Source organism: Schistocerca cancellata, chromosome 6, assembly GCF_023864275.1.
Source record: "Schistocerca cancellata isolate TAMUIC-IGC-003103 chromosome 6, iqSchCanc2.1, whole genome shotgun sequence".
Taxonomy (NCBI): domain Eukaryota; kingdom Metazoa; phylum Arthropoda; class Insecta; order Orthoptera; family Acrididae; genus Schistocerca; species Schistocerca cancellata.
Window position 1 is genome coordinate 374,617,006 of NC_064631.1, and position 144,179 is coordinate 374,761,184.

Below are 144,179 nucleotides of genomic sequence, written 5' to 3' on the forward strand. Positions count from 1 at the left end.
TAGTATCGGATGCGTCTGCTCCAAATTGCAAAAACAGACACACTTTATGTTCATCGATTACAGTGCCATCTACCACGAATGGAAAACATTGGTTTGAGTAAACCATACCTCTTGGAGTAGAATCTGAACATGCAATAAAAATAGGGGATGCCCATTAGGAAATACAAAGTTAACCCCTCCGACGCAGGGCTGGTGGTTAGGATTTTGGATTGTTTGGGTGAAGAGACCAAGCAGCGAGGTCATCGGTATCATGGGATTAGGGAAGGAAGTCGGCCGTGCCCTTCAAAAGGAACCATCCCAGCATTTGCGTGGAGTGATTTAGGGAAATCACCGAAAACCTAAATCAGGATGGCCGGACGCAGGATTGAACCATCGTCCTCCCGAATGCCAGTCCAGTGGGTTACCACTGCGCCACCTCGCTCGGTGGTGGTTAGGACGTGAACAGTTGTAGCAGACACATGTCGCCTTTACTACTATTAACTTTTCAATTACAACGTATTCTTCGCATGACGTGTCGCTCTAAAGTTACTTAGTTGTCTCAAGTTAAAAGAAACAACTTGTATATAATACAGTTACTGAAAATTACTGCAAGTTGTCAGCTCAGTTCTCCCACTCCCCTCCTGACTGGTAACAGAAATGCATTACTGGAGTTTTGAGAAATGTAGAAATGGCTCCGCCACACAGAATACGAGTCATGAAATTCACTTCCATTTTTCTGTTGTTTAATGTCCATCTTCTGATAACCTTCTCTTAAGCAAATTACGTTCTGAGACTCTAACGAAGAACTATTTCATCTACACAATAGTTTTACGAAAGAATTCGTCACAATGAGAATATTTTTCAGGGTTTTTGGTATCCTATGAACAATTTTGGAGAGATTGATACGCTGTTTTCTCATAGACATTCGCAACTTCACACCATTTCACACAGCTGATTCTTCCGTTCATTGAGACTATTTCAGTACATTAGTGCCTACACCATTCCTGACAAGGCCGTTGACCGCATGAACTTGAATACTTCTACTCTAAGTCACACAGTATTTTCATACTTCCTCTTTCTTGAGGGACGACAGTATATGCTCTACGAGACTCCATAAGTAGTCTGAGGATTATAAGTATGGCTTTCAATTAGTGGAATACATACTCACTCGTTACTTTACTCTGCAACAGTCTTGAGGCTGCTGATTCATGCAGAAACATTTCAATATTTTCAAAACCTATGATTCTGTTTAACCGCGTATATCGCAGACCACTCGGCGGTTCTGGAGCTCAAAAGTCTCAGCGTTACCCTCCAAATGCCAAGAGGAACTCTGAGGCCCCGTGTTTGCTCTGTTCTCGGGGTCCGTCTAGAAATCCTTGGCCCGCGTAACGTCATTAGTTCGGCGCTCGCTGACGCGGACATAGGCGCCGCCGTGGCTGACTTTCCGCAACGGAGGAGTCGCATTGGACCAGAGCGGCAGACGGGAGACGAGAAACAGGTACAGGGCACCCAGCGACGGTCTGTCCCCTCGTGTCTGACACACTGGCAGAGAGACAAACACAGCGACGAGTGCGTCCGCTGTACGGATAGTCGAGAAGATACAATAAGCGCTCTCTGCCGTAGCAAACAGAGACTGTGGTACACAATAATGTCTGTGCGTGTGCGCAGCCTGCTTATCCTGAACTGGCCGGCTCATTAATACAGATGAGTATGCGAGAGGCACAATGCGCACAATGGACAGCCTGTGCAAAACGCCGCTGAAGTCGCCATTCATCGGGTGCACGGCCGGAGGTCGATAGCAGTGGCGGATGGAGCTAGCAGTCTCCATCACTGCTGGCAGACGAGACTAGTAGCTTGCCGAGGATAGCGTAAGGGAGAGTGAGAGTCGCAGATGGCTAAATTTACGTATCGTACATTCGTAAATTTGGCAAAACAACTTAAATTTTTGGTGTGATGTTTTAATCTCTGCGCAGGCGAAGTTAAGTGCATATCAGCAGCCAAGGTCAACTGGTTGCAACTCCCCATTACATTAACTTGCATGATCTGTTGAGGACCCACAGCAGAGGGTAATGAAGTGAGGTACAGGGTTTCAATAGAAATGAAAAACGAAATATTCCCGGTTTTTGATAAGATAAGTGTACAGTTTATGTGTCCATCAGTCACATTGCTTACTTTTGCAGGTTCGCGATGTACGCGAAGTAAATAGTATAATACAGTGTTACATCACCAACAAGATTAAGTTTCATATTAATTCCACTTTTCTTAATAAATATAGAAACATAATCATGTTTAGACAATTCACACAGACGCCGGGTCCTTTCCCACAGTGGTTTTTCCAAAAAGAAATTACCGGATGTATCACTACGAGTCCCAACATCAGACTGGGTAACCATACATGGCGTTCACGCTATTACATCAGGCGGTGGAAAACTCTCCAATCATGTAGCACAAAGTCGTATAGCTGAATCAACACGAATAATACCCACTGTTATCCATGTTTGTCCAGAACGCACCTCAACACCTGTCAGAGCGAAGTCAAAACGTCCATCACGAAAGACTGTCGAACATGTAGAACATCGATCAGCTTAGCAGCATTAACATTCGTATTATACTTCGCCTTAACAGGTAACACAGATTAATGTGTAGTGTATTTGTTCAACTGTTACATCTTACTTCTACAGATTCGCGATGTAACCGAACTAAATACCATAATACAGTTCAAAGTAACATATCTAACAAGATGTATTATCGTAATTAATCCTCATTCAGGTTATATGACGAAAGTTAAATACCGCCGATGAAATTATGTCACGAAAGTTTAATTTAAGCTCTGTAAGACCAATGGTTGAATTTTTAAATTAATCTTCTGGCTCCAAAAACGGGAAAAAATAGTAAATCAACCTCAGTGACAGTAAATTTGATATTGTCGCAATCCGCATCACAAATACTTCAGGATAGCGTATTATCGTATTCAAGATCACCAGTTTCGAAAAAGTCATTATGACGTCCCATGGCCCAGATTAGGCAACCTATACATATATCGAGCAATTACATTTGTCATTTGTAAAAGGAACTCTACTGAAAGTCAAGAAATAAAGCGATTACAAAGAAAAACATAAATATTATTACTATCTTTGTTCTTTTTGATATCAGCGTGAAACAAAAAAGCGCCAGACACTCTCTTGCTCTTTCTTGTTCGGATACGACGCCATTGTGCGCCATCTAGATAATAAGGAGTGTACATATTTTATTATTTGAGCAGTGAGCTCCAATAGATGTCTAAAGTACTACTGTTGTTAATTTTAAGTGTAACCTCCACCACATGTCCCGTTTGCTTGTTCCATCATTTTATAAGAGTTCCAGACGGCGCGCCGGCAGCAAGCTGAACATCGCTGGACGGCGACGATTGGCCGCCATTAAGCGGCAAATTCAGATTATCATAATTCTTATCCCGCTCTTTCCACAGGCGACGCTGGAGATCGGCGATTTTATTTCTTTCATTCATGATATATAGGAAACTGACATTTCCAAAGTACTTAACGATATATTCAGACGATTTATGTTACGTGTAATGGGACACTGATTTGGACTGCACTAAGAAGTAATTAAATCACACGTAGGTGCTTACGAATTGAAATGGTGAAATACTTTTTTCGTATGTGTATATAGCCTATAATGATTAACTGTTTTTCAGCATGGATTCGTCTAAGTAATTTCAATAATTGTGCAGGACTCCACGCTACATTTTTGTGTCAGTACAATCTAAGAGCGATCAGTGCGTTCGCATATCTTTGAAGTGCAACCCAAAATCAAATTAAAAATAAAAATAAAATATAAATTAAATAAAACTAATAAAAAACACAAACATTAATAGGTTATATAGACATATACACTACATCATCCGAAGTAATTTTCCCGGACGGCTACTAGAGGGTGTTCCAACAGGCGTCCAAGGCAATGAGATGGGCCGTGTGTGCCAGCTAGAACACCCTCAAGGAAGCGTCCGTGAAAATTACTTCGTATGACCGTTTCGAAACTGATAATCCTGAATCCGCTGTCCCGTACTACACATTGTCATTTTGATTACGACAGCGGAAAATTCTAGTGACTGGGAACAATTCACTAGATTCTTCCAATTCGGAAAATTCATATTGACATTTGCCTGCTTAACTAAGTTGGAGATTAACTTTGTAAAATATCTTTTATGATCGATTGTATGTACGTTCTAGTACTGAAAACGTTAGCTTTTATGAATTAGCTGTGTGAAAATCAGATTTTTGCTTCATGTCACTGTCAAGTACAGTTAATATTAACCAGAAAACAAGTGTCTGAACCCTTTGAGCAGTGCTGACGACTATCGACACTCCTCTAAAATCGTAACGTGGAGGTCAGCAGCAAATAACAGTTAAAAAGAGCTTATCAAATGCTGGGAATTGAAACACTCGATCCTCAACATTCCACTCTCTCGTTAGTCTCCACTGAAACACAGTTTATTTATTTTATTTCTTTGCTTATCAGATTCCGTGGAATACGGAGAGCCAAAGTTATCCGGTTCTGCAATGAGTCAGTAAACGGAACGCTAATTACACAACTTACAATATATAGTTAAAAATACAGAGAGCATAGGAACCAAAAACATATTACAGAGGGAAGTTATCAAATATTGAAAGCAACTCCTGTAGAAAATAGGAATATATCACAAGGAGGACTTGCAACATGGATTTGAATATGAGACGTTTATCACTAAATTGTTCCATAGATAGTGCACACCTTGCTCTACAATACCTAAAGAGGTGTTAGACAACTGTACACGGTTTTTTTCGTCTTGAGTTCACTGAATGGATGTTGGAGTCTCTTTAGGACGAGTCAGCATTGTTGACAATAAATCCCACGGCAAAATATATGTACAGGGACGTCAGAGTTGAGAGACACCTGAACGATGGCCTTCACGAAGTCTGTGAACTGACACCGCAGCTAAGTTTGTGCGCCCTTTCCTGTGTTAAGAATATTATTGCTGAGCGCACGTAAATGTCCCGAAATAAAATATCCTGCGATAAAACAGAGTGAAAATGAGTGCAGTTAAGAGAGGCCTTCATGTTTCGATGTCAGAGACAACGAAACTCATTCTTAAAGTGGACGTAACAGCATTCAGTTTTTTCACAAGATCTTCAAAATTGTTCTTTCAGTTCCAAGAATTTATAATTTTTGGTTTACTCAATCTTTGACTACGATAGGAGAACAAAATTTCGGTTCTACAAGACTACTGTGTCACGAACTACGTGCCTTGCCTTTTGTTGCAGTTAATTCGTCGTCTGAGAGCCAAGCGCCGATATTACTGGTTACCGTATAAGCTACACATGTAATTTATACTACGTTCCACGTATTAAAATATAACTTTCTATTTATATTACTTGAAAGAATGTTAAATCTTGTTAAACAGAGAGAATATTTTATAATTGAGATGACTTCTATTGACAGTAAATAGTAACTTTTATAAGTTAAGTAGGCAACATGAGATTTACCTTTTGTAGTTTCTGTAGCAAGTTCTGGAAGAAGTCATTCAGCGGTAAATATATCGTTTTTGGTTCGTATGGTGGCTAGCTTTTAAAGAGAAAGGTAAAACTTTGGAAAGGAAAGTATTTTTTCTTATTAATGTCAGGAAGTGGGGTCGACTAATGACGAAATATAGAATATCTGCGATTCTGGAAATCTAACTACTAAATAATTTTGTGAAAACACTTTTTTACAAGAATTCAGGTTATTATCTAGAAAAATTATTTCGTACATTCACAAGATACATGGCAGATATCTTGTGCAAAGAAAACACAATGGAATTAGTCAACTTACAGCAAAAATTAGTTATCTTTAATAAAGTTTAATATTTCCTGTTTGGTAAGTAGAATGCTCAACACCAGAGCAAATCATTGTGGGAAATAGTAATATCGCGGTAATTGCGATGAATAATACGTCCTAAGTCAAAAATAATAGCTACAATATTAAGAAATAGAGCTCACTAGAACTAAAATGTCTGACAAGATAGACTCTGATAGTTGGAGAAGCTAACAGAAAAGCGATAAAACAAGTGAGAGCGCAAAATCGGTCACTCATCGTAATTTATAGTAGTAACAGAGATGTTAATGCCGCGCCGATCACAGTAAGCTTGGCGTTAACACTCAATCAGCGTTACATGGTCGCTGGAGGTAACGCAAAATAAATCTTTCCTTTGACATAAATAATTATTACAACCGAGTTACGGGAGGCATTATTTCACATAGCCTCCTGGACTGGATTTTAAAATTATATTTGTAATTTAAATTTTAAAATAACATGTTCTAGTATAGATTATAAATCTTTCTCGGGGTTACAAGTCTTTAATCACTTATACATACGAGCCTTCATTGGCTGCACATTCCTGTCATTTGCACGTTGCTGGATCGGTACATTACTGCAATTCTACCAGGAATTTCCCGATTGTTTTTTCCAAGGTGTTTTCCTATCGTGGTTGGAATTATTGTAACCATTTCCGTTACCATCCTTCCGTCTTCTATTGGAACCATTTGCCGGAATACCGTTCTTAAGATTCCACTTATTATTTCCGTAATTGTAGTTTGGTTCACTTGCTGAGTTGTTTTTTTTGCTATAGGCAGCAGCGTTCACTTTTGCGTACTGGTTCTTTCCACTCTGGTGTTGTTTGTTACCGTCACTGACGTTAGTGTTATCACTATGGTGATAGCTATAGCGGTTGTTGGAATACGACTTAGCGTCTTCTGGATGAGGTCGGGTGAGTCGATCACAGACAGAAACTGTTCCAAGTCCTCATCCGGTACGTTAATCAACTTTCCTGTTAGGTAGATACGATGCCTTTAGTATACGGAGCACTTCTTTGTGAGAGATTGGTTCCGACCAATGCCTCGTCTTCCTAATACATGTCTCGAAATATTTCCGCAAGCTTCCCTTACGCGGGTTGTACAATTCGGGCGAATACTCTTCTTTGCGCAATCGCTTCCGAATACCCGAGGACCAGTACTTAAAAAGAAACGTTCTTTCAAAATCTGCTAGTGTGTCACATACCTCTAATGTTTCAATCGCCCACAAATCTGCATCACCTGTGAAGTTGCGACATGACGAACTGTATCTTCTGATACTCCGTCCAACAAAGTGGTAAGAGGTTCTAGAACGCTCGTATGAAAACAGTGCGGTGGACTGAGTTCTTGTCTTAGGAAAAAGTTTTGAAATGACAACGTTTCAACAAACTTTGTTCTAACTTGGTGGTGTTAGCATACGGTTCATTTTCGTGTTTAGCTTGTACGGGCGTTATATCGGGTGAATGAAATATTTTTTCATTCCCGTAAGTGGGTATAATGTCAATAATAGGATTTTCACAATGTGATGGAAAATTCTTTTCCAATCTGGTATCACTTGACATAAACCCTCTCCCTCTCTTGCTTCCTCATAGGATTTTCTTCGTCAGTGTCTTTTTTATCGGAATGTACATTACGTACTTCGTTGTAATGTGCTTCCGTGCCGGAACACATCTCTGCGCGTATGCGCTGCACAGCATTGTTGACTGTTACATTTATTTTTGAATCAATTTCAGATTCGTTGTCCGCTATCCAATTGGATATGCCTTTCTTTAATTGTTTTCTGTGACTTTCTAATTGTTTGTCCAGGATTTTCTAGTTGTTGAGCTTAATGTTGGCGACTGTAGAAGTTAAAGTTTCCATAATAATCTTTACTTCATCGTGAGAGGTTTTCAACTCGCTCATATCAGTTTCAAGATTCGTGAATTGGTTTAAAATTTGAGCGTAAGCTACCTTCATTGTAATTAGCTCGGATTTAATTGTGCCTAGTTCAGCTTTAATATCGCGATCGCGGTTTTCCTGCTTGCGATTGCGCTCGCGATCACGCATTTCAAGTTTTTGTAAGAAAGCGGTAAGCCGATCGAGCGAAATGCTTGCATCCGTTACTGCTGAGATTGCGTCTTTTTCTGTCACTCGTTCGCTCTGCTCGGCGCCTATATTAGCGTCGGCATTTGATGGCGCGTTTTCTAAATTCGCTGCCGTGTTCTGATCAAGTAGTTGTTTTTCTAATGGGTCAATGGTTAGATCCATTAAAGAATCATTATTATTTCCTGCTTCGCTGACAATATTAGTTGGTGAAGCCATTACTTCAGTGTGAAAATTATCTTTCTTTCCTACTTTTACCATAACCAAACATTATTCAAAGTCAGAAAAATCTACACACGGATATATGCTCTTAAAAATAAAGCAAAATAATCACAGCAATAATAATTCACAAGAATGAATAAATTGATTTCCCTCGATGCAACGTTCATTTATCAGTACTCGGCCAAGTCGGCCATTTCGTGTTACCTTTTGCATACGAAAAAACAATTTTGTATTGCTTTTGAAAATTTTGAGTTTCCGTAGCACTCCCTTCCAAAATTCACTGATTAAAACTACTTCTAACTTCGATTCTACTTCTACTGAGCATGAATGCAAATTTTTTCTGAAGAAGAAACTACGAAATTGAAAGACCAAAAATAAGGATTCTTTTGTGTGATTTTACCTTATTAGTTTGCTTTTTGGATTCTAATGCATGGAAATGATGATTACAACTGCTCGTAATGGAGTACATAAGATTGCAGTATGAAAAAGAATAAAGTTTTCATATTAGCTTTAGAGAAATTTGGTTTTTACAAAATTGTAAGATATACTATAAATCATCGCCCCACGCTTGTGCGACATTAAAATATAACTTTCTATTTATATTGCTTGACAGAATGTTAAATCTTTTTAAACAGAGACAGTATTTTATAATTGAGATGTCTTCTATTGACAGTAAATGGTAACTTTCATAAGTTAAGTTAGCAACATGACATTTACCTTTTGAGATTTACATTTTGGTTTGTATGATGGCTAGCTTTTAATGAGAAAGGTAAAACTTTGCAAAGAAAAGTATTTTTTTCTTTTTAGTGTCTAGAAGTGTAGTCGACTAATGATGAAATATAGAATATCTGCGAGTCTGGAAACCTAACTACTGAATAATTTTGTGAAAATCGTTTTTTTTAACAACAATTCAGGTTACTATCTAGAAAAATTGTTTCGTACTTTTACAAGATTCATGGCAGACATCTTCTGCAAAGAAACCACAATGGAATTAGCCAACTTACGGCGAAAATTAGTTATCTTTAATAAAGTTTTAATATTTCCTGCTTCAGAAATTAGAATGCTCATCACCAGAGCAAATCATTTTGGCAAATAATAATTTCGCGATAAATGCAATGAATAATACCTCATAAGACAAAAATAATAACTACAATATTTAGAAATAGAGCTCACTAGAAGTAAAATGTCTGACAAGATAGAATCTGATTGTTCGAGAGGCTAACAGAAAAGCGCTAGAACAGTGGAGAGCGCAAAATCGGTCACGCATCGAAATTTATAGGAGTAACGGAGATGTTAATGCGGCGTCGATCACAGTAAGCTTGGCATTAACAATCAGACAATCAGCGTTACATGATCGCTGGAGTTAACGCAAAATATATCTTTCCTTTGACATAAACAATTAATTATTTCTGCCGAGTCACGGGAGGCGTCTTTTTCACAATATTCGACAATAACGATTGTGAAACATGCATTGAGAACAGTTTTTGAGTTGTCTGTCGTCGTTAGTGGCATAACAGTGATATATATCAACAAAAGCGTTGGACATAGAACAGAACTCTGTGGTCATCTTGAGTATTAATAAACCGCTCCACCGCATGCGCGAGCCGTTCACAGGCAAGCTGTTTACTTTCCTGCCATCAGTTGACACAGCACGCGGCAGCATCCCCTGTTCGCAATTCCGCATGATCGGAGAAACGATAAGAGCTGTTTTCACTTTCTGCTTTTCCATCAATAGCTATTTTCTTGATAGACTTGGCCAAGGTAGACTTCTTGGTTTTTCATTCTGGCCCAAAATTAGCCTTTAATAGTTTTTTAGTTGGAAGGTAGGAGACGAGGTACTGGCCGAAGTAAAGCTGTGAGGACGGGGCGTGAGTCGTGCTTGGGTACCTCAGTTGGTAGAGCACTTGCCCGCGAAAGGCAAAGGTCCCGAGTTCGAGTCTCGGTCCGGCACACAGTTTTAATCTGCCAGGAAGTTTCAGTTTTTCATTTGTTTTCACCTTAACAATGGATCACTACGATATAATTTGCTTAGGACCCACCCACTATTTTGGAACCCGAATAACACTCAATCTACTCTCACAATTATTCCACCTCACCAAATAAATGAGAAGGAAGGGAAGTTCCGAATGAGGACATTAACAAAATCACAAGACGTAAAACTGAAAATAATGGAAGATGTCTGAATACAACGGTGACAACATCTGCTAAAAGTAGTAGGGAGATAAAAAAACAGGCGATAAGCGACAGTAGGAGTATTGCACTAAGGATTTCATACAAACTTCATTGTGTGTATAGACAGGACAGATTCATGAAGATATCTGTCCTAGGACTTCCAAGACTTTTGAGAATAATTTAGTTTTAATTTGTGAAGTCGGAAAACGAATGATAAAAGAAATATATGATTGTCATATAATTACAGATTCAGATTTTTTCTTTTGCTTTTACTGTGTAAACCTGCTTTTTCCAAATTTCTTGATTTTAGGTCAAGTAGCCTATTAATTTTAGTGAGTGAATTTCCATAAACACATATGGCATAAATGGCCCTATCTTCTGATTGCATTGCCTTAGAAACTTGTATTGGTTACACTGCCAAGGTACTATAAACCTTACTATGTAACATAATTTCAACTTGATACATCCATCCGCTCCTGAGACAAACGGGTGTTAATAGTCGGACGGACATGCAGACAGTCGAATAGTAAATGAATTTTCTATTCGTTGTAGATAGTTACAAATTAACGATTTTCGGATTTTTTTTCTTTACCTACACTGTGAAGCCTTGCTTCTCACCTAATTTCATGATTCCATGTCAACGGGAAGCAGTCTCTATGTTTCGATGAGTGAGTTGCGTGTATCAAAATATGAGACATAAATGGCTGTATGGTTTGATGAGTGTGACTTAGAAGCCTCACGATTTTACTGCGCCAGGCGACTGTAGGCCTTGGTATATGTCATAAATTTCAACTAAATACGTCTACCCGTCCCCGAGGAAAATGGATATTAACAGTCGATAAACCGACAGACAGAGATGCAGACGGAGAACGAAGAATTCCTGTAATTGTTGTTTTCACAGATTGAGGTACAGAACCTTAAAAAGGAAACGAATGAGGAGAAGCTGTTAGTGTGTGGAAATGTTTATCCAAAGCCTACAATTTCAGCCTGAAATATCACAGATGAAGATGAAGAGAACGAATCTTATGAATTAAATAGATGTCGGAACTAATTTTATGAGAGGACTGAGAAAAGTGCGGTTCAGGCTACGAGGAATGCTACGGTTTTGGAGACACGGATCCATTTATATGTAACAGGTACTATTACGCGCTTTTTAACCTTCCATTAGGATAAGAGTACGCAATTCTCTCTTTTTTCATTTTATTTGTTTTCTAACTTCAAAAATTCAAATTATTTTGAGATAATTTCACTGATACACAAACATATCATTGTAAAATTATAAAATGTTTTATCTTTTAGATTAGTTCACATATCACCAAAAATTCTCTACGGCGCACTCTTACACCTTCTTTACCCTTTTCAAGTTTATCGGTGATGCTTCGTCTCATTCCAGACCTAAACAGCAGTAGTTTCAGTGTGACAACGACGAATACGGTCAGAAAATAGTGCATGCTAATCCTCCAGGGAGAGCTGCTTATGTAACGATGGAACATGAGACGTATGATGATCAACATTTACGTGATGTCCGAGTGAGTCAGCCCGCAGCTCTTGGCTGATATACATATCTACAGAGCGCCAAGAGAAGTTTTTTTCTGTGTTTTCCTCATAGTACATTAAATAAATTTTGTATGTGTTTTTCGGTCTAAGATGTTTAATCTCCCGTTTTTCTAAGTATAAATTCATTTAATGTGTACCACAATAGCTGCTCGCTTAACAGCCAGCCACATACGTCATTAATGCATCAGCGTCCTTTGGTGACACATCAGGAGGGTAGTAAGTTTGCATATCATTCTACCTGCTATTATAGTCCACTTCTTCAGTTAGTCTTACTAGGATGGTTATGATGTGTGCATGCTGTGTGGGACGCAGGACGAGCTGGCCGCAGTTCGCAAACAGCTGAACGCGATTTTCGCTACGATCGGTCACATTCAGGTTGCTGCCTCGTGGTTAGCGGTGGCGGAAAATTTGGCGCGTCGCGTAGGACACCTCAGGTGTCGCTTCTTTTGCCAACCACCTCTGCGTCCGAGGCACCTCCAAGCGTACGTACACAACGTGTGGTCCGCCCTCACAGCAGGATAAGTGGCGGGTGATAACGCGTCCGCATATCTGAAGGCAGAGGGCGAATGGGGAGACTGGCCACGTGGCCTACTCCATTTACACTGTGAGTAGACAGGCATCCGCTCCTTCATCAGAGTCCGAGCAGGCACATGGGGGCCAGAGGTTTACTAGTTGTCGACAGCTCGAAAGTTAGGCGCGTTATGGAGTCCCAAGGCAGATAGCGTTCAGGGTAGGAGTGCATTCCGTATGTCTTCTGGGGGTCCTCATCCGATATGTGGTGGCTTTCAAATGGTTCAAATGGCTCTGAGCACTATGGGACTCAACTGCTGTGGTCATAAGTCCTCGAGAACTTAGAACTACTTAAACCTAACTAACCTAAGGACATCACACACATCCATGCCCGAGGCAGGATTCGAACCTGCGACTGTAGCGGTCGTGCGGTTCCAGACTATAGCGCCTTTAACCGCTCGGCCACTCCGGCCGGCTATGTGGTGGCGGCCTTGCCTGTGGCTTTCGAGCGTCCACCATGCAGTCGTCTGCAAGTTGTGACTCACGCGATCATTGATGACAGTTGTTGCGCGGGTTCTGAGGACATCTCAGTTCATGCAGGCGGCTGCCGGAGGTGGTGGACTGCTAACCTCACGCGCGGGGTGGAAGCAGTCTGCAGCTCTGTTCCCAGAGTTGATCAGAGTCTTTTGGTTTGGAGCCGAGAGTATGGTCTAAACCAAAGCTTTCATCGATTCTGCGACGGTCTTGGCTGCAGATATCTAGACCTGCGTTATTTTGTGGGGATTTGTAGATCTCCCCTTGATAGGTCAGGGGTGCACTACACAAAGGAAGCAGCTATTCAGAATCAGAGTACGTGTGGAGTGCACATGAAAGCTTCTTAGGCTAGACGGTTGTTAGAGGTGCTCTGATGAACACTCACCAGTGGATACGAAGCAAGGGAAGTCAGAACACTTTCAGAGTAAAGACCTTTCAACATCCTAGCTCTTATCTGTAAATTGTCGACGTATTCGTAATGAAGCTCCCGAATTTAATGCCCTCTGAGAAAGTTCTCTCTCCAAATTTATTCTTGGGACCAAGAGTTGGCTGAAACCCGAACTGGAAAGCTTTGAGACACTTAGAGAGTTGTGGAACATATGCCATAAGGACAGACTAGAGGCCGTAAGAGAGGGGGGGGCTGATTTCAGTTCGCAAAAAATTGCCTTATTTAGTTATATGAGTGCATGTGTCTGTTTTTACGGACATGTCCAGAAGAACAGACGCCACGCACCATCCGCAGCTGTGCAACATTATGTGTAAATTGAAGGGGGATTACTTCAATCAGCTGCAGCGGGGCCTTAAGCGGAATCAGCGACGACGAGCAAAAATGTGTACCAGACGGGGACTGGAATGCGGGATCTCTTGCATACTAGGCAGGTGCGGTAAACACTGCGCCATCCGGGTCACAGTCTTATCGCAACTACGTGGATTACCTCGGCACGCCTCACGGCCGATCCTCATTCTCACCGAAAGCCACCACTGTGGATAGGTGAGTATAATAGAAACAGAATCAGTCTCTGGTAACGAGACGCCTGCGAAGAGGCATGGGCGTCTTAGTTCAGGTATCTCAGCCAAGCCACAAGATGGAAAAAGATTGTTGAAGGCAAGTGACAGTATGTAGAGGGAGAAAGCTTTAGCGAAGTGGCAATTTTCTCGATGTACCGTGGAGTAGTACGCATCACTGTCAACAGGAAACCTTTCAGCAACTGGAAATCATACACTCCTGGAAATTGAAATAAGAACACCGTGAATTCATTGTCCCAGGAAGGGGAAACTTTATTGACACATTCCTGGGGTAAGATACATCACATGATCACACTGACAGAACCACAGGCACATAGACACAGGCAACAGAGCATGCACAATGTCGGCACTAGTACAGTGTATATCCACCTTTCGCAGCAATGCAGGCTGCTATTCTCCCATGGAGACGATCGTAGAGATGCTGGATGTAGTCCTGTGGAACGGCTTGCCATGCCATTTCCACCTGGCGCCTCAGTTGGACCAGCGTTCGTGCTGAACGTGCAGACCGCGTGAGACGACGCTTCATCCAGTCCCAAACATGCTCAATGGGGGACAGATCCGGAGATCTTGCTGGCCAGGGTAGTTGACTTACACCTTCTAGAGCACGTTGGGTGGCACGGGATGCATGCGAACGTGTATTGTCCTGTTGGAACAGCAAGTTCCCTTGCCGGTCTAGGAATGGTAGAACGATGGGTTCGATGACGGTTTGGATGTACCGTGCACTATTCAGTGTCCCCTCGACGATCACCAGTGGTGTACGGCCAGTGTAGGAGATCGCTCCCCACACCATGATGCCGGGTGTTGGCCCTGTGTGCCTCGGTCGTATGCAGTCCTGATTGTGGCGCTCACCTGCACGGCGCCAAACACGCATACGACCATCATTGGCACCAAGGCAGAAGCGACTCTCATCGCTGAAGACGACACGTCTCCATTCGTCCCTCCATTCACGCCTGTCGCGACACCACTGGAGGCGGGCTGCACGATGTTGGGGCGTGAGCGGAAGACGGCCTAACGGTGTGCGGGACCGTAGCCCAGCTTCATGGAGACGGTTGCGAATGGTCCTCGCCGATACCCCAGGAGCAACAGTGTCCCTAATTTGCTGGGAAGTGGCGGTGCGGTCCCCTACGGCACTGCGTAGGATCCTACGGTTTTGGCGTGCATCCGTGCGTCGCTGCGGTCCGGTCCCAGGTCGACGGGCACGTGCACCTTCCGCCGACCACTGGCGACAACATCGATGTACTGTGGAGACCTCACGCCCCACGTGTTGAGCAATTCGGCGGTACGTCCATCCGGCCTCCCGCATGCCCGCTATACACCCTCGCTCAAAGTTCGTCAACTGCACATACGGTTCACGTCCACGCTGTCGCGGCATGCTACCAGTGTTAAAGACTGCGATGGAGCTCCGTATGCCACGGCAAACTGGCTGACACTGACGGCGGCGGTGCACAAATGCTGCGCAGCTAGCGCCATTCGACGGCCAACACCGCGGTTCCTGGTGTGTCCGCTGTGCCGTGCGTGTGATCATTGCTTGTACAGCCCTCTCGCAGTGTCCGGAGCAAGTATGGTGGGTCTGACGCACCGGTGTCAATGTGTTCTTTTTTCCATTTCCAGGAGTGTATTTAATGTCAGGCAAATGTCTGATAGCCCCGTGCAGTTTTAGCACACTCTCTCCTTATGTACAATTAAAATCGAAATTAAAAGTGCTGCATTAAATCACTTATTTGTTACTCTTCCAAAACTTTCCACTGTTTACATTAACATATTCTCTTGCCATCTATCGGATATCACAATGAAGATGCATTGTTCTAAAACAGTAAAAAAGGCATATACTTTTCCATTATCACCACAAGTACTCAGACATCGATTTCACCAGTTGGGAGTGTGGTTGAAGTAGTCTTTACTATCTATGTATGATATAATGGGAAAGATGGGTATTAACCTGTGGAAGAGTGACTAATTATGTGTAATTGTAATGTAATGTACTGTCGTCTGTGAAAAGTAAACATTTCTTGAAAACGCTGTACCAGTTTCAAGAAAATCATTTCAAAACGTGAGAAACGCGTAAGTACCGTAAGTAGGCTGTTTATGTTTTCTTATTGGCAACGTTACGTAGCGCTCTATATGAAAATCACTGGCTGTGCCGTGTGCAGTCTGTGGCTAGTTTGCATTGTTGTCTGCCATTGTAGTGTTGGGCAGCGGCAGCTGCATGTGAACAGCGCATAGCGTTGCGCAGTTGGAGGCGAGCCGCCAGCAGTGGTGGATGTTGGGAAGTGACATGGCGGATTTTTTAGAATGGATAATCTGGACGTGTGTCCATCAGAAACAGCACATTTGTTAGACTGGATGTCATGAACTACTATATATATTATGTCTGTTAAGGTAAATACATTGTTTGTTCTCTATCAAAATCTTTCATTTGCTAACTATGCCTATCAGTAGTTAGTGCCTTCCGTAGTTTGAATCTTTTATTTAGCTGGCAGTAGTGGCGCTCGCTGTATTGCAGTAGTTTGCGTAACGAAGATTTTTGTGAGGTAAGTGATTTGTGAAAAGTATAGCTTAATTTAGTCAGGGCCATTCTTTTGTAGGGATTATTGAAAGTCAGATTGCGTTGCGCTAAAAATATTGTGTGTCAGTTTAAGCACAGTCTTGTATAAATTGTTGAAAGGGGTCAGGGCCATTCTTTTGTAGGGATTATTGAAAGTCAGATTGCGTTGCGCTAAAAATATTGTGTGTCAGTTTGAGCACAGTCTTGTATAAATTGTTGAAAGGGGACGTTTCAGTACTGTGTTTTCAGAGAATGTTATTCCCGATACAGTGTACGGGAACACGGAATCGGTCGTAGTGGTCCTACTGTGGAAGAAGTACTACAGAAATTTCACACGTTCAACGGGCTAGAAAACGTGACTTCAGTATTTCTCATGCACAGGGCTCTGACTCGCCATTTATCAGTAAGGTATGCATTCTTATAATTGATTTAAAGACAGTTCTCCAAAAAATTTCTGTTTTATATCCTCTTAATTCTCAACCGAAATCAGCGCGTTTGTAACAAAGTAACAAAATATATTTGTTACCTCTTCTGATTAGAAAGCCTGATACTGTGTGTATATTCGTACTTACAAATTTTTTTAATTACATTTAAGAGCCAAAGAAACTGGCACATCTGCCTAACTTCGTACAGGGCCCCGCGAACGTGCACAAGTGCCGCAACACGATGTTGCATGGACTCGATTAATGCCTGTAGTAGTACGGGTGGGGGGGGGGGGGGACGGTGGGGTGGGCGGGGGTAACTGACACCATTAACCCTGCAGCGCTGTCTGTAAATCAGCAAGAGTGCGAGGGGGTGATGATCTCTTCCGAAAAGCGCGTTGCAAGACATCCGAGATATGCTCAGTTATGTTCATATCTGGGCAGTTTGCTGGCCAATGGAACAGTTTAAACTCACAACAGTGTTCCTGGAGCCGCTCTGTAGCAATGCTCTACGTCTGAGGTGTCGTTTTTCCTGCTGGAATTGCCGAAGTCCGTCGGAGTGGACATGAATGGATGCAGGTGATTAGACAGTATGCTTACGTACGTGTCATCTGTCAGAGTCGTATCTAGACGTATCAGGAGTCACATATCACTCCATCTGCACACGCCCCACACCGTTACGGAGCCTGCACCAGCTTGAACAGTCCCCTGCTGACATGCAGGATCCATGGATTCATGAGGTTGTCTCTATACCCGTACACGCCCATCCGCTCGATTAAACAAGACTCGTCAGGTCACGTAACATGTTTCCAGTCATCAGCAGTTGAATGTCGGTGTTGACGGGCAAAGGCGATGGGTAAAGTTTGTGTCATGTAGCCATCAAGTATAAAGGGTGTTACAAAACGGTACGGCCAAACCTTCAGGTACCATTCCTCACACACAAATAAAGAAAAGATGTTATGTGGACAAGTGTCCGGAAACGCTTAATTTCCATGTTAGAGTTCATTTTAGTTTCGCAGTATCTACCAACATGATCAAAATGTAGATTTTCACAATCAACATGTGTGGGCTGACGAGAATCCGCACGCAATTGTGCAATCACGTCATCAACATATATTTTCTGTGATGGTTTTGGCAAGCATTGTTGGTGATGTCTTGATTGGGCCCCATGTTCTTCCACCTACGCACAATGGAGCACGGTATCATGATTTCATACGGGATACTCTACCTGTTCTGCTAGAACACGTGCCTTTACAAGTACGGCACAACATGTGGCTCATGCACGATGGAGCTCCTGCACATTTTAGTCGAGGTGTTCGTACGCTTCTCAACAACAGATTCGGTGACCGATGGATTGGTAGAGGCGGACCAATTCCATGGCCTCCACGCTCTCCTGACCTCAACCCCCTTGACTTTCATTTATGGGGGCATTTGAAAGCTCTTGTCTACGCAACCCCGGTACCAAATGTAGAGACTCTTCGTGCTCGTATTGTGGACGGCTGTGATACAATACGCCATTCTCCAGGGCTGCATCAGCGCATCAGGGATTCCATGCGACGGAGGGTGGATCCATGAATGCTCGCTAACGGAGGACATTTTGAACATTTCCTGTAACAAAGTGTTTGAAGTCACGCTGGTACGTTCTGTTGCTGTGTGTTTCCATTCCATGATTAATGTGATTTGAACAGGAATAATAATATGAGCTTTAACATGGAAAGTAAGCGTTTCCGGACACATGTCCACATAACATATTTTCATTCTTTGTGTGTGAGGAATGTTTCCTGAAAGTTTGGCGGTACCTTTCTGTAACACCCTGTATACAAGTGGGCCTTCGGTTCCGAAAGCTAATATCGATGAAGTCTCGTTGAACGGTTCGCACGCTGACACTTGTTGATGGCCAGCATTTAAATCAGCAGCAATTTGCGGAATGGCTGTACTTCTGTCACGTTGGACGATTCTCTTCAATCGGCGTTGGTTCCGTTCTTGCAGGATCTTTTTTCCGGCAGCAGCGAGTCGGAGATCTGATGTTTTACCGGATTCCTGAAATTCACGGTACACTCGTGAAATGGTCGTACAGGAAAATTCCCACTTCATCGCTACCTTGGAGATGCTGTGCCCATCTCCCGTGCGCCGATTATAACGCCTCGTTCAACCCCACATCTAGATAACCTGCCATTGTAGCAATAGTAACCGATCTAACAACAGCGCCAGACACTTGCGTTATATAGGTGTTGCCGACAGCATCACCGTATTCCACCTGTTTACATATTATAATACCGGGGAGCATAGGTAAGAATGATTGGTTTTCTTGTAAGGCGAAAACAACACAAAACTGGTAAATATTGCGCTGGCGTAATTTCAAATGGTTAGGTCACAGTGAACAAATATCTTTCAGTTAAGTAGCTACTGATGGAAATCAGTTAGTAATAATCAAAGAAAAACTAAATCTCATCAGTAATAAACAGTTTCCTAAATTCAAAATGTTGTTGACGTCACTCTCGGTAATGCCTAATGTATTTAATTTTACTCAAAAAGTTATTTATGTTTCTTCATTTCCGAGTGCTGTCATTCAGCTTGAGAATTATTGTAATGATATAGCGTCATTCAGTAATCACTTTCCTGTGAGTTACAGTTATGTAATAGGCAAAGTCAAAATTTCGATTGCAAAACAATGGCGAAGTTACTGATATAATTTTGCTGACTTATTGGTTTCATGCAACTTAAATTTTTATTTCTGTTCATGAACACTGACTGCTAATTACTTTGTGCAGTTACTAACATTGTTTGCTAAAAACGTTAACAAACATTTCTGACTGACTGCAGTTGCACAAAACGGAAAATTTATTTGTTCATGAAAAAAAAACACAAAAATATCTTTTACTGGTTATTTCTCTTTTACGTACTGTCTTTCAGATTACTATTTACTAGACCCAGCACTTCTGTTGATAGTAGTCTTTCAAATTACTAAAATTTTAAATACATCTATTTCTTTCATAAATCACTGCAGTAGTTCCTCGAACATCAGTATTGGATACAATGGATTCCACTTTAGTATTTTGTTTTAGGTAAAACTGAAGGCCAATACTTTAATATAACTCGTTATTATTCAAATACAAATCAACTACGACACTGCCTAGTCGTAGACAAGTCTGACCAAGTAATTAGGCTAGATGGATCTTACATCAGGTTAAGATGTAGTCAGTGAAATGTAAAGCGTTTTTCGTCGACAGTGTGTGGCACAAGCTCTTCTTCTTGTAGCTCCATAACAAATGAAATTGGGCCCACCGTACTCTACATGATGATTTGCGCTCTCTCGCGGGTAATTATTCTTATCCCTTATAATGGTATATATTTCACAAATCCACACCAAATTATTAGCCGAGCCATTACATACTTCAGCACCAGTGCGTTACGACAATTTCTCAACAAAAGGGTCGCATCACGAATCGATTTGATTGTCTCTCAACACTCTCCTACAGTCTCCTCTGCACTATAGTGAATTGCTGGCACGCTTGCGCGCCCAGCACTATGCAACTGCCAGTTCAGTATACTCTTTGACACTATCGTATCTCCCCGACTAAGTCACCGTATCTACTTAACACTAGCTTAGAACTAACATTTATTTAACTGTCCAATGAGGAAATATTTCATTTCATCACACAAACTTAGTACACTAATTTACAAACTTTGAGTCATGGAAAAAGAAATCGAAAAGTAAAACTGCAAGGAATAATTTTCTTAGCCCAGAGAGCTGTTCTGTTACAACGTTTCATCTTACGTCTCTTTATTTTATTTACATTAAAGCAAAGCTCAAGGAAAACACTATTGCGGCAGTAAATGTGAAAAATTGGATTATGTTGTATGAAATTCCAAGTAGGTTTATTTTGTTTTTTGATAGCCAGAAGTACACACTTCAGTGAGTCAGTGAGGTAAACTGCAACAGTTAATAAAAGTTGAAAGCTTTATCTGAATAGTTGTAAATTTCTCCCCGACATACCTACGATGCACTAGGAGTATCTTACGTTAGCAGCCAATGCTGACTGTGGTAGTATTGCACACACAATCAGTCGTAATCTACCCATAAATCGCCACATTTCCTTACTGTTTGATATATTCTATTAGCTTGGCTTATCTGACGCGAATGTGCATAGTCGTTCATTGCCCTGATGAGAGGTTTAAAGCACAGGGCGGCACCATCTGTATGCCCTGTAAGTGGAGACTATGTTTGCCCACTCTATCATCTTCTTCTTCTTCTTCTTCTTCTTCATCGTCGTCTTCTTCCTCTCACCCAGATAGGTCGCGCACATTGAACTCGCATTCGGGATGACGACGGTTGAAACCCTCGTCCAGACAACTAGATTAGGTTTTCCGTAATTTTCCTAAATCGCTCCAACCTAATAGCGGGATGGTTCCTTTGAAGATGACACACCCGATTTCCATCCTCATCCTTTCGTAATCCAAGCTAGTACTTCGTCTCTAATGACCGCACTGTTGACGGACAAACTAATCTATCTTCCTTTCTTCTTCATCTCCTACTGATGTGATTAACCCATAGGTTGCTTTGTAGTACCCATTTACAGCGTGTGCGGTCTTCCGCTAGTCTCCTCGGCTCAGTGTAACTTCTGCAGCATTTTTCCGTTATTAGCTGCTTAGTATACTTAATCCCGAGTCGCTCTCTGCTAGTCTTTTCTCATAGTGTCCCTTCCAGAATATAATTTAACAGTCCTTCATAGCAGTCTACGTATTCCTCCTCATAGCCATTCCAAGCAATTCCAAGAAAATTTCCCAAAGCACCGACTTTATGCCCACTAGAAAACAATTTTACAAAGTGGAAAATTCTTTCATTTTTGTTGATTTCTTCTCTCAACATACTATTAAAGGGCTACTGATGCGTAAGTAAGACCCTGAACCGTGAAATATTGAATGTTACATTACTTGGGAAAGTGACATCTACTATGGCGACTTACGTATTTGGGTTAACTTTAACTGAAAATTTTAAAACATATATGGAATCTGGTGGACGAATTCATTAAAAATAATAAATTTCAAATTGTAAGATAACTGTATAGATTTTAATGTGTTCAAAAGATGAGCGTAAAGTCTAAAGTAAATCCCCCCCCCCCCCACACACCCACCCGCCCTTCTCACCGAACAAGGTATTGTGAGAGTTATTTCTTTACACACAATCGCACTATGACGTCCACATTGCTGATTCTGTCTAACCTCCACATTTTTAGCATTCTCTGATTATACCATTGTTCAAATATTACAAATATTTTCTTTTCTGCTGCTCCTATTGTACACGTCCCACTTCTGTACAGCATTTTTCTCCTTACAGCGTCTTTACCAGATTTATTTGTAATTTCTAATATTTTCCAAACCGAAGACATTTATTTTCCTGTTGAAAACTAGTGGATTGTCCTGCACTCTGCTCATAATTTCCCGTTTGCTGCTACCATTAGATGTTATCTCGTAGTCAAGTCGGTGAATTCTGAATTACAAGCATCTTGCCCAAATGATCTTCATTGAACTTGCTTCTATAGTTATGGAATTACTAGAATGATTTAATACCATATAGCTATGAAAACCTAAGTTATGGTGAATCTATCTCATTATATAACTGCAAGATAATATGTTAATTTATTTTATTTTACTCGACTTGTAAATTATATACCCTGACCATTTTATTTGGCGTGCAGTATCAAATTTTTTCAAACAAATATTACTCAGAGTTAACTATACTGATGCTCTTGTTTCACATGCAGTGAGTTCTATAGTTTTGGTTATATTTAGTTTCATATTACACTTCGAAAATATTTATTACCTGTGAGAGGGCATTTGCTGTCCCTCACGGTCTGCCGCCACTGTTTTATCTATTATGTGAGCATGAACTTCAACATTTGCTTTAATAAATTATGTCGTACTTTACCTAACGTTTCTTTAATGTACATATTAAATAACACGAATGACGGCAAACATCATTCTCTCGTTCCTTTTCTTACTTTAGCGTACTTTGCCTGTTGCCCGCATCGCAGCACTTCACTTTCTTCTCTGTAAGGACTCCAAGTGATTCTTTTTCTTTATAACTTATTCAAGTACCTAAGAATGCAATGATAATGTGATTTCAATCGATGCTATTACAATTTTTGTCAGTGTTAAAAAAGTGATGTTCTATTTTTTATTAAAGTACTTGCTATTATTATTCTAGAGATAGCTGTATTGCTTCGCTTATTCCGCTGTCTGTTACAAAACCAAAGTGAACTTCATTGCGAAGAACATCAATATTTTACTCTATTGCACTTAATATAATATTAGATAATATTTTAGTTGCACAGGAGATAAAGCACGATGAGTCATAGTATTCACATCTGTCGACTGATGTTTTCTTCGGAAAAGCATTTCCGAAAGTAATTTGAAATTTTATCGGTTTAATATGCCTCATTTAATAGCTTTTTCAGTGTATAATATAGTACTCAGTTCTTCTTCAGTCATCTTCAGAATCTCTCTTGGTATTTCATAAATATAGGTCTGTTTCTCTTAAGCTGCAATAGTGGTTTACCAAATGCTTCCTTCTCTATGTGGTTACCCTCGTCTTCTCGATAGATTTCTGTCTAATTTTGAAGAATAGTTACGGTCTTTCACCCATAGTAGAGTTTCTAAATATATTGTACCATGTTGTTCTCAATATCCTTGTTCATATAATTTGCCATATTTCTCCTTTATCTAACTCTACAATTTCTAGACAGCGGCTTCGCTATTTAACTCTAGTCTATCTGAAACGCTATCTGAAATTAAAAAATAGAGCATTAACCCGGTTCATAGTAACGGTACAAATGAAACGGAGCATCAACTTAGGAACTCGTGGGTGGTGGCAACTACTGCACCTCTGCGATATATCTACAACTAAACACATAATTCGCCAGTTATCATAAGGTGCATGGTGGAAGGTATCCTGTACCTGTTCCAATCGCAAATGTCTTCCATACGACTCCTGTTTTCTCTTGTCTCGGTGGTACTTAGGCAAGATGTAAGTTTTTGGTAGTAGACTCGTCGAGCAGTCCGTCGCAAATAGTAGTTCTATAAATTTTCTCAATAGTGTTTCGCAAAAAGGACTTCTTCCCTCCAGAGATTTGCATTTGAGTTGACGGAACGTTTTCGTAATCCTCGCGCGCTACTCAAACCCTCCGGTAATAAATACAGCCATGCGGCTCTGTATTGTTACGTTACCTTCCGTTAATCGACCTAGTGGGGTTCCTAAAAACTCGACATTGATATGTAAGTTTTCTGTATGCAGGTTGTTGTACAGGTGAGCTACCCTTTCCTAGAAGTCTTCCAATTAACCGAAATCTACCATTCGACTTTTTACAACCGACCTTAGGTGCTCGTTCCAGTTGACCTCGCTTTGCTACGTTGCGTCCGGGTATGTAATCCACTTGTCAGCGTCAAGCAGCACCCTATTAATACCACATTTTAATATTTCAGGATTGGTTTCCCTACTCATCTGCATTAACTTACATTTGTAGAATACAAGCATGCGATATTCCAGTCTTTCATGTCTGGCCTAACTGGCTGCTGCTCAGATGCGAGGTCTTAGTTCCTGCAGTTCCCACACCGGAGTCTGGTAGACAACATCATTCACAAACCCAAAAAAAAAGTACTGGAGACCTTGAGGGGCTAGGAAATGGATTCTCCTTTGCCAATCCAGCGACTTGGCAACATATCAGACTAAGCCCTCCTAACGATCGACGCACAGTGAGGATAGTCCCCATGCAGCGTGATGTCAGGATTCACTTCCTTGTCCTGGGGAAATTCATACAATTTCAGAAAGATTAGATGAACAGTCAAGCTTCAGCATAGAAAATTATTCACACCACACGGTTATGAAACAGACTATTCCATGCGTTCACTTGTTATTTGTCGCACACAATTTTCATGCTAAAGTGGGAGTTTTCAAATTCCCAGATCCTCGCATTGTGAAGATTTACTTTCCAGTAAAACAAGCTTCGCCCGTGAGCATTATCTTTTTGAAACAATCTGAGTCATCGTCGAAGCGACTTACAATCTCATCTGCGAATACTTTGTGTTTTGGCCTGTCATTACGTTGAGGGACATGCTTGTAGCTAGTAGGCCTGAAGCTTTCATCCCGTGTCTAGTACCGTGGATGTGCTTGAATTAAGGATAAATACCTGTCGCATCAAGCCCACATCTGCGTCATCCGTAATCCGACGCCCAGATTCGTCCTCTACATGACAATTCCCAGTCCGTCGAACTTCGTGTACCATTGTCTTACGTTGGACGTGATGGTGGTTTGCTTCTGTAACATGTCTGGAAGTTCTCCAGGACCTCAATGTCACATTTTGTCTCTGTCAACCAACCTCACATATTTTGGATCAAGTAAATAAGTCGTTATTCACGATTAAAAATGCGTCATCAAGGTCTGCCTTTCATGTTGTTGTGAGACAAACAATTGGGGATTTGAATACGTCGAGTAACTGTAACATTACTTGTGTATATATACTACAATACATTCAAACTCCACAATGACTTGTTCAGAATGTAAAGTGAAATTTTACCAGGAATTTATCGCTACTAATGAAACATAGAGTGGGGCCCTGACACGAACTTTCTGTGCATTGTTTGCAGTCGTCTCAACCATCAAGCTCTCTCTAGAAACGTCCAGGCCTGAATCGACTTGCGTCCTTTGCTAGTAGTCGGGAAGCAAGTCAAACTTCTCACTCAATACCCGTATGTAAATTAACTGAACGGCGAGAGAAACGGATATCCCCTCCCAGTTGCTGGTTGCAGCGCGTGCTGTAGCCCGGTGCTGACGGGTAACTATTACCCAACAACACAATAAAATCATTGTATTTAAAATAAATAAATTATATCTTAATATGTTCAATTCTATGTAAAAGTAATAATTCTATGTTTGGTATCAGCTTCTTCAGTAGTCTCTGAGAAAATCGACTTCTTCATAATTTACGATTGTGCAGAAAATGGAAACTTTGAATTTTCAATTGTAGCAGCTTGTGTACTCAAGCACAGGGGGAATCATTTTTTGTTATTTTGTCAGTTATTTCATAAAATTCAAAATGTGACGCAGAGGCAGCAAATCAGTTTAAATTAATCAACCCTTTGTCTTATATTAGAAATTTGAAAATTCTGCGTCGTGTTTCTCATACAAAATAATGACGTTACAATAACTTATATTTTGCAGATTAGAAAGTCCATTGTCACTTCCATTTTTAAACAAATGGTATCAGTATTTATTTCAGTACAGTCTTAAACGTAATGCAACATATCTGGGAAATAGTTCTCTAGACTACGGAGTTTGATATTGGTTTGGAATCGTTATTTGGAAAGTTATTCTAAACTTTGTTTAAAGCCAGGACACTTTTTTATCCTCTACTAGAGTGCACTGTGTCAGACCACTGAGCAATCCGTACGCCGGCCGCAACCGTGAGCATTGTTCGAGACGTCCTCGAGCAGTAGTACAAGCAGTCTGTCGGACAAACGCAAGCAGTCTCTCGCAGAAGAACATGCAAAATTACAGAAAAGTGATAGCAGTGTAGTTGACGATCGGAAGTAAAACTGCGTGCTTTAGATGTCTGTTCCAGGGAACTTCAGTATTGCGGATGAGAAAACGTTAACGTTTAGTAGAGATTGACAGTTCTGATTGTTCCAGGGATGTTAGAAGGAGATACAATGTGTGTGTTCTATTACAGTGTCTCGGGTTTGGGAATCTCGTTTACGTTTTGTGCGCCCGTTGCATGAAATATTTGGTTGTTAAAGGATTATAATAACTTTCCACAATTTGTGCAAGCAAACATATCAACAAGCTACCCAATTTTTAAAAAATCGTAAATCGAACATGCACACAATAGCAGGCTCTCTAATCAGGAATGGTGACAGGTATATTTTTTTTCTGTTTCATCAGCCTTCTGACTGGATTGATGCCGCCCGCCACGAATTCCTCTCTTGTGCCAACCTCTTCCCCACCGAGTAGCACTTGCAACCTACGTCCTCAATTATTTGCTGGCTGCATTCCAATCTCTGCTTTCCTCTACCGCTTTGCCCTCTACTAATGTCCCTAGTTCCACGGAAGTCATTCCCTGATGTCTTAACAGATGTCCCATCATTCTATTCCTCTTCCTTGACAATGTTTTCGATGTATTCCTTTCCTCTCCGTTTCTGCGCAGAACCTCCTCATTCCTTACTTTACCAGTCTACCTAACTTGCAACATTCGTCTGTAGCACCACATCTCAAATACTTCGATTCTGTTCAGTTCCGGATTTCCCAGAATTCATGTTTCACTACAATAGAATGCTTCGTTCCAAACGTACATACTCAGAAGTATCCTGCTCAAATTAAGGTCTACTTTTGGTACTGGTATATTTCTCTTGGCCAGGAATGCCCTTTTTGCCCTGCTTTTGATGTCCTCCTTGCTTTGTCCGTCATTGATCCCTAGATATCAGAATTCCTTAACTTCATCTACTTCGTGACTATGAATCCCGATGTTAAGTTTCTCGCTGGTATCATTTCTGCTACTCTTCGTTACTTTTGGCTTCCTCTGATTTAATCGCAACAACATTCTGTACTCATAAGATTATTCATTCCATTCAGCAGATTATGTAATTCTTCTTCAATTTCACTTAGGATAGCAATGTCGTATTACAGAACCTTTCTTTTATTTCTGTCATAGCTTCTTCAGAGTGAACAGTGGGGGCAAAAGATTACGTCTCTGTCTTACATCCCCTTTAATCTGAGAACTTCGTTCTTGGCCGTTCACTCTTATGATTTTTACTTGGCTCTTGTACATACTGTATTGTATCATTCTGTCCTTGTGGTTTACAACTATTTTCTCATAATTTCTAACATCTTGCACCATTTGACATTGTCGACAGATCCTATGATCGTGTCTTCATTTTTATTTACCCTTTTTTCCATTATCAAGCGCAACGGAAGAATTGTGTCTCTGGTGCATTTACCTTTTCTAAAGCCAAACTGATCGTCATGTAGCACATCGTCAATTTTCTTTTTCCTTCTTCTATATATTATTCTGGTCAGCAACTCGGATGCATCAGCTGTTAAGTTGATTGTGTGAAAATTCTCTCACTTGTCAGCTCTTGCAGTCGTCAGAATCGTGTATATGATATTTTTCCGAAAGTCAGATGGTATATCGTCAAACATACATTCTACACACCAACGTCAATAATCGTTTTGTTGCCACTTCCCACCAATGATTTTACAAATTGTGATGGAGTGTTATGTATCCCTTCCTCCAAAGCTCTTGGAAATTCTTATTCTAACACTGGGTCCCGTACCCCTTCTAAATCGACTGCTGTTTCTCCTTCTATCACATCAGACAAATCTTCCACCTCATAGAGGCTTTCAGTGTATTCTTTCCACCAATCCGCACTATCCTCTGCATTTAGCAGTGGAATTCCCGTTCCTCTCTTAATGTTACCATCCTTACTTTGAATGTGACCGAAGGTTGTTCTGACTTTCCAGTATGCTGCGGCTGTCCTTCCCACAAACAACTCTTTTTCGATTTCTTCACATTCTTCATGCAGCCATTTGGTCTTAACTTGCCTGCGCTTCCTATTTGTTTCATTGCTCAGCGACTTGTATTTCTGTATTCCTGAGTTTCACGGAACATTTTTGTACTTCCTCCATTCATCGATCAACTGAAGTATGTCTTCTGTTACCCACGGGTTCTTCGCCATTAGCTTCTTGTACCTATGCTTTTCTTTCCAACTTCTGCAGTGGCCCTTTTTAGAAATGTCCATTCCTCTTCAACTGTACTGCCTACTGAGGTATTTCTTATTGCTGTAGCAATAGCCTTAGAGAACTTACAGCATATCTCGTCATTCGTTAGTACTTCCGTATCCTACTTCTTTGCATAGTGATTCTTCTTGACTAATGTCTTAAACTTCAGCTTACACTTCATCAGCGCTGCATTGCGATGTGAGTCTGTATCTGCTTCTGGGTACGCCTTACAATACAGTATCTGATTTCGGAATCTCTGTCTGACCATTATGTAATCTAATTGAAATATTCACGTATCACCCAGCCTTTTCTAAGTATACCTGCTCCTCTTGTGATTCTTCAACAAAATATTCGCTATTACTAGCTGAAACCTATTACAGAACTCAGTTAGTTTTTCTCCTGTCTCATTCCTTGTTTCCAGCCCATATTCTCCTGTAACTCTTTCTTCTAATCCTTCTACAACTGCAGTCCAGACCCCTATGCCTATTAGATTTTCATCTCCCCTTTACGTACAGTATTACCCTTTCAATATCCAAAAATGCCTCCTCTATCTCTTCATCTTTAGTTTATGACGTCGGAACGTAAACCTGAACTATCGTTGTCGGTGTTGGTTTGCAGTCGATTCTGGTTAGAACAAACTTATCTCTCAACTGTTCATAGTAACACACTCTTTGCCGTACCTTCCTACTCGTAACGAATCCTACTCTCGTTAGACCATTTTCTGCTGCTGCTTGTATTACCCTATGCTGATCTGACCTGAAATCCTTGTCTTCTTTCGATTTCACTTCACTGACCCCTTACTATATCTAGATTGAGTCTTTGCATTTCCCGTTTCAGATTTTCTAGTTTCCCTACCACATTCAAGCTTCTGACGTTCCACGCCCCGACTCGTAGAACGTTATCCTCTCGTTGATTATTGAATCATTTTCTCACGGTCACTTCCTACTTGGCAGTCCCTCACGGGATCCTAATACGGAACCATTCCGGAATCTTCTGCCAATGGAGAGATCATCATGACACTTTTTCAGTTACGCACCACATGTCCTGTGGATACACGTTATGTTACGTTACGTTATTATGTTACTTCGTTGTAAAAGAGTCTGATTTCGGTAGGATCTAATGTACAAACTTTTACGAGAATGACTAAATCATTTACAACGAGGCATACCTTACTGTTATATACCTTACAAAAGGTAGTTTTTTACCACAGGAAGATTACAGGTAATGCCTTTAGTCTGTTTTCAGATTACCTGCTTGAGCGATCGGCAGGCGCTTTTTCCGAGGGGAAAGGAGAAGTTGTGTTAGTAAAAGCCACAGCGAACTGAATTAGATTTAACTGCCGACAGTTATTTCGTTCCCAAACAAAACAATTATTTCAATCCCGATTGGGGATGAAGTCTGGATTTCTCTTACGAGTTTGGAGTAGCTAATGGGAAAGGGGGAGAGGCATTTAACTCTCTGTACGGGCTTCTGGATTTTGGTACGCTATAGTTTCAGGAAATCTATTAAGGTCTTAATTCCTTTGAGAAGGGCACGATCAGTCCGCATCCTTAGCCCGAACCGAGTTTTATGTGCTCCACCAATGTCTTCCTCGATGTCGAGACCTTAAACAATTTTTTTCCTTCCTTTTAGAGAGTTACTTAATTACTGCATCGCATATGTGCGGTCTACAGTTATCTCCGGAAAAATAGCTTCAGAGATTATAAATGATTACAGTTTGTCTAAGATCAACTATTCCCTGCTGACGCCATACTGACCTAATGAAACTTTTGGATTTCAGTGCTTCGTTGCGTTTAAGCGATGTGGCTGCGCATATTTTGGGGGAACGCAGCGCTTTGTCAAAGGCCCTTCGGTAATTAATTCCTGTGATGCGGTACATCATGCTACAGCCCCTGTTCTTGTTGCAGCCGCCGATTAGCGCGCAGCCAGCGTATAATGACTACAGGCCTACCTCTGACAGTTACCGCAAATTGAATCTAGACGTTATTTCACAACCGCATTAGTATTAGTGTCTTTTGTGGATGCCTAAAAAGACATTTCATTGTAAGTGCCTGACAAGTGATGTTGCTGAAAGCAAAAATAAAGTAATAATAAAAAAACGCGTATATTCATTGCTGATATGAACACATCATGGTCTGTCTCCATTGGTTTCAGATGTGTGTGTGTGGGTGGAGGGGGGGGGGTGTCTGTGCGAATTCCTAAGGGACCAAACTGCTGAGGTCATCGGTCCCCAGACTTACACACTACTTAAACTAACCTAAACTAGCTTATGCTAAGAATAACACACACACTCCCTTGCCCGAACGGGGACTCGAACCTCCGGCAGGAGGGGCAGTGCAATACGTGATATGGCGCCTCAAACCGCGCCGCCACTCCGTGCGGTTTGTTTTCATGATGGGATGTATTTTCTCTAGTCGTTTTTGATGACAGAAATACGGTTAATACAGTTAAAGTACATTATTTTAGTGATTTGTCGGTCAAACTATCAAGAAATTGTTCAAACTTCTAGTTTCATGTAATCACTGCGTAATAGTATTTGGAGAGTCCCGTAAGAAATGTACGCACATAGTTTCGATCACCTTGGTAACTGAATGTTTTCTGAACAGTGAGATGGAACAAAAGTTTTCATTACACACGTCTGTTGTGAAACCGCGGATAAAAATCTGTGCATTGACACAAGGTTGTAAGTAGGCTGTTTATGTTTTCTTATTGGCAACGTTACGTAGCGCTCTGTATGAAAATTACTGGCTGTGCTGTGTGCAGTCTGTGGCTAGTTTGCATTGTTGTCTGCCATTGTAATGTTGGGCAGCTGGATGTGAACAGCGCGTAGTGTTGCGCAGTTGGAGGTGAGCCGCCAGCAGTGGTGGATGTGGGGAGAGAGATGGCGGAGTTTTGAAATTTGTAATACTGGATATCATGAACTGCTATATACATTATGACTTTTGAACACTATTGAGGTAAATACATTGTTTATTGTGTATCAAAATCTTTCGTTTGCTAACTATGCCTATCAGTAGTTAGTGCCTTCCGTAGTTTGAATCTTTTATTTAGCTGGCAGTAGTGGCGCTTGCTGTATTGCAGTAGTACGAGTAACCAAAATTTTTGTGAGGTAAGTGATTTGTGAAACGTATAGGTTAATGTTAGTCAGGGCCATTCTTTTGTAGGGATTTTTGAAAGTCAGATTGCGTTGCGCTAAAAAAAAAAAAAATATTGTGTGTCAGTTTAAGCACAGTCTTGTACAATTTTTCAAAGGGGACGTTTCAAGGCGTCAAATCTAAAGTGAAATACTGTAGACCCATCAGTATATCCATTTAAAATGCTACCGCTTTTTCGATATCGATCTGGAAACGGTCCCTACTGATGATGAAGTCAGTAATATTAGCTCTCACGTGTACCATATATTATCATAGGTATATAACTGTTTATAACTTATATAGAATGTCGCACAGATCCATTTGAAACTGAGATGACAGATGAATAAATAAAAATGCCCAATACGATTATGGTCCTTTATTTAAGTTTCTTTATTTCCTATATTTTATCAGCCACCTCGTCCAAACGTGAATCCGGAAATCATTCCTTTCTTGCTCTTCACTATTAACATCTTCCAAAATTCGTGATGGTACATGGCTTACGCTGTAACGGAAGTGTAGCATTGTAAGATACGTAAATCATTGACTATCACCAGTTTTTTGTTACCTGTTAAAATAACCCGATCACATTTTGTACATGAAGAGATTTAGATACATTAATCTCTTTAATAAATTTGAAAAGCTGGCTTCAGCGCATTAGATTTTACGTGTCCTGTCGGAGTAATAGACGTAAAACAGAAAGGAGTCGGGTGACAGTTGTACGAGCTAAAGCGCGAAATGGACGGGCGCTTACGGAATTAGTGTAGAAATTCAAAAGTAGTTTGAGAATAACCAATAAATGTACCTCCATTGAGTCAAGCGTTTGTGCACTCGAAGTCAATAATTACAGCGAACTCTGATAACTGAATTTCCTTTAGCAGGAAAGAATATAAATCTGAAAAGTGACAGGGATACTTATATGGACAATATAAGGGAAATGAAGAAATATTACAGGAAAGGAGGAGAACATAGTTGATAATAACGTAAGAAGAGTGATACAGTATGAAGAGCTTGACAAATCACTGTAACGTGTGAATGCAGACAAGCTCTCTGGAGTAGACATTTCCACAGAATTATTTGACCCTTTGGAGAACCAGCAACCACAAAGTATTTCACCTGATATGCCAGATTCATGCGAGTGGCGAAATCTTCCAGCCTTCAAGAAGATTGCAGTAGCTGCAGCTCCACAAAAAGCTGATGGCCAAATATTGACACGAGTTATTTACAGGAAGTGGAAAAACTGGCGTAGATCTGACACTGAAAACTGTTTGTAATGCGATAAGTATAGGAACGAGCGAGGCGAAATTGCCGTTATGAATTTTCTTAGAATATGAGTTAAAGAAAGGAAAATGTACATAACAGCATTCCTAGATGAAGTGTGATGTTTTCATAATGTTGACAAGATTATATTTTTTCGAAATTCTGAAGGTAACAAGGGTACAATACAGGGGGATAAGTACTATCTACCACTTGCATACAAATCAGACTGCAGCTATGAAAGTCGAAGTACGTAGAGGTGAAGCGGTAGTCAAGAAGGGAACGTTACTGGTTTTTTGTTGACCCCGGTTGCTATTGAGTTAGTATAATGAGAAAATTTTAAAGGAATCGAAGGAGAAACTTGGAAAAGGATCTAAAGTTCAGAGAGAAGAAATAAAAACTTTGAGATGGGCTGATAACATTGCAATTTCGTCAGAGACAGCAAAAGACTTGGAAGAGTTGTTCAGCGGAATGGATAGTGTCTTGAAAGGACGTTATACGATGTATGTCGACAAAAGCGAAACCAGAGTAATGAAATGTAGTCGCTTTAAATCAGTAGACGTGTTGTGCTGTTTCAGTATCAAACTGGCAGAAGTAGAAAAGGTATAAAATACAGAGTGATAATAGCAAGGAAAGCATTTCTAGAAGAGAGAAACTTTTTTACATTGAAGGTATTTATATAACGTTTACCGTTGTTTATAAATGAAACGTGGGTGAGGAGCAGTTCAGACAACAATATAAGTATTGGAAATGTGGTGCTACAGAAGTCTATTGATGATCAGATAGGCATACCGAAACTACTGCAGAATTGGGGATAAATGTAATGTATAGTTAAAAGGAAGGTACAGTGAAGAAGACACTTTCATAGAACAGACTAAAATAGACAGATGCATCAAATCAGTCTTGACCTGAAGCCCACAACAAGAGAAAACTGTGTCGATGACACCAACTTATAAGTTGGTATCATGCTGGCGTACGTTACAGCCAACAGTTAAATTTATAGATCATAGGCCTTTTAGACCACTTACTTTATGGATTTCGTTTTCTATTTGTTACTTACAACATTATTTGTGGTCATTCAACGACTAAACATTCAGTGACTAGTCTGATAGATTTGGAACATTTCAATCTCTTGTTACGTAACAATGAACTTCAGAATACTGTTCACCTCCTCTTCAATCGAATCTAGTTTACATGATTTAGAATGTTACTTCTCTTCATATGCCAGTTTTGAACTTTCTCTACAGTTTGATTATTCTTAAGGAGTAAGCGAATGAAGTATTTCATACTCACCAGACCAGCAACCTATACATATCCTACAGGTTTCGTTTAATCTTTCTTGTGTATGGGCTTTCATTATGAAATGGTTTACGTGTAGTCTTTCTAGAGCCATGTTATTGCTTTTTGACTTTTTGTGACTTTTTGTTTCCGATCATTTATAAGAAGTAGGTTAGGATTTTCACCATATATATACACTACTGGCCATTAAAATTGCTACACCAAGAAGAAATGCAGATGATAAACGACTATTCACTGGACAAATATATTATACATAACTGACATGTGATTTCATTTTCACGCAAATTGGGTGCATAGATTCTGAGAAATCAGTACCCAGAACAACCACCTCTGGCCGTAATAATGGCCTTGATACGCCTGGGCATTGAGTCAAACAGACCTTGGATGGCCTGTACAGGTACAGCTGCCGATGCAGCTTCAACACGATACCACAGTTCGTCAAGAGTAGTGACTGGCGTATTCTGACGAGCCAGTTGCTCGGCCACCATCGACCAGACGTTTTCAATTGGTGAAAGATCTGGAGAATGTGCTGGCCAGGACAGCGGTCGAACATTTTCTGTATCCAGAAAGGCCCGTACAGGACCTGAAACATGTGGTCGTGCATTATCCTGCTGAAATGTAGGGTTTCGCAGGGATCGAATGAAGGGTAAAGCCACAGGTCGTAACACATCTGAAATGTAGCGTCCGTTGTTCAAAGTTCCGTCAATGCTTACAAGAGGTGACCGAGACGTGTAACCAGTGGCACCCCATACCATCATGCCGGGTGATACGCCAGTATGGCGATGACGAATGTCCAATGTGAGTTCACCAAACACGGATGCGACCATCATGATGAAACCGCTGAGGAGCCTTCTCATAGGCTTAATTCTGTTAGCGAAAGGTTGAGAAATGCATCTGCTAAGTCCCATGGACATGTATGATCCATAGTGCGAAACTGAAGTAGTCGAATTATCGAGAACGAAACATCTGAAATGCTTTTACATCGTCAATCAATGTATTAGGCTATGTGCCTTGTTGCTTACGCAAGAAAACTGTAGACGCCCACAGGACTGAGGAAGTACTGCTTACTGATAATTTAGCATCTTTATTACCATCAAATGTATCAGACATTATCGTTGTACCATATCATCGATGCGCGCAAGTAAAGTTCCTCCTCAGAGCTTTTGGAAGAAAGAGGGATTAAGCTCTGTATATGCACAAAAGGTTGATTTATCGAAAGTTGGACAAAAGCTGTTATGCCAAGTTATAACGCAAACAGATTATAGTAGATCCAGCCAAGATTAAGACATTTCATTTACCAAATACGTAATTCATATGGTTTGACAACTGCTATTTTGTCAGAAACTGACATATTGAACCCCTAGCTGTGTACAAAATATAGGTTGGCTCTTACACAGAAGATTACAGTAACCAGCCACTTTTTGCCATGCTATTTATTTATTTAAACAGCGCCTTTACCGGTTTAGAAACGATAGGGTCATCTTCAGACGGATAGGTCACGTTTTGCATTACATTTCGTGTTTTGTTTCCATGAGGCACAGTTAGTATTAAAAAGACGTTTCCTCACATCTTGTGTTGGCTGTAGGGCATCGCCACCCCAAGGGAGTTTCGTCAAGTGGGGAGACAAAACACAAAATATAATTTAAAACGTGAACTAGCTGTCTGAAGATGAACCTATCGTTTCGAAACCGGTAACGACAATGTTTAAATAAATAAATAGCATTGTAAAAAGTGGCTGGTGGCGTAACCTTCTGTGTAAGGGTCAACCTATATTGTTTAAGAACTTCCGATTCAGTTGAACATTTTCTCGACGCCTGAGTAATCTTGAGGAAGGTAAATTTCAAGCCATCTTTTGGAAGAAAATAGCAGTAAAGTCTATACTTGTAGAACTGGCGTCAGGCATAGCTGAAAACACAGCCACGTTAAAAATAATTTGATCCCAGATTGAAGCAAAAGACAAGACATTTTACTCACCAAAAGTTTAATTCAAATAGCTGGAACGCTTCTAATTGTGTTGAATCAAGGCAGAAGAGTTGTAGTAGCAGACAGTCTTAATAATTTACACTGTACGAGACAGTTCCAGTTTAATACAGCGAACGAGCCCTACAGTGGTTGTTAGCAAATTACTCCTTATACAATCGAGGACCTTGTTACGTTATAACTGTAGTCTCAAATTCCATACATTTGAGATCAGTCTGATTTTAGTAACATAGTACTTATACCAACAAATCAGTGCTCCTATACTGTGGCAATAATCAGCCCGCTAAACAACTGTGTACTGCTGCTCCACCCGTAGACGTTGAGTACGTGGTATGACGTCTGTACTAGCCCAGCATCAGCTCCTGAAGATATGTGATTGTTCTGCCTCCACTCTTTATCATATGCATCAAGAATTATTAAAATCTGTCAACTCTTTTAGTAATAGGCACAAACAAACATATATTTTTATAACGAAAAAGTGTGTACTGAGTGACTGACAAAGTGCAACTTAGTACCTTATGTCAATATCTATAATCAAAGATCAGACACATGAAACGTGTAATCTCATTTCATAAACATATGTGTCGATGCTGCAGGATCCCACATGGAGCAATAGCAGCAAAACATAGCCTTTTATCGTTTCGTTTGTCAGTTTCCTTTCCTTCTTCTGAGAAAAACTCAACTACAACAGTTCATTCGTATGTTATTGCTTTGTTATCGACTTTGTTGCAGGATTTGGGATACTTCGATATCATCAGTGAAGTGTGAACCTTTCTAGTTACATTTGAGTGGTATATTTGAAACTCTTATTTAAATGTTTGTTTCATAATTTTAATAAAGATTTAATATCTTGTTGCTTCTTGTTTATAGTTACCTAGTTAATCTCTCATTTTACTGACCAATACTCTTTCCCAAAGATTTTATACAGTTTTACGTAAAGTGAAGTAGAGAGTGATTGCGTGTTGTGTACGGTCACAAACTGAACTGCTGTCGGGAAATAACTGGAAGCTGCATTAGCGAGTTTGACAGGCTTCTAGTAACTGAGCTAAGCTGCCCTGATTTTGGCTCATCAGTGGGGAAAGCTACGACAACTTTGATGCTACCGGAAAGCCCTCGAAATCCCGATACGCTCTACGAATGGGCCACATTCGACCAATTTGTCCTCAGCCGTGGTGGTTGTGCATCTCTCATTGGGGAAGGCGAATTTAGCAACTGTTCGTACAGCTGACCCCTTACAGTTTAGCAACAGGTACGAGGTGCTGTCCGGTGTTGAAAACACATCTGTTGTCATAGTGAGCGAATATCCTGCCACGTCCGGACATGCACAGGGTACGGGTTTGTTGATCACTGGGTGCTCCAACGTTGGATGAATAATGGAGCCCCTCAGGAAAACAACAAGCAGGTGGGGAATCAATTTGTTGTGGTAAGGTCCTATGGGATCAAACTGCTGAGGTCCTCGGTCCCTAGGCTTACACGCTACATTACGTAATCTAACGTAAACTATTTTACGTTAAGGACAACACCTACACCCGTGCCCGAGGGAGGACTCGAACATCCGAAGGGGCAGCAGCGCAAACCGTGACAAGGCGCCTAAGACCGCACAGCTACCACGCGCGCCAAGGGGCTCGGAATGGGTAGCGTTTGGGCGACATACGGTATGTGGGACGCTAGGTATGCGTTATCATAATGCGCCAGCTGAACGATGTTGAGGGACCGAATTTGATTAAGAAGGCGTCGATAATTGAGCGGCGTCGCATGTCGTTCATGAAATCACAGCCCAAGCAGCGGACAGTATCATTGAAGCAATGAGTTCCCACGGTAGCCCAGTCCCGAGGCTCAAGGCGACGGATTTTTCAACGTTAATGTGGCTACCAGAAGCTGTACCCTAGGTTGCAATCCAGTCCAAAGCCACCGCCATATCGGCAGCTCCACGTATGACGATCATCAAATCATCCGCATATGCGGTGCTGCGATAGACGGAGCCGCCAAACTGTATCCCACCGAGCCGGTCGCGGAGACCACACAACCAAGGTTCTAAGGCCAATGCAAATAACAATGTAGGTAATGGACATCCCTGTCGTACTGATCGGCGGATCGGCATGGGTGCCGTCTTTCTTCCATTAAGAAGAACGCGAGAAGTAGCACAATGCGGAAGCGTGTCAGCACTGTGATGAAGGGGTCGGTTTATTCCATGCGCCGTAGAACTGCCGTGAGGAAATTGTGGCCCACACGGTCAAAAGCCTGGCTAAAGTCGATAGACGCCAGGGCTGCCGGCAAACGTCTCACCCGTGCAAGGGAGATGAGAAGTCTCTAACGACAAAACGTAGTTATGACTTTGTTGGGTCTCCCCAAGGACGTCTGATCGCTGGACAGGACGTGCAATAGTCTGCCGCGAATACGTTCTGATAGCAGCCTCGAAAAGATCTTGAAGTATCTGTTCAATAACGTTGAGAGACGATAATCGCGGACATAATTCCGTCTCTTCGGCTTATGGATGGGTACAATCAGTCCTTCGAAGAACAGTGCAGGCAACGATATACCTGGGGACATCAATTCCTGACAAATTTCAATCCAACACGCTACCAACAGTTGTTTAAAAGCTCGATATAAGTCTAATGGTAGTCCCTCGATTCCTTGTGATTCATGGGGAACGCCTCTACCAATGGCGTCGAGAATTTCCTCTTCTGTCTCTTCTCCCAGTAAAGTCAGTACCATGTCTGGTGGAACTGTATCGTGGACATGTGCAGAACCGGTGTCTACCGTTGCCATATCAGGGAGCACTGCTGAATAAAGGTGAGCGTAATGCCCGTAGACGGCTTCTGCTATATCTGCTTGTTCTACCACGTTTCGACCGTCGTCCATTATCATTTCGGTTACCCGCGCCCTACGGCGCCTCCTGCGCTCTACGAGCACGTGGTGCATATATGGCCTTTCTTATTGTAGCATGTCTGGAGCACGCGACCGTATAACAGCGCCCTGTAAATGAAGGCGTGCTAAGGAGACGAGCTGCGCTTTCGCGCGATTGACAATGATCTGCCTCTCATATGAGGGCTCCATAGCAAGACATTCCCGTAGGACGGTGTAATATAAGTTTTCCGTGCTCCTCCTCCATGCCGCCGCATCCCGGCCGTAAGCCATGAAGGTGCGCCTAAGAGCAGGCTTCGCACATTCATTCCACCAACTGAGGGTCGATCGGTAACGACCACGAAGCTGTAAGGATGCGTTCCAAGACTCTTCGATAGCACCTTTACATGCCAGCTCGTCCAGATGGGCGACGTTCGGTTTCCAGAGGGGGCCTTCTGCGCCACACACGTGCAGGTTGGGGGGAAACGGTGCAAATACAGGCTGTGTGGTCGGTGAACGCAGTGGGCCAGAGCTCTGCTCCTCTCGTCGCCATCGAAAGGGTGCATGTGACGTAAATCCTGTCTAACCGACTTGACGAATGACTTGTAGTATGAAATGAGCGTTTAGATGCAAATGTGTCGATAGGGAACATTTGTTGTGAACGAGCCTTAATTTTTTTGTTTGGTTGCTATGACATTTGTCAAAAATATTTAGTATACATCAAGTCATGGAACAAACAACATCATATGTTTTCATCGTGTTAACAATCTCGAATTTTGTGCCAAAAAGTCATGATTTGCGGAAAGCATTAATTTTTTGTTTTCATTTAAAAAAAAAAGTGCTGCAGAGTCGCATAGAATGCTGGTCGAGGCATATGGTGATCATGCTCTATCAGAAGCAACATGCAAAAGATGTTTTCAACGGTTCAGAAATAATGATTTTGATGTAAGAAATGAAGAAGTGGAAGACCACCAAAAAAGTTCGAAGACGCAATATTGAATGAAGATGATACTTTGAGTCATAAGCAATTAGCAGCAATGCTAAATGTTGCACAACAAACAATTTCTAAGACGTTTGAGAGCTATGGGAAAGGTGATAAATGGGTGCCACATGAATTGAATGAAAGACAGATGGAAAACTGAAAAACCATTTGTCAAATTTTGCTTCAAAGACATGAAAGAAAATCAATTTTGCATCGAATTGTTACTGGCGATGGAAAATGGATTTATTTTAAGAATCCTAAACGGAAAAAATCGTGGGATAATCTGGGACAACCATCAACATCGACGGCAAAACCCGATCGATTCGGCAAGAAGACAATGCTCTGTGTTTGGTGGGATCAGAAAGGTATGGTGTATCATAAGCTTCTAAAACTCGGTGATACTAATCGCTACAATCGATCAATTTGAACTATGCATTGATCGAAAAAAGACCTGAAGGGGCCAGAAGACATGGCAAAGTAATTTTTTACACGACAATACACCTGCACACAAAGCAAAACTGGTTCAGGATACAATCAAAACCCTTTTCTGGGAGCTGCCACCCCACCCTCCGTATTCAACAGACTTGGCCCCTTCCGACTACCATTTGTTTTCATCAATGGGACACGCAATGGCTGAGGAACACTTCGATTCCTACGAAGAAGTCGAAAATTGGGTATCTGATTGGTTTGCTTCAAAATACGAACATTTCTATTGGCATGGTGTCCACGAATTGCCAGAAAGGTGGTCAAAATGCATAGAAAGCAATGGTCAGTACTTTGAATAAAATGTTTTTACTTTTCAATTCAAAATTAGTGTTTTATTTTTCCAAAAAGACGTTCATTTCATATCGGTACACCTGGTAACTAGGAGGTGGGCCATGGATGTGGCGCCACGTGTCGAACAGGTGGAGGTCACGCACTAGCATTTCCAATACCGCACACAGGACGTGATATGGCTGCTGATCAGACGGAGATAAAGGACAGTTAAAATCTCCTCCGATCACTATATCGTCTATGCGGCCCATAGAGAAACGCGTAATATCTTCCGGGAAAAAACGAGCCCGATCTCTCCGTCTCCCTGATCTTGAAGGGGCATATACATTGATGAGTCGTACACCGTTGACAGTTATGGCCATGGCTCTTGCACTCGTTAGGTACAGTACGTCCGTAGCCACCAACCCTTCCCGCAGCAGGACAGTCACACCACAATCGGTAGAAGAAGCGTGGGAGATGTAGGCGGTATATCCTTAGAAATCAGGGAAACTAGTGACACATACTTCCTGTAAGAGGGCCGCATCGATGTCCGCCGCATCGAGCATGTGTTGTAGCATTGTCAATATGTGTGGTGCCCTTATCGCATTGATATTGATTGTGGCAAGGCGAAAGGTGTGCTTCCTAACCTCTTCACCTAGGGTAGACGCCATGGAAATCGAAGATAACTGCAAGAGATGCCGCACCCACCGAACCCGTTACAGATTATGAGTCTTTCACGCTAGGAGTGGCATCCCCAATGCCAACCCCTTCCCTGTCACCCATACCCTCTCCAGGTGGTTCCTCAACATCGTCCGACCACTGTGGGTGGAACACGATGCTGTGTAGCTGATCGGCACCTAAATCTCTTGCACTCACGTCGTCTTTGGAAGAGGTCCATCCATCGACGCGACCTACTGCATCTGTGGTGCAAGAGGTAACTGGGCATAGTGGTAGGGTCAAGCGAACTGTCTACACCACTTACATGGTCAGCAGGTGCAACATCCATGTCGTCAAACGAGATGTCACCTTCTTGACCGGCCGTGTGTAGGAGGCAATCGTCAGAAGGGGTCCGTCGACGTCGCTTGCGTCGTCGATGAGAACGTTGCTTTTGAACGTAAACATCCGTATCCGAATGTGTGAGGCAATACAGCGTCGTATCACATTCCGATAGGAAAACCGCGGTCGGGACAATGTTCGCGTCCACCTCCATAGCGTCCCCAATGTTATGTTGCGTCTGGATTCCGTGGGACTGTTGCTGCTACTCTTGTTGCTGTGGAGGGGGCGACATCTGGGTTGGCGCTGGGGGTCCTTCCTCTTCTTCCTTTGGCCATTCTAACGTCGATGGATGTGCCCGACCGCCCGTTTCATCATCTATGGTGCGCATCGTAGTCTGGGCGTACTTGAGGGGCAGGACTGTCGTCTCCGTCGGCGAAACGGAGTCTCCCACTGGTGTTTGCGTAATTCTACGTTGTAATCAGCCCGATCGAACATGGCCTTCCTGCCCACATCCGGAACAGGTACGCGGTTGACCGTCGTACGTTATGATTGCATGACAGCGACACATGTTCAAATAGGACGGCACATGTTTCTTGAGCTCAAGTTTAATTTGACGCACACCATTGAAGACCTTATACGTCGAAAAAGTTAACCACTTTTCTGCAACGTATCTGATGACATTGCCATATGGTCGGAAGGCGTCCTTGACAACTTCCTCTGGGACCTCGAAGGGGAGCTCATAAACCCTTAGAGTCCTCAGGCCGATGCCTGCATGATCCACCATCACTGCACCGATATGCCCGTCAGAATGTTTAAATTTGAGTGAGTCCACCTATTTAGACACTACTGTCGCGCAGACTTCTGCACTGACCATTTTAACATAAACCACGCTCATCGTTATAGAAAAATATATTTCGACAACAGTAGCCGGATCTAAACGCAGATCGTCGCGTATGAACTGTTCTATTTCATAGGCTCGAGGACGCGCGTGATCTGGTTGGAAGGTAATTCTGATCGTATCGTGGCGCCATGTATGTGCCATAGTTGCACTGAACTTGGAACAAATACAACTCGCGCCGCCTGACGTCCTCACCTCACCGCAGCCGAAAGCAGACTCCATCTGAGCCACCGAGGACACAGATGAATAACGCCACTATAGGGAGTTATCCCTTGCGCGCTTCCCGTGAGGCCCATATTCCCAACTGTCCACAATCGACATACGTAATGTTCCTAATAGATATTAGCCCATCCACTTAACATTATTTATATAAATCTTAAAAATAACTAAATCACGTCATCCCATTTCGGCTAGATACTAGTGACCGGACAGTGCAGAACAAACATACAGGTGAGTAGATAAAACTGCTATAATGCATACATTATGAACGTATTATATGTACTCTATTTCTGTGTTTCATGTTTGCAAATATTGTGGAATGAGACGAGCAGCAAAAGTGAGGATGTAAAAAAAAAGTGCAGAAGAAAATTATCCTAATAATATACTGGAAGTAATCTACGAAAAATATGCAGACAACAATTTTGCAACAGAGGTAGGAACCATCCAATTATCAAGCTGATATTATTATGCTTGGTAGCGTCTCTATGAGTACAAAACCCAGATCCTATTCAGTCCTAAAAATTGTGAAACGGTGGTTTTTATCATCAGTAGTAGTATTATTGATCTCAAAAATTGCCTCAGTATTACGTTAACCATAACGCAGGTAACAATTAGCCACCATTTAGACACTGTGTAAATTGCACATACAGTTTTTAAAAGCCTCGTAATATATTCTAATGAAGATTACCATTTTAATTTGTCAATGTAGAACCAGTCAGTAAAGTTATTGTTCAGAACAGTGAAGGAAATTTAGATGCAGAAAATGTCACAGCACATAGCCAGACGACAAATGCTATTGAATCATAAGGTATCCATATCAGCGGAATAGTCATGAATCTTATTTAAACCCATTTCATACATGGGCAGAAAATATACTGATGCATAACGCAACATTATTCACAGTGGATTAATCAACTCACAACCGATCTCATTCTGCATTTTCACCAGGATAATAGAGGAAGACGCGCTAGCACTGATTCCTAAAAATCTACTTGCTCGACGTTACATGAACAACACCCGATCACGAGCGAAAAAATTATGAAAGATACACAAGCCGCTAACGCGACATCAACATCCGGAAGCAAGTAATATTAAAAGCTAAATACGACATGTGCCATTTACGCACAGACTTGTACAATGACTTAACTGAGAAGTTTGACAATTTCAGCGCAACGTTACGCGACGACCTGCGCAGAGACTTGGCGAGAAACTTACGAGCAGACTTGTCTACCGACTTAAATATGTTAGATCAGAATTTCTCACCCAAAATTCAAGATTAAAAGGAAACCGAGGACACCCTTAACATTATAAGCGAAGTTCAGATTAATTTAAAAACGGTGCAGACGAAATTTCAGAAGCCGTGGAGGTTAGGCATGGGATTGTCACGGAACTGCAGTCCACTTAACAAGGATTTACCGGATGAAGAATAAAAACTATCAACAGTGTTGGAACACTTTAAACTAGGTCAGGAATACGTAAAAAATACTATGAACATATGAACAAGGAAGTGAGGAAACTAATTGAATGAGCCGAGGTTATATTATTAGATAGCGACATTAAGCTTCCACAAAAGTTGGTACAAAAGCATAAAACATACTTAGATAACGCGGAAGAAGTAATGACACAGTAGGAAATCATAATAATTGCTAGGATCGGCTCAGATCTTAAAGCAGCAGAAGAGTGAATACGTAGAGGGCTCGTGAATGGTAGCAGTAACTCAAAGAAGCCGACCGCAACCAACAATCAAAGCTGAATGGATGTATCTGGAAGCCGGAATGCTTACAAGCATTCACCTGCGACTGTACCTTACTGTGAAGAAGTGGTATATAATGTGCAACAACCAATACTAATGACAGGAGCTGCGTACAATCTTAAGCAGCTGTAGACGGTGCCACTGTCTCTGAGCAAAGCACCTTGTCTGTTATCTGTTCTAGCAGGTGAAGGCCTAATTAAGTAGAAGAAATTTCTACTATGTTCGACGGAGGGGAAGAAAATAAAGCCTTTCGTATTCATAAGGGAACTATTGACACGAATGGGGGAAAGAAACGCAATAGAAGAAGAGTGGGTAGCTTTGAGGAATGAAATAGTGAAGGCAGCAGAGGATCAAGTAGGTAAAAAGACGAGGGCTAGTAGAAATCCTTGGGTAACAGAAGAGATACTGAACGTACTTGATGAAAGGAGAAAATACAAAAATGCAGTAAGTGAAGCAGGAAAAAAGGAATACAAACGTCTCAAAAATGAGATCGACAGAAAGTGCAAAATGGCTAAGCAGGGATGGCTATAGGACAAATGTAAGGCTGTAGAGGCTTATCTCACGAGGGGTAAGATAGATACTGCCTACAGGAAAATTAAAGAGACCTTTGGAGAAAAGAGAACCACTTGTATGCATATCAAGAGCTCACACGGAAACCCAGTTATAAGCGAAGAAGGGAAAGCAGAAAGGTTGAAGGAGTGTATAGAGGATCTATACAGGGGCGATGTTCTTGAGGACAATACTATGGAAATTGAAGAGGAGGTAGATGAAGCTGAAATGGGAGATATGATACTGCGTGAAGAGTTTGACAGAACAGTGAAAGACCTATGTCGAAACAAGGCACCGGGAGTAGACAACATTCCATTAGAACTACTGACAGCCTTGGGAGAGCCAGTCCTGACAAACCTCTACCATCTGGTGAGTAAGATGTATGAGAAAGGCGAAATTCCCTCAGACTTCAAGAAGAATATAATAATTCCAATCCCAAAGAAAGCAGGTGTTGACAGATGTGAAAATTACCGAACTATCAGTTTTAAGTCACAGCTGCAAAATACTAACGCGAATTCTTTACAGACGAATGGAAAAACTGGTAGAAGCCGACCTCGGGGAAGATTAGTTTGGATTCCGTAGAAAGGTTGGAACACGTGATGCAATACTGACCCTACGACTTATCTTAGAAGAAAGATTAAGGAAACGCAAACCTACGTTTCCAGCATTTGTAGACTTAGAGAAAGCATTTGACAATGTTGACTGGAATACTCTCCTTCAAATTCTGAAGGTGACAGGGGTAAAATACATGGAGCGAAGGCTATTTACAATTTCTGCAGAAAGCAGATGGCAGTTATAAGAGTCGAGGAACATGAAAGGGAAGCAGTGGTTTGGGAAGGGAGTGAGACAGGGTTGTAGCCTCTCCCCGATGCTATTCAATCTGTATATTGAGCAAGCAGTAAAGGAAACAAAAGAAAAGGTCGTAGTAGGTATTAAAATCCATGGAGAAGAAATATAAAACTTTGTGGTCCGCCGATGACATTGTAATTCTGTCAGAGACAGCAAAGGACTTGGACGAGCAGTTGAACGGAATAGACAGTGTCTTGAAAGGAGGGTATAAGATGAACATCAACAAAAGCAAAACAAGGATAATGGAATGTAGTCGAATTAATTCGGGTGATGCTGTGCGAATTAGATTAGGAAATGAGACACTTAAAGTAGTAAAGGAATTTTGCTATTTGGAGAGCAAAATAACTGATGATGGTCGAAGTAGAGAGGATATAAAATGTAGAGTGGCAATGCAAGGAAAGCATTTCTGAAGATCAGAAATTTTGTTAACATCGAGTATAGATTTAAGTGTCAGGAAGTCGTTTCTGAAAGTATTTGTGTGGAGTGTAGCGATGTATGGAATTGAAACATGGACGATAAATAGTTTAGACAAGAAGAGAATAGAAGTTTTCGAAATGTGGTGCTACAGAAGAATGCTGAATATTAGATGGGTAGATCACATAACTAATGAGGAGTTATTGAATAGAATTGAGGAGAAGAGGAGTTTGTGGCACAACTTGACCAGAGGAAGGGATCGGTTGGTAGGACATGTTCTGAGGCATCAAGGGATCACCAATTTAGTATTGGAGGGCAGCGTGTAGGGTAAAAATCGTAGAGGGAGACCAAGAGATGAGTGCAGTAAGCAGATTCAGAAGGATGTAGGCTGCAGTAGGTACTGGGAGATGAAGAAGCTTGCACAGGTTAGAGTAGCATGGAGAGCTGCATCAAACCAGTCTCAGGACTGGAGACCACAACAACAACAACAATAACAAGGGCAAACCGGAATGTGCTGCCACGCAACTGGACTGAAGCACAAGAGATCCGATTCGTAGTAGACTATACCCAAGGTGACGCTTTGCTTTGGGCTACCGACGGGACTGAGCGTTGCCACACGTACGAATAATATGAGAAAGCGTTTCTTGACAAATGCTGATCAGTCGCTGTGCAAGAGAGGCTGCGTCGTGAGGTTTTCAACCCTCAGCTCCTTACCAGTAAACAGGGAGGACTGCGTTGATATTTTGAAAAATATCTTAGTAAGACGAGTGACTGGACGGATACAATCTCATCTGCTGACGTCTTAAACATACTCTAGAGTCGGTTGCCGGCACATTTCAAGAAAAACTTGACGACGATTCCAGAGAACGATCTCGAATACTTCTCCTTTATTCTCGACTCAATCGATCTCATTATGGAGAGGCAGAACTCCAGCTGAGAACAGGAATATACAGTCCACATCGCGTAAGGGAAATCATTATATATAACTATAACAGTGGAAACAACCAGCAAGGTAACAAAAATAAGAACTACGTTAAAACAGGAAACTACGGGTACCAAAGGCCGGATATGAGAGAACATTATTCAGGCTACCGTGACCCAGCACCTATGGAACAAAGAGGTCAACGTACCAGATTTCATGTCCACCGTCAGTAGACAATAGAAAACGATACGACAACTGGTCAGGACATCCCGACATCAGGAGGCACCCTAACATAAATAACGATGGTTACAGACAAGGAAACAATGAATACGCAGAGAAGAAAGGAGGACGTAAAATGGAACCTGATTCGCGATCTGGGCAGAATACAAATTGGATAAACAATGATCATACTGTGCACACAGAAGTGGTGACGCAAAGCGACAAACTTTCTCCGTCATCCCCACAGGGAAAGGAAGACCATCGCCATAAGCCCCCAGTCTCAGGCCGAGAAGAAAAGCGGGGACACCCACTTACTTACGAACTGTTTTAAATAACGTATATATGTATACAATAAGATTAAAGTTATTCAAAAGGTGTATTTACAAGAAAGAGGCAGGTGAAAAAATATAAAACTAAAATAAAATAAACACTACCATACGAAAGGGTAAGCGAACGAACGAACATCTGCGGAAGAATGTAAGAGAACTAAATTCAACAAATATTAAACTTATTTAAGAATTACACTAGTATTTACGGGTAGTACTACGAGTTAAAAGTTGGAGTAACTTAAAGCATAAGCTAACTACAGTAGTTTAACAAAAATACAAACTATGTGGAAAAGAAATGAAAATCGGGTATTATATATCAAAATAATAACTACTAGCTTATTCATGGTGAGCATTAGATAACAGAAAATTACATGCAAAGTCGTTTACACAATGCCGCAGGCATAAGTAAAACAAGTGGCTGGTAGGTCGAGAGGAACTACACTCCTGGAAATGGAAAAAAGATCACATTGACACCGGTGTATCAGACCCACCATACTTGCTCCAGACACTGCGAGAGGGCTGTACAAGCAATGATCACACGCACGGCACAGCGGACACACCAGGAACCGCGGTGTTGGCCGTCGAATGGCGCTAGCTGCGCAGCATTTGTGCACCGCCGCCGTCAGTGTCAGCCAGTTTGCCGTGGCATACGGAGCTCCATCGCAGTCTTTAACACTGGTAGCATGCCGCGACAGCGTGGACGTGAACCGTATGTGCAGTTGACGGACTTTGAGCGAGGGCGTATAGTGGGCATGCGGGAGGCCGGGTGGACGTACCGCCGAATTGCTCAACACGTGGGGCGTGAGGTCTCCACAGTACATCGATGTTGTCGCCAGTGGTCGGCGGAAGGTGCACGTGCCCGTCGACCTGGGACCGGACCGCAGCGACGCACGGATGCACGCCAAGACCGTAGGATCCTACGCAGTGCCGTAGGGGACCGCACCGCCACTTCCCAGCAAATTAGGGACACTGTTGCTCCTGGGGTATCGGCGAGGACCATTCGCAACCGTCTCCATGAAGCTGGGCTACGGTCCCGCACACCGTTAGGCCGTCTTCCGCTCACGCCCCAACATCGTGCAGCCCGCCTCCAGTGGTGTCGCGACAGGCGTGAATGGAGGGACGAATGGAGACGTGTCGTCTTCAGCGATGAGAGTCGCTTCTGCCTTGGTGCCAATGATGGTCGTATGCGTGTTTGGCGCCGTGCAGGTGAGCGCCACAATCAGGACTGCATACGACCGAGGCACACAGGGCCAACACCCGGCATCATGGTGTGGGGAGCGATCTCCTACACTGGCCGTACACCACTGGTGATCGTCGAGGGGACACTGAATAGTGCACGGTACATCCAAACCGTCATCGAACCCATCGTTCTACCATTCCTAGACCGGCAAGGGAACTTGCTGTTCCAACAGGACAATGCACGTCCGCATGTATCCCGTGCCATCCAACGTGCTCTAGAAGGTGTAAGTCAACTACCCTGGCCAGCAAGATCTCCGGATCTGTCCCCCATTGAGCATGTTTGGGACTGGATGAAGCGTCGTCTCACGCGGTCTGCACGTCCAGCACGAACGCTGGTCCAAGTGAGGCGCCAGGTGGAAATGGCATGGCAAGCCGTTCCACAGGACTACATCAAGCATCTCTACGATCGTCTCCATGGGAGAATAGCAGCCTGCATTGCTGCGAAAGGTGGATATACACTGTACTAGTGCCGACATTGTGCATGCTCTGTTGCCTGTGTCTATGTGCCTGTGGTTCTGTCAGTGTGATCATATGATGTATCTGACCCCAGGAATGTGTCAATAAAGTTTCCCCTTCGTGGGACAATGAATTCACGGTGTTCTTATTTCAATTTCCAGGAGTGTAGAATAAAGATTTATAAGCTCATATTAAAAACAAAACATGGTTGCTCCTTAACGGAAAGTTTAGAAGATAGGAATACTTTGGAACTGAACTCTGCCGAATGTGAAAGTAAATAAAAAGGGGAATACTCCCACATACTGAGCCAATATGAGAATGTGATTAATGCTGTGCAACGGTTACGCGCTAACAATGGGTTGTAGAGACTGGACTTGAACATGTATCATAGAATCAATGTTATCTCAGTAATTTCAATTAAATTTAATGTTCATTTATTAACAGTTTTCTTTTATTACTCACTTCTCTTCCTTCGTCCACCTCTGTGGAAGGATGTTTTATGGAGAAGCTCCGTCTTTTGTGTGATGGAAGAAAGCATAATGTTGTGTGAAAAAGTATTCAATACAGTGTTTATTACAAGCATAGAATGTGGTTTTATTTAGTAGAATGAAAAACCTAAATCCGTGACGATTCCTTCTAGAAAAAGCTTGTATAACGAAGACAATACCTTATCAACGTACACGGTCAGAAGAAATTTATTTACCTACTAAGAGGAAGGCCGCAGAGGAAGATTCCAGAGCTACTACTATCAAGAAGAAACGAAGTAAAGTGATAACTTCCACAGACATTACTTTAGAAGCTATTAATGAGAATTGGTACTGTTTCAGGCAACAACAACAGCTGTTCGGTCTGCCGCCGTTCCACATATCTTCCAAAACTTTTTATATAAATTTTAAAAATAACTTACTAACGTCCAACGATTTCACGTGGTACATGTTAAAAGTGAATCAGTTGCGCATTTGCTTAAATGCAGCTCAATCTTTCAATAATTAAACATACATTTCTTAACTATTTCCAGATTTCGCATTACGTTAAGCTGAGGTAACTGAAAATCATTGTTTGCCTAATTAAGTTTCAGTTACAGTCGGTCATTTATTTCATCAGGAACTTCATTCAACTTTGGTTTCAAATTTTAATATTTCACAATAAGTAACTGTACACTCTGCGCCTTCTGATTCATTTATTTTCTCTTGGGCTGTTGTGTTGTGTAAAAGAGTGGAAACCTTCTGGCACCACGCCAGTGATTGCTTAGTTGTCCTTGCCATTACCTTTTATAGAATTTCGGATATTCATTGCCCTACTGGGCTGTCGATCGTTTAATTCTCCCTTTTTCTTACTAATCAGTATTTTTTTATATTAAATGTTACGTGGCACCCGTTTACTCCCTGTGTGATTCGTGAGGGACTGTACTAAATTCCACCTATTTCAAAATTATTATCACTATTTAGATTAGGTTTAGAACAGGTTCTTCTTGCAGAAGGGTCAGTTGTACGCTTTCCTCCTACTAACCGGTATTATTTTCCTTCGGTAACGATAGCGTTACTCTTAGTAAAATTTCATTAGGCATACGTGAACACGGTCATTTATACTGCAATCCAATAGGACGATTAGCAAGAGGGACGTTACAAGGTATGTTAAAGGTACTCCTACAGCTCAATGTATACAACTTATTTACCAAAAACTGTGTTTCAGAAACCAGCTTTATTACATATTGTTGAATTTTACAAAATTAATCATGCTGAGTTATTATGCAAAATTCTAATAATTACTGACAGTTGATTATGCCGTTTTCAAGAACGTTAATGACATTTAGACCTTTAGCTGAAACACATTTTTTTTTTTAATATCATGGTCTCGAAGATATTACTTCTAAACTCAATAAGCTGTATTGGCCTTTGGGGCGTGTTTTATTCATTAAAAGTAAAATTGGGTTCCAACGAAAAAATACATACAGCATTATTTTGTCCCATCTACACACACCCCTCAAGTTTAATCAAGATCATTTATTTACACCCTTATGAGAGGTCTCGCCGCTTATTGCCTGTTTAGTAGGCACCCCAATGACACTGCTCAGCTATGTGGATCGACTGGGCCCCCATACGTCTCTAGATACGTCAGTATACACAGAAAACACACTTAAAGGAGAAAATGGGCTTGGTAGTAGCAACGAAAGAAGAGAAATACTAATTGAGTTCTGCATGATATTTCAGCTAGAAATGTATACTCTGTTCAAACACCACAAGAGGAAATAGTGCACTTAGAAAATTCCTGGAAGTAGATAAAGATTCCAGCTGGATTACATCGTAATCAAAGATTCCAAACTCAAATAATGTGTTGTAAGGCTCACTCAGGAGCTGACATAGACCCACCGTAATTGAGGACTGACGAAGAAAGAAGTTTAAGTATATCGCTCCTAGGAATCAATGTACAAAAGGATAATGAATTAGTGAGAAAAGACTAGCTGTGTTTGATGTTCTCTGAAGCTGTAGATACTGCGATAGAAGCAGTTCAGAGGAAATCTCTAAAAAGGGAAATCACTGCAGCTGGAGAGACGAATATAGGTACAACACAGGTAAATACGAAGAAACCGTCAGCAGCAGGAGAAATGCTCCACGAAAGAACCAAGTACAAAAAAGTTCAGGAAATGACAGCAACACAGCAATATAAGTCACTAGGAATTTAAATAAATATGATGGGGTGTGGTCCCTAAGGACACACCGAAATTACAATCGAAATCATTTGTAGTTGCCATACACTTCTTTATTACAAATACATTGCTCATAATACATTCACAGTAACCATAATTACAACAAATCTTGTCTTATAGAATACAAAAATCTTTTAACATATCTTCCACATATTGTTTTCTTTCAATCCCTTACATTAATTTAAACCATGTCCGTGGACCCATAATTAAATCAGTATGACTGACTAATCATACACCGGCCGCGGTGGCCGAGCGGTTCTAGGCGCTTCAGTCCGGAACCACGTGACTGCTACGGTCGCAGGTTCGAATCCAGCCTCGGACATGGATGTTTATTATGTCCTTAGGTTAGTTAGGTTTAAGTAGTTCTAAGTCTAGGGGACTGATGACCTCAGATGTTAAGTCCCATAGTACTTAGAGGCATTTGAACAATTTCGAACCACAAATCATACCTACTTCGTCACTTACATGGAAACTCTTTTATCTATGTTTTCGTAACATCCAAATTCGGAATTCAACAGACAGTAATGTTTTAAGGCTTCTTTGGCCGACTTTTCATAATTCCAACACAATACTCATAAAAACATGCAAGTAAAATATGACTAACATAACTATCCCAATTAAAAGTTCTGAGTTCAACAAACACCAAAATTTTAAGGTTTACGGGGCCAACCTTTCATTAACTAATACAATGGTAATAAAATCCAGATTCATAAAATATGGCTACATGACAAACTCACATCAATGTTCTGAGCTCAACAAGCCTCAAATTTTTAGAGTTTACTCCGCCAACTTAAGATTAATTAGAACAATACTACTTGCATATACCAGATTCGTAAGATTTCCGTAACTGACTGTACGGGAAGACCTTCCCAAGGAAAACTTAACAGGTCCCACTTCCACTCTACATGGCAATTAGTGATGGACGCGAGCACGCCACAACATTTTAAGCAGTACAAGAAATCCACTGGGCAGGAAATGAAATAAAAAGGTACTCAACTTTGCACTGCTATTGAGCTTCAGAAACAGTAACGCTCCACCGAAAGGATGGAATTACAGGACATAAACAATATAAACCGAGAAGTACGGGAGGGGGGCACGGTCTTAAATATCATTCTGCCACCGTGGTAGTCCGATCCCAGTTTGCTCGCGTCAACCACTGACAATTGTCTACAACATAAAACACATCAGAGGCAGACAATAATCTGAGGCATGATATTCACAGTCCTAACTGCACAAGTAGTTATCAATTTTTTCTATGATATACTTGTAGTGCTACAACGATGAAAATTAATATTACGACGATGTCAAACCTTATTTTCCTGATTTGAAGAAGTATTCATGATATTAAAAATGTAATTATAATTTTATTATTTTCATTTCTGTGCACAGTGTATCGAAGACTTTCTAGTGCACGGAATAAATTTGCATTGTTTGTACTACGAAACTATATATGTGTAACGTCTTGTCATTTCCTATAGCTAAAAATTGCAAGATCTAATCTGAGCCTGTCCTGAATAACAGCGAAGAACATTAATGTTATCATATATTTTCTTCGTTTGATCACGGTTGTGATTCGCATGTTTCTTTTTGTTGCGCGACGTGTTATGAATATTTTCATTATACGCGCAAAAGTGCACACAGCTTTAATCGAACCTGCGTCTTCCGGAAACGATAACTTTTAATTAATACAATTACGGGAATACCGTCTAAATCGCAACCGTGATCGCAAAAGTGTATCCTGGACCAAATAATTCTTATAAAATGTGTATTCTCCAAAGCGAGCAGCATTGCACTATCGCTGACTCGCAACAATCGAAGGAGCAAAAACGGTGCTTAAATAGAATTGCCACCTTTTAATAATTATTATTATCCCATTAAATAAATAAATAGCAATTCAGAGGCAACCTATTGACAGGACTAGCTTATATGTTTGTGCTAATGTGTGTTTTGTGAATTGGCAAGACAGCCAAGTCACTATGACCGGTAGCCGAAAAGCACGCGTTAAGCTCACGCAGGCTGGCGTGAGGTCTGGAACAGTTAAGGGAATTGAGTCTAGTAAATATAAGTACGTAACTTCTGGAATACTTAACTTTAAATCATAATTGGTGAACATCGGTCTGACGGTACATGCATCACAAGATAAATAGCAAATGATGATGGCGCCTTGCTAGGTCGTAGCAAATGACGTAGCTGAAGGCTATGCTAACTATCGTCTCGGCAAATGAGAGCGTAATTTGTCAGTGGACCATTGCCAGCAACGTCTGCTGTACAACTGGGGCGAGTGCTAGGAAGTCTCTCTAGACCTGCCTTGTGGCGGCGATCGGTCTGCCATCACTGACAGTGGCGACACGCGGGTCCGACGTATACTAGCGGACCGCGGCCGATTTAAAGGCTACCATCTAGCAAGTGTGGTGTCTGGCGGTGACACCACATTCCCCCTCCGCAAATCGGCGTACGGGTGTGTTATAAGGCTTCCGCCCGCCGTAGGGAGGACCCCATGTAGACGTATGCGACGAGTTGGGGAGCCTAACAACAGATGAGGCTGTGCAATCCGCACCCTGCCATTCGGTCCGAGGGGTGCTAGGAAACGCCTGAAAACCTAGTCCAGGGTGCACGCCAACATGCGGTGTATGCTCCCGTAGACAGACAGGAGGGGCCGAAGGGTCGACCTCCATCGGGTCGGAGAACCCGACGGGCGAAGACGACAGATGGTCCGGAGTGGGCAAGAGTTCCATGGCGGAGGACAACTGGTCACGGGAAGCGATCGGCGGCGCGTGACCCAGGGAGGCGCGCGGCGGTTGCAGCGACGCGTCCACTGCGGGCGTCGCCGGCGAGAGAACAGGCGGCGGCGGCGGCGGCGGCGGCGGCGCGTCGCCATGGGGCAAAATGGAAGGCAGCGTCGGTAACACCTGGGGCTGAGGCGAGCCAGTAGATGGGTCCCCAGGGCGCTGATCGGATGGCACCGTCGCTGAAAGCAGACGGGGAGCGGCAGATACCGTCCTACGACAGAGGCGCAGCTGATTGAGATGCCGACGCACCTCACCAGAGGCCCCCAAAACCAGATACATAGCGCTGCCGAGGCAGCGAAGAATGCGCCCTGCGAGCCAACGCCGTGAACCGCGATAGTTGCGATAATAGACAACGTCGCCTGGAGCAAACGTAGGTGGCTGCCGCTGCACAGGAACCTGATGCGGCGGATGTAGCAAAGACATCAAGTTTCGATGAGGGCGACCATGGAGCAACTCAGCCGGCGAGCGACCATCTCGAGGCTGAGAGCGACACGAGGACAAAAAGAGCAATAACGCGTCCTCTCGCGAATGCGACTCTTTCAACTTCAACATCTGTGACTTGAAAGTCCTGATCAAACGTTCAGCGGCACCATTGGACTGTGGCGAAAACGGCTCGGCCGTCAGATGTTGAATACCATTGGCCTTGCAGAATGACTGAAATTCTGCAGACATGAATTGTGGGCCATTGTCAGAAACAATAGTCTGTGGAAGACCTTCAATGCAAAAGATAGCGGATAACGCTTGGATGGTGGCAGATGACGTCGTGGAAGACATCCGGACAACAAAAGGAAAATTACTGAAGGAATGGACCAGAACCAACCATCGAACATTCCAGAAGGGACCAGCAAAATCGATGTGTAAGCGTTGCCAAGGGGAAGTGGCTTTCGGCCATGCAAAGAATTTCCGTTGGGGTGCGGATTGTTGTTCGGCACACGCCATGCAAGAAGAGCACATATTCGTAATCACAGCATCGATTCCGAACAAAGTACAGTGCTTACGAGCAAGTTGTTTCGTTCGCACTACACCCCAATGTCCTTGGTGGAGAAGCCGTAAGAAAGAGGACTGTAACGAACGTGGGACCACGACCCTGGAATGATCATTATCAGAACGCAACAGCAAAACACCACGTCGTACAAAAAGTCTCTCCTTGTGAGCAAAAAACAGGCGAACCAACGGATCCACGATCCGTGACTTTGACAAGGGCCATTGCGTAGCAACAAAGCGCAGAACGGTAGCAAGGACAGGGTCGGCAGCTGTGGCCGTAGCTACACGAGGAAAATCAATCGGAAACGATTCGACCACGTCATCGGTTTCCGAATCAATGAACATGCAAGCAAGTTCGGAGGAATCGAATGCTCTATCCTCAGCAACAGGCAAACGGGACAACGCATCGGCGTTTCCGTGCTGAGCAGTGGACCGGTACAGGATATCGTAGCGGTACTGCGAGAGGAAAACAGACCAGTGAATGAATTTCTGCGCTGTACGTGGAGGTACAGGCTTGGTCGGATGAAAAAGCGATGTAAAAGGTTTGTCGTCTGTGATGATGGTAAAGTGACGAACATACAAGAAATCATGAAACTTTGTAACACCAAATACGAGAGCCAATGCTTCTTCCTCGATCTGTGAATAATTTCTTTGCGCAGACGACAGCAATTTGGACGCAAAGGCAATAGGGCGATCGTGCGAACCATCTTTGTGCGCAAGCACAGCACCGATCCCGAAATCCGATGCATCCACCATCAACAAAAGGGGCTTGTGGGGATCGAATGACGTAAGGCAAGTATTGGAAAGCAACGCCGATTTCAACTGGCGAAAGGTGCGTTCACATTCCGTCGTCCAGACGAACGGAACACCTTTACGGCGTAAGCGATGAAGCGGAGCTGAAATGGAAGAGGCGTGGCGCACATATTTATCGTACTAATTTATTTTTCCCAGCACACACTGTAGCTGCTTCAAATTCTGCGGCGTAGGCAAGTCTAGTATTGCACGGAGATGCTCGGGACTGGGATGTATGCCTTGGGCATTGAGTACATGTCCCAGGTATGGCAAGTCATGAGTAAAAAACAGACATTTGTCCTTCCGCAAGCGAAGACCATTTAGTCGCAAGACCTGAAATAATGTTCTGAGATTGGCTAAATGTTCTTCTTCCGTCTTTCCGGAGATCACAATATCGTCCAGATAGTTTGCTGCAGTAGGGACCGACGCACAAACAGTTTGTAGATATTGCTGAAACAATGCAGGGGCGGATGCTCACCCGAATGGCAGTCGTTTGAATCGGTACAAACCAAGATGCGTGTTAACCACCAAAACGCGCTGTGATTCTACGTCCACCGGTATTTGCAAGTACGCATCTGCTAGGTCCAACTTCGAAAAATATTTACCCGGGCACAGTTTATCAAAAAGATCCTCCGGGCATGGAATGGAAAAGTAGCGGTCACCAGTTGTGGATTCACTGTTGCCTTGAAGTCCACACAAAGTCTCAATTTTCCGGAAGGTTTTTGCAAAATTACTAAGGGTGAAGCCCAGAGAGAATCCTGCACACGTTCAATCGCACCTTGTGATTCCAAATCGTTTAATGTTCTTGCCACCTCATCACGCAATTTGTGGGGAACATTGCGCGCTCTGAAAAACTTCACCTTCAGTTCCAAATGTGCTTTATAGTTCGTAGCGCAACTGAGGCCCGGTGCAAAAATGTCTGCAAATTCTTCACATAGACGAGAAACACTGGCTGAAGGCACAGTCTGGTTCACTGATAGGACCTGATTGACTATAGTCAAGTTAAACAACTGAAATAAATCTAAACCAAACAAGTTCAATAACAGAAGAAGAACGAAGTACGTAAAATGACACAAGTTTTGTTTGTCCCTTGAATGCTGCAAGAAGGCTGCACTGTCCTAACACAGGGATCGCCTGTCCGGAATAACTAGTTAGCTCAACATTTGCGGCACGCAACGAAGGTGTGCCCAGCTGTTTGTACGTGTCATGATTGAGTAGCTCCGGTATCGAGCTGGAATGGGATCACTTTGCCGTGAATGTCCAAGTAGACAAAAAGTTTATTGTCCTGCTGACGACAAGAGCGACTGTCTCGTGCAACGTGAACTGACAGTGGTACAGAATCACTTGCAACTTGACGGGATTTCCGGCGATGTCGACGCACACTATTCGTGGGATGAACAATCACTGTTAGAGAGAGTAGCACTGGGCAGAGTGGCATGAACGACATGAATTTCCATGGGCGAAGGTTCACGAGCCCGAGTATTCTTGGTTCGATTCCGGCGCGAAGCAAAGGGCCTGGAATGCTTGTGAGTGTCCGATCAGAGCTTTTTCTGGCAAACACTTTGAACTTGTCCTTTTTTATTACAGAAAAAGCAAATAGCCTGGCGTGACGGGCAATTCTCATGCGAATGTCTAGTAGCACACCGCTGGCATGATTTCACTGCATTAGGTTGCCGACGTGGGACATGTGGCTGAACGCCACGCGGCATTGGCGCGGCCGGGCGCGAGGACTGTTTACTGTTCCATGCAGCTCGCCCGGCGGGCCGGTTTAACGTGACACACAGGGGGCGAAGTTTCAAATGATTCCTGAGCAAAGTCAAGTGTGTCCTGCCGATCCAATATGTCCAGCACTTGTTGAAGGGAGGGATTGACTAGTTTCAAAATCAGTTCCCATATACGAAACTCAGAAATGTTCTGTGCAATTGCATCACGCACCATAGTATCTGAATAAGGGAGTCCACATTCACACTCAAAAGCACAATCCCTAGTAAGGCCTTCCAAGGTTGCAACCCACTCCCTATTAGTCTGACTGGCCATACGTTTTGTACGAAAGAAGGTATACCGTTTGGCAACTACATTGACTGATTCCTTGAAATATGCATCTAATGCAGACAAAATTTCGTCGTAGGACAGATTTGCTACGTCACGTCGGGGAAACAATTTGACTATCACATGGTACGTGGTCACTCTGGCGCAAGAAAGGAGATAAGGCTGCCGCTCATTACCTTGAATTCTGTAGGCTGCGAGATGGAATCCAAATTGGCGTGACCACTCCGTCCAGCTTTCCAGTGCCACATCAAAAGGACGAAAAGGTGGTGCAACTGCGTGTTGTGGCTGCGGTAGTGGTGAAGCGGCGGCTGCCGCATCGTTTTGCATTGCACGTTGACCCTGGACGAGCTGTTCAAGGGCATCCAATAAGGCCTGCGTCTGCTGATTCTGCAAGTGATAAAATTCTGACAGTACATCATGAGATTGTGGTGAAGCCATGACACAAGTAAATTAGAGCAATATGAACGCAAAATTCTCGTCGCCATTTCTCGGCGCCAATTTAGTTGTGAATGGCAAGACAGCCAAGCCACTATGACTGGTATCCGAAAAGCACGCGTTAAGCCCACGCAGGCTGGCGTGAGGCGTGGAACAGTTAAGGGAATTGAGTCTAGTAAATATAAGTACGTAACTTCTGGAATACTTAACTTTAATTCATAATTGGTGAACATCGGTCTGACGGTACATGCATCACAAGATAAATAGCAAATGATGGCGCCTTGCTAGGTCGTAGCAAATGACGTAGCTGAAGGCTATGCTAACTATCGTCTCGGCAAATGAGAGCGTAATTTGTCAGTGAACCATTGCTAGCAACGTCTGCTGTACAACTGGGGCGAGTGCTAGGAAGTCTCTCTAGACCTGCCGTGTGGCGGCGCTCGGTCTGCAATCACTGACAGTGGCGACACGCGGGTCCGACGTATACTAGCGGACTGCGGCCGATTTAAAGGCTACCACCTAGCAAGTGTGGTGTCTGGCAGTAACACCACATGTTTCATGCTGTAATGAGCGGAAATCTACGACGACCCTAAGCACGATATTTTTGCTGTACCATTCCACCCCAGCGGCAGCAGAACGAAGCACTGCGTAAGGTTGGCACAACATCTTCTTGAACCTGGTGCTGTATCTTACTAAAAAAAAAAAAAAAACGAAACAAAAAAATTTGCATTTTGTGAGTGTGTCCTCTTAGGAAGCTATAAGAGTCAATTATATTTAAATAACTGCGGAAGGATCAGTAAAATACAGCATCAAGTGTTTTAAGTAGAGGTTAACTGAACAAGATTGTAACTGAATTTTAATCAAACGAAAGTGAACATTTATAGTAGTGATTGCAATCTGGTCCAGTGTAGTAATTATTTTATGTTTTTTGTGACGGAATAATTGATGTGTCGCATGTGACGTATTCCCGATTAGACTTGCACCCAAACACTTGCAAACATGGTGAAAACAGTGCGACGTGTAAGAAAAGCTACACAGCAGGAAGTACCTGTAGAACATTCAGAGGAGGAAGGAATAACTAGTGATGTAGAAATTGATAATATTTTTTCAGATCATAGAGAGGATATAGAACAGAACACTCATATTAAAGTCAGTGATCCATCTGCTGTAGAACACTCAGGCAGAATACAGACGGTAGTTCAAGTGCATACTGAAGCAGAACCACAAGAAACACCAGTTACAGTCGATTTACCACCGGTAGAGCCAACACGAACAGCAAGTGATCCATTTACTCTCTTAATGATGAAAATGGAACAAACGTTTAAAATACAGGAACAATCACAGATACAGCGCGAACAAGAAACTGCTAAACAGCTTGCAACTGAGATTAATAATAATTTATATAAACGTATTAGCAGAGTAGATGAACGGATTAGGACCTTGGATGAACGCATCAGTCAATTAGACGAGCCTACGCAGTTAAGCTTTTCACAGTTCTCAAAAGAGATAGATCAAAAGCTTGAAAACCGTTTAAAAGAACACGATCGCCAGCTGCGACAGCAAATAGATGCCCAGTTGTCTGCTATACAGAACAACATTTCAAGTATGTAACAAACATACCATGACTTACCACAAAACGTAAAGCAAGTAACCCAGGATGTGGACAAATTACAACAAACACACACTTCTTTGGAAGCAGAAATACGCAACGTAACTACACGTATAGAAAACCTTACGGTTGATAATCAAAACGTAATAGAACAAAAATGCAAAGAACAAGAAGAACGCGTTGTGACCACATTCAACACATTGCTAAATGACAAAGAAACAAATTAGTACTGTTATACAGAAGGAACTATCTGTGATGTTACAACGAGCAGGAACACAACTGATACATGAAAACACAAATATTCATGAACTCCAGACTGTATTACAAAACGTGCAGAAAGTGCTTAATGAAACACGTATGCAAACATCTCATAACAGTTCACCGGAGTGTGTTAGTATCACAGAAACACACCCTGATCATTATGAAACGCCTTTAACTGAAAGTAGGGGGCAGACGAGCAATAATTTCAATCCAACACCTGGAGTAACATCCGTTTATCAGGACCATACAAAATCATTGGTGACTCAGGATGCTTTGGTGAAGAATTCACAGTTTCAGAAGTTTGCCAATGATAAGAACGGACCCCATCCAATTGTGTTTATCAAAGGGATCCGCGGAATAATGCCAAAAAGTTAGAACGAAAGGGAGAAAATTGTCTTTACCATTACCCATATTCGAGGTGAGCCAGCGTTGTTCGCGACACTGAACAATGCAGCTCCTTCGATGAATTTGAACAAGCTTTTCTAAACAAGTATTGGTCACGTGGGGTACAAGAACGATTAAGGAAAGAGGTTTATAGACCTGAGCCATTTAATAGAAAAGGCGGTACTTTGCGGAAATATTTCGAAAAGTATCTGGACAAAGTGAAATATTTATCCACACTAATTCCTGAGTGTGATGTTTTAAAGATATTAAAGGAGAAGTTACCGCGTGATCTAAAGGAGAAATTGTTTCACATTACTGAAGACAACGTGGAACATTTTCTATCTGTACTGGACTCTTTAGATTTGCTTATCGAAGAGGACAGACACCATTATGGGAATAATTCGTCGAATAATGGCAATGGGCGAAACCACAAGAACAATAGTAATAGAAACACGAACTATGGGAATCAAAATCATTGGAATAGTCCGAATTATTCAGGATGGCAGAACCACAATATGAACACAAATGGACAGTACGGTAATGCACCGAATCACAATTATCATCCACAGAACAATAGTGGACAAAACAAAAACGGAAACTTTTCAAAGAAACGGAAACGAGATTTTAGAGCTAACACCAATTACAATAACGGTAATTTTTCAAATAATCAGGAAAACATGCAACCACCACATAACTGGTCACCACAGAATTATGCACAACAGCAATGGCAGCAGCCTAGGCCACCGCAATATCATAACAACAATCATGTACAAACCCCGTACAATACAAATATGTCAAATAACATGCAGCAGCATATGAATGCGCAGCCATGGCAACCACCGAATCAAAATATCAAGATCATTGAGGTAAGTGAACCGCAACCATCAACCAGTACCTGTCAGTCAAACTAGATGCGGCGACATTCTGCTCCCGTGTGTCAGTCGCAGGGTGTCTAGGGGGCACTTGCATGAATGATGTTAGTAATAACGAGCAACCAAGCGTGCAGACAACCAGCTGTAGTAACAATGAGAATGTGTGTCGCATAGAATCAGCAGCGATTGGGTCGAACGACACAAAAGATGCAGTGTGTAGGAATAATTCTGTTGATGTTGCTCAGCAACGTAGTTCAACTATGCAGCTGTTAAGATATAATGACGGAGTCGATATAGGAGAGGAATTATATCAAGGTTTTCGGAAGAAGTGAGTGTAATTTGTTTGAACGGGAAGTTGTACAAGCAGCTATAGTTTGTGATATTTATGGTATTCAAACTACGGTGATTTTAGATACTGGAGCATCTGTTTCTGTGCTGAATGAATCGTTCTTTCTTCACTTAAAGAAGATTAGAAAGATTCCGGTTTTTCCAGTCACTAATTGTCGAGTTACAGGAGCCATTAGTCAGAAAGCCCAACTAGTTCGGAAACAGACACGGATTTGTATTAATTTTGGAATGGGAGCCAAAGAGTGCACCTTCCTTATTGTAGAGAATTTAGCCGTGAACTGTCTTCTCGGATTAGATATTTTGCGAGAGACGGAAAGTATAATCGATCTCGCAAAGGCTGAATGCAGCATGTGTTTCGGTGACACGAGAGTCAGGTTAGACTTGGTAAAGACCAAAGAATTGCATGGCAAATTCTGTCAAATTTTAAAGATAGAACCAATTCGCGCACATTTATGGTGGCTTGAAGATAGTTTCAATTGCCATACCTTCCCGGTCATGGAAGATGTGAAGGACGAGGAGAATATCCACCTCTCGGATATAGTAGAAAAAGTACAACAATCCTCTGGTCTTGACAGTCTGCAACAAAAGCAATTATTAGACACACTTACTAATTATCGTAAAGTATTTTTGAAAAACCTGGACTAATTAAAGGTTACGTGTACGACATGCAAGTGTTTCCCCATGAAATTTACTGTCACCAAACGTACTCAATACCCAGCGCGAAAAGGGAAGCAGTAACAAAAGAAATTGGACCATTTGTGATCTTAGGTACACCACATAAAAATAGTTATTTCTTGGTCTATCCCAACTCAAATAGACAGAAAGGACTATACAATCACAAAGACTTGAAAAGATATGTATCTGAAGTACAGTAGATGACCTTTTACGTGTGTCGTAATGAGGTGAAGTCAAACATCAAAGACTCCAGTACTGTGAGAGTAGGCTAAGTGACAATTATTAATTAATGGACTAGTGTATAAGTATTTCATGGACACACTGCGACGTAGCGTGTGGGAGAATAGGAACATACAACATTGGAAGCATCAGTACTGCTTGGAGGAAGATACTCTCAGAATACTAATTAGTTGTAAGAAAATTTCAGCTCCAATTCGACGGAGAAGAGGACGCCGAGCTGCAGCAAGGAGAAGAAGAATTGCTTCAAGATGATTCCACCCTAAGACACTTAATCAAACATAATACAAACTTGTTGAGATTTAGTAAACTTTCAGGAACATGCCTGTGAAACTACGAACGGTGCATATTTCACACAACAATAGGATATAGTGACTTTAGAAAATAAACGTTTCATTTTGTTGATGACTTTAGAAAATAAACGTTTCATTTTGTTGATTGTTAACTATTTTGAATTCACTAGGGTGAGCAGGTTATGTTCTTTATTTTTCTTTCAGACTGTGTACAGGATACACTTACAACATGTAAAGGTTACGCGAGTTACGTATAGGTTTAACAAATTTTCCCTCGTAAGTTAGTGCTCGGACTTGCATGAGCTATGAACCAGGTCGAACAAGATGTTGTCCATGACTGAACAGATCATTACTCAGACCAACATATACAGACTTGTGTTTATCACTGCACAATTCTTTGTAAGTCCAGGAGCACCTTTTCGAGAAAATATGACTTAGGATTTGTAAATGACTACAATTATGTACTTCATTGATACCTACAATCATTCAGTTATTTATCATTATGTAACTAGACTGTGTAAAGACATTCTTATGGGTAGCACAAGGACTTTACCTTGTCAGACTTGATAATTATGATCAAGTGACTACGTGGTAGAGTGAACATGTCACAGATGACCTATGAACAAAGACTTCCTGTGAACATTATCCTCTACGCGTACGAACTTTATTTCACTAGCGAAAGAGTGAAACTTAACACAAAAGTGGACGCTCAATGAGTGCGTTGTGTTACCATGATTTCGTTTTCAAATTTTGTGCAACGAGTGTTTAGTAATGCCAAATATTCAGAGTGTTATTGGGACCACATGCGTGGACGTAACATTCCAGGCAAACTAAAACTCAAGAGCAAGTGTTTTTATCGATCAGTCAGCAACAGTGGTGAGTCGTAACAGTGTTGGGAACTGCTACTGACAATATAATTAAACCAGTTGCAGAACTGTTGGAACGTAATTACAAGAACCTTTAATTGCAGATAGTCACTTACGTCGGAAGGACGAATGGACTTGCATCATGATAAAGAAACTCACAAACAGTCGAACACCTCACAAAAAAAACCACATTCTTCTTGTTCAGTGAAAGAGTGCGTGAAATATGATGTAATTTAAATTTAATTTGAGGAACTGATACTGCTGTTTGAATTTCATGTGACTGTATGCTGGGATGCTGAGCACACGTGTCGGTGAGGGCAGCATACTGCAGCGACATCATCCGTCATCCCTTGCCGCACCTTGCCACGTCATCGCAGTTCATCGCAGACTTACCTGATGGGGCGAGACATCGGTGTTACACTACACCAAGTCGCCAGCCGTCGTCACCAGCAGCACTATCACGAAATTGTACCATTATTAAATGTCATACGAAGTGAATATTCAAATGTTGAAAATTAAAAAAGAGGGTGTGGAAGATGTGCTCGCACCGCCGTGGTTTTTTTCCGGGGTCTTTCCCATTGGCCTTTCCCCAAATGGGGGAGCGTAACTCAAAATTCCTGGGACTTAAAACTAAACAAAGCACATGCTTCCAAGTGAAAGAACACAGTGACCTTTAAACAGAACAGACAAGGAAAATAAGCCTGCTTGGATGTCCAGTCAAACAAGTATGACTGTACATCCAAAGAGGGCAATGTAGTGCTACAACGATGAAAATTAATATTACGACGATGTCAGACTTTATTTTCATGATTTGAAGAATTTTTCATGATATTAAAAATGTAATTATAATTTTATTATTTTCATTTTTGTGCTCAGTGTATCAAAGACTTTCTAGTGCACGGAATAAATTAGCATTGTTTGTACTACGAAACTATATATGATTGTTAAGGGTTAAGCATGTAATAATTCGATGTAAGACATGTCATTGACTCTGAATTTTGTTCTCGTACTGGTCAGTAGAGAAGAAGTTCCTTAATCGATGTGAAGGTATAAAGGCTGTAATAAGTAGAGAGAGAGAAGGTAAATACAAGTTATTCGAAACAAATGTCTCCTAATTGTAACGTCTTGTCATTTCCTATAACTAAAAATTGCAAGGTCTAATCTGAGCCTGTCCTGAATAACAGTGAAGAACATTCATGTTATCATATATTTCCTTCGTTTGATCACGGTTGTGATTCGCATGTTTCTTTTTGTTACGCGACGTGTTAATGAATATTTTCATTACACGCGCAAAAGTGCACACAGCTTTAATCGAACCTGCGTCTTTCGGAAACGATAACTTTTAATTAGTACAATTACGCGAATACCGTCTAAATCGCAACCGAGATCGCAAAAGTGTTTCCTGGACCAAATAACTCTTATAAAATGTGTATTCTCCAAAGCGAGCAGCATAGCACTATCGTTGACTCGCAACAATCGAAAGAGCAAAAACGGTGCTTAAATAGAATTGCCACCTTTTAATAATTATTATTATCCCATTAAATAAGTAAATAGCAATTCATACTCCACAAACGAAACCAACAGAATTAACCTCCGTGACTGACTTGGGCAGTGACGGCTCTTAAAATTTGGTTAACCAGTCCCTTAAACCCATCACTAAAATAATGGCATCAAAGTTAGAATAGCAAGAATAACCGCGGCTCACATTTACTGGCCAGACTAAAATAATGACGTAACTGGTAGAATGGGAAAAATATTTCAGCGCAGATTCGAACGCCAAACACTGACTTAGGCGCTACTCAGTTACACTTCTAGCTACGTGTTCAGCCATGCTTCGAGTCTGTCTTGTGGGCGCCGTTACACTAATCGGGGAGGATCGGGGAGATGAGCGGGTGAGGAGGATCGAGTTTACAGGAGGTGTACAGGATCCATATCCTTTCCAGGAAAAGGAGGAGGTGGGGGAAGGGGATGAGATCGTACAGGATCCGCGTAGGGGAGGGGAGATGGATGCGATAGGTGAGGCAGAGAGCATGGCGATCAAGGATTTGGAGGGATTTATAAAAGGTAGGGGGGGCGGAGATCAAAGCCGGATGGGCATAACAAAGGATAGGGCGGATGAGTGATTTATAGGTGTGGAGGACGGTGGAGGTGTCCAGATCCCACATACGGCCGGAGAGGAGCTTGAGGAGACTGAGTCGGGAGCGTGCCTTGGCTTGGATTGTCTGGAGGTGGGGAGTCCAGGAGAGGCGACGGTCGAGGGTGACGCCAAGGTACTTAAGGGTGGGAGTGAGGGTGATAGGACGGCCATAGATGGTGACATAGAAATCAAGGAGGCGGAAGGAAGGGGTGGTTTTGCCTACAATGATCGCCTGGGTTTTAGAGGGATTGACCTTGAGCAACCACTGGTTGCACCAAGCGGTGAACCGGTCAAGATGGGATTGGAGAAGGTGTTGGGAGCGCTGCAGGGTGGGGGCAAGGGCAAGGAAGGCGGTGTCATCGGCAAACTGGAGAAGGTGGACGGGAGGTGACGGTGGCGGCATGTCCGCCGTGTACAAAAGGTACAGAAGGGGGGAGAGGATGGAGCCTTGGAGCACACCGGCGGAGGGAAAAAAGGTGTAGGAATCTGTGTTATGGATGGTGACATAGGAAGGACGGCGGGAGAGAAAGGAGCCGATCAGACGGACGTAGTTTATGGGAAGGGCGAAGGTTTGGAGCTTGAAGAGGAGACCGGAATGCCATACGTGGTCATAGGCACGTTCAAGGTCCAGGGAGAGGAAGATGGCGGAGCGACGGGAATTAAGCTGTTCGGAAAGGAGATGAGTGAGGTGAAGGAGAAGGTCGTCGGAAGAGAAGGACGGCCGAAAGCCACACTGGGTAATGGGAAGGAGGTGCTGGTGGATGCTTCGGGTGAGGATAGATTCCAGGACCTTGCTGAAGACTGAGGAAAGGCTGATGGGACGGTAGGAGGAGACGGCGGACAGCAGTTTGCGAGGTTTAAGGAACATGAGGATACGGGAGGTTTTCCACAGGTCGGGGTAGTAACCGGTGGACAGGACTACATTGTAGAGCCTGGCCAGGGTGGAGAGAAAAGAGACAGGAGCTTCACGAAGGTGACGGTAGGTGACACGATCATGACCAGGAGCGGTGTTGCGTTTTGTGCGGAGTGTAGCAATGAGATCCTGTGTAGTGATAGGGGTATTGAGTTCCGTGTGTGCAATGTTGTCCAAGTACTGGAAACCAGGAGCGAGGGGAGGGACAGAGGTGTCAGTTCGATCGCGGATATCCGGGAAGAGGGAGTAATCGAACTGTGGATCATCGGGGATGGAAAATACATTGGAGAGGTAGGAGGCAAAGTGATTGGCCTTACTAAGGGAGTCAGGGAAAGGGTGATCATCATGAAGAAGAGGGTAATAGGGGGAGGGTTTAGTTCCGGTAAGGCGACGGAAGGCCGACCAGAACTTGGACGAGTTGATTGGTAGGGTAGAATTTAAACGGGTGCATGTCTGTCGCCAGTCCCGGCGTTTCTTAGCCGCGAGCAAATTACGAATGTGTCGCTGGAGTTGCCGGTGGCGTCGTAGTGTGTCCGGGTCACGCGTGCGGAGGAAAGCACGATAGAGACGACGGGATTCACGGAGGAGGAGGACGGCCTGTGGGGGTAAGGTAGGACGGTGAGGGTGGATGGCGACAGTAGGGACGTGGGCCTCCACGGCCTCAGACAAGGTCTGCTGGAGAAAGGAGGCGGCATGGGTGACATCGTCAGGGTGGTGGTAGGTGAAGGGGTGGCTATCGACCCGGGTGGAAAGGGTATCCTGGTAGGCATTCCAGTCGGCACGGGAATAGTCGTGGACATACTTAGGGGGAGGGTCATTACGAGGGTCGGGGCGGGGGCGACGACCGTCTGAAAGGGTGAGGAGGACAGGGAGATGGTCGCTACCAATAGGCTCCAGGACATCCACTGTGATGCGGCCAAGGAGGTTGGGGGAGGAGAGGATAACATCAGGAGTGGAGTTGGATTCGGGACGGGTATGCTGGGGGATGGGGACGAGGTCGCCTTGAAGGGTGGAGAGGAACCGATGCCACCGCTGTAACTGGGCAGCGGAACGACTATGGATGTTGAGGTCGGCGGCGATCACGTAGGAGGAGAAGGTACAATCGACGTGGGAGAGGAAGTCGAAGGGAATAGGAGCGTTGGGGCGGACACAGATGGTGGCGCAGGTAACGGTAAGGCCGAGGAAGAAGAGACTAAGGATCAGGTGTTCGGTGGGGTCGGGAAGGAGAGGTTGGAGCCGAACGGGGATCTGGCGGTGGTGACCAATGGCAACTCCGCCACGCGCAAGTGGGAGGGGATTATCGGAGCGGTGGAGGAGATTGGGCAAAGTGTGAATGGTGTGGTGGGGTTGGAGGTAGGTTTCATTAAGGAGGAAGGCATCCACGCGGTGGGTGGCAAGGGTGTGCAGGAAGAGGTTCCTGTTGGCGGGTAGGGAGCGGATGTTGTTGAAAAGGATACGTTGCTGTCGCACCATGATAGGGATTTAGATGAGGGTGTCAAGGCGGGAGAAGGTGAAATGGGCTTGGTTGTTGGAGTAGGTGGCGTACATCTTGAGTTGGAATATGGAATGGGCGGCAAGGGAGATCTGTTGGAGGGTGTGGGGGCGCTGAAAGGGATGAACATTCTGGAGGACGATGGTAAGGACCCTGATGATGTCCTCAGCAGTGGGGGGTGGGGACGAAGGGAATTGCCAGGAGGGGTGGGGGCATCCAGGGGACGGACAGGGACGGTGAGTTCAGGAGTGGTTGGAGGGGGTCGGGCTTTACACTTTTAGGGGGGAGGTGGGATGGGGGAGATTGCAGGTATTGCAGGAAGGAGGGGATTGGAGGTTAGGGCACTGCCTGAGGAAGTGCGCTTGCTGACAATGCGGGCAGGTGGGGGCCTCGTGGCACTCAGCTGTGGGGTGCGCGTTATAGTGCAGACACCTCTGGCAGCGCAGGGATTGAAGAGGGGAACCGGAGGGGTCAACCTTATAACGCTGGTTAAAAAGGAGGGCACCCTCCTTCAGGAGACGGTCTATGGAGGGAGCGTGCTCAGAAAAAACCCGCATAAGGCGGGTGGGGCCGGCAGCATTATGGATGCGGTGAACCGTACGCACCTCCAAATGGGGATGGGCCTGAAGCTCCGCCAACACCTCCTCCTCCGTGACCACTGGACTAAGCCGAGTGATCACGGCGGTGAGAGTCGGCGGGCGACGCGGAGGTAAGGGTTGGCGGGAGGGAGGTGGCGAAGGAGCAGGGGTGAGAGAGGCATGAGGGCCAAAGCGGGTGACAGGGATGCGGGAAAGGAGGTATGTGTGGAGCGTAGGGCTGGGGGAGGAGATGAGGACCGAATCATGGCGAGGAGTGAGGAGGGAGATGGGGGCACCAGGACAATGCTGGCGAAGGAAGAGGGTGAGGTTCCGGGCTTCAAGGAGAGAGGGATCAGGACGGGAGAGGAGGTAGTGGTAGGAGGATGGGGTAGAGGAGGAGGATGAGGGGGCAGGGACGGGTGGGGAGACATCCATGGCATCATGGGTGGGGGAAGGAGGACGAGGCGGAGCCTTTTTGGAAGCAGAGGAGGCAGGGGTGCCACTGGGGCGCTTGACGGCGGTGGAGGAGGTGTGGGGGATGGGAACAACTGGAATGTGGCGGGGAGGGGCAGGTCCCAGGGCCGGAGTCGGCGCCGGAGATGGTAACAGTGATGGTGAAGGCGAAGGCGACGGTGACGACGGCGGTGGCGGTAGCGGCGGTGATGGCTAAGGCGACGGGGAGAGCTGGGCATGGACAGTGGCCCGACGAGCCACCACCCGAACCGGAGCTGCAGTGACAGGCTAGGGGAGGGGGGGGGGAAAGGATCAGAGCGAGAGGAAGAAGCTGGAGAGGGGGCGACAAAGAGTGAGGGCGAAGGGAGAGTGAAAAGAGGAGGGATGGAAGGAGGGGGGTGGGACTGGGCACACCAGGTGATAGTGGTGGAGGCGGCGGAAGGGGAAGTATAAACTATGGCGGTGGCGGTAGCGGTGGCAGTGGTGGTGGGGGCGGACATGACGGTAGGGAGAAACAATAACGAACAGAACGAATAGGAAAGGACAGAAACTTGGGACAGACAAAGACGAGGATGGATGAAGACGAAGACGGATGAGGACGAATACGGCCGTAGACCAGGGTCAGGACGGCGGCGACGGCGGCGACCAGGTGGCAACGGTGGCGGCGGCGGCGGGCACCGGCTGGCGGCGGCGGCGGCGGCGGCGGGCACCGGCTGGCGGCGGCGGCGGCGAACAGACGGACGGCCACCGGCTGGCGGCGGCGACGAACAGACGGACGGCGGCGAACAGACGGACGGACGGACAGCAGGCGGCGGCGGGCACCGGCTGGCGAACAGACGGACGGACAGCAGGCGGCGGCGGCGAACAGGCAGACGGACGGACGGACAGCAGGCAGCAGCGGCGGCGGCGGACAGCGAGCTGGCAGGCGGACAGGCGGACGGACGAACAGCTACAGCAGGAAGCGGCGGGCAGGCAGGCAGACAGACAGACAGACAGACAGACACAACCGTCGAAGACGAAGATTGCAACCTGAGAGTAGCCCAGGCGTTGCAACCTGACGTCGTCGACTGAGGGGATCCAACCCTCTGATGACCAGCACAGCTCGCGCACTGCAGTTAAAATCCCCCGCCGCCAAAGATGTGAAGAAGACAAATAAGCATCGAAGTCGACTCAACGATGAAAAGGCAATCGATGGAAAGTGGCGCCAGCAATGCAGCAGCTTATAGGAAGTGCTGGAAAGCCAAGTCGGCATGGAAGCAGCAAACATGTGAAGATGTCGAAGATAAACGATAGTTTCGTAAACAGCATCACCATGTAGGAAAGTCATTCCACTGTTCAACGTGAGAGACAGAACAATAGGTGAGAAGAGTACAATGATCGCTTCTATAAGGCGGAGAAACTGAGCGATGACGTGACAGAAGAAAGAATAGGAGTCGCCTGGGAAGACTTAGTCTATCAACTATTAGTGTCAGAGACTAACAGGGCACTGATAGAGTTCAGATCAAACATTTTGGAAGAAATTTATAACATTCTACCGGAATTCCTAAAATCGTTGAATGAAGTAGTAACGAAACGATTAATGGAGATAGTTTCTAGAATCCGTGGCTCTGAGCACTATGAGACTTAACTGCCGTGGTCATCAGTCTTCTAGAACTTAGAACTACTTAAACCTTACTAACCTAAGGACATCACACACACCCATGCCCGAGGCAGGATTCGAACCTGCGACCGGAGCGGTCACGCGGTTCCAGACTGAAGCGCCTAGACCGCACGGCCACACCGGCCGGCTAGAATCCGTGTGTATGGAAACAGATCATCAGTCTTACAGAAAAGTATCAATCACGCTATTTCGAAGATAGGAAGAACTGACAAGCGTAACAGACGCTGCATTACCAACCTAACAACTCATCCATTTCACGTTGCTCACAAGAGTGACGTAGTGAGGACTACAAAAGAAAATCGGGGGTCTGTTTAGCGATCACGTGTTTTGTTTAGAGAAAGGGTAGCGGCACCATGGAGGCAGTTCCGACGTTGCGTTTGATAAAGGAAGCAATACGTCAGGAAAAATAAAGACACCTTTATAGGATTCATTGAACAAGAAAAACTGATCAACCATATGAAATGGTGTGAGAAGTTGAAAATTCTCAGGAAAATATGTGTAAGATGTACACTGAGGTGACAAACCTAATGGGGTATCTCCCAGTATCGTGTCGGTCCGTCTTTTGCTTAGTATAGCACAGCAACCCAACGTATCATGATTCAACGAGTCGCTGGCCGTCCCCAGCACGAGCACTGAGCCTTGTTGCCGCCATAGCCGTCCATGATTGCCAAAGTGTTTCGGGTGCAGGGTTTCGTGCACCTACTGACCTCTGGATTATGTCCCGTAACTATTGGATGAAATTTATATCGAGCGATTAGGGAGGAACGGCCGTTGTGGCCGAGCGGTTCTGGGCGCTACATTCTGGAACCGCGCGACCTCTACGGTCGCAGGTTCGAATCCTGCCTCGGACATAGATGTCTGTGATGTCCTTAGGTTGATTAGGTTTAAGTAGTTCTACGTTCTAGGTGACTAATGACCTCAGCAGTTAAGTCCCATAGTGCTCAGAGCCATTTGAACAATTTTTTGATTAGGGAGGTCAAAATCATTCACTCAAATTGTCCAGAATGTCTGACTAACTAATCGCGAATAATTATGGCGCAGTGACATGCCGTACTGTCATTCATAAAATATGAAGTCCACGAATGGCTACAAATGTTTTTCATGTAGCCGAACATAACCATGTACTGATCGGTCCAGTTGGACCAGATGACCCAGTCCGTTTCATGGGCCCACGCCAATACGGCGCCACCAACAGTTTGCACAGTACCTTTTTAACTTGGGTCCATGGCTTCGTGTGACCCACGCCAATCTCGAACCCTGCCATCAGCTCTTATGAACTAAAATCGGGACTCATGTGACAAGGCCACCGTTTTCCACTTTAGGGTCCAACCGATATAGATACGTGTGGCCTATTAACGCCAAATTTCACTGCACTGCACTAACGATTATATTCGGCGTACGTCCCACATCAGTTTCTGCTGTTATTTAACGCAGTGTTACTTGTATGTTACCACTGACGACTCTACGCAAACGCCGCTGCTGTCGATCTGTTAAGTGAAGGGCTTTGGCCACTACGTTGTCCATGGTGAGGGATAATGCCTGGAATCTTGTCTTCTCGGCACCCTCCTGACACTGTGGGTCTCGGAATATTGAATTCCTTGACGATTTTTAAATGGAATGTCCTATACATCCAGCTCCATTTACCATTCCGCCTTAAAAGTCTGTTTATTCCGGTCGTAAAGCCATAATCACTCGGAAATTTTTTTGTATGAATCATCTGAGTACAAATAACATCTCCGCCAATGCATTACTCTTTTGTACCTTGTGTGATACTAATGCCAACTCTATATGTGCATATCGCTCTTTAACTTTTGCCACCTCAGTGTAGAGAATGATGTTCAGGTGTGGGAGTAAGGTTGAGTGAAAGGATATCAATAACAAAATCCGCTGATGTCCCTGCCATCCTCAGTGAGAGTGAAGGAAGTTGCAGAATGTCTTGCATGAAATGAACAGTGTAATGAGCACAAGTTATCGACACATTAAAAGAAACAAGGAAGAAAGCAATGAGGTTGGCGATGCAAACTTCAAAATGGGAAGTAAATATAGGAACTGCGGTACCTCGGAAGCAAAGTGTGACGAATAAAGCTAGGAGGATGTAAAAACGTGGGCAGCACAGACATGTGTTTTGAATACAGTCAGAGAGAGTTCCTTTAGTCAGCCATAGTGCCAGTAGTGTCAGTATCGTCGTAACTGCCGTCTGCTACACGTCTGCTGTGCAGCGAGCTACCTTAATTTAAGTATTAACTGTATTTTTCTTACTTGTCACTTCTTCTTCCGCGTGTATTTGCTTTTAGGAAGCTTTAATTGTCGGGTGCTATTAATAGTGTTCCATAGATTTCGTGTTTGTTTTGAATACAGTCAGAGAGAGTCCCTTTAGTCAACCATAGTGCCAGTAGTGCTAGTGTTTGTTTTCAATACAGTCCAGAGACAGGTTGTGCTATTTTCATTGTTTTCTACAAGAAGTGGCTAGCAACCACAGTTTAGTGAATAAACAGCCGCCTTTAGTGAATTAGCAGTCTAGTTAAAGGTTGATTAACTCTCTTCAGTAAATTGATTCCTTAGGATGGATAGGATGTGTGACTGCTGTGTACGGACGCAGGAGGAGCTGGCCACTGTTCGCGAACAGCTGAGCGTGTTGATGGTCGCGGTCAGCCGTCTTCAGGCTGCTGCCTCGGAGTGTAGCGGCAGTGGGGAGTCTGGTGCGTCGCAAGGTACACCCCAGGTGTTACATGCTTAACCCACTGTCCCTGCTGTCGAGACATCTTCGCGGGTACCGGGCGCGGTTGGGCCACCCTCTCCCCAAGGGAGTGGCGGGTTCAGCGGCGTTAGCGGCGCACGAGGCGGAGGGTCAATGTGGAGGCTGGCCGTGTGGCATCGCGCGCTCTGCCTGTGAGTGGACATGTGGCTGCTCCTTCAGCAAGGTCCGAGCAGGCACACGGGGGGAGGGGTTGTTAGTTATTGGGAGCTCCAACGTTAGGCGGGTGATGGAGCCCCTTAGGGAAATAGCGGGAAGGTCGGGGAAGAAGGCCAGTGTTCACTCTGTCTGCTTGCCGGGGGGTCTCATCCGAGATGTGGAGGAGGCCCTACCGGCGGCGATATAGAGCACTGGGTGTACCCGACTGCAAATTGTTGCTCATGTCGGCACCAATGACTCCTGCCGTCTGGGTTCAGAGGTCATCCTCAGTTAGTACAGGCGGTTGGCGGAATTGGTGAAGGCGGAAAGCCTCGATCGCGGGGTGGAATCAGAGCTAACTATATGTAGTATCGTTCCCAGAACCGATCGCGGTCCTCTGGTTTGGAGCCGAGCGGAAGGCTTAAACCAGAGGCTCAGACGATTCTGCGGAGATCTGGGGTGCAAATTTCTCGACCTCCGCTATCGGGTGGAGAAATGTAGGGTCCCCCTGAATAGGTCAGGCGTGCACTACACGCCGGAAGCGGCTACAAGGGTAGCGGAGTACGTGTGGAGTGCACATGGGTTTTTTTTAGGTTAGAGAATCCCCTCCCTAGGCCCGACAAGACGCCTCCTGAGACGTGGCAAGGTAGGAGTAGGCGAAATGCAACAAGGAATAACAATATTAATGTGCTAATAGTAATCTGCAGGAGCGTCTATAGAAAGGTCCCAGTACTGCTCTCATTAATAAACGGTCACAGCGCCCATATAGTACTAGGGACAGAAAGTTGGCTGAAACCAGACGTAAACAGTAATGAAATCCTAAACTCAGATTGGAATGTATACCGCAGAGACAGGCTGGACAGTGACGGGGGAGGCGTGTTTATAGCGATAAGAAGTGCAATAGTATCGAAGGAAATTGACGGAGATCCGAAATGTGAAATGATTTGGGTGAAGGTCACGGTTAAAGCAGGCCCAGACTTGGTAATTGGATGTCTCTATAGGCCCCCTGGCTCAACAACTGTTGTGGCTGAGCACCTGAAGGATAATTTGGAAAATATTTCGAGTAGATTTCCCCACCATGTTATAGTTCTGGGTGGAGATTTTAATTTGCCGGATATAGACTGGGAGACTCAAACGTTCATAACGGGTGGCAGGGACAAAGAATCCAGTGAAATTTTTTTAAGTGCTTTATCTGAAAACTACCTTGAGCAGTTAAACAGAGAACCGACTCGCGGCGATAAGCTATTAGACCTTCTGGTGACAAACAGACCCGAACTATTTGAAAAAGTTAATGCAGAACAGGGAATCAGCGATCATAAAGCGGTTACGGCATCGATGATTTCAGCCGTAAATAGGAATAATAAAAAGGGTAGGAAGATTTTCCTGTTTAGAAAAAGTGACAAAAAGCAGATTTCAGAGTACCTGTTGCCTCAACACAAAAGTTTTGTCTCAAGTACAGATAGTGTTGAGGATCAGTGGACAAAGTTCAAAACCACCGTACATTATGCGTTAGATGAGTATGTGCCAAGCAAGATCGTAAGAGATGGAAAAGAGCCACCGTGGTACAACAACCGAGTTAGAAAACTGCTGCGGAAGGAAAGGGAACTTCACAGCAAACATAAACATAGCCAAAGCCTTGCAGACAAACAAAAATTACGCGAAGCGAAATGTAGTGTGAGGAGGGCTATGCGAGAGGCGTCCAATGAATTCGAAAGTAAAGTTCTATGTACTGACTTGTCAGAAAATCCTAAGAAATTTTGGTCTTATGTCAAAGCGGTAGGTGGATCAAAACAAAATGTCCAGACACTCTGTGACCAAAATGGTACTGAAACAGAGGATGACAGACTAAAGGCCGAAATACTAAATGTCTTTTTCCAAAGTTGTTTCACAGAGGAAGATTGCACTGTAGTTCCTTCTCTAGATTGTCGCACAGATGACAAAATGGTAGATATAGAAATAGACGACAGAGGGATAGAGAAACAATTAAAATCGCTCAAAAGAGGACAGGCCTCTGGACCTGATGGGATACCAGTTCAATTTTACACAGAGTACGCGAAGGAACTTGCCCCCCTTCTTGCAGCGGTGTACCGTAGGTCTCTAGAAGAGCGTAGAGTTCCAAAGGATTGTAAAAGTGCACAGGTCATTCCCGTTTTCAAGAAGGGACTTCGAACAGATGTGCAGAACTATAGACCTATATCTCTAACGTCGATCAGTTGTAGAATTTTGTAACACGTATTGTGTTCGAGTATAATGACTTTTCTGGGGACTAGAAATCTACTCTGTAGGAATCAGCATGGGTTTCGAAAAAGACGGTCATGTGAAACCCAGCTCGCACTATTCGTCCACGAGACTCAGAGGGCCATAGACACGGGTTCACATGTAGATGCCGTGTTTCTTGACTTCCGCAAGGCGTTCGATACAGTTCCCCACAGTCGTTTAATGAACAAAGTAAGAGCATATGGACTATCAGACCAATTGTGTGATTGGATTGAGGAGTTCCTAGATAACAGGACGCAGCATGTCATTCTCAATGGAGAGAAGTCTTCCGAAGTAAGAGTGATTTCAGGTGTGCCGCAGGGGAGTGTCATAGGACCGTTGCTATTCACAATATACATAAATGACCTGGTGGATGACATCGGAAGTTAACTGAGGCTTTTTGCAGATGATGCTGTGGTGTATCGAGAGGTTGTAACAATGGAAAATTGTACTGAAATGCAGGAGGATCTGCAGCGAATAGACGCATGGTGCAGGGAATGGCAATTGAATCTCAATGTAGACAAGTGTAATGTGCTGCGCATACACAGAAAGATAGATCCTTTATCATTTGGCTACAAAATAGCAGGTCAGCAACTGGAAGCAGTTAATACCATAAATTATTTGGGAGTACGCATCAGGAGTGATTTAAAATGGAATGATCATATAATGTTGATCGTCGGTAAAGCAGATGCCAGACTGACATTCATTGGAAGAATCCTAAGGAAATGCAATCCGAAAACAAAGGAAGTAGGTTACAGTACGCTTGTTCGCCCACTGCTTGAATACTGCTCAGCAGTGTGGGATCCGTACCAGATAGGGTTGATAGAAGATATAGGCTCTGAGCACTATGGGACTCAACATCTTAGGTCATAAGTCCCCTAGAACTTAGAACTACTTAAACCTAACTAACCTAAGGACATCACACACACCCATGCCCGAGGCAGGATTCGAACCTGCGACCGTAGCAGTCCCGCGGTTCCAGACTGTAGCGCCAGAACCACTAGACCACCGCGGCCGGCATAGAAGATATAGAGAAGATCCTACGGAGAGCAGCGCGCATCGTTACAGGATCATTTTGTAATCGCGAAAGCGTTACGGAGATGATAGATAAACTCCAGTGGAAGACTCTGCAGGAGAGACGCTCAGTAGCTCGGTACGGGCTTTTGTCAAAGTTTCGAGAACATACCTTCACCGAAGAGTCAAGCAGTATATTGCTCCCTCCTACGTATATCTCGCGAAGAGACCATGAGGATAAAATCAGAGAGATTAGAGCCCACACAGAGGCATACCGACAATCCTTCTTTCCACGAACAATACGAGACTGGAATAGAAGGGAGAACCGATAGAAGTACTCAAGCTACCCTCCGCCACACACCGTCAGGTGGCTTGCGGAGTATGGATGTAGATGTAGATGTAGATGTAGACATAGAGGACATTTCTTGCAAACGGTGATGTTACTCTGAAACAATGATCGATGAGTGTGGCAGAGTGAGGAACTGGTCAGAAGCCTGGTGACCCAAAGAAATGACAGTTACTAACATAATGCATCCGCATTCTGCGAATAATCTCCTTAACTTGGGTCCCTTCAAAGCATAGAAAAAGAAAAACCTCATTTCTTCAACGGTGAATACTTACGTAAAAGTAGTCAATACAAACTCCTCTGAAATCACTATGGATAGGTGTCGTAACAGTCAACACAGTTAACGCACAAGAACAGCAATGAGCAAAATATTAGTTATTGTGGTCAGTCTATGGAGCATAAGAAGTATTTTCCTTTACCTACTGTCTGTCTATGAAACACAAGAAGTATTTTCCTTTACCTACATCAGATACAACGGAGTGAGACATTGTGTGTCCGGTGTAGAATTTACTTTACAGATTCTAAATGGTAGTTCACACGTTAAGCAGATTCGCCTTACCTCAGATTAAGGAAATACACTAAACTAAACGAGTATATACCAGAAGAAAGTTAGAATGAGGCAATTCCTTTGGATTCGCCTTTCTTTCACTCTAATCATTCAGTCCATGAAGACGTGTGCAATTAGGGTGTTGTTATCACCGCGCGGGATTAGCCGAGCGGTCTGAGGCGCTACAGTCATAGACTGTGCGGCTGTTCTCGGCGGAGGTTCGAGTCCTCCCTCGGTCATGGGTGTGTGTGTTTGTCATTAGAATAATTTAGGTTAAGTAGTGTGTAAGCTTAGGGACTGATGTCCTTAGCAGTTAAGTCCTATAAGATTTCACACACATTTGAACATTTTTTCTGTGCTTTTATCGAGTTCTGTTGAGACTGCGTTTCATATAACGTTTATTAAGGAATGTTGACAATGGTTGTGTACTAACTTCTTAAGTAACTTATTGCATGGAGTGATTACAAGTGATGGGACTGTTTTTATGTTTTGGATGACAGCTAAGGTTGCGGCTGGGTGAAGGAGAGCTCTGTGCGTGGAGATGGCGAAAGAGACCGCTGTAGTGTCGTCACTTCGTGGAACAAGGAGGGATGCGGACGCAGGTACGTCGATTGGGCGTGGAAAACCTGGCTGCCGCATTAACAAAGTGGAACTCACAATTGAAGACACGTGCCGAGCAACAGTGGTTCCCTTAATCTCAGGGAGAGGGGAGCACATTGACCCAGAGGGTCTACACTGAAATTCTTCGTAGCAAAGTCGCGACGGTCCTGCTCCCTGACAACTGTTCCTGTTTGGGGAGAGAACATTCTTCTGAAACTCGAAATATCCAACTGACGCTTCCTGTGGACCTTCCTGCCAAGATCCATATCTACTAGGATCGTGAAGAGCATTACGCCATGGTGGGTGGAATGGACATCCGACACAATGTCGCCGTGACACTCTCGTGTTTCTTAGTCGTGCAAGCTCCCGCGCCAACCTCTTTGCACACGCGCAGTGAAATAGTTTCTTGATTGGATAGTCGACTGTTTTGTCAGAGGATTTGACATTGTAATCTATTTCTTGCCACTAACAGTGATATAAGTAGGAGAGGAGTATTTGCCCGTCTTGCGGAAGGAGGCTGTATGGAGATGGGAGATTTTTCAAATTGAGATATGAAAGTGCTGACTCATTATTGTTTCTCGTTTCAGCTTTTTGAGAGTACTTCAAGTTTGATGTTTTTGGGAAATCGTAGTGAAGACATAGAGAAGAGATCTGGGTAGAGGTCGCAGTACGAGTAAGATTCTGGCGTAGGCCGTGGAAGATGTCGGATCAAGTTGTCGGCCAAGGACCAGTACAGATGTTGGACGAGGATTCAGGTCTTGGATGCAGAGAACGAGATAGAGGTCGACAATTGCAGTCGACGCAGAGGTGCTCTGTTCGGTACATTGCTGACTCCACCTGGTGTATGTTTAGAGTTCCGCACTACATAATAGGAATCCTTACGGTGAATTCTCACCATCCGTGATGAGCGCTTTAGAATGGCAGCAGTGGCATTCCAATCTGCATATTGTGGTAGCTTGTAGCTTATAAATTCACAGAGAATGTCAAGAAATTAGTTTTAGTCGGATCACGTAGTTAATGTCGGAGTAGGAGTTAATTTTCCATCAACTCCCCACCTTTGTCAACTGTGCTTCAGTACGCACAATCCATTTCATCATACAGCAGCTTGAATTTATGTTGATTATGTCAATTAATGTTCAATGTCATTCTCCGCTGGTATAATAAATTTATGGTTACTTAAAAATCTCATCTGTCATTTCAGAAGATATTTTTACCTTAATCAGTTATTCATGTATGTTGGACTGGATAGGAATTTATTTTGGAATACTATACTTTGTGTCAACTTCAGCGTTTGTGCTACGGGCCACAATCAGTCATTTGCATGTAAATAACGTAACTGAGGGGTGGTTTTATACCGTAAGATATTCTGGCCAGATGTGCAGTAGAGGTACCCCCATTATTTCCACTAAACACAGAGGGCTGTAACCTACGTTTATGTGTATGTACAGGATTAAATGAAAGTCTTCCTGATACATACTCATTGGAAAGTTTTTACTGGGCTCTTTTTTTTCTGCTCTCCCCCGATTCCACCTCGCGACTGAGTGAAAATCAGTCTTTTCACAATATGAGTTACAAACGTGTATTGTGTCAGTTAACGGACGTTTCTGCTCTCACACCGGAGGTCCACTGTACGAATTTACATCCTGTAAAATTTTATCTCCTTCGTCAACAAATTAAATTGTTCCTAAATTCTGGAAGAAAATTCAACTATTAACCTGATGAGTATACGAATGTAGATTTTACTGAAGGACAATAATATATAATGGGATAAGATAAATAATATTTACCGTAACACGTAATCTATAAGGTAGACTGCAAGTGCCGTTGCGCTGTGGAACAACAATAACTGCTACGAGTAGAAAGGCGTAAGAAGAGCAACTAAAATTCCTGAGAAATGTTGCTCTACTTAAATTATTTATCCACTCCATTTGAATGGAAATCCCAGACCATGAAACGCAGAGAGCTCTCATCTTCTGCTTTCCCAAGGCGCAGGGGAGATATTGACCAATAAAAAGTTAAGCAACCGTAAACCGCCAACGTCGGCGATGAAGGAGCGTTGCCGATTATTGATTTAAGCCCTCCTCTTTCTTTTACTTTGCCATTAAAACTGTGTACAAAATGCATTCCTTTTCTATGCAGCAAATCAATGAGGGAGTGAGATAAGGACACGTGGCAGGTTCTGCCCATTACGAGTAAGTTTACGACTCAGTGAAGTTCCTGAACATAGATGAAATAATTCCAAAGACAGGGGCGCGAAGTGAAAAAACGGGTTCATTGAAGGGGATGCTATTTTCATTTAAACAACCCAGTGCCAGCTGCGACTGACTGAAGTGTAACAAAGGAGAAATAAAAAACCTCGAACGAACACATTAAAATACAAGAATTCCGGAAGAAAGACTAAAAATTTCACGAAAAGGTCGTATTTAGTTTAGGAATAAATCAATACATGAAACAGTAAGCTCCTTGATCTATAAGCATAAGTGAGTTGATCTGCTCACTTACAAAAGATACCTGGCCAAAAGCTCATTGTCCATTGAAAACTGATTAAAAACTACCGAAAATTTGATCACAAAACAATTATTGAGTTTTTGCTTTAAAAGAGACCAATCAAAACCTGTTACATGATGAAACAACTGCTCAGTGCCCAACCCTAAACGATATGAGCAGTCTCGAGGAAGATACTACGCTATACTTACGGGAGGCTGATTTCTGTGGACCCGTCCACGCCAAATCATTGAGAGGGAGGCGGAGGGACTAGAAGTGTTCCTCCCGACAGCTGCTGGACATCGAGGATGAAAAGGAACGGATCATCCCTGACACACCCTGCGTTTGCCACTAGCCATTCAACTACCAGAGTACTGTAAGGTTGCCGCAGCTTCTGCCTATAGTCGTTAATACTCTGGTTTACAGTGGAACATTCAGATACATTGATTCATCCATCCAATCGCTCAAGAAGGTTTACAAGATGAAAAAAGGTGGACCATAAAGATATTATACGTAATATATGATACTGTTTTCTGCAAGAAAGAAAAATGTTGAGTGAGGTATTCAGCTATGAACTTGAAGAGGTCTCAGGTGACGTCCGTCCAGACCAAATGATGAGAATAATGATGAACAAAATGAAAAAAGGAGTAGCCTCTTTTACTAGTAATAAAAACGCTCTTGATCAGGGGTTCTCACCTCGCCACTGCTTGAGTTGTGAATAAAAATCACCAGAAATAGCACCACGATTTTCGGCAATAAGAAGTCATCACCGTTCCGTTAACCACCTTGTCGAAGAGACTGGAGGAGCAGACAAAAGTTCAGGGCACTCTCTTGCTTTTAGAGTCCGTAACTGCCCATAATAGGCTGAAGTATCAGGAGTGATCATTCGCATGAGGATGCACAAGGCAATGGAAACCACTGTATTGAAGATAACCTGTAACTGAAATGTTTTCGTGATGACCTCTCCACTGGCAAAAGATTCCAGAGTAGTCCCCCATCCGGATCACCGGAACGGGACTACCAAAGGGGCGGTGACCACGAGAAGAACATGGAACAAGCAACGAAGATCATACACTCTCTACAACCCGGAGCACGGAATGTTAGAGTTGAACGGAGTAGGCAGGCAAAAAATCTAAAAAGAGAAATCCAGTTCTCAGTCTAGATACAGTGGCAGACTGAAGTGAAATGAAAAGAATACAAGGTTTTCTGGTCACCCAAAGTTTGGGTAATATGAACAGCATCAAAAATTGGTGTAACGGGAATAGGATTTGTTATGAACAACAAGATAGCACAGTGAGTGGGTTACTGTGAACAGTTAGCAGTTAGCGTTGTTCTAATCAGAATCGACTGCAAACCAACACCGGCAACAATGGTTCAGGTATGCAACCAACGACATAGACAGAAGATTAACAGACAGAGAAAGTGTGTGAGGATAACGAACGGGTAACAGTACGTAAAGGGAGACGACAATCTAACAATCTTGGGGGATTGGAATGAGGTTGTAGGGAAAGGAGTATACGAATAGGTTACGGTATAATACGTGCTTGATAAATGAGAGTGGAGAAAAACTAGTTGAGTGATGCAAAAATGTCAGTTAATATTCGCAAATAGTCTGTTTAACAATTCCATGGAGAGGCGGTATATTGAAAACGACGGAAGAATCCATTTAGATTATATCATGGTCAGACAGATGTTCCGAAATTGTAAGGCGTACCGCGGAGCAGATATCACAATTTATCAGTGATGAATGGTAGGCTGAAGTTTAAAAGACTAGTCAGCAGGAATCAATGCGCAAAAAAGTGGCGCGCTGAAGTACTAAGGAATGAAGAGACTGAAGTTCTCTGAGGTTCTGGATACTTCAATCAGACAGTTTGGTTGAAGAGGAATGGAAACTTCTAAAAAGGGTACTCACAGAAGTTGGAAAAAAAGTCATAGGTACGAGGAAGGAGACTACGAAGAAACATGGCTATCGCAAAAAATATTCTAGCTGACCGACGAAAGAAAGCAGCACAAAAAGGTTCAGTGAAATTCAGGAATACGAGTACAGAAATATAGGTCATTTAGGAATGAAATGAATGGGAAGTGCACACAGTTAGGGTGAAAGGGTTTCACGAAAAATGTGAAGAACTTACAGGACAACCAAAACACCATTCCTTGAAATTAAAATCTAGGACGGTATCATTAATAGCGCGATGGTAAATCCGCTGTTAAATGCAGAGAAAAAAGCGGATAGGTGGAAAGAGTAGACTGAAGACCTCTATATCTGGGAAGATTAGTTTGATGTGATAGAAGAAGAAAAAATTGTCGATATAGTAGATATAGGAATCCAGTCTTAGAATAAGAATTTAAAAGCGTTTTGGAAGACAAGAAGAAATAAGGCAGAACGGATAGATCACATTACATCGCAATTTCTAAAAGCATTGGGGGAGGAAGCGTCAAAACGAAAATTTACGCTGATGTGTCGAATCTATGAGACTGGTGATATACCATCAAACTTTCCGAAAAATATCATCCACACAATTCCGGAGATAGCAAGAGTCGACGAGTGCGACAATTATCGCACAATCAGCATGACAGTGCATGCATCCACGTTGCTGACAAGAATAACATACAGGGGAATAGAACAGAAAATTTAAGATCTGTTAAATGAAGATCAGTTTAGCTTTAAGAAAGGGAAAGGCACCAGAGATGTAGTTCTGACTTTACGGTTGGTAATGGAAGCAAGACGAAGAAAAATGAAGCCCCGTTAATAGGATTTGTCGACCTGACAAAAGCGTTCGACAGTGTCAAGAGGTATGTAAATGGAAAGTGGAGGGGGAAGGAAGAAAAGGAAGGATAAGCATTCTGCCCTTCTTTAATACGAACAGTTACAAGTCTGACATTTTCAGCATATCTACACTTGTTGGTAGCATAGAGTACACTAGTTTTCGGACACAGTCAAGAGGCAGTTTATTTTTTAAAACTACCAGGGGAGATATTTATCTCAAAACATGTGGCAGTCCATTCATCACTCAGTAGTCATTTAAGAATATGTCACAACAGGTCTGCCTACGACAATAAATCAAAGATAAAGACGGAAGAGTAAGAACTTTGGAAACAGACACTTAAGCTACTAATATCTTGCCAATCTTTTATCTTATTTTACCTTCTTTGCGGGGGGGGGGGGTTTCATCTGTCTTCAGACTCGTTTGATGCGGCTCGCCACGAATTCCACTCCTGTGACAACCTTTTCCTCTCAGATAGCACTTGCAACCTGCTCCCTCAATTAAATACTGGATGTATTCTGATCTCTGTCTTATGTCTTCCTCTACTGTTTTTACCCTCTACGGCTCCCTCTGGTACCATGGAAGTCATTCCGTGATGCCTTAACAGATCTCCTATCATCTTATCCCTTCTCCATGTTAATGTTTCCCACATATTCCTTTCCTCCCCGATTCTTAGCAAAACCTCCTCATTCCTTACCGTATTAGTCCACCTAATTTTCAGCATTCGTCTGTAGCACCACATCTTAAATGCTTCGATTTTCTCTTCTGCTCTGGTTTTGCAACAGTTCATGTGTCACAGCTATTCATTACTGCGCTCCAAACGTACGTTCTCAGACATTTCTTCCTCAGATTAAGGTCTATGTTCAATACAAGTAGACTTCTCTTTGCACAAAATTCTCTTTCTGCCAATGGTACTGTGCTTCTGATGTCATATTTGCTTCGTCCGTCATCGTTTATTTTGCTGCCTAGGTAGTAGACTTCTTTAACTTCATCTATTTCGTGACTATCAATCCAGATGTTAAGTTTCCCGTTGTTCTCATTTCTTCTGCTTCTCATTACTTTGGCTCAAAAATGTTCAAATGTGTGTGAAATCTTATGGGACTTAACTGCTAAGGTCATCAGTCCCTAAGCTTACACACTACTTAAACTAAATTATCGTAAGGACAATCGCACACACCCATGCCCGAGGGAGGACTCGAACCTCCGCCGGGACCAGCCGCACAGTCCATGACTGCAGCGCCTTAGACATTACTTTGGTCATTCATCGGTTTACTCAGTCCATATTCTGCACTCATTAGATGGTTCAGTCCATTCAGAAGATCATGTAATTCTTCTTCACTCAGGATATCAATGTCATCAGCGAATCGTATCATTGATATCCTTTCACCTTGAATTTTGATTTCTCTCCTGAACCTTTTTTTTAAATTCCTGTCAGTGCTTCTTCGATGTACAGATTTAAAAGTAGGAACTCTTCGTTCTTGGTCGTCCACTAGTATTATTCCCTCCTGGCTATTGTACACATTGTATATACCCGTCTCACCTTGTAGCTTACCCCTATTTTCTCAGAATTTCGAACATCTTGCACCATTTTGCATTATCGAACGCTTTTTCCCGGTCGGCAAATCCTACGAACGTGTCTTGATTTCTCCGTAGTCCTGCTTCTATTATCAAGCGAAACGTCAGAATTGCTTCTCTGGTGCCTTTACTTATCCTAAAGCCAAACTGATCGTCATCTAACATATTCTCAGTTTTCTTGTTTTCTTTTCCATTCTTCTGTATATTATTCTTGTCAGCAACTTGGATGCATGAGCTCTTAAGCTGATTTTGCCATAATTCTTGCACTTGACAGCTCTTGCAGTCTTCGGGATGGTGTACATGATATTTTTTCGAATGTCAGATGTTATGTCGCCAGACTCATACATTCTACATACCAAGGTGAATAGTCGTTTTGTTGCTACTTCCCCCAATGATTTTAGAAATTCTGGTGGAATGTTATCTATCCCTTCTGCCTTATTTGATCTTAAGACCTGCAAAGCTCTCTTAAATTATGATTCTAACACTGGATGCCGTACCTCTTCTAAATATGTTCCTGTTTCTTCTTCTGTTACATTAGACAAATCTTCCCCCTCATAGAGGCCTTCAATGAACTCTTTCCACTCATCCGCTGTCTCCTCGGCGTTTAACAGTGGAATTCCCATTGCACTCTTAATGTTACCACCCTTGCTTTTAATTTCCCTGAAAGTTGTCTTGACTTTTCAATGTGCTGAGTCGTCCTTGGTCTACACAGTCACAAAAGGTTAGGTTTACTGAGTGTCCATCGGCATCTAATGATGCACAGCTTTCTCGTAAATTAAAGGGCAGTCTGATAGTGGGTCAAAAAGTGTAAGAAAAATCACCTCAACAGTCAATTCAGAGATTGTCAGGATTTTCGATTCAAACAAGTCTGACTGGTACTTGAAGTCCTGACGCATTTTGTGTTGGAACTGTGCATGTTTTCTGTGAACTGCTACCCTGACCTTAATCTTTTGCTGTACTCTATTCCCACTGCGAAATAAACTCATCTTCCTTGTAGACTGACATCTGGCTACTAGAGTCTTCAATAAAAGTTCTGTTTACATCTACATTTGGTATGTGATATCCAGTTGCATTTATTTCTTACTTTTCTTAAAGGGATGTGTTGCTACTGTGACTAGAACCTATATACAAAATCTCCAGTTCTCTTGCTGTCTTCAGTTTTACTATCTTCGCTAGTAGTCAACTGCTTTAGTTTTCTTTCCTCTCTCATATCACGCACATTACTGTCTGGGAATCATGTAACTGAATTTCCGCAATGTGCAAGGGAGGTCCAATGTTCGTTTTTTGTGGGTTGCCACTAAAATATTGCAGTTCACCAAATGAACCATGTGCAAGATTCCTTTCGTGGTGCCCGTTGTTGCAGTTCCGTGAGTAAGCTGACCACCAATTTCTTCTCTCAAAGTCTCTGTTTTGATTTTGCAATGTTATATCATATTCGATTGCCGCCAGTCACTTGTAAAGTCGTTCAGGCAGCTCCTATTGTCTTTCCTCTACTTCATTAATTATCTCTACCACTTTTTCCCTCCCAGATTTGTCCTTACAATCTTTTGTCTCACTTTAACCGCTTCATGTTAGATAAATTCTCTGGTAACTCTATTTTCAGCCACTACTAATTGTAATCTGATTTCCAGTTTTTCAAATCTCTTGTTTTACTCATAAAAAGTTTTGATCAATACAGTCCTTCTGTTCCTTCAGTCACTTGGCGATATCCTCGAACTTATGCAAAATTCACGTGAGTACATTCGTTTGTGTATGTGTCAATATGGCCACCAACTAAATTTCCTCGACTGCGGCTGCCAACTCCGTGCCAGTAGATTCCATTCCCATCTCCGTGCAAGTGTTCAAGCATACCAGCGCTAGTAAAGGGTCTTCTGAACGTCTCTAGGCTGTACTTGGATTGTCCTAACATTCGACTGTCTAACTGTCATTGTAGTTCCTCCTACTAATCCTTCTCCCCTCAGCATTGCAACATCAGTCTGTCTTGTCATGCCGAGACTGATATTTTGCACGTTTGAAAGCTATCCGTTTCTAGTAAGCTTTTTGGTGTAGAGCAATTCATGATGTTGATATCTCCTATTTATCAAGAACAATTCCTACTACTCAAACGAAGTAACCCTTTTTGATAAACAGAACAAACGTATTCAATACAATTAATAAAGACAGAATGAAAGCCTAATAGCCCCAAAAATTGTTCACACACACACACACACACACACACACACACACACACATATATATATATATATATATATATATATATATATATATATATATATATATATATACAAACAAATTTCTGCCAAAAGTTTGAATACTAATACAGTGATTATGAAACATACACAACGCTTATGCTCGACATGTAACATGAACTCAAACAAAATTGTGTCTTCTCGGAAGAAGTATAACTATCACTATTCATGCTACCATCTGCCCATAATTCAGAAAAGTCTCTGTGTCATGAACACCGTGGACAAGGCTCACCAGAAAAATATTGGTGTTAAATAAAAGAATTATACTTCTTAATTATGAAAAGGTGCTCGGGAATTAACATCTGATAATTGCGAATATTTTAACTAAAATTCACATCACTTAATCATGTGCTAGTGATCTTGTACTAGGCATGTGGATTTACAACAGATCTGAGACTAATTCAGTTACATTTAGCCCACTAATATCATTAAACAGTAGCCTCCATTATCACACCGGCACAAGGGTACTTGATGGTACATGGAATGACCTGATATGAGTGGCAGGAATTAATTGCATTTGTGTTTCTTATAACTTGTTATAACGTAAGATCAGGTTGAATTACAAGACGGAATTAAGTTTGGACCTACATGGAGTGTTAATAAAAAGATGGTGGGGAACACATAAACACACATCATAACGCTAATAATACTAAGCGACGCATGATAAAAAAAATTCTACACATGACGTTTATCGTCTCAGCTATTCAACATAAAGGGAATAGTAAAAAAGGGAATTATCTACCATCACATTAACACATAGGTACACAAAAACTAAGCAGTAAAGTAGGAGATAGCGAAAAACTTCAGCAAAACTTAATCGAAAGTTACTTAACTAGAGGAAAAAATAATAGAAAGAGGATTATTGTCCTTCAGATAAAACCGACAACATACATGAAGAAATACACTCATGCTGATATTCTGAGAAAATCATAACCTTTAAATAAAAGGCGACAAAAAAATCAGTTGATTTGCCGATGAGGCTTCCCACAGTTAAAGTCTTTCGCCACACTACACACAATATCTCATGATAAAAGTGTGTAGTTTTGCAGGGCTCCGACGTGGAAGAGGGAATTTCCTGCAAAGGCACCCAGAGAACTAGCAGAGGAGAAGAGTGGTGTCGCTGATGTGAGGTTTGCTCGAAGTCCACCTTCAACATTTCAGACTATCGCCACTTCTACAGATTAAGAATCTGTAATGCTGCCTTCAGCAATTCCATGAATCCAGATTTCCCAGCCCCTGTGTCATTCACGGTTTTTATGTGACTCATAAAATTCATGACTAATTCTCGTATCTCCCACTCTCATTCCAGACATTAAAACAATATTTCTGTGGAAGTTATAGTGCATCACTGAAAATATATGGGAAGAGACTCCGTTACTAAATTTCTACTATTTTTTAAAGTGTCAATATTTCATGAGTGTCTAGTGATAACTATCTACTAACAATAGTCGTGCCACTTCCTTACTATATTTGTCCAACAGTGCCAAAAATTACATTGAGATGTGTAAATTTCATAGTTCATTCATCTTACAGAATGAAATTTGGGCCCTAATACAACCATGAGTCCATGATCATTTGATAGTTAAATGGTCCCTCAGAATCAACATTCCATCTTGTCATAGTAGAGAACTAATATCACATCACCGAGAGTTACTGACTGCAAGTACCACAATATTCAAGGGACGCATGGATTTTCGCCTCGATAGAACGAAGGGTGTAGATTATAAACCAAAATATTTCATCGTCTTGCCACAAGGACAGTGGAGAGAGGGGTTTCATTCCTTGCATGTCACAGCAGGCGACCACTAGTCGGTTTCACGGTCCGATGGGTGTAGGTGTTGTCTGTAGCCTTGGAGATACTGGACAGGCTGTCACACGATTGTTCTTGTTATCAGGTCGCTGAGATTCTGTGAGTTGGTGTGTTTCTCGAAATTGGCGTGCTTTGGGGATGGTGTGAACGTAAAATATAAACTTTCACGCCGGGAATTGTCACAGTTAATAAAATATTACTGGTTATTATAACATGGTCTAGGGGATTTTTACTTCAAACCCCGACGTTTCATCCCTATCAGCGGAGGGTATTTTCCAGGGGGATCGTAGCTTCTTTGAATGTCCGATTCACACCCAGGCTTGCTACTCACTACAGCAAAATTCCGCTATCGCCAACGGGATCAATCCGAAGATTCAGTTTACCATGGAGGAGGAGGCAGACGGAAGTTTAAATTTTCTTCATGTGCTACTTTTCAAGAAAGAAGATGGTATCTTCGGCCACACGGTTTACAGAAAACCCACGCACGCAGATCGTTATCTACACCGCAATTTGAACTGTAGTCACAACAAAAGCCAGGTATCATAAAACATTGGCGAATAGAGCAAGGAAAATCTGTCAATCAGAGCTGCTTGACGCAGAATTAAAACATCTCACCACTGCATGGCTCAAGAACGGTTATTCGTGCGCTGAGATGAAAAGGAAGTTAAGACCATCACGTAGAAATCATAGTGATGTTCAAGCGCCGGTGAAATCGAAAGTTTTCCTGCCATTCGTTAAGGACTTGACTGACCGCATAGGAACAATCATGAGAAAGCGGAGTAAAACGGTAATTTACACACCCACAGGGAAGATACACGTTCTTCAAAAATCGGCCAAGCAAGATCGCCAACCGCTGGAAAAAGCTGGAATTTATATGATTCCGTGTAGTTGTGTGGAGGTGTACGTGGGTACTAAAAAAAGCACGGTCAAAAAAACGATTCGAAGAGCACAAGGGAATTGCAGAAAAGGGGAGACCGACAGATCAGCTTTTTCGAAACATGCTTTACGGCCAGGACACCCCCACATTCATTTTCACCGGACTCAAGTACTGGCAGCCACAAACGGATACCACGAAAGGCTATACAGAGAGGCCATAGACATTGTGAAACGGCCCGGGAATTTTAATAGGAAGAACGAGGGCGTGAAATTGAATGAAATTTAGATTCCGGTGCTGAAGAAGACGTGTACCAGACTTCCACCATGGGACGATAGTAACAGCGGACGACGGCAATCGACAACGGCCAGTTGCGCTTGCGTATTCAAAACATGTGACGTCACACAACTGCGTGGAAGCTCGCGGAAGTGGAATTTTGCTGCAGTCCGAGAGGAGGGGAGGAGGAGATAAGTGTTTAACGTCCCGTCGACAACGAGGTCATTAGAGACGGAGCGCAAGCTCGGGTGAGGGAAGGATGGGGAAGGAAATCGGCCGTGCCCTTTCAAAGGAACCATCCCGGCATTTGCCTGAAGCGATTTAGGGAAATCACGGAAAACCTAAATCCGGATGGCCGGAGACGGGATTGAACCGTCGTCCTCCGGAATGCGAGTCCAGTGTGCTAATCACTGCGCCACCTCGCTCGGTTCTGCAGTCCGGTGTTCAGCAAAGCTACGATCCCCCTTGAAAATTTCCTCTGCAGATGGAGACGAAACGTCGGGTTTTTAAATGAAATCCCTCAGATGACGCCATAATAGCCCGGAATATTTTGTTGCCGCGCGGGGCAGCAGCAAGGTCTACGGCACCTCGCCACGGTTCGCGCAGCTCTTCCCATCATAGGTTCGAGCCATCCCTCGGGCATGGCTGTGTTTGTGTTGTCCTTAGCGTAAGCTAGTTTAAGTTGGATTAAGTAATCTGTAAAACTATTGATCGATGACCTCAGTAATTTGGTCCCATAGGAACTTACCACAAATTTCCAAATTCCAATATATTTTTTAATTGAAGGTGTGAATGTTGCAACCAACTCTGTACCCAAGTCGCTAGTACTGGCCCAGAGACAGGTGGACATAGCAAGCAACCACCAGCGATGGCTTAGTGACAGCCTCATGATGGCCTTGAACACGGCGTCATGTTTATACAGACCTCGTGGGACAGTGAAACGATGACCCACGAAACGCCTGTGTCCGCTCAGGCATGAGGCGCTCTCCCACCTAAACATATGACCATATTCTTAACATGAACGTGAAAAACTTTAGTTCTTGGGCAACAGACGCAGAGAAATGAAATAACAACCTCATCATGCCTTGACATTACAGAAGAGGCACACACAATGAAACTAAAACGGTTCAGTAATTATTGAGTCTATAGAAATGAATTAAAATTCGTGCCACCCCAGGAGTTGAACCTGGGTCATCTGTTTACGGAGCAGATGTACTAATCGCTACGCCACCAAAGCAGCATGGAAAACACAGTTGCATCGACAACCCTAGACTACACTACTATATTACGCTATAGTGGGTAGTGGTTAGCCCATCTGCCTAGTAGGTATATGACGAAATAATTATTGCTAAGAGACGACTCAGTTTCATCATTTAGGCCACAACCAATTCAAAATTCATCATATCTCAACGGAAAACTACAAGTTGTGTAAGTACAAGATGAAAGGCCCCCAGGATGCAGTAAAAGTAAGATTCATTAAAAAACAAAAATTCGAACGCCAAGTAACCGGAGGGTCGTCAAAGACGTTAATTATAAATTCACGGTAAAGCGCAGACAAATGAACAAGAAATCAGTCAACTATTATACAGTTTTCTTTTTTTTCTGTTTTCTTCACTCTTACACGCTCTCGTGTATATAGTAGGACGATGAAGATGTGCGAATTTAGATATGAAGTATTGCGAGGTCTGTGTATCATGTGTGTGCGCGAATAATATTACACTGAAAAACAGTATAAAATATTTTTTACTTATCTAAGTAAGTGAAGAGGAAAATTACAGGAAGAGGATTTTCGTGATTACGACAATCGCCGGTGTTCCCGGAGTCCACCGCCTGCAGCTTCAACTAGGTCAGTGAAGACCAATCGCCAAGAAAAATTAAGATAAGCACAGACATTTTAACAACGCAATCCTATTCAATTATATTTCAAAATTTTTTAATTACAAAATACACATTAGCAGAAAATAAAAATTATTTGTAAAATATTAATACTACATTACACACTGAAAGCAGCTATCACCCATTTGTATATTCTGTTATTGGCATTCCCTAAATTTCTCGACGTTTTTGACCAAATTTCTTGACGTTTTTGACATGATGCGTTTCACTTGATCTCACAGATCGAAGTGTTTCCATTTATAAAAAGTGCCATGGGCTCGCTCTTACCTGGTGTACTGCTGCCAAGTCTATCCTTACCTGTTCAGTTTCTTGGAGCCGTATATTCCCAAAATTCCACTCGAAACTTCCCAGATTTGCACTCCTACAGTCCTAGTGAGTTCATGACTTGATCTCCTTTCGTCTATGCTGAAAATCATTTTGTCTACCTAGTGGTGACCAGTTGCCCATCTGTGAAAGGCGACCCCTGTATCTATTCTGCCATGGAGGATGCCATGGTTGCCATTTACTTCGTTCTGTTACACCCCTGTCCTAACTCCTGAAGCAAGTGCTGGAATGATTTAACATCTTGGATTTGACATCGTCAAACTATTATGATCACATCTTTGAATGTTGGGCGCCATAGAAATTGGGAAATATATAACCACAGCATAGGTAAGGCAGCCTATCTTTGAACGGACACGAAACGCCTCCTAGATTCATTTTCACCTAATTCCTTCTTTAATTCACTCTCATCTGATTGTAGATGCTTTGTTCTACCTCGTATATGTTATTCTCTTTCTTCAAGGTCTCGCAACTTCTTGGCTTCCAGACGTTTCGTCTTTTGTCTGTTGCGAGCCTTATCATGTATATCGTTTTTACGTATCAAAATTATGAGCAGTCTCATGTTTGAGGCGACGAAATGCCGCGCGATTTCCATTATTGATACCCAGTTGGTTCTACTTAAACTCTGCATATCTCTTCGTTCTCACTTACTTCGATTCGGTGTGGTTTCAGTTACTGCTTCGCACTAGAGTGACAGCTGTACTCCTGCCGTCGTTAAGGCTTGTATTGTAATCTATTGGTAACTTTGCTGACTTCCTCATAACATTGTTGTGAGATACTCTCATGACAGGATATGCATTGACGCCTTGAGGGATCTCTGTGTGCTCTTCATTATTTTCACTTAACATCTCACGTATCCAAATCTGCTGACGAGATGTACCACCAGTTCGCAGTAATATTTCACTTTCAAGCTGTGTGATTGGGTTTTACTTACTGCCTTGACCTTCTAGATAATATCTTTTTGCCCATTATATACGGCTTCCTAAACAGCCCTTAAATTTGCTACGTCCTGTCCAATCTTCTCTGCAGCACTACTGCATTCAGCAGTGATTGTACGCTGTTCATCGATTATCCGATTCCAGTTATTCAGTTCCACGTCCTATTTGTCAACACTCGACTTTTGAGTTCAGAGCTGTAAGATTAACGCCTGAGAGGCAGTGAATTCGAAAGAGACTGGGGTTGCTGTACTCTGATCGCAAATAATTATCACTGTGTGATTCTTGAGTTTCTCCCGGCGTATTTGATAATCAAAATATCCACGGGTATGCTGCCGGTCTATAGTGTCCAACGGGCACAATATTTCGGCGATCAAACATGTCGCCATCATCAGGTGAACTGACGGACTGAGCTCCTGTGAACGTGCCGGCACGGAGATCCGTACGCTATGGCTGCTCAGAGGGAACTGGGTTTGGTCGCGGCGGCGGCCGATTTAAATACCCTCCGCCGGAGGGAGTCGCCATGGGTAGCCCACTCTCACCGGTGGTAGCGAATTTGTACATGGAGAACTTCGAGGAGGAAGCCCTGTCGTCATCCGTATGGAAACCTACTTGCTTTTTCCGTTACGTGGACGACACGTTCGTCATCTGGCCACATGGAATGGATAAACTCCTTGACTTCCTTACACATCTAAACTCCATACACCCCAACATCAAATTCACTATGGAGACTGAAACGGAGGGTAAATTACCTTTCCTTGACGTCTTGGTCAAGAGAAGGGCTGACGGCACCCTAGGTCATGGGGTGTATCGGAAGGCTACGCACACTGATCTGTATTTGCATGCAGACAGCTGCCACCACCCTTCACAGAGGAATGGGGTACTTAAAACTCTAGTACATAGGGCGCGCACTATCTCTGACGCAGAGAGTCTACCCCAGGAATTGGAACATCTGAGAACTGTATTTCGAAAAAATGGGTAATTAGAGTGGCAGATTCAACGTGCTTTCCGCCCACCCACTGCAGCACAACCTGTTGAGATGGATGATGTCACGAGGGAGGAGGTAGGCATTGCATTTATTCCATACACAGGCGCACCATGTCGGAACTGTGTTTTGTCCTCCAAATAAAACTCGTGCACTGGTGGGGAGCGCCAAAGATGACCTCGGTTTGAGGAAGGCCGGCGTGTACCAGATTCCGTGTCAATGTGGCAAGTCGTATATTGGTCAGACGATGCGTACCGTCGAGGATCGATGCCGTGAACACCAGAGGCACACTCGACTGATGTATCCGAGCAAGTCGGCGGTCGCTGAACATTGTTTGTCGGAAAATCACGCCATGGAGTATGACCGCACGAGGATTCTGGTACAGACGTCGAGATACTGGGACAGCGTTGTTAGAGAGGCCATCGAAATTCGCACCAATGACGACCTCATAAACCGGGACTGTGGCTATAATCTTAGCAAGGCTTGGGAACCAGCGATCGGGTTAATCAAGAGTAAATCGAGCAGACGTATAGTTGTGACGACCACGGCGGACAGAGCCATCACACCGACGTCATCTCAGACGCCGTCGCAATCTGTTCCACCGCGCGACCGTGGCGCTGGGCGCGGACGGCGGAGGGAGCGCGCCGCGGGCGGAGGGTATTTAAATCGGCCGCCGCCGCGACCAAACCCAGTTCCCTCTGAGCAGCCATAGCGTACGGATCTCCGTGCCGGCACGTTCACAGGAGCTCAGTCCGTCAGTTCACCTGATGATGGCGACATGTTTGATCGCCGAAATATTGTGCCCGTTGGACACTATAGACCGGCAGCATACCCGTGGATATTTTAATTATCACTGTATTTTGGCCCACGTGGTAAAGCTCCTTTCTGTGGGCCATTTCTGGAGACGCTGCCAGTTTGGTGCTTCAGTGTGCCTATTATGGGGGTGAGCTAGCTTGGCCAATTCCTTGCCTAACAGTTCCTGTGATGTCTGTTTCCAGGAACAAGTCGGCCTTAGCCTCCCAAGCTGACTAAAACCGCCCTAGTATACCATTGCAACTGCACAGAATTGAGTTTCCTTTTCCTTTTCTGTGACACTCAGCCTCGCTTAAGCGCGTTTTCATTCGCATTGCCAATTCAGCTTACCAAGCATGGCAATATGGCACTATACATAACTGGCTGTGGTGCGCCATGGGCCATAGATGACAGGAGTGAACAATGGCTACGGAGATGTTTGCAAGCGAACAGAAGTACACCTATTGAGCAAATGCCCACCCAAATGAACCAAGGAGCTACCGACACTCTCCTCTCAACGACCGTTCAACGAACGTTCTACATCTACATCCTTACTCCGCAAGCCACCTGACGGTGTGTGGCAGAGGGTACTTTGAGTACCTCTATTGGTTCTCCCTTCTATTCCAGTCTCAAATTGTTCGTGGAAAGAAAGATTGTCGGTATGCCTCTGTGTGAGCTCTAATCTCTCTGTTTTTATCCTCATGGTATCTTCGTGAAATATACGTAGGAGGGAGACATATACTGCTTGACTCCTCGGTGAAGGTATGTTCTCGAAACTTCGACAAAAGCCCGTACCGAGCTACTGAGCGTCTCTCCTGCGGAGTCTTCCACTGGAGTTTATCTGTCATCTCCGTAACGCTTTCGCGATTACTAAATGATTCTGTGACGAAGCGCGCTGCTCTCCGTTGCATCTTCTCTATCTCTTCTATCAACCCTATCTGGTACGGATCCCACACTGGTGAGCAGTACTCAAGCAGTGGGCGAACAAGCGTACTGTGACCTACTTTCTTTGTGTTCGGATTGCATTTCCTTAGGATTCTTCCAATGAATCTCAGTCTGGCACCTGCTTTACCGACGATCAACTTTATATGATCACTCTATTTTAAATCGCTCCTGATGCCTACTCCCAGATAATTTATGGAATTAACTGCTTCCAGTTGTTGACCTGCTATATTGTAGCTAAATGATAAAGAATCTTTCTTTCTATGTATTCGCAGCTTATTAGACTTGTCTACATTGAGATTCAATTGCCATTCCCTGCACCATGCGTCAATTCGTTGCAGATCCTCCTGCATTTCAGTACAATTTTCCATTGATACAACCTCTCGATATGCTACAGCAACATCCGAAAAAAGCCTCAGTGAACTTCCGATGTTATCCCAAAGGTCATTTTTATATATTGTGAATAGCAACGGTCGTACTACACTCCCCTGCGGCACCCCCGAAATCACTCTTACTTCGGAAGACTTCTCTCTATTGAGAATAACATGCTGCGTTCTGTAATCTAGGAAGTCTTCAATCCAATCACACAGTTGGTTTGATAGTCCATATGCTGTTACTTTGTTCACTAAACGAATGTGGGGAACTGTATCGAACGCCTTGCGGAAGTCAAGAAACATGGCATCTACCTGCGAACCCGAGTCTCTCCCTGCGAACCCGTGTCTATGACCCTCTGAGTCTCGTGGACGAATAGCGCGAGCTGGGTTTCACACGGTCATCTTTTTTGAAACCCATGCTTATTCCTACAGAGTAGATTTCTAGTCTCCAGAAAAGTCATTATTCTCGAACACAATACGTGTTCCAAAATTCTACAACTCATCGAAGTTAGAGATATAGGTCTATAGTTCTGCACATCTGTCCGACGTCCCTTCTTGAAAACGAGGATGACCTGTATCCTTTTCCAATCCTTTGGAACGCTACGCTCTTCTAGAGACCTATGGTACACCACTACAAGAAGGGGGCAAGTTCCTTCATGTACTGTGTGTAAAATCGAACTGGTATCCCATGAGGTCCAGCGGCCTTTCCTCTTTTGCTGTGTATAGGCCTCTTTAGAGACGAAGGTCTGAATTTCAGTACTGCAACTGGACGTCCACTGAGAGGCGATAGGTGGCCTTTCCAGACAAATCATGCTTTATGCTCTATCAGACAGGTAGCCGTAGGCGTTACGGCGTGGAACATCTGAAAGCAAACACTCTGCAACTTTTGTCGAAAGGGGAATTATTTGTGGCATTTCCTGTATGATCTCTTCATGCTGGAAGGCGCAGTGAATCAACACAAATATGCATCTACTCCTGAGGACTATGCCCACCCGTACATGAGTTTGTTTGTCTTCTGCAGCGACTGGCACGACAGTGCAACATGTGGTACACCTCACAGTGGTTTGTAGGGCGCTAAGATGAGTTCGTCGTACTTTCCTGGACACAGGCTCCCCGGTTTGAAACGCAATTGAGAATCTGTGGGAACACCTGAGTCGGGCTGTTTGCGCCATGGATCCTCAACCGAAGAACCTAGCGCTGCTGGCCACGGTAGTGGAGTCGGTATGGCTCCAAATACTTATTGGTATATTTCAGAACCTCGCTGACTCTTTTCCTGCACATCTCACATTGATCAGCACTGCCAAATCTGACAATTCAGGCATTTCACAGGTGGTCACATCAAAGTGACTGGTCAGTATATATGTACACTCCATAATTAACTGTTTTACAGTAATCCGTAGTCCTGGCAGGGTCGGCAAGTTTAAGCACCCACATAATTTATATTATCTAGGAACTGCTGTTAAGTGAAACCTGCGTATTCCTTTTTCTGATTACGTAATTCACCAGTTATTACCATCTAGATTTCCATTGGCCCACTACATCAACTTTTGTCATGCTCCTAGGACTGAAAAGGGGAAACTACTTATTTGCTTATTTCATGAATATCAGTCTCGGCTGTCGCTTGGGGAATGCCATCCATTCCCTGTTGATTACATTTTGTATCAAGCCTGAATTAGGACTGCACAACTGGGAGACGTTACAGATAAGGTAAAAACACTTGGAGATCAAATACTCGTCAAGTCTTCCGTTTTACTTATGCTGGGAAATATGTGGTAGTCTGTTACATTATCCCTTGAAAAGCTTGAGCTATTGGTCGTTCAGTGTATTTCGTAGATTATGAAAGTTGTGACGGGCTTGAACATTTGAAAAACAGTTATGATCACCACAGGAATTTATTACAATAATCAAAGTACCCACACAAAACACGTGAAACGTTATTGAATCCATATTGAAGAAAACTGGTCATTTAACGTATGCAATAATTACGCTCTACCAAGAGACAATCAGGGAGATGGCATACACGACATGTGAGGACGTGGACATGAAATATAGAAAAATCTCATAAAAGGTAGAGTAATTCTGTCTTGTGTACATCCAGTGTAGTGCTTCATAGAGGTTCTAAAAACTGAAGCACCTTATCCCGTTACTATGAAGACATGCAGACAAAAAGACGATGGTGAACTACAGTGGGATCGAATTCGACATCATAGCTTTCCTACAAAATTATTTAAATACAATAAATTCGTTAAAATCTGTTCCTGCCACCCAGAGACGGGTGCATAAAATCTTTAGGTCTATTGATTGGTGGTGCCTAAGACCATGGAACCGTCACTTTCACCTCACGTGGCGATCACGCAACGCGAATATTTAAACACCAACACACGATAAATGATTACAAAAGCTGCATAAAATTAACAGAAGTACACACAAGGAGCATGGGTGGGTCGCTGAAAGCGAATAAGCCACTAGACGCATACAAACTTAATTCTATACGAGTATTACACTGAAATTCACAAAGTAAGATGATGAACTGCTCACATTCCTAAAGCTTAATTTAAGAGATTTCATCCGACGAAGTAGAATGCTCTCAAGCTGAAAGGTATTAATTTTTAAATGCATATGACAAGATTCTGGTTAACTTGCACATAAGTGAGTGCAATCGGAACAAAGGGCAATGAGAAGTCCGTTCATAACATAGAGGGATTACACTGCGGATAAAATCAAAAACATATCCAAAAGCGAAACAGAAAGTGCTGTGTGGTTCGCTCATAGAAAATAGCCATAAAACCTATGCAACTCAAATAACACCATGCTAAACTACACTATGTGGTCAAAAGTATCCGGACACCCCCAAAAATAAAAGTTTTTCATATTAGGTGCATTGTGCTGTCACCTACTGCCACGTACTCCATATAGCGACCTCAGTAGTCTTCATGCATCGTGAGAGAGCAGAATGGGGCGCTTCGCGGAACTCACGGACATCGAACGTGGTCACGTGATTTGGGTGTCACTTGTCTCATACGTCTGTACGCGAAATTTCCACAGTCCTAAACATCCCCAAGTCCACGGTTCCGATGTGATAGTGTAGTGGAAACGTGAAGGGACACGTACAGCACAAAAGCGTACAGGCCGACCTCATCTGTTGACTGACAGAGACCGCCGACAGCTGAAGAGGGTCGAATGTTTAATAGGCAGACATCTATCCAGACCATCACACAGGAATTCCAAACTGCATCACAATCCACTGCAATCACGGTACATAATGCGGAAATCCGATGGCAGGGTGTGGGTATGGAAAATGCATGATGAACGTCATGTGCCAGTGTGTGTAGTGCCAACAGTAAAATTCGGGTGCTGTGGTGTTATGGTGAGGTCGTGTGTTTCGTGGAGGGGGCTTGCGTGGGACTATCACAGCACAGGCCTACATTGATGTTTTAAGCACCTTCTTGCTTCACACCGTTGAAGACAAATTCGAGGATGGCAATTGCACCTTTCAACACGATCGAGCACCTGTTCATAATGCGCGCCCTGTGGCGGAGTGGTTACACGACAATAACATCCCTGTAATGGACTGGCCAGCACAGAGTCCTGACCTGAATCCTATAGGACGCCTTTGGGATGTTTCGGAACGCCGACTTCGTGCCAGACCTCACCGACCGATATCGATACCTCTCCTGAGTGCAGCACTCTGTGAGTAATGGGCTTCCATTCCCCAAGAAACCTTCCGTCACATGACTCAACATTTGCCTGCGAGAGTGGAAGTTGTCATCAAGGTAGGCCAACGCAATACTGAATTCCAGCATTACCGATGCAGGGCACTACGAACTTGTAAGTCATTTTCAGCCAGGTGTCCGCATACTTTTGATCACGTAGTGTATGTTCTGGAGAAGGAACTCTTACTCACAGCTAGGTGTCGGGTCCAGAACAAATAAAGTGCCAGTCAACGGCCGCTGCCACGAGTAGCAATATTTTCCAGCAGTGCGGGGTTCTCTTCTAGCCAATTTGTCGGTCGGAAACAGCGAAAAAGCTCGGAACTGAGATGTAACTACTTTACCGGACGTGTCTGGACAGGCTCTAAGTTTTGTCACTGCTCTACATGAGAGAAAAGGAGCTCTGCCTCACGACCACCGAAGTTGAAACTCAGCCCCTCATACTTTCAAACTTACATAACCCATTTAGGAAACGCTGGAAATGAGGTTACTGGTTATACACTCCTGGAAATTGAAATAAGAACACCGTGAATTCATTGTCCCAGGAAGGGGAATCTTTATTGACACATTCCTGAGGTCAGATACATCACATGATCACACTGACAGAACCACAGGCACATAGACACAGGCAACAGAGCATGCACAATGTCGGCACTAGTACAGTGTATATCCACCTTTCGCAGCAATGCAGGCTGCTATTCTCCCATGGAGACGATCGTAGAGATGCTGGATGTAGTCCAGTGGAACGGCTTGCCATGCCATTTCCACCTGGCGCCTCAGTTGGACCAGCGTTCGTGCTGGACGTGCAGACCGCGTGAGACGACGCTTCATCCAGTCCCAAACATGCTCAATGGGGGACAGATCCGGAGATCTTGCTGGCCAGGGTAGTTGACTTACACCTTCTAGAGCACGTTGGGTGGCACGGGATACATGCGGACGTGCATTGTCCTGTTGGAACAGCAAGTTCCCTTGCCGGTCTAGGAATGGTAGAACGATGGGTTCGATGACGGTTTGGATGTACCGTGCACTATTCAGTGTCCCCTCGGCGATCACCAGTGGTGTACGGCCAGTGTAGGAGATCGCTCCCCACACCATGATGCCGGGTGTTGGCCCTGTGTGCCTCGGTCGTATGCAGTCGTGATTGTGGCGCTCACCTGCACGGCGCTAAACACGCATACGACCATCATTGGCACCAAGGCAGAAGCGACTCTCATCGCTGAAGACGACACGTCTCCATTCGTCCCTCCATTCACGCCTGTCGCGACACCACTGGAGGCGGGCTGCACGATGTTGGGGCGTGAGCGGAAGACGGCCTAACGGTGGGCGGGACCGTAGCCCAGCTTCATGGAGACGGTTGCGAATGGTCCTCGCCGATACTCCAGGAGCAACAGTGGCCCTAATTTGCTGGGAAGTGTCGGTGCGGTCCCCTACGGCACTGCGTAGGATCCTACGGTCTTGGCGTGCATCCGTGCGTCGCTGCGGTCCGGTCCCAGGTCGACGGCACGTGCACCTTCCGCCGACCACTGGCGACAACATCGATGTACTGTGGAGACCTCACGCCCCACGTGTTGAGCAATTCGGCGGTACGTCCACCCGGCCTCACGCATGCCCACTATACGCCCTCGCTCAAAGTCCGTCAATTGCACATACGGTTCACGTCCAAGCTGTCGCGGCATGCTAGCAGTGTTAAAGACTGCGATGGAGCTCCGTATGCCACGGCAAACTGGCTGACACTGACGGCGGCGGTGCACAAATGCTGCGCAGCTAGCGCCATTCGACGGCCAACACCGCGGTTCCTGGTGTGTCCGCTGTGCCGTGCGTGTGATCATTGCTTGTACAGCCCTCTCGCAGTGTCCGGAGCAAGTATGGTGTGTCTGACACACCAGTGTCAATGTGTTCTTTTTTCCATTTCCAGGAGTGTATGTGCTCGCTCCATACCAGTGCTTTTTCCATGAACCTTGTCAAATAGCACGGCAAACATCTGAGTACGTCATAAACGTAATAACACGGAATAATAAATGGAGAAAAATAAAAGAGGTCTAAAATAGATTCCTCTGAATGTACGTTATATTTAGTATTCACGATATTGCATAATTCTTTCTAGGAAACATGACCACTACTTCTTGCTAGGAAGCATGACAACTGCATTGCAGTACATAGCCTTCACTACCGATTTCACTAGCTTGTCTGCTACGTATCTGAACTTTTCCCTTTTTAAACTTTTTCTCATACCAAGTAATTCTTCCGTAGCCTCTGATTTACATAACCAGTGTTAATAGCAAGTGTATCATTGTTATATCTTCCTTAGAAACCTGTGGCTAATTTAGATATTTCTCGTTCAAATATTCCTTTGTTTGAGTTACTCTTGTCTTATTTCTTGACTCATTCCCATTGCATTGTTTTCGGTGGGTAATACAGAAGACATACAGAACTACAGTCCCTTTTCCTTTCTGTCATTATTTTCAGAAACAACAGAATCAGTTATGAGAGACAGATTACAAAATTACTTTAAGAAATACAACATTCAGTCTCACTGTTCGCGTTGGAAAATATTAGAAGTACGAAATCTGCCATACTGGAATTTACAGCAGTGGTACATTATGATCTTGACAAAATTAGGTGTCACAGCCACATTCTTGGATGTTTCAAATGTGTGTGAAATCTTATGGGACTTAACTGCTAAGGACGTCAGGACCGAAGCTCACACACTACTTAACCTAAATTAACCTAAGGACAAACACACACACCCATTCCCGAGGGAGGACTCGAACCTCCGCCGGGATCAGCCGCACAGTCCATGACTACAGCGCCCTAGACCGCTCGGGTAATACCGCGCGGATACGATTCTATTAACGAAGGATTTATCTTAAGGAGGAAGAGGCGTAACTAATGAGTGTTACTGATCGTACCTAGGAGTGAGGGTACAAAGTGCAAAGATAAAACAACATATTCCACTTTTAGTGAAAGCTGTAATACGTTAGTATAGGAGTGACTGAGAATGGAATATTATGAAACATTAGTGCTCCTGATGTACATCAAAGGCTTTCCCAGAAATATCAGTGAGTGAAAAAGTTCCCTTTTCTAATGAGACCAACATCAGAACCACTAACACATATTAAAAATATATAAAAAGAACGTCTTGCAGAGGTATCAAGTGATCCATCATGGAAGTTTACTGCTAATCAATATGCAATAAAGTTGGTTTGAAAATAAAGAAAGAAATAACAAGAACTTGAGTTTCAAATTAAATACACATTGAATAACGAACACAACATGTGTAGGAATGAATTTTGATTGTCTTCAGCAGTGATGCGGAAACCAACAGATACTTACAAACAGGATGTCATCAGCAGGTCATGTTTTACCTGTAAGTGCCCTAACGTCAGTTTGTGGAAGCGAGTGCCTTTTAGTCGCATACTCATTAAATGAATTTCTATCAAGGAAGGTGGAATCACTGAGAGGGTTTGTAGCCTTGCACAAGGCCGTACGTACGGAGACAGAGCTCTCGGGAAAGAAAAGATATTTAGGTTGGGATTAATTGTAGTTGAACACTTTTAACTAATTAAATACGTTCTTTAGTGTACTCTTCAAGCTCACCATTAAAAGTTTTTCTCTAATTTGCGTGGTCTTCTAGTAATCGCGAAAAGTTCGTTTGTTTTCTTACTGCTGCTTAGGCCTAATTTTTCGAGTGTGCATATTTAGCGTTATACTGCAATTGGAAGTGCATTTGCTGTAGTTCAACTGATTAAATACGTTCACTTGGGTGCCTTTCAAGCTCACCATTAAAGGTTTTTCTTTTATTTGCGTATTGTTCCAGTAATCACGAAAAGTTCGTTTTGTTAATATTTCGCGGCTTTGCCTTACTTTCCGAGTGTGCATACTTAGCGTTATACCGCAATCTTAAGTGCATTTGGTATAGATTAACTAATTAAATACATTCATTAGTGTGCTCTTCAAGCTTGCCATTAAAGGTTTTTCATTTATTTACGTATTCTTTCACTTATCGCAAAATGTTCGTTTTGGTTACATTCGGCTGTTTTGGCCTAATTTTTGATGGTGCATATTCAGCGTTATACCACAAATTTAAGTTTACTTACATATTAGTTTTCAAAACATATTTAGTGTCCTTTTGTATCTGTATTTAATATATTATCGTTATCACGTAGTAAATTTCTTAACTAATTTCCAAACTACCATGGATACTAAGTGTGTGAGCTGCAGTAGGAAAGTTAGTTCAGGGGTTTTGTGCAGCTTTTGTGACAGGTGGTTTCATTGAGGAAATTGTAGCGGCGTGGGAATTGGGGAAGCAAACGAGACTCTTCCATTCTCCTGCAGGGTTTGCTCAAGAGATAGGATTATAGCTGAACAGGAGGAGAAAATTAGAGCCCTTCAGGCTGATTTGGACAGAGTGAGGGAGGAAATGAAGAGGTTAAGGGGGAGGAGGGAAAACAGCGGCGGGAAGTGGTGGCTGGGAACAGGAGCCACAGAAAGAGGACAGTGTCTGAAAGTCTCCAAATTGGCACAACCAATAGATTTGCCTTGCTACCACAGTTAAGTAAGGAATAGGCTCCATTAGAAGTAGATGTACTTAGGATACATCAGAATCTCACTAGGAAACCAACTGTTTCAAAAAAAATTGAAAGTAAGAGGAAAGTTCTGTTGCTAGGTAGTAGCCATGGAAGAGGTGTGGGCCAGATTTTGCAGGAAACATTAGGTGACCGGTACCAGGTCACAAACTTTTTCAAGCCAAGTGCAAGTCTTAGCCAGGTGGTAGAGGATATAGGCTCCTTGTGCAAGGTATTCACAAAGCAGGATCATGTGGTTATAGTGGGTGGAGTGGGGAACAGTATTGATAGGGATCAGGGTTACAGCATTGAGTGTGACTGGTGAAAATAGCCTCAGCAACGACCCATACCAGTGTTGGGCTGGTGCCTGCTTTCGTGTGGCATGATCAGCCCCAGTTGAACCGCTCTGTTGGGAGGGTAAATATGGAGTTGGATAGGTTGCGTAGGGCGGCCACTCTGTCAGACATTGGATTGGTTCCAGTCGAGGCTATTGATGGGGAGGATTTCACAAGGCATGGCCTACATCTCAATAGGAAAGGGAAGGGTAAACTGGCAGGGTTGTTAGCGAAATCCATAAGGGGGGACACTAGTACTCATGGATGTACCTCTTTTTTAGACTATCAGTGTCCAATGAGAAGTTCAAGCAGGCAGATGCTAAAGAGGTCCAAAACTCACAAAATTCTCACAACGGGAAAGTAAATAATAATGTTACCATATTTAACCAAAATATTGGTGGATTAAAGAAAAAAGTAGATTCTCACAAAAGTAAAGTAAAAAATAATTTTCAACAAAATATTCTTGGATTGAAGAATAAAGTGGATGAGCTCCTGGTTTGTTTAGATGACATTGAATCTGATAATGTAATAGATATACTATGCCTGTCTGAGCATCACATTGTGTCTGATATGGGAAAGGTAAATATCAGTGGTTATAAACTAGCTGCACATATGAGTAGAGAGAATAAGGTGGGAGGAGGAGTTGCCACATATGTCAAAAGTTATCACTGTGTAGAAAGCTTAGATACAAAAAAGTTTTGTCTAGAGAAACGTATAGAACCATGTGTCTGTCAAGTGAAACTGAAGGAGGGCTCTTTTATAATTGTAACAGTATATAGGTCCCCTTCAGGAAACTATCATTTATTCCTGGAAAACTTTGATTACTTGTTGTGCTATCTGTCAGATAGGGGAAAGCAAATTATTATTTGTGGGGACTTCTATGTTGATTCACTGGAAGAGAGTAATAGGAAGAATGACCTGGAAGTCTTGCTCGGTTCTTTCAGTTTGAAATCTGTCATTAACTTTCCTACTCGGGTAGTAAAGGACAGCAGCACATCGATAGATAACACTTTTATAGACCAACATAGGTTTAAAAACATAAATTCTTGTCCTGTTGAGAATGGGCTTTCTAATCATGATGCTCAGTTGGTTGGAGTACATGACGTAGCTCCATTCAGTAATTCAAAACTACCCTCCAAAGTTGTGGGTTCAATTGATGACTCAACAATTACAAATTTCAGAGAAAATCTTCAGCAGTTATACTAGGATTAGTTGTACAAGGAACCTGATGCTAATTTAATATATAACTTATTTCATGATACACTTGTAAGAGAATTTGAAAACTATTTCCCCAAGAAAGTAGTTAAATCTAATTATAAGAAACCATGCAAAAAACCTTGGCTTACTAAGTGAATGAAAATATCTTGTAACCACAAAAGGGAACTGCATCTAACAAGAAAGGGTAATGACCCAGAAACAGCCAAATATTATAAAATATATGGTGCTACATTAAAAAAGGTTATTAAAAAGTCTAGAAGCATGTGCATCATGTCTGAGAATAATACCTCTGATAACAAAATCAAAACAATTTGGAATGTTATTACAAGGAAGACAGGACAACCAAGAGTACAGGATGATGGTATCACCACCATAACGAATACAAATTTGATAAACAACAAGCCAGAATTTGAAAAACATTTTGAATAATCATTTTTTAAATGTTGTAGAGAAAATAGGATCTAAATGTTCATTAGAAGAAGCAAGCCGGTTAATGGAAGAGGCCTTACCTACACTATTTGCTACAATTGAAATTCCACCCACCTGTCCTTCTGAAATTAGGAAGATAGTAAACTCTCTCAAGAATAAAAGGCCACATGGAATTGATGGCTTTTCCAGCAGGATAATAAAAGCTTGTTCCCAAGAAATAAGTGGGATTCTTAGCCACATATGTAATAGCTCTCTCAAGCAGGGCATTTTCCCAGATAGACTGAAGCATGCCATTGTTAAACCACTGCATAAAAAAGGGGATACGCCTGATGTCAATAACTACCGCCGAATCTCTCCTCTGACTGCGTTATCCAAAATTCTTGAAAAAGTAATCTATTGTAGAGTAGCTTCACAACTTTGTAAAAATAAAAATTTTAACAAAATGTCAGTTTGGTTTCCAGAAGGATTTTTTAACGGAAAATGCTATATATACTTTCACTAATGAAATATTAAATGCTCTGAGTAACCGGAAGTCACCTGTTGGGATTTTTTGTGATCTATCAAAGGCTTTTGATTGTGTAAATCATGGAATACTTCTAGATAAGCTCAAGTACTGTGGTATGAATGGGACAGTGCTCAAATGGTTTAAATCATACCTAACTGGAAGAGTGCAGAAAGCTGAAATAAACAGTTCACATAATATGCAAAAAACTGGTGATTTGTCAAACTGGGGACAATCATTAATGGGGTGCCACAAGGTTCGGTCTTGGATCCTCTGCTGTTCTTAATATATATTAGTGACTTGCAATTCTACATTCACGAAGATGCAAAGCTGGTATTTTTTGCCGATGATACAAGTATAGCTATCACACCCAACAGACAACATGTAACTGGTGAAATTTACACTAGGGATGAAACGAAAGGGTTTGGGCTGTACTAAACGGAGTGCTCATTTTTTAGGTAGAATTGATTTTCCAATTTCCCCACCCAGACATCCTGATTCAGGTTATCCGAAATTTCCCCAAATTATTAGGAAAATGGCAGGTACTCAAAGACAAAAGCCAACAGACTTTTCCATAAGTGTCAGAATGTATCCATAATCAGTCAAATTCATGTATTTATAGTGTCGGCTACTGTGGAACGCAGCACCGACACAAACGGTGAAGGGGAGAAATTGCGATGACCCATGACAGGAATCCCAAATGGTCTATACAGAAAATTTCTAATTAATAGGAAACTTTATTTCTAAAAAGAAAAGAAACTTAACATCTCCTGATGCCTATGCCTTCCACATGCAAGTACTTTTCACTGCTACTGTTCGCAGAATATAGACTAAGTGTCGGCTTCCTATTGCTGAACACTGATGCTCTCGAAGTCTCCGACCGAAGTGTGCGGCTGGTTAAATCAGTGTTGACGGCTGGAGTTGAACTCTGTCTTCCTGGAGGTGTGGCGCTGCCCACTATTTCCACTGGCACCGGGGGTCAGTGCCTTCTTGATACCGTTTCAAAAATGGTTCAAATGGCTGTAAGCACTATAGGACTTAACATCTAAAGTAAACAGTCCCCTAGAGTTAGAACTACTTAAACCTAACTAACCTAAGAGCATCACACACATCCATGCCCGAGGCAGGATTCGAACCTGCGACCATAGCAGCAGCGCGATTCCGGATTGAAGCTTCTAGAATGGCTCGGACACAGCAGCCGGTTTGATACCGTTTCGTTGGTGGTGTGCAGTCGATGCTTTTAGGACTCCACATTCCTCCCGCCGAATCCTCCCCCAAATGCCGCACCGTTGACGTGTACGGAGCCATCTTAAGACAACGGATAGTGAGGGGTGAAGGCCGGAAGCTGGGTGGCATGAGGAGACGGGAATCGCAACTGGGACCGAGGCGGAGCCACCGACTGCCCCTAGACATCCCTCCTGTGCTCCTATTGGAGCGTCGGTCGTAAATGCCCCGAATGGGTGTTCACGTTCTTCCTGAGCTGGTCCGACAAAAACGGAGAAGGCGGCAATGACGATGGCGTTGATGTGGCGATGACTATGACTGCGCCTGGTCCACGGCAGGAGCCGAGACGAGCGCTGGGAAGTTGAGCTGTTGCGGCGTCGAAGGCGATAGGTCCAGTTCTATCGGTACCGCAGGTGGTGCCACAGAAGCGCCCAGGGCGGCCGCGTAGGCCGTAAATTCCCATAGAAAGTGAACCTGGGCACAGAAAATCTGCGGAAAAATCTCGCAATCGACAAGCATAGATTTGGTTCTGATGGCGGTCCAGCAACTCAGCAGGACCTTTAATTGAACACGTGCAGTCTCCCAAATTTCGAAGAATCTTTCCATCTTCCCAGCGTCTGGTGCGACCAAAAACTCTGAAAAGAACAGAAATTTAGCCGCAAAGCGATATTTGCGGTGCGTGGGATGCTCCATGCGTTGCTATGGACGCAGCATCTGGAGCACCGTGGGGTGGTGCTGGCCTTGTAGAAGCTCCACCGGCCTTGGACCGCCGCGGGGCTGGGAGCTGTGCGTTGTGAGCGAACAGTAGTGCATGCTTCCGTGTGTAGGAACCACGGAATCTATTCATCTGTCGCGTGAATGTACGCACAAATCGTCCAGCTCTTCCGTTCGACTAAGGGTGAAACGGGGCACTGGTAAGGTTAGTGATACGACTGGCCGTACAAATCTGTCGAAGTCCTGAACCATAAATTGGGGACCGTTGTCTGTAACCAACACTTCAGACAACCTTTACAAGCATAAAATAGACGACAAAGCGTTAATATTACTACGTGGATGTTGTCGAGTTCATGAGCACTGCAAATGGATATTTGCTAAAAGATCCACAACAATAAGCCAAAGAGTGTTCCAAAAGGGACTAGAAAAGTCAGTACGCCCTCGTTGCCACTGGAGCCGATGTAGTTTCAGCCCATGAGCGACTCTGAGGCTTCATCTGGTCATGTGGTTGTCCGTGCCCAGCCTAGTACAGTGCCGACGCGCTAACAGTATTGCGCATGCAATTCCCCAACGTCTTTGGTGGAGCAATCGCCACATCTTCTTGCAACAATTTAAGAACAAGCCCTCGCGAGTGTCCAAAGTCATTTTGAATTAAAATCACATCATGTTGGATGGAGGGCCTATGCCGACGAACAAAATAATGGCGCACAAACGAACTCTGAATGTACAAGGTTAAGCAATACTGACGTAGTGCTGCATAAGATTGAAGTCAGAGTCTACTTATGTGGCTGTGCAATGCGGTGCAGCAAAAAAGTCTGTAAAAGCTCAGTGTCCTCCACATCGATCTGACAAGTTGCGGCACCAGTATAGAATTTAGAATCAGTACCAACAGGAAGACGAGAAAGCACGTCAGCATTTGCATGCTTTGACGTGGGCCGGTGCAATACATCGTACTGATAACGACGCAGCTTCCGAACCGTGCGTGGCGGAACAGGTTTGGGCAGATGAAACAAAGACTGAAGTAACTTATAGTAGGTCATTAGGTAAAACTTCCGACCAAATAGGCGATGGTGAAACTCTGTCACGAAATCGATAATAGCGAGCTCTTTCTTCTGGATTTGGGATTAGTTACTCTGAGTCTTAGTCGAAGAATCGGCCTGTAATGTAAACCATATCTGTGCGACAGCACAGCTTCGATTCCATAAGAAGAAGCGTCCACAACCAAAGCGACATCTCAGTGCGATCGAAATGAACAAGGCAACTGTCACTCAACAGGGCGTATTTTAAGTATCTAGAATGCATTCTGACACTCATTCATCCAAACGAAAGGTACATTTTTCCGGCACAAACGATGTAACGGAGCCACGATCTGGACTGCATTGAGTATAAACCGGATACAATGTGTCATCTTCCCCAGAACTGAGTGCAATTCCATCACGTTCCGCGAAGCGGGAAGGCCCCGGATGGCCAAAAAATATGACTAGAAGGAATGAATACCTAGGCTGTTTAGAACATGGCCTAAGTACTGAATTTCAGATTGAAAACAGGCACATTTGTCCAGGCGAAACTTCAAACCTGCACCTGAAAGTACTTGCAAACGCGTACGAAGGTTAGTGAAATGTTCCTCCGGTATACGACCTGACATCATAATATCGTTCAAGTAATTTGAAGAATATGGAGCTTTTGCAGTAAGCTGTTCTAAGTATTGTTGGAAAATATCAGGCGCGGAAGTACTGCCAAAGGATAGGCGCAAAAATTTGAACAACCCTTAATGTGTGTTGATAACAAACACTTTCTGAGACTATTCATCTGGCAGAATTTGCAAGTATGCATAAAGTAAGTCAAGTTTTAAAAAATAGCGACCTGCACCAAGCCTGTCCCTTAACGCCTCAGGGCGAGACAGAGGATAAAAAAAAGGCTCTGAGCACTATGGGACCTAACATCTGACGTCATCAGTCCCCTAGAACTTAGAACTACTTAAACCTAACTAACCTAATGACATTACACACATCTATGCCTGAGGCAGGATTCGAACCTGCGACCGTAGCGGTCGCGCAGTTCCAGACTGAAGCGCTGAGAACCACTCGACCAAACCAGCCGGCGGCAACGGATGCATATCAGTTATTGTTTGTGGATTCACAGTGGATTGAAAGTCAACTGTAATACGCAGATTTCCAGAGAGCTTAGATTAGATTACTAAGAGAGAAGCTTACGGACTAGCCTGGATAGGAGCAGTAAAACCATTGTCTTAGCATTCCTTAAGTTCACTTCCAACTTTGTCTCTAAGAGAATGATTGACGGGGCACGCCCGAAATAACTTAGGTTGCGAATTTTCCTTCATTGTAGCGTGCGCCACAACATTGTTGGCTCTGCCTAGTATTTCAGAAAATAAATCAGGGAATTCCACAATAAATTAAATATTACCCCACTACTGGCCATTAAAATTGCTACAACACGTACATGACGTGCTACAGACGCGAAATTTAACCAAAAGGAAGAAGTTGCTGTGATATACAAATGATTAGCTTTTCAGAGCATTCACACAGAGTTGGCGCTGGTGGCGACACCTACAACGTGCTGACATGAGGAAAGTTTCCAACCGATTTCTCAAACACGAACAGCAGTTGACGGCGTTGAATGATGAAACGTTGTTGTGATGCCTCGTGTAAGGAGCAGAAATGCGTACCATCACGTTTCCGACTTTGATAATGGTCGGATTGTAGCCTATCGCGATTGCGGTTTATCGCATCCCGACATTGCTGCTCACGTTGGTCGAGATCCAATGACTGTTAGCAGAATGTGGAATCGGTGGGTTGGGGAGGGTAATATAGAACGCCGTGATGGATCCCAACGGCCTCGTATCACTAGCAGTCGAGATGGCAGGCATCTTATTGTCATGGCTGTAACGGATCGTGCAGTCACGTCTCGATCCCTGAGGTAACAGATGGGGACATTTTCAAGACAACAACCATCTGCACGAACAGTTCGACGACGTTAGCAGCAGCATGGACTATCAGCTCGGAGACCATGGCTGCGGTTACCCTTGACGCTGCATCACAGACAGGAGCGCCTGCGATGGTGTACTCAACGACGAACCTGGGTGCACGAATGGCAAAACGTCATATATTCGGATGAATCCAAGTTCTGTTTACAGCTTCATGATGGTCGCATCCGTGTTTGGCGACTTCGCAGTGAACGCACATTGGAAGCGTGTATTCGTCATCGCCATACTGGCGTATCACCCGGCGTGATGGTATGGGGTGCCATTGGTTACACGTCTCGGTCACCTCTTGTTCACATTGACGGCACTTTGAACAGTGGTCTTCACGTTTCAGGTGTGTTACGACCCGTGGCTCTACCCTGCATTCGATCCCAGCGAAACCCTACATTTCAGCAGGATAATGCACGACCGCATGTTACAGGTCCTGTACGGGACTTTCTGGATACAGAATATGTTCGACTGCTGCCATGGCCAGCACATTGTCCAGATCTCCAATTGGAAACGTCTGGTCAATGGTGGTGGAGCAATTGGCTCATCACAATATGACAGTCAATACTCTTGATGAACTGTGGTATCGTGTTGAAGCTGCATGGGCAGCTGTACCAGTACACGCCATCAAAGCTATGTTTGACTCAATGCCCAGGCGTATCAAGGCCATTATTGCGGCCAGAGGTTGTTGTTCTGGGTACTGATTTCTCAGGATCTCTGCACCAAAATTGCGTCAAAATGTAATCACATGTCAGTTCTAGTAAAATATATTTGTCCTATGAATACCCGTTAATCATCTGCATTTCTTCTTGGTGTAGCAACTGTAATGGCCTGTAGTGTATTTGCGTTGAGAGCAGAAACAGAAAGTGCATTGTCCTGAATACGAAGACCTGCCAAATCAAATGAATCGTACCCAAAAATGGTTTCACATTCTCGCAAGGGCAAAATTGTAAGTCTCACTCTTCTTATGTGAGGCTGGAATGTGGCAGGCAAACTACATGTACCAAGCACTGGGATGTCCTGACTGCTGTAGGCTGTAAGTTGCGTGCAACATTGTGTCAACGGTTGTGAGCCTAGATGTTCATAAATACCATGGTTACGCAATGTAACGGAAGCGCCAATGTCTAACTGAAGCTGCACACAAGTCGGACAATGACTAAGTTAACAAATAGTTGGTTTGACTGTCGTTGCACAGCACCTGGGCGAAGTGAAGGCACATCCTGAATGTGGTCATTACTAGTACTGGTAGCTGGTTTAGAAAAAGCTACAGTCACTGAGTGAGAAGCTGCTCCATACTTACAAGAGCGTACGCGGGTAGAATTATTTTTCTGTTGCAAACACACAGACCGTACATGACCTGGCTTCGCACAATCAAAGCAAGTCGCGTTCTGTGAAGAGCAGTGTTGTCTTGTATGCCTGAAAAAAACAGCGGGGACATGATTTCACAGCAGGCACATGCGTTGATACTTGTCTACTCTGGCCGCGGCGCACTGGCCTGTGTGCGAGCCGTGGTTGGTCGCAAGGCCGTACCTATTTTCACTTTGTGTTAGTCTGCATATGGGAGCTACCTCAAAGTTTTCCGCGGCACTATCACACGAATGCTGTTGTTCAATAATTTGTAACACTTTTTGCAAAGAAGGATCAGAACGATTGAGAATTTGTTCACGAATCTTACTGTTTGGCACATTATATGTAACTGTAGTATGAATCATTGCGTCACTGTAGTAGTGTCCACAGGTACAGTGAACATGACAATGTCGTATCAAACCCTAATGTTCAGTGACCCCACTGACAGTGTGACTCTTCTGACTTTTTCCCCAAACGAAAGAACTTGTAACGTGGTGCAGTACCCCGTATCTGATCCTCGTAATAGTTAGTGAGGACAAAAACTATAACTCCTTCCTACTAGTTAGGGATCACTTCTGAGCGAGGCAGTAAACTCGCGTGCAGGCCGTTGACAAGAAATAAGAAAGTACCTTGCACTTGATGCGTAGCACAATGAGCGTTGAAGTGAGCGTAATACTCGTTCCATTTCTCTTGATCATCGAAACTTCGGAACGGTGGAATTCACGAAGGCGGTGGCGTGGATGGGGCTGGCTATTGTGGCCGAAGCGATGCAGCGGCGGCCTGTGTGCTAATGAGCTTCTGGACTGCCGGCATCAGTTGTGACGTTTGGTGGTTCTGAAACTGAATAAACTGTATTAGATCAAAGACAGCAGCGGCCGGAGGCTTAGGCGGTGTAGGAGGAAGGTTAGAGGCCATTGTAATAAGAGGAGAGCGGTAAAAAAAAATGATTTACGCGTACGACCAAAGTATTGAGGATAGTATCCAATAAAGAACACAAGTAGCAGCAATGTGCTTCTGACAGAAAAGAGAGAAATATTAGTGACGCGTTATGATGGAGCTCCGAAGAGCGAAGGCAGCGTTGGTTCTGTAGTGTTCGTCTCCAGATGTTTGTTGGCTATAGGGGGAGTCAGACCGACTCGAACAAGGACGTTGCGGTGGCCGGTGGCAGAAATACAAAATCATTTGTACAAAACACTTTCTAATTAATAGAAAACTTTTTTTTATAAAAAGAAAATGATGTTCATTTATATTAATATTTACTATCAAAAACAGTCTAAATCACAATTGATTTATTACGGTGACCGGTTTCGACTACGACTGTGGTCATCTTCAGACCAATGAGTAAGAACCTCCTTCTGGTGGTAGCGATTTACCACCAGAAAGAGGTTCTTACTCATTGGTCTGAAGATGACAGCCGCCCGGAGTGGCTGAGCGGTTCTAGGCGCTTCAGTCTGGAGCCGCGCGACCTCTGCGGTCGCAGGTTCAAATCCTGCCTCGGGCATGAATGTGTGTGATGCGCTTAGGTTAGTTAGGTTTAAGTAGTTCTACGTTTTAGGGGACTGATGACCTCAGGAGCTAAGTCCCATAGTGCTCAGAGCCATTTGAACCATTTTTTGAAGATGACAACAGTAGTGGTCGAAACCGGTCACCATAATGAATAAATTGTGATTAAGACTGTTTTTGATAGTAAATATTTGTAACACATTGATCACTGCTCACTCCCACAATATTTTCAAAAATAATTAACTTATATTGACTCCTGTGGCTCCTACAAGCAAGTAGTTTTCACTATCACTGCTTGCAGAAGACAGGCGAATGAACTGGGGGTTGGCAGTTGTGACCGAGTGGTTCTAGGAGCTTCAGTCCGGAACCGCGCCACTGCTACGGTCGCAAGTTCGAATCCTGCCTCGGGCATGGATGTGTGTGATGTCCTTATGTTAGTTAGGTTTCAGTGGTTCTAAGTTCTAGGGGACTGATGACCTCAGATGTTAAGTCTCATAGTGCTCAGAGCCATTTGAACCAGTGAACTGGGTGACCGGTGATGGGTGGCTTGTTAAATCATCTTTGACAGGGGACGCTGAACTCTGTCCACCTGGAGGCACGGCCCCGCCTGCTCTTTCCATAGGCGCGCGGTTCAGCGGTCTCTTGACGGCGTTTAGCGGCGTTGAGCTGGTCGGTGTGCGGTCTAGGCCTTAGAACTGCACATGTATAACTCATTTTTTCTTCTAAAATTGTAATGCTAAGAGCTGCACAATATTCCCGTGATCCAAGGATGAATGAAACAACAACAACTACTATTACTACTACCACTAACACTGCTACTACTGCTAGTACTACCAACAAGACCACCATAATCACCATCACCACTATTCCTAATTGACGATGTTGTTGTATTGTTGATGTTCAGGATAGTATATTTCGGCATTATGACTCTTTTCTGGAATTGGTTATTGTGTTTTGTGGACACGGTGGTGCAAATTCCCTTCACTATTTCTGCGCAAATTACGAAATATGAGCTATACAGTATATCTATTAAAGAATTGTTAGATCTTATTCATCATAATCCTGTACTAAGAATTGGGTAACGTGCCTAATTAAATATAGACAGGCAGTCATCAGTGAAGCAAATGTTTAGTACATAACTGAATTTGAAGAATTCATCTCTTTCCCTCAAATGACACAAAGATCACACATTCGAATTAAGTGATTTATGGACACTTCCGCTGTAGACTTACTGCCCACTTTATGTCTTTTAATTTAATAGGAGACTGGGTTTTAATATATTATTTTAATGACGTCACGTCAATGGATGCTTGTGACGCCAGAGTCAAACTTTAACTCTCGAAGGTTGTTATGTTCTGGATGAATTGTGTCTGGTTGGAGATCACTTATAGCAAGTGTCCGTTACCATACCCAGATCGTCCGTAACTGATGTGGCCCACTGAGCAACTGTTGCACATGAATTGTGAATCTGAAAGAAATTTCTCGTTGGATGCTTATCTCGTGACTAGTCGCATTTACTGCGGCTTTCATCTTATATTGAGAGGAGTAAGAGAAGTTACTTGAGTTGTGAGATTTTGCTGTTACATAAAGTTGGAAATATTTCTGTTGATTTGCCGGCCGGTGTGGCCGTGCGGTTCTAGGCGCTTCAGTCTGGAACCGCGTGGCCACTACGGTCGCAGGTTCGAATCCTGCTTCGGGCATGGATGTGTGTGATGTCCTTCGGTTAGTTAGGTTTAAGTAGTTCTACGTTCTAGGGGACTGATGACCACAGATGTTGAGTCCCATAGTGCTCAGAGACAATTCTGTTGATTTGCTAGTGTGACGACGAAGAAATACACATCACATTTTATCACCTAACTTTCAAGTGAACTTATGCTACTAACAGTTAACCGTGAATTGTTGATCTTGATTAGTCTGTTCACGAGGCTCCTTGTTCCAGAGTATCAACCGAAATAGAACGGCACTAGGATCTAATGCGTTATATAATCTGCGGTACACATGTTCTTCCAAATTTTGGTTACATCCCTAAATTGACTTAGAAAACTTTCGAATTGCCCCTTAGTTTCTTCCTCATGCGTGGAATGTCGAATATTATTCACAATCTCCAAACAGTTCCACATGGGGCTGGCGTATATTTGGAATTATCTTGTTGCGTCTCTGAAAAAGATGAAAGACACATATTTGTGTTTTATTCCGAATTTACGATCCAAACGAGTGGATGAAAATTACAGAAACAATGAACAGGCTGATTAGCTTCATTTCTCTGTGGTGGATGTAGAGCAAAAAACTGCATTATCACGCACTTGTATGTATCCAGTTTTTTACTCCGTCAATAAGACATGTTTTTGTGAATACCCAGTTAGATTCTTTACTGCTAACACAGGATAATTAATTTATTGGTTATGTTTTATACGTCTGCTCCCTCATTTCCGCAGTCATCCTGAAAAGTTACCCGCTCTCATTAGTGGATGGAAGCTGTTAACAGACCATGATACACTGCATGCCACAAACTTTACTTGTAGTAAAATAATTTGTTCAATTGTTGAAGGACCATAACCAACTGAATTTATAAAGAGCTCACAGATTTTGTGATAATACAGTGCAGTCATAAAGAATCTGTATGCACGATCCTGTTTCAGATAGTGAAGAAAATTCGGTCATTATACAGGCTTCAATTACACTTTATGCAACCTTGTTTGCTATATGTTACATAAAACGCACTTCCAGAAGAATCAGAAATACAATACGGCTAACACAAGGCATCCGAGGCAGTAAACATCAGAACAAAGGTTGATGCTGTGTCGCTTGATTTCCGGAAAGCGTTCAGTACAGTTACCCATCGTTGCACAATAAATGAATTATTCACTTACGGCATATCCAAATAAATAAGCATTCGTATTGTAGACTCTCTACTAAAGGAAGTCCCAAAGTCCCACTTCTTGGACGAACACCGTATAAAGCAAAAGGATCCATTGTCTATCAAGTAATTGAGATACGACCGTTACTTTTCACTGCATACTCGTATAACATGGCCGACAACATTTTATGAAGACGTGGCAGTGGTATATAGAAGGCCCACGAGATACGAACACTGTTAGAAAGTGTAGGAAACCCTGAAGATGGTTATAGCTTATTATAAGGACATAAATTTATAATTAAAACCTTTCTTGCTTTAACAAAACCTTCTTGTTGTTTGTTCCTGGACTTTTTACATTGGATCTTCTGTTGTCTACATCATAGCAAAGTACGTAAGCATCACGCATGTACAGCATAATTAAAAACTGAAACTTTTTGTATAAAATAAATGACTGCATGAATAAAACATACGGTTTCGTTTGTATCTGGTGAGAGATCGATAAGTCTTACGATTGTACAAGTTGTAGATATTAGTGGAACGGCCGCAACAACACCGGAGTGAGGAAAATAGTAGTATGGCCTATGGTGTAGTGTGATCAGTCCAGCCTTGGAATCGCATATTAATCGAAGAATGATTCATTAAATATTTGCACCAGAATTAAACATTGCGGCTCTTCATTGAAACTAAATGAAGGTTATCTAATACAGAACAGTCCATTCCGTAGAATAACGAAATATTGTATAAGAATCCTTTTTTCAAATAGTATTGTTACGTGAAGCGAAAAATGCACGTAAGAGTGTCCCTAAAGCGGACGTTTGTTTCGTATTTAAAGTGCAAATAATTGCTCTTCCTTTCTGTTTATGTTTTTAAATAAATATTGGTGCTGTTCCATGTAGTGAACACCAGTATCTTTAATTGTGCCTTAATATGACTGAACGTTTATGCATGAGCTATTTCTAACCATCGTTTCAGAAAAAGTATCAGTGCGACTGCAGAGAAATCAATCGATGACGTTCTTGTTTGATCTTAAAGCCAAGTAAAGTAGGTTTTTATTAGTTTGGTAAGGAAATCCACAGTGCTCTTTTCAAAGGAACCTTTAGAGCAATGAACAGTTGGTTCCGTCGTAAGGAAGTTGGTTGAATGATATTGTTCTTGTAGCTACTGGCTGAATCACCAAAATAACACAAGTATTCATTAGATATATTTGTGTACAATTCAGTAAAGCTTTCTTCCAATTACCTGTTCTCACCGATTGTTTGTCAATAGACAAATTAAACTCTAAAACTGTGTATAATAAGTTCTTTTCTTTTCCGTTCAAGAATGCGTAATCGATATCAGGTTTCATCAGTGCCATACTTTGCTATGAAAAGACGGCGAAATACAAAAATAAAGAAACATTACAGCTACGGTTTATAAGATAGCGAACACACGAATCGCACATGAACTGCACAAATCACACTTATACGAACGATCCAGTTCCTATTTACCAAAGAATGAAGACAACTGAAACCCCCAGTGAAAGGCAGAAAGTCAAAAGCTGTCATCGTAAGGTGAAGCGTGTAAGACGACACACTGCCTAACCGGAGAACATGTAAGAAGGCGAGAAGGAAGAACACGTTAAAGACCATGATACTGTGAATGCTATCTGTTGAGGCGGTGTCGCGGGAAATTTATTTGATAACAGAATTTTGACGTTTGTGGTAACCAACTCTCAATAAATGAGAAAGACGGAATACAAATCAAATCAGTTTAAGCTCTTCTCTGAGAAATCTAAAGCAATAACTACGCAAAGATAAAAATAAAGTTGTATTGGAGACTCTTCCACACGCAATGGCTATGATGGTGTGTCACTGACATGGATCGTGTTAAACAGCGATCACTTAAGGGAACTTGATCGATTTTCGTTCGGTAGGGAGTCATGTTTGGTGGTTTATAAGGGATAATGAGCGCCGTATGTTCTCAATAAGAATGAAGTATACAGGACGGCCTTTCGCAAAGGAGTAGAAGCAAAGGAATGGCTCACTAACATGAACGGAAGAGCTGAGGAACGGCTTCCAGGGAATGGTCGTTCACCGTTTCCTTCGGTCGGCGTCGTTCCCGACTTGGTCTCGTTATTGCCTCAGTGATGTGTGTATGGTCTCGTTCGTTTTCTCCGCTCCTCGTTCGAGTTCCACCATTCGTATATATCGTCACAGTGTTACGGAGGAAAATTTATGGCAGTGTTGGGATTCGATCCACGGTCTTCTGTTGACTAGGCAGATGTGCTAACCATTACGCCACCGTTGCACAGTGGCTTTTCACAAATGCAAGGACTAACTATCACGCCTCCCTCCTCAATCCAGATTCCCATACACGCCTCAGTGCACTTGTTATTCCATCTAAACTCGAACAGCATTGCAAAGGATGTCGAAATCTGTAGGAATTAACCTCAGCATTGAAGGAAAAGAAGGATCCTGCTTCAAATCTGGGGATAGGTGTTTTGATCGAATGAAACTATATGCTTCCGGAGAACACTTCAAGTCTCAAACATCTATTATGTATGTGCTAGGACAGTCTGTGCAGTTGTTCAAACCGCTGTGCCACAGTGGTCGTTGCATTTGCCTAGAGCGTCGGTACAAATTTTCATTCGTCACTTGAGTCTACATATGTATGTTACAAAAGTTTGAGACTGGAAATGGTCTCTGAAATCATATAGCTGCATTTGTTTAAAGCACATATGCCTTGGCGTCTGGCAGGATCCCCTGTTTCTTTCGATTCTGAGGTGCTATCCCAATAGATTTGGAGAGCCTCAGCAATGCTTTTTGGAGTTTAGGAAGAATACCAAGTGGACTGAGGGGTAAGTGGAAATTTGCATGGAGGAGGGAGGTGCCCGCTACACCGCATGGGACCTCGGAGGTGCACCACACTCATACGTGTTTAAGTCACATACGTTTATGAAAATAATTGTGATTTTGATATTATAGAGTCTTATTACTATTATTAGTATTATTAACTTCTGAAGTTAAATACATAAATCAATTTCCCTTTACTCAAATGTTCGTCTCCGTATGAAGCTGTTTTAAGAAATATCAAAGGACTGTAAGTTTTTCAGATTTATCTAGGCTATTTTCTTCCTGTAGTTGGTGAAAATCTAATGTAAATCCTAGCAAAGACATCACTTCTTGTTGACGGTCAGAAGTAGAGTCCAGAACCAATTTTTGAAAATGATTTATTTTAAATAATGTAGCGTATCAATAATTCTTTGATCTCTTGCATAAAACGATATGCAGAATACATAATGAATCCCACATCTGAAAACCAAAGTATAATGAACCATTCAAAGCTCTATGATATGACACACTGACAAATAACTAATGAGATCAATGGAAAAATCCTGATTGGACGAAACAAATATGAAATAGATGCATATATTACAGTACTGTTTACCCACAACAAAAATTAAATATATGAAATCTGGCGCATATGTCTGTATCATCTACCTTCTCACAACATACTCTCCAGGCTGATACCTACGCTTTCTTAACGAAAAGTTTGTATTTAGCAAGGACAAAACCATATCATGTACACTGCTTATTCATTCTCACAATGTTAAACAGTGTTTAACTGCTTCGTTCCCCCGTGCAGGTCCAGGGATTAGAACAAGCCCCTGAGGTATTCCTGCATATCGTAAGAGGCAATTAAAAGGAGTCTCACACGTTTCGGCCTTCATGTGATGGTCCCCTGTATGGTTTAAACTCCAGTTTCCAAAATTTTCCCGAACAACGAGCCAACGGGGGAAGGGAGCCTTACATCGTGCATCTTTCATTGACGTGGATCAGCACTTCCGCTCATTCTTCAGCTATTGGGTGAAGTCACCCTCCTGGGTGCGTTTTCCGCCATCCTCTGTGCAGTATAGCTTTCTACACTGTCGACGATAATGGACTTCCGCCTTCGTTTGCGCCTGATATCCAGCATGGTAGCGAGTCCACTGTGGTGGGGCCGCCATGTACCAAGTTGGTTGTAGCCCTCTGACAACAAAGGGATCGCTCCGCTGATGCCTGTGCCGTTAACTCCCCATGTATGCCAAGGAGTAGATGCCCGTCACCCTGGGGCATCACGACTCCTGGCAATGGCCATCCTGCCAGGTGGTCTTTGCTGCAGCTGGGTGGTGCCCGCGGGGAGGTCCCTGGTCGGAATGGGTGGCATCAGGGCGGATGAGACTCCATGAAGCATAGTAGGTCATCTCTTGCTGGTGTTTAAACACCTGCAGTCTCTAAGCGATCAAGGTCTAACTTCAGTGCTAAGAACTACGACTCCAAATCGTCCCCCCTCCCCCGCCCCATGGCAACACTGAGAGAGGAACGCCAGGCTAAGGATGGCAGTGAAGCTTATTCACCCCGGGACCTCGTAAGTCAAGAGTTGATCGGGAATCTTTCTTGTCAGTGAAACCTCAGTTTTTTGTGGAGCATTTAGAGCACAAGTTTGGGGGGGTCCAAAATGTGGTCAGGGTCGTACTTGATCAAAACAGCATCCTCTGCCCCGTCATGGGTACTACTCGCAAACGACCAGCTGGAGAATGATTCTATCATGCCCAATAAGAGCTTATATATGGTCCAGGGTATCATATTTCACAGATACCTTCTTTTGCAGTCTAATCATTGGCTGCGCGCCAATTTAGAGCGGCGAGGTGATAGTCTACTTCTGTGACGCAAAGCAATACATCCCTCTCCCGATGCAGTGCTTTAAGTGCTGGACGTTCAGCCATATGTCTTCCCGATGTACTTCCAGCGTCACCTGTTCGGATAGTAGATGCCATTCACATCCAAATACTCCCTGTGCTTCACCTCTCATCTGAGTCAGCTGTGGAGAGGACCATTCGCCTTACTAGCCAGACTGGAGGATTCCTCAGAAAGAAAAATAACGGAATACAAGACCCTGAACCGACTAACCTACACTGAGGCTAAGAGAAAATATGAGAGGGTGCATATTGTACATATGACGTAAACCTACGCAGCCGCTACGACAGTGGTCGTACCATCGTCTGTTTCGCCATGTACAGTTGGCTCTCAGAGCCTTCAGACTTCACCTGCCCCCTTGATTGTGGGAGGCACTTCCTCCCTGATGCTCCTGCACAACCTACTTCAGGAGACACCCTCCCCCCCCCCAACCATCGGTGACGTGAGTCCCCACTTCTGAGCTGAAGAAGTGTTTCTTCGGCTCCTCTCGCCAGGAAGGGATCCCTTGGGTCACTCCGTTCCCAGGTTCCTACAAGTGGCAAAACTGACACCTGCCAGTGGCTTAAGCAACCACAGGCAGCAAGTTGTATGGCTTCACGGTCCTTCTCAGTCACTGAGACTGAATCAGTGAAGTTCTCCCATCTGGACAAACGTAAGGAGCAGTGAGAGAAACCTAAAAGGAAAAAGACCGCCAAGAACCAAGTCACTGCAGTGGCACCAACACAACCACTACGTACAAGCTCTGTGTCTGAGGATGAGGTGGAGATTCCAGCGTCTGTTGAGGACCTACATCTCACACGGCTCTCAAACACAATTGATGTCGATCGCACAGGTACTCATCTGCTGGCAGCAGGTGACCCTCAAGCGTAGGCTGCCTCATTGAGTGTTTCATGCCATCCCAGTCTCACGATCACATCATCCTCGGAATTGCAGCGGTTTTTTTCCACCACCTGGCTGAGCTACAGCAACTGTTAAGCCTTACACCTGAATTTTGCATTGCCCTCCAGCGAAACTGGTTCCCAGAAATGCAGACCCCAGGCCTCCGTGACTATAAGGGATATTACAGAAACCGCAACTATAATAGAGTTGTCAAGTGGAGTTTGCGTGTATGTCCTGAACTCAATATGTAGTGGACCTTTGCCCCTTCAAATCCCTCTGGAAACTGTGGCTGTCAGGATAAGGACGACGCTGGAAATAACTGTCTGCAATATATAGCTTCCTCCAGATGGTGCAGTACCCCTGAACGTACTGGCTGCACTGATTGATCAACTCCCTAAACCTATCCTAGTTTTGGGAGTTTTTAACACACATAACCCCTTGTGAGGTGGCGCCGTGCTTAATGGCCAAGATAAGGAGGTCGAAAATTTACTGTAACAGCTCAACCTCTGCCTCTTAAATACAGGTGCCCCCACATATTTCAATTTGGCACATGGCACATATTAGACCACTGATCTCTCGGTTTGCAACCTGACCTTCTCCCAACTATTCACTGGAGAGCCTGTGACAACCTGTGTGGTAGTGAACACTTCCTCATCTTCCTGTCACTCCCCCACCGTCATGCCCATGGACATCTACCCAGATGGGCTTTAAAAAAGGCAAACTGGGAAGCCTTCATCTTTGCTGTCACCGCTGAATCTCCCCCACATGGAGCCGTCGATGTTGTCATTGAGCATGTTACTATAATGATTGTATCTGCGGCAGAAAACGTCATCCCTCGTTCTTTATGGACCCCTGGCGAAAACCAGTCCTTCGGAGGTCACCGGAAGTTACTAGCAATTAAAGAGCGTCGGCAAGCTCTACAGCGATATATGCGGCACCCTTCCTTAGAGCACCTAATAATCTCTAAGCGGCTCCGTGTCAGTGTTCAACAGCTTATAAAGCGACAGAAACAGAAGTGTTGGGAGACGTACAAGTCGACCATTGGGTGAAATACGTCACCCTCCCAAGTCTGGACGAAGATCAGACGTCTCTTTAGGCAGCAGACCCCAACAAGTGTCCCTGGCACTAATATCGCAAACGCGATTGCCGAGCACTTTGCTGAGCACTATGCTCGAGCCTCTGCCCCCCCCCCCCCCCCCCCCCGCAGCCTTTCGCAGCCTCAAACGGCAGATGGAAAGTCCTCTCGTTCACTACACGCCACTGCGAACTCAATAACGCCCCATTTACAGAGTAGGAGCTCCTCAGCGTCTTGCACATTGCCCTGACACAGCTCCTAAGTTGGATCGAATCCATGATGATTAAACATCTCTCGTCTGACTACAAGCATTTCCGAGTCATCTTCAACCGGATCTAGTGCAATGACGTCTTTCCATCGCAATGCCGGGAGACCACCATCATTCCGGTGCTCAAACCCAATCAAAACTCGCTTGATATGGATAGCTACCGGCCCATCATCCTCACCATCTTCCTTTAAAAGCTGCTGGAATGTATGGTGTGTCAGCGGTTGGGTTGGTTCATGGATTAACGCGGCCTAATGGCTCCATGTCAGGGCGGCTTCCGCCAGGGTCGCTCCACCACTGATAATCTTATGTCCCTCGAGTACGCCATCCGAACAGCCTTTACCAAACACCAACATCTGGTTGCCATTTTTTTTTGACTTACGTAGAGCATACGACACGACGTGGCGGCATCATATCCTTGCAACATTGTATGACTGGGGTCCCCAGGGCCCGCTCCCGATTTTAATCCAAAACTTTCTGTCACTCCGTATTTTCTATGTCCAAGTCGGTGCCTCCATAGTTCCCTCTGTATTCAGGAGAATTCCGTTCTGCAGGGCTCTGTATTGAGTGTCTCTCTATTTTTGGTGGCTATTAACGGTCTAGCAGCAGCTGCGTCGATCTCACCTTCTCTGTATGCGGATGACTTCTGCATTTCGTACTGTTCCTCCAGTACTGGTGTTCCTGAGCAGCGCCTACAGGGAGCTATTCACAAAGCGCAGTCATGGCCTCTAGCCCACGGCTTCCAGTTTTCAGTTGCGAAGTCGTTTTTCATGCATTTCAGTCGGCGTCGCACCGTTCAACCAGAACTTTACCTTAATGACGATCTACTCACTGTAGTTGAGACATATCGATTTTTAGGACATGTTTTCGACACCCGATTGACTTGGCTACCTCTCTTTCGTCATCTTAAGCCGAAGTGCTGGCAGCACCTCAATGCCCTCCACTGCCTGAGCAACATCAACTGGAGTGCAGATCGCCTATGCCACTGCAGCTCTACAGAGCCCTTGTTCAATCGCGGCTTGACAATGGGAGTCTGGTTTACGGTTCGGCGGCGCCATCAGAGTTGCGTTTACTCGACTCAGAGCACCGCTCTGTTGTCCGCCTAGCGACAGGAGCTTTTAGATCAAGTCCAGTGACCAGTGTTCTGGTGGAGGCTGGAGTCCCTACATTGAAGTTCAGGCGTGCACAGCTGCTCACCAATTATGTTGCACACGTTCGTAGTTCTCCTGCGCATCCGACTTAAAGCCTCCTTTTCCCAACCACGGCGGTTTACCTCCCGCATCAGCAGCTCAGGTCAGGGCTTACGATTTCGGTTCGCGTCCGGTCCCTTCTGTCTAAACTGGAGTCCTTCCCGTCACCACCTCTCCTTGAGGTCCACTCACGTACACTTCCATGGTGTACACCTAGGCCACAGATTCTTCTGGACCTTTCGCATGGCCCGTTAAACCTGCGGTTCTCCGCTATCACTACCTCTCGATTCTCGACATGTACTGGGGCCATGAAGTGGTTTACACCGACGGCTCGGTGGCTGATGACACGTAGGCTTTGCGTATATGATGGATGACATAATGAACAGCACTCCTTGCCTGATGGCTGCAGTGTTTTCACTGCAGAGCTGGCGGCCATATCTCGTGCTCCTGAACACATCCACTCATGCTCTGGTGAGTCATTCCTCCTGTGTACTAACTCCATGAGCAGCCTACAAGCTGTCGACCAGTGCTCTCCTCGCCATCCTTTGGTAGCGTCCATTCGTCGTACAGTGGTGTTTGTGTGAACCCCAGTACACGTCGGAATCTCAGGCCACGAATTTGCAGTCAGGCTGTTCAAGCAGGTTACACGGAAACCGCTTCTGGAGATGGGCATCTCCGAAAGTGACCTACGTTCTGTCCTAATCCGCAGGGTTCATCGACCTTGAGAGACGGAATGGCATAACAGTACGCACAAGAAACTGCGTGTCGCTAAGGAGACTACGAATGTGTAAGACTTCCATGTGGTCCTCTCGCAGGGAATCAGTTGTCCTCTGCCATATCCGCACTGGCCATACGTGGCTAACGCATGGTTATCTCCTCCAGCGTGTGGATCCTCCTCGGTGTCGCTGTGGCTCAACAATGACAGTCGTCCACCTCTTGCTGAACTGCCCAGTTTTAGGCGATTTGCGGCGGACTTTTAACTTTACCTGCACCCTACCTTCGGTGTTGGGCGACAATGCCTCAACAGCAGATTTAGTTTTACGTTTTATTCGTGAGGGTGGGTTTTGTCATTTGATCTAAGTTTTAGCGATTGTCCTTTGTTCCTCTGTTTCCTCCACCCTAGTGCCTTTAGGGTGGAGGTTTTTATGTGTCACAGAGTGGGTGGCTTCTCCTTTTTATTTTCATGGTCAGCCAGCCATGGTAATGCTCTCTCTTGTTTTGATGTCTTTCACATGTTTCTTGCGTCTCTCTGTGGTTTTCTTGTCTGATTTTGTCCATTTTAGTGTTTGTTGCCCTTCTCTCATTCTTGTGGTTTTCCCTTTCTTTCAGCTGTGTTTTGTATGTTTCGATTATTTCACTGTCGCCATTGCGGAAGTATTTTAATCGGAACGAGGGACTGTTGACTTAGCAGTTCGGTCCCTCCCCCCCCTCCCCCCACCACTCTTTTAACCCAACCAACCAACCAGAATGCTTCGTTTGCGTTCCAGGTTATTGCTCCATCAAGGCACATTAACAATTGTTCACTTCTTGGTAGTAGGACAGCTTTATAAGCACGCGGTCTTAATGGCAGACGTCACTTCGCCAGGATCATACCAACTACTAGATCCCTTACCGATGTTCGGATTTATGACGTGAGTGTAGGTATTTCCCATGTGGGCCTGAGTCTGTTTCTCTAGTATTCCTTTAGACGGTGGTCTGTTTAGCAACCATTTCAACCTCTAAGTTAATGTATATGTGGTCTTCTCATGCGCCAGTCTCTCCGTCTCAAAGTAGCAACCTACGTCGTCAATTATTCGCTGAATGTATTCCAGTCTCAGTCTTCCTCCACAGTTTTTATCCTTTATAGCTCTCTCTATGGAAGTTATTCCCTGTCCCTTCCTCTTGTTACTATTTCCCATATATTACTTTCCTTGCCGATTCTGCAGAGAACCTCCTCGTTCTTTACGTAATAAGTCCACCTAATTTTCGACATTCTTCTGTAGCACCACGTCTCAAAAGCTTCGATTCCTCTCTCTTCCGGTTTTCACACAGTCGATGTTTTTTACCATACAATTCTGTGCTCCCAACGTACATTCTCAGATATGTCTTCCTGAATATTTGGGATTAGTAGACTTCTCTTGGTTAGGAACGCACTTTTTTCCAGTGCTAGTCTACTATTCATGACCTCCATCATTCGTCCGTCTTGGATTATTTTGCCACCTAGGTAGAAGAATTCCTTAGCTTCACCTACTTCACGACACTCAAACCTGATGCAAAGTTTCCTGCTATTCTCATTTCTGCCACTTCTCATAACTTTCGTCTTTCTTCTCTTAATCCTCAATCCATATTCTGTACATCAGACTTACCTGATGAAGGGATAGAAGAAAAAGCAGGAGTCAGTATAGAAAACACAGTGGATCCAGTATTAGAATCAATATTTGAAAGAGCTATGCAAGACCTAATATCAAATAAAGTAGGTTCAAAGGATCGTGTAATTCTCCGCATTTTCGCTGTGGATAGTAATCTTATCAGCGATATCATTCCACCTTGAATTTTAATTTCACTCTTTAACCTTGCTTCAATTTTCGTCATTGCTTCTTCGATGTACAGATTGAACTGTAGGGGCGAAAGACGACATCCCTGTCTCACACCCTTCTTAATCCGAGCACTTCCGTCTCAGTCTCCCAGTATTATTGGTCTCTCACGTATCCTATACATATTGTATACTGCCCGCCTTTCGCTATAGCTTACACCCATTTTTCTTAAAAATTCGAACACCTTGCACCACTTTACATTGTCGAACGTCTTTTCCAGGTCGACAAATCCTATTAATGGGTTCTGGTTTTTCTTTAGTCTTCCTTCCATTAACAATCTAAACATCAGAACTTCCTCTCTGCTGGCTTTACCTTTCCTAATACCAAATTAATCGTGAGCTAACACATTCTCACTAATCCTTTCCATTCTTCTGTATATTATGTATATTATTCTTGTCAGTAGCTTGAATGCTTGATTTTTTAAGCTGATTGTGCCACAATTCTCGCACTGGTCGGATCTTGCAGTCATGGGAACTGTGTGTATGATATTTTTCCGAAAGTCAGATGGTTGGTCGCCAGACTCATACGTTCTACACACCAACGTGAATAGTCGTTTTTTTGCCACTTTCCGCAAAGATTTTAGAAAGTCTGATGAAATTTTGCCTATACCTGCTGCTTTATTTGATATTACATCGTGCAAAGCTTTTTTATATTCTGTTTCTAATACTTGATCCATAATCTCTGCTATATTCATTCCTGTTTCTTCTGTCCCTTCATCAGACATGTCTTTCTCCTCATAGAGGCCTTCAATGTACTCTTCCCACCTACCCTCTCTCTCCTCTGTATTTAACAGTGGAATTCCAATTGAATTATTAATGTTGACACCCTTGTTTTTAATTTCGCTGAAGGTTTTTCCTCACATATTTCATTCAACGATGTCATCTTCGCTCTCCCACACTGTCGATTTACGTATTTCATTCCTTACAGACTTGTATTTTCCTATTCCTGAATTACCAATATGTTTAAGCACTTCCTTCCTCCATCGATCAACTGAAGTTTTTCTCCTGTTATGCATGCTTTTTTTGCAGTTGCCGTTTTGTACCTATTTTCCTCTTTCAAACTTCTATGACTGCCCTTTTAAGAGTTGTTCATTACTCTTGAACTGCCTATCAGCCATTCATTGTCACAGTATCTGTAGGTTTACAGAAATTGAAGTGTGACTTTTCATTCCTTAGCACTCCGGTATCCCACGTCTTTACACAATGATTCTTCCTGAGTAGTCTCTTAAGCTTAAGCCTACTCTCTGTCACTATTAAATTGTGATCTGAGTCTATACACTTTTCAAGTCAGTATCTGATTTCGGAATCTCTTCCTAACCATGGTGTAATCTTCCAGTACTTCCCGGCCTTTTCCAAGTATACTTCCTCGGCTTGTGAGCTATGAACAGAGCTTTCGATATTACTAGCTGAAATTTATTTGAGAGATCGGTTTGTGTTTCTACTTTCCCATTCCTAGTACGACGCTCATATTTTCCTCCAAACATTTCTTCTACTCCTTTCCCTACAATCAAATCCCAGTCCCCCATTACTACTAGATTTTCATCTACTTTCAGGTACTGAATACCCTTTCAATATCCTCACATACTTTCTCTACCTTTTCATTTTCTGCTTGCGTCATTTTCATGTGGAAGTGAACTATTTTTGCCGGTGTTGTTTCACTATCGATTCTGATGAAAACAACCATCTCACTGGAAAGTTCAAAATACCTTCCTATTCATAATGACACCAACTCTTGTTATATCACTTTCTGCTGCCGTTGACATTACCCTATACTCATATGACCAGAAACCTTATCTTCTTGCCATTTCACTCCACTGATCTCCATTACATCTACTCTGAGCCCTAGTATTCCCTTTTTATATTTTCCAGTTTCCCTACAATGTTCGAACTTCTGACATTCCATGCCACAACTCGTAGGATGTTATCGTTTCGTTAGTAATTCAATCTTTTTCTCATGATTACCTCCCCCTTGGCAGTCTCCTCCCAGAAATCCGAATTGGGGACTATTCCAGACTCTCCTGCTAATGGAGAGCACATCATTACACTTTTTCATTTACAGCCAACAAGTCCTTCGATACACGTTACGTGTTTTCAGTGCGGTAATTTCCCTGGCCTCTCGCATTCTAATGCCTTGATCATTGCTCATTCTTCCTCCTTTAGGGGCAGTTTCCCACCCCAAGAGCAAGAGAGTACCCTGAACCTCTGTCTGCTCATCTGCCCTCTTGGACATGACTACAAATTAATATGGACTCAAAATTAAGTCACTAATTATTTCCCCTCTTATATTCCTGAAGATAGATTCCTCACCTCACTTGGGCACTATCTCCTTCAGCCGTTCCACTGTTTTCATATGTCCACAAACATAGATTAGGGCATCTTTGTTCATTCCCCCAGTATTCTCAAAGAGAGTCATTTTAACAAGCTCCACTTGTAGTCAGATGATGATGACTAATGGATATCACTGTTGGATATCCATCATTCTGTGGAACGAGACTGCAGCACCACGAATGGGTTTCCTGGTTTCTCACCTCGGTTTTTTCGTGATCAGATTATCTTGAGAAGTGGGAGCATTGGACTACCCATAGTTCTCTTTTCCCACGTTTGGAGAAAGAAGGGATCTACTAACTCCTTTCACTCCGAGGCAGTCTTTTTTTTTCTAGGTCCAGCGCTTGGGACCCTTTGTTTGCCACCGTTTGTATTTAGGAAGCTATTCCTTTCCTTCATTTTCTTTTCGTTCATTGAGAGATCTACTCTTCTGGGTCCCAGACAAGGATTTGCTCTTGATGCACTCCAACTTCGCATTGTTGATTTTCGCTTCTTGGTCTGGTCCATTATCTGATTTAGTTTCGAAACCCACACCCACCTTTTCCAACAATGATACTTGGAAATGAGCTCTCATTAAGTGCCCCAGCTTTTGTTCTGTATTCTCCATTTTCGTCTCACAAGAATGGGGGATTTATCAGGTCAAATCCAGGGAGCCCCATGCAGTGAAAAGCTGATTAGTTATGGAGGTCCCCCGCTATCCTTGAGGCTTTGTTCAAGACACATCTTTATAAGCGCCACGTTCCCCTCGGCATGGATTGCCTCACACCTTGAGTTAGGTACCTAGAGGCTTGGGCAAAAACTGTGGGACCTGATATGTGGAATGTGGGGCATTGTGAGACACTCTACATCTGGTTCACCAGCTGAGGCCTTTCCAACCTGAGAGACCCTGAAAGTGGCTGTGCTGCAGCCAACATAGTCCTCAGCTTCACGCGAACATGCAAGCCTCTTCATCTGTATGGTTAGTACTTCACAGAAGCTCTTCTAAGAACCTTGAAGAAGAGCTTTTGTGAAATTTGGATTGTAGGAGACGAGGTACTGGCCGAATTGAAGCTGTGAGGATGGGTCGTGAGTTGTGCTTGGGTAGCTCAGTTGGTAGAGCACTTGCCCGCGAGAGGCAAAGGTGCCGAGTTCAAGTCTCGGTCGGGCACACAGTTTTAAGCTGCCAGCAAAATTGAATTAGAAGTTATTTCCCAGCTTAATACACCGCAAATGTCCTGCATCAAATTGTTAATCGTGGCTTCCTCTACACCACAGCACGACGTTGTAAATAATTATTGTTTACGTTCTATGTTACCAACTAATGAAGATATTACTTAGGGGGGAAACAATGTCCACGAAAACGAATAAAATTACATATGGATTTTTGCACATTTGTGCCTACAAGTAGAAATCGTTGAAAAAATGGAACAACTCAGGCAAAATAACACAGATTCACACAACCGCCTCTTTCGGTGCAATGGTGTGCTACAGTAATACCTCCACCAGGGACCTTTTTCAATGATTCACTGCGGCGGCAGATCAAATAAGGCGACAGATGGATTTCTTACCGCCAGAGACGCATTCAGAAATTACGTTGGGAGTTGCCTGGCGGATGCCCTTGCCTTGCTTAAGAGTGGGTATCAAAACTTGGAGATTACTGTGGATCCCTGCAGGCACTGGAATGGTGTGTAGATCCAAAGCGCCATGAATTCACACAGCAGAGAGTATGACACTAAAGACCTGCCGAAGCTTCTTTAAAAATAAAAGTTTCCTGGATAGTAAGGAAATTGCTTATAAATCATGAACACAAGGAGACTATGACACGATGCACAAATATAGACTGTACAGGCCTCAGGCAGAAATAGACATTAGAAAGAAGTGTTTTGTGGCTGCTTCCACTGCAGTTAAGGAATGTAGAAAAACATCGGAACTATGTACTACCGACGCTGACAACAGCCTTGATCGAAAACGTGAGGAAGACGCCGATCTTCGAGTCAGACAGCAGCCCACGCAAGATACAAAAGTTTCCTACAAGTAAGTATTCCATACTGCTATGTTTCATTTTTCTATTTTATTTTCTTTCTGTAACTCCAGAGTATGTTTTTAGGTGTTTCATAATACTGAGTATCTGATGTTAAACAAAATTAAAATAAGTAGAAGCAGATGAGCTTTACATGTTGTAAGTTTTGCTACCCTCTATCATGTACACCCAGCCTACAAAAATTAATTCTAATTCTAACCGTCAATATGAATAGCTTACTGAAATGAAAATTTGCTCTTTTCAGGCTACGTTTGGTACAAAGCCAACATGTGACTTCCCAGAATTAGCATACAGATCATATCACAAAAAACAAACATACAACAAAATGAATGGTGGCTGGAATAGGAGGGGGGGAGGGAGGGGCATAAAAATATCTTATACACTGGAAACTGATTAATAATTGCTGTTTGAATTATTAAAAAATAATTTTGATAGAATAATTGATAGAAACTTGATGGTACTCATATCCTGAGTGAACTTTAACTGGCATTAATATCAGTATTCAATACATGTATTCAGCATTTAAATTTAAGTACTTCTTTTTCTTGTTACCGGCATTGTGCATAGAGCTTGGTATGACAATACTGGTTCCGGATCACCCTCTTCTGCTCACGCCAATTGTTCTTGTCTCCTTCCATCCTCTTGATGCAAGATGCTCGGCGCGGGTGAAATGATGAACAGACAGGTATGGTCATCGTGAATGTACGAATAAGCTTTACTTTCCTTATTACACCACGTCTTTAATGTACGTTTGGGATACACATTTTAACAGTATTAACTGGGTGGAACTCGTCATACGTCCGCCCGCTATCACTTATAGACACAATCAGGTGAATAAGTGGAAATTTGTCAGTTGAAGAGAGTATCTCAGATTGTTTTGTTTCTATTCCAGCATCATCGCTGGTGAAAAGTAACTTACTATTTTATGTATATCTTATATGATTAAAAATAAAAGAATTAGAGAAAAAATAATAATAATATGGCTCATTAGACAAAGTTATTAAAGGGGAAAGGGGTCAAACTGAAACGATGCGTCCATCCAAGTAACGGCAACAATGCTTTTTGACTATATATGAGGTACTGACAGAGACTGCGCCCACTAGCTGACATGGGTTGTTTGATATATAGGGCTACAGGTCAGATGCACTCGCTGCAGTGAAGATTGAGTCCTCAGACAAAGGTTGCTAATAGGCTTGGACTACTGATATTCTCACCACTCAGCTACCCATTGGGTGACGTGGAGACAGGCCATATGTGCGCAGCTCCAAAGTCGACGGATAGCGTATCCTCGTGCCGAGATGTGCAGAGAATCACAGCTGGCGATCAAGCGTACAGCGTCCGTTCGCCGAACTACCCAGACCGTCTTCTCTGGTGGACATCCATAAATTATAAGAAAATCTCCCCTCTCCTCTCTATTCGATACCAGATCCTAGTGGAGTTGAGAAAAATTGTCCCATCGAATGACCAAGCTTCTCGCGCAAATCGTGCCGGTGGCATACTTCTAACACTGTGCCAGTACTCCCCCCTAGACACAGCATAGCGGTATTCTTCCACTGAGAAAGTTTTCCACCAAACTCAATGGTCTCCCCTTCTAAACTTGGCGGCAGAGAAATGCGAGTGCATTCCACGCATATGAAGGACAATACTCTCCTCCTCAGAACAATCGAAAATCTTGGCGCCCGTCTGATGGTTGCACACCCGAGGTAGACAATATGCCTCCAGAATGTAGGCTGCTGGCCATTATCCTGCTAAAGACTGGGATGCCCTCATGGGCCGACGTTATGGCGAGAGTCCACCACCTGTACTCACAAGTTAAGAGGCCACGGTTTTGTAGTTGACCCAGATGCTTTCCTCAGTCAGATGAGTATAGGGTAATATCAGCAGCAGCAGAAAATGGTATAACAGAAGTGACATTCGTTATGAACAGGAAGGTAAGACAGAGTGAGTTATTGTGAACAGCTTAGTGATAGAGTTGTTATCCTCAGAACTGACAGCAAACCAACAACAGTAACAGTAATTCACTTCCACATGCAGACATAGCAAGCAGAAGATCAAGAGACAGAGGAGGACATTGGATGGGTAATTGAGAATGTAAAGGGAAATGAAAATATAACAGTAATGAGTGATTGGAATGTGGTTGTGTAGAGGAAGGAATAGAAGAAAGGGTTACAGGAGGATATGAGTTTTGCTGTTGAACTAGAGAAGGGAAAGACTAAGTTGACTTCTGCAATACATTTCAGCTAGAACTGCAAATACTCTGTTCAATCATCGCAAAAGGAGAAAAGGAGAAGGTATACTTGGGAAAAGGCCGGAAGATTCCAGTTAAATTTCATCATGATCAGGCAGAGATTCATAAATCAGATATTGCATTGTAAGGCATACAGAGAAGCTCAAATAAACTTAGACCAAAATTTTGTTGTGATGAAGAGTAGGCTGAAGTTAAAGACAGGACTCAGTAAGAATCAAAACGCAAACCAGTGGGATACTGAAGTACTAAGGAAGGAAGTAATACGTTTGAAGTAGTCTGAGACTACAGATACTGCAATAGCGAATTAATCAGTAGGCAGCACAGTTCGAATATAATGTTTGTCTGTATAAAGGGCAATCACAGGATTTGATGAGAAAAACGCAGGTACAAGGAAGGTAGCTGCGAAGAAACTTTGGATAACAGAAGGGATACTTCAGTTGATCGATGAAGTGAGCTAGTACAGAAACGTTCAGGGCAAGTCAGGAATAGAGATATAAAAGTCTGAAACAAATCATAAGTGCAGGGAAGCCAAGGTGAACATGCTGCATGAGAAATGTGAAGAAATCTAAACATAAATGATTGTCGAAAAGACTGACTCAGCATATAGAAAAGTCAAAACAACTTTCGATGAAATTGAAATCATTGGTAGTAACTTTAAGAGTAAAATCCGAAATCAATTTAAACACAGAGGAGAGAGCAGATAGCTCGAAAGAGCTCACTGAAGGACTGTATATGGGAAAGATTTGTTTGATGTGATAGAAGAAGGAACTGGAGTCGATTTGGAAGAGACAGGGAATCCAGTATTAGAATTTCTAACATCGTTGGAGGACGTGGCAACAAAATGTATATTCACGCTGGTGTGTTGATTGTATGAGTTTGGCAATATGACATCTGACTTTCGAAAACATATCATCCACACAATTCCAAAGATCATAACAGCTGATATGTGAGAGAATTATCGCACAATCAGCTTGACAACTCATGTATACAAGAATAATATACTGACGAATGGAAAAGAAAATTGAGGATATATTAGATGGCTATCAGCTTGTCTTTAGGAAAGGTAAAGGCACAGGAAAGGCGACTCTGACGATAGAGTTGATAACAGATGCTAGACTAGAAAATCAAAACACGTTCTTAGAATTTGTCGACCTGGAACAAGCGTTCGGCAATGTAAAATTGTGCAAGATGTTCGAAATTCTGAGAAAAACAAGGGTTAGCTCTAGGGAAGATATGAATAATATACAATATGTACAAGAGCCACAAAGGAACAATAATAGCAGAAGACCAAGAATGAAGAGCCTGGATTAAAAAGTGTGCAAAACGAGGATGTCGTCTTATACCCCTACTGTTCGATCCACATCCAAGAACTACCACGGAAATAAATCAGAGGTTATGGAGTTGAATTAAAATTCAAGATGGAAGGGTATCAGTGAAAAGATTCACTGATTACTTCAATCCTCACTGGAATTGGAAACGAACTACAGGATGTAATCAATGCGTTGAACGGTCTAATGAGTACAGAATATGAGCTGAGAGTAAATGGAAGGAAAATAAAAACAATGAGAAGCTGCAGAAATAAGTACAACGAGAAACTTAACATCACGAGTTGTGGTCATGGAGTAGGTGAAGTCAGATAATTCTGCTACCCTAGGAGCAGAGTAATCCATGATGGGCGGAACAAGATGGACTGATAAGGTATGCAATGAGGAAGTTCTCAGCTAGCAAAGAAATATATGGGGAAAAAACTGAGAAGAAGAAGGGGCAGGCTTTTGGAACATTCGTTAACACATAACAGAACCAGCTTCATGGTACTAGAGGCAGTCGTAGAGGGTAAGAACTGTAGGGGAAGACAGAGACTGAGTACACGTAGCAAATAATATTGGAAGTAGGTTGCAAGTGCTACGCTGAGATAAAAGTCCGAAGGCTGATGTCTCAAGAAAAACAAAGGAAAGGAATGGAAACAGTGTGATTGCTCACTAAACACGATAATCATGCTTATGATTCATGTCATTCAAGTTAATTTTAAATGATTAGCTAACCGAAATGTGAGAAGTTTTAATGTCCTGCCAGTGTCTTCTGGCGATCTGCCACTGCCTTTTCGTTACCTTGGCCACACCTAATTCTCATTCTCTATTCAATATATGTTCACAACTAAAGTTCCGATGCAGAGCTTATACCTGGAAAGTCCTGAAAAGTAATCTGTGTTAGTCCATGTCTTGTGCCAAATTTATTATGGCAAAAGCATGTTTTAGATTATTTGACTGCTTCAACACAAGTAAATAAAACTTAAGTTCTGATCCATAAGTCTTCATTCAGTAGGTCCATGGTTAAAATCTAACTCAAATAAATCATAAGTTGCATGTTTTAAATCTGTCCAATAAAGTGGCACACAGAACCCTTGATGTCTGTACTGAGGAGACAAATTTCATTATAACACGCATGCTAATATACTTTTTGGTCACCTTAGTAAGGGCGCTTACTTTTAAGGAGTACTTGACGCAAACATCTGATAAGCTCGAAACAGAAATAATATTCTTCAAAGGTCTGTGGGAACAGTTACAGATTGTCAGCAAACACACTCTGAATATCAGCACTCGGCCAAAGACCTTGGGTATGTGGCAGACGGGAAAATATGTCTTGAATGGTGCCTCAGGGATAATGGGCGACCGTCCCAAGAAATTAGCATTGCATCGTCTAGGGCTCTGTCTTTTTAACCTGACAAATCACCTATTCTCGTAAGACCAAATTGGAGAACACATAACAAAACAGTAGCCGAGAGAATTTGCGAGATCTTAAACTCCCTAATATTGAGTTTGGAAATAGTGGAAGTGGTTTCCGCAGCTCGATCAGGCTTTAGACGAATCCAGGAAGTGGGAATCATGACAAATGTTAAAATGGATCAAGATATAAACCTGGCGAACAAAGAATAACATTTCTCAATTAACAAAAATCAAAGGAAGGAAAATCATAGCACCCTAAACTGTAATAATTAAAAGGTCTCGAACCAAAGACGTCCAGAAATAGTCTATGTGTAAGTGAACAAGCTAATAGAGTTCTTCAACCTCGAAGTCAGGGAAAAAGAGAAGAAGGAAGAGTCCCAGAGTCCCACTTCTCAGATTGATCGGATCAAGACAAAATCGAGACAAGAAACAAGGAAACAGATCGGTAATACCGCTGTCTCCGTTAACAGAATGATAGTTATCCTACCGGCATATCCACTGTGCATTATCACCTCAAAAAGGTGGAGCTCGTTGAAATGGCTTTCTCTGAGCTGTCTGGGAAATCCAAGTCCGGGGCACAAATTTGGGAGGGCCTGTAAAGACAAAGTCTTTGTATGTTTAGAGATGGTGACAGTAGATTTTGTGAAGGAGCTGGTGGCCAGGAGCAGCTAGTAAGGCCAGCGGCTGAGCTCTTCAAGAACGCAAAGTTACCAATTAGGGTACCAAGCTTCTGAAGGATAGACCTCAGAACGCTCTGTTCGCGAAACTATCCTCGCAGAATAAAAATGTCTCGTCAGAGGACTGGAGGTTAATCAACCGAAAGATTGTGTAGGATGGCCAAAGACTTGTGGAGTAAGTCTGTCAAATGTCTCTACAAGCACTACCAGAACTTGGCGTGAGACGGTTCTTAGGGTCCTCGAACGTTAATCTCAGGACAATCAAAAACATTACAGGCGACCATAGTGGAAAACTAGTGACTGTAAGTGATGCAGACAAACATGTGGCACTCTAAGGTGGTAACTGATGCGCTGAGTCGTTGTCTTGGGAAACAGGAGGTGTGTGTGCCGCTGATTCAGGAATTTAAGACCCTGGAGGGACAGGAGGTAAGTTGATTTATGCTATCAAAGTAAGGAGAAAGTTTCCTGTACTTCACGTTCTATGGTCACAATTTATTTTTGTCCTCAGACAACCGATTTTGGCGTACAATGACCACTTTCAGATCTGTTTCTATATTCGGGTCACTGCTCAATTTGCGACCACGTCACAGCTTGTGAATATAAGGACCTGTAGAACATGCATTTATGTGAAGAATCGAATTTCATTCTTGCTCATAGCGTACTGACCATCAAGATGAAGCACGGAAAGGAAAGTAGCTCTAGGGAAATTGTGCTGGCCTTAGACTACCTTCCTTACCAGGATAGTGATCCTTCTTTCCAGGAGGTGAGTGAGACTGGTAAATAGCTGTTCACAGCTGAATGAACAAACGTTAGTTGGTTCTGATGCCAGTGACCACGGCCTAGAGTGGGGAAACAGTGACACAAACAGCAGAGGTGAGTACCCTCTCGAAATTTACTCGACCTGGAGAGGCTGAACATGGGTGGGGGACTTACCTTCAGGAATATAATAGGGGAAGAAATAACTTACATAACTTTTGGGTCTACATCTACATACATACTCCGAAATCCACCATACGGTGCGTGGCGGAGGGTACCTCGGAACACAACTAGCATCTTCTCTCCCTGTTCCACTGCCAAACAGAACGAGGGAGAAATGACTGCCTATATGCCTCTGTACGAGCCCTAATCTCTCTTATCTTATTTTTGTGGTCTTCCTGCGAAATATAAATTGGCGGCAGTAAAAGTGTACTGTAGTCAGCCTCAAATGCTGGTTCTCTAAATTTCCTCAGCAACGATTCACGAAAAGAACGCCTTCTTTCCTCCAGAGACCCCCACCCGAGTTCCTGAAGCATTTCCGTAACACTCGCGTGATGATCAAACCTACCAGTAACAAATCTAGCAGCCCGCCTCTGTATTGCTTCATGTCCTCCCTCAATCCGACCTGATAGGGATCCCAAACGCTCGAGCAGTACTCAAGAATAGGTCGTATTAGTGTTATATAAGCGGTCTCCTTTACAGTCGAACCACATCCTCCCAAAATTCTACCAATGAACCGAAGACGACTATCCACCTTCTCCACAACTGCCATTACATGATTGTCACACTTCATATCGCTCCGCAATGTTACGCCGAGATATTTAATCGACGTGACTGTGTCAAGCGCTACACTAATAATGGAGTATTCAAACATTACGTGATGCTTTTTCCTATTCATCTGCATTAATTTACATTTATCTATATTTAAAGTTAGCGGCAATTCTTTACACCAATCACAAATCCTGTCCAAGTCATCTTGTGTCCTCCAACAGTCACTCAACGACGACACCTTCCCGTAAAACACAGCATCATCAGCAAACAGCCGCACATTGCTACCCACCCTATCCAAAAGATCATTTATGTAGATAGAAAACAACAGCGGTCATAGCACACTTCCCTGGGGCCCTCCAGATGATACCCTCACCTCCGATGAACATTCACCATCAAGGACAACGTACTGGGTTCAATTACTTAAGAAGTCTTCGAGCCACTCACATATTTGGGAACCAATCCCATATGATCGTACCATAGTTAGGAGTCTGCAGTGGGGTACAGAGTCAAACGCTTTCCGAAAGTCAAGGAATATGGCATCCGTCTGATACCCTTCATCCATGGTTCCCAAAATATTATGTGAGAAAAGGGCGAGTTGCATTTCGCAGGAACGATGCTTTCTAAAGCCGTGCTGATGCATGGACTGCAACTTCTCTGTCTCAAGGAAATTCATTATATTCGAATAGAGAATATGTTCGAGAATCCTGTAACAAACCGACGTTAAGGATATTGGTCTGTTATTTTGAGGATCCGTCCTTCTACACTTCTTATATACAGGTGTCACCTGCACTTCTTTCCAGTCGCTCGGGACTTTAACCAGTAACAAGTAGTTATGTCAGACAATGGAATGTGGCGCTGGAGCTATCATTTTCTGACCACACGTATATCAGCACTGAGATTCAAATGGTTGCTAAAAGGACCATGGTCAGTAGGAGTACTAGGCATACCGACTGAACTCATACCTACCGGGAGTCAGAACTTCAATGAGGGACCCATTAAATCTTGAGGAAATGGCTGTTACAGTGATGTCTACCGTTACGACCGCATGCTTAGAAAACTCTCCCACCACGAAAAAGAGCACAATGCTGAATGTGCCTTGGTGGAGCAATAACCAGGAACTGCAAATGAAGCAGGAAATAATACTGTTAGGGCAACAAGAAAGAAAGAACAAAGGGCAAAAATGTCGAGTTGACATTGCCTAATACAATCTCGCTATCAAGAAAGTGAATATATGATCCTGGATAGTATTTTGTGAGGAAGTTGACGGTACAGAAGAACGCGCTGGATTTCATAAAATCCTGTCCAGAATACCAACCAATTTAGGTGGCACTTTAAGGAAGGAAGATTGCAAGTATAAACGACAGCATGTGGGGCACTGCATGTGCTCCTCAAGACATTGCAATAAATAGTATGTCGAGTATAGTTCTAGAAAGATCTCCTAATGATATTTTCATGGATATTAATAAATGGTTTAAAGCCAACTCACTGACATTAAACTTCTAAAAGACTCACTATATGCAATTCAGAACCTGTAACAGATTTCCACCCAGCATATGCATAAAGTATGAAGAAGAACAGATAGAAGAGATTGACAGTCTTAATTTCCTGGGATTACAACTTGATAATAAATTCAGTTGGGAGGAGCACACTACAGAACTGCAGAAACGCCTTAATCAATCTGAATTTGCAATTCGAGTGTCAGCAGACATAGACGACATAAAAATGAAAAAGCTTGCATACTTTGCCTACTTTCATTGCGTAATGTCATATGTTATAATATTTTGGGGTGACTCTTTAAGTCAAACAAAAGTTTTCAGAGTCCAAAAGCGTGTAATATGTGTTATTTGTGGAGTAAATTTACGGACGTCCCGTAGTAACCTCTTCAAAGAACTGGGTATGCTAACTACTGCCTCTCAGTATATTTACTCCTTAATGATATTTGTCCTATTTAATATATTTCTTTTTCCAACAAACAGCTCAGTTCATATATACAATACTAGGAACAAAAACGATCTGCACAAGGACTTAAAAGCACTTACTTTAGTTCAAAAAGGGGTCCACTGCTCAGGAACACTCATCTTCAATGATATGCCAGCAAAAATAAAAAATTCAGTTACAAATAAAGATCAGTTTAAAAAGAGCTTGAAAGACAAACTAGCCACTCCTTCTACTCCATTGACGAATTTCTTAATAGTAACAATGATGTATTGTATATACTTACAATATTAGTACTGTTATTTCAGCTTAATAAAATTTGACATGTTCCACATCCACGAGGATCTCCTCAGGACGGATCTATGGAACGAAATACTAATCTAATCTAATCACATTTC